A 144179-nucleotide genomic window follows, 5' to 3' on the forward strand; every position below is an offset into this window, starting at 1 on the left:
GGATCTAATTTCATAACAAAAAAACTTAAAACTAATGAAGTAAAAGAGGATTATTGGTTCGATGACTTATAATTTGTTATACATGTGCATATAATATAAATGTTTAAATACATTTTTTCATTTTTAACTTTAAAATCGATCAAATTGATCTATTAACTTATTTTAAAAGTTCATTTTGGTCATTAAACTTCAAAATTGGTCAATTTGATCTACTAACTTGCATAAGTACACACAACTTGACCCTTGAGTAGATGAATATGATAGTAAATATTTATAAGTTAAGAGATCAAATTGTGTTAACTTGCATTAGTTAAGAGACTAAATTAATAAATTTTAAAGTTAAGTGATCAAACTAAACATTTAAAATAAATTAAGCAAACAAAGATGTATTTAAACCTAATATAAATTATTGAATTGTTCCTTCACAAGAGATAGTATTCACTGTTTTTTTTTTTTTAATGAATTGTGACTTTGGAGGGCTATACTTTTAACCATTTATGATGAAGTGATATGTTAGGATGTATGATTTCTTCTTATGTGTTGAATACCGGAAAAGGAATAGAGAAGTTTTTTAAATAAATAAACTATAGCAGTGGATTTGTCTGGATTCCACTTATGTACCATTAAGATGAAAATGTCACTAACATATACATGTAAGAAAAAGTTAGATAAATTGGATTGTGTCTGAGGGATTAGCACGGTCAAGAAGAGTATCAACACTCTAAAAATGTTGAAATAGTTGATACTTAAGTATTACTGCAAACGAGGTTTCTACATTAACAATTGGATTCGAACTCAAGTCTTTATAGGATTTGAGCTGAATCCTTATGAATTGGACCAACTTGCGTTGACTGCATGATTCTTTACTGTAAAAAAGATAGATTTAATGTCCTATATAGTATAAAATATATTTTTTATGTAACAAATGTGTGTGTGTGTGTGTGTATATATATATATATATATATATATATATATATATATATATATATTATGTATTTATCAAAAATTTGAAAAATGTAACATATATAAGGTATAAAAATAATATGTAATATAACATTTGATTCACTTCTTCAACATCATTATGTATGTCTGTGTGAAACCGAACTCACATCTTTTAAGCAATATCTCATGTTCAAATCTCGTTGATGGAAAATGTGTAATTGGAAGTGTGAACATCCTACTTAAGGACAAAACTGGTCATTGCAAAAAAAAAAAAAAAACATAAATAACATGGTTTTTGATTTTAGGGATAAATAACATGGTTTTATGTGTGTGAGTGTGCACACGTGCATTCTATACATTGTAAATGGAATGAGTTATAATCGTTCTGCAGATGTTGAAAGGATGGTGAAGACGCTTGGGATTCTCCTAGTTTTTCTAATAAATATATAATGTAATTTTTTCACTTATAGTTGTCACGTAACATAATTTGATCCACACCATAATTGTAATGGCCACACAAACATATATTATCAATAGAAGTTGTAATGAAAGGTCAATGTCATGCATATTTTTAGAGTTAAAATGCGTGCCTGAAAGAAAGAAATACAGAAAGACTAGAATATGACAGAAAACAGGTTATACTTATATGCATCTCAAGGAAAGATGTATTAGAAATAATGGGGGTGAAATTAGCAACTCCTACTATTTTGTTACGAAATTTGAGAATTTGTCTCGGCTTAGTATAGTTGCAATTTTTAAACATGGTACATCTTGGTTTGGACTTTGAGGGGTACTCGTATCCTGATGAGAATTGCTAAATAGGCCAATTAGATTCTTTATACACCCTTCTGAAAACTCTAAATACCCCTATCGGGTCCTAACTCCCAACCCAAGATATCTACAAAAAAAAAATTACACATGACCCAAGATTGCAATCAACTGCAAGATCAATTTAGAATTATGAATGTGTACGTTTTTATGCAACTCTTATTTTATTTATTTTTTTGGTTACACTCTTATTTTTATTTTGACAAGATATGTATGTGACTATTTTGACTGTTAGTTCAATCCATTGGGTATTGGCATTTAACTCGATGTTTTATCAAAAAAATGAAACACAAAATTAGGTGTTATTTATTTGAAAAAACTATTTTATTTCATGTTTTGTTTTTTAAATTTCAATTACACCATTATAATCCAAAAAAAATATTATACCATTGCACTTTTTACTTTGTTACTTTTACATTAAAGACTCACGTAGATAATTGTGTAAATAAAAATTAAATGAAGTTTTCTGAAATTAAATATAGGCCACCATGCATGCCTTTAAGTTTTCTCTAATTGGATATTTTAATTTTTATCTGTTGTTTTCTTGTTTTTCAACATTTAAGTTTTTGAATGTCAATATTCATGTTTGTTGGCATCTGACTAGAACGGTCCAACCAAAAACAAAAATGATATAACAAAAAATCATTATATAGCGACATGTATTTGTTTTTTGTTTTCGAATACATGCCAAAACTTTGTTTGTCTTCATCTGAACTCGTCTACAAGGTTCTTTGTTCGTTCTTTTATACTCTTCCTCTAATATGTGAGACTGGATTTGGCACAGTAATTGTTAACGGTTGAGATCATTTTAAAGTTGTGTTTGATTGCACGTTTGGTGGCAAGAGACACGCATGTGTGAAGCAGTGTTATTTTTGGAAGCTACAAAATAGAGTTTATGCGTTACCGTAGTTTTTACAAATGTGACACACATGCAAACATACACAATAGAACCAATTCCACTCTATTCCATTTAATCCTTCAATTTAGAATGTATCCAATCAATAGTTGTGCCATTTTTTAAGGGTGTAAACATTTCTATCAAGTTTGGCCTCTAAAATATTGGGGTCTCAAATATATATATATTCTTTCTATATATCAGTCTAAAAACGGTAGTTAGATAAATTAAGCGTGCAAAAACTATTAAGTTGCTTCCAATGACGGAGGGGTAGGACTAAACCTTCAACTTTCAAGTGTGGATGTACTTGGTTCAACTCTCATCTCTCTCTTTTTTTTTGGGGGGATAATTTTAGTTTTATCAATTTTAATTTGAAAAAGATTTGAAGTAAAAAGAACCTGTGATACTGTAACCAAAAAAGAACCTGTGATACTACCTATTACTTATGATACTCCCTATACCCATACTATTGATTATATGATCTACTTGGTTTAACTCTTATCTTTTTTATCTTAGATAATTTAAGTTTGGAAAATATTAACCGATGTCCCCGAAATATTGATTAGGGAATTAAATATAAAAAGTATATTAAAATTTGTGTTGTCAATTTCTAAAAAACATAAAAAGTGTTATATTGGGCACATGTTAAAATTTCCTTAACATGACCCTACCAATTTTAATTTGAAAAAGATTGGAAGAGAGTGAGCAAGGAGTGGAACCTATGATACTACCACCTATACTATTAACTATAGGATGTACTTGTTCAGCTCTCATCTTTCTCTCTGTTTTTGGGTCAAGTACCTCTTATACTTTTTCCTACTTGATGAATTAAGTACTCTTTATTCTTCGCTCTATTTACTTACTAATATTTATTTGCCATTAAAAAAATTAAATAAATAAAAACCATATATGAAAATCTAGGGATTTTCCCCTAACATCACCTTCTTTTTTTTTTAAATTTCCCCTAACATTACATTAAAACTTGTCACTCATAATCTAAATTTCTTATTTATAAAAAAAGTTTTAAAGTTTGTACCAATTTTTTTTAAAGATAATTAATAAGCATATGAAACAGAAGTATTATTTCTCAGACGATGGAATTTAAGCATATGACAATAAATATTTTGAGCAATAAATTAAAACAAATTTCAATACATAATTTTTATTAGTAGTATACTTAACATTAACATGTGTTTTTAGAGCATAAATTATCATTTCTCTACTAATAATAATACTCCATCTGTTTTAAAATGAGTGTTGCTTTAGACAATTGCACACAAATTAATGAATGGAATAAAGTAGTCAAATGTCATAGCAATTTTACTAAAATAACATTACTTTATAAGAATAAGACAAGCTTAAAGTTGCATTGAAAATTGTGTGAGAGAGAAAAGTTGGAGTATTTAATGAGGATAAAGTTGGAAGAGAAAAATTAAAATTGTATTGAAAATGTAAAATGACATTCATTTTGAAACAATTTTTTTAGCTAAAGCGACACTCATTTTGAAACGGATAAGTAATAAATTACTTACATGTAGGTTATATTAGACCCCATGTAACATTGTACCACTCTCAAGAAGCCGCCATTGATAATGTTCTAAATTAATTTAGGGTGTTTACCTTATTTTAAAGAAATTGTCATATTGTTTTAGAGAGTGCTTTAGGTGGTTGCTTTATATGGACCTATAATTATAGGTCATTGCATTACAAAACACTTTGGTGAGCTCATGGATAATATATGGAATTATGGATTGTTGGATTCATGGTCATTTAATACTTCCTCAATTTTAAAATAAGTGTTGTTTTAGGCTTTGGTATACAGATTAAGAAATGGAATGAAATAATTACTGGATATAACTCTTTTATTAAACTGTCTTTACTTTATAAGAAAAAGATAAAATTAAAGTTGAATTGAAAATTATGTGAGAGAAAAGTTGGAAAGGGTAAAGTTGGAAGAAAAAAATTAAAGTTGTATTGAAAATATAAAGTGATATTCATTTTAAAACAAATTTTTTTTTATTAAAGTGACAATCATTTTAAAATGGAAGGAATATTAAATAAAATTTCATTTGTCCCGCATGCAAGCACGAGTCTAAATCTGATTATCAAATATTTCTCCTTTTTCTAAATTGTAGTGAACTTGGAATCAAACATGGAACTTGATAGTACTAAAATTATGATTGAAGCCGTCGATGGAGTGAGATTAAGACAAGTGTCCGCTAAGAAATGAAAGAGGTCCCATTTGGTCCTAATGATAAGGAACCATGATAGCCGGCCTAATTTTCCAAGTCACAATCCAACAAGAATGAGGTGTTAATTAAGATAAGAGTCTATTTCACCACCTTGTTCCCACCACCAAATCAAAGTGAGAAAAATCACTTTCAATTGTTGAGACAGATTGTGAGATTTATGCTTTTTTAAATGGTTCTTAGTTCCCAATTTTTCTATCTGTATCCTCTTGGACCATATTAAAAGACAAACAAATAAAAAAGGTTACATCTTAACCGTCCATTTTGTTCATCAACAAAATTTATCCGAACCATATTCTCCTTACCTTAATTTGCAATAGATGCAAGTGAATGAATACGGTTGCAGTTTTGAACAAACAGGACATGTACATGCTCTTATCTTATATGCTGTATCCACCCTTGAAAATGAGTGGGAGAGCAACTTTAAATAATTAATAAAAATGGAGAGTTTGGTTTAGGTGTTCAATTGCCATATAGGATTTAATATATAAATGATTCATTTTGGATGTGATTAGACAATACATCAAACAAGTGGAATTAGTAAATCTAATCTAGAGAATATATTATGTATTTTGTTTTGTCAGCAAAAAAACTAAATATACATATCACAATTGATAATACTTTTCAATTAATTCCTTTTTGAGAAAGTTGGATCTAATTAAGAAGTGGGAAACGAAACTCTTAATAATTTTTATTACATTTTCAGACTCACAGTTTCTATCTCAAAACATATGTCCTCGTTGACTTAGCTCAGTTGGTATGGACAAATACATAATATATGTAAAGTCCGGAATTCGAACTCGACTAACACGAAAAAAATATCTCGTTTCAAACCTATTCATTTTTATGTCTTGCCATTTTCATCCTATAAAGAAGCATTTATGCCGTTGAAAATGTCATAACCTGTCTACGTGATGGTTGTCTTGTCGATAGTTTTAATATATAATTGTCTTGTAAATTGTGTGTTGGATTGAGGCAGACCGGTTACTTTTGCTTCGAGATTGGAGGTTGGTGTATACCTGTAATTTGTGTTTGGCTGGTTAGGGTGTTTCTCTGGTGGATCGGGGGTGAGGGGTGCCCTTCTGATTTGATCTTGAAGTCTAGTGGGCTTATCGTTTTTATTCGAGATTAGGAGTCAGTTCTTTGGTTCAAGTTATGTTTTGGACTTATTTTGGTTTTCTTTCGGTGGATCGGAGGTTGAGAGGTGGTGGAAGCATAATGATCTTTATAATGTAACTTTTTCGAATGTGGCTCAGCTATTTTGATGAAGACTTGGTGTTTCATGTGTGTTCTTTTGTGGTGAGTAGTGACGATGAGTGGTTATGGATATCGTTTTTCAGCGGTTGTTTCGTGAAGTAGTCTATTTTAGGTGGTGATGTTTATTTTAGGAGTCTGTTTAAGCGGTTGCAAAATTTTAACGACATTTGTCATCTTGATACGCACTCCAAAAAAATCCCCTATTTTACTAGGGTCCACCAATTCTGCAATTTTCTCCTTCCCTATTTTAGGCATTGACCCTTTATTTCCTTTAAAATTACTTGTCTGTCACACACGTAGCGAGTTTGGAGGATTTAATTATTTTTCCATCATTAACATTTAACCTGATATGAGACGTAGATTCACCAAGCAAATATTTATGCGAAGCTTCCTCGTGTTTCCCCTTTCTAATTAAATCAACATATGAATTCCTCCCACAAGCACTTTACTTTGAGTCGCACTAAAATTCAAACTAGTTGATGTCACCTATTTCTTTTTAGGTAGCAGATCCACACTTTTATTGGCATTAAATTCTTGATTTGAAAATATTTCCACGTCATTGTCTTGATCAATAACGACCGTGTGTAGAATATCTTCCACCAAATAGAAAATCTTGAACCCCGTACCTCCTATATTTACATGCGTCGCTTTCATCGGTTTCCCCTGTCATCGTGATTTAGACACCACCTTCCAAGGCTTTGTAACCTGCACTCCCGATAACTTTGTTTGGTAATCTCCTCCATCTTTATCTCCCCCTCGACCTACATTATCTTCTATTGTTGATGGTTTCTCTCGACAACCTATAACATAGTGACCAAACTTTCCACACTTAAGACACAATAGATGTAACCACTCATACTTTACTTTATACGTTCTCCCTTTAATGGAAAACATAACAAGTAAGGGTTTAAAGAGATTGACTTCAACACAGAGTCTTGCATATGTTTTTATATCTTGTAGCAACGTATTTCTAACTATTGTCACTATACTCTCAATCCTATTACAAATAATGGTTAGAACCTTCACACAATAATACTCGATTGGTAAGCCTAGAAGTTACATTGAAAGTTTGAAACTATTGTCATTGCCAAATGATCATCTTAGGGATTGAAATTAGGGTTGCACTCCCTAACGTTGAGAAAATGATCATATATTGACCATAGTTTGTTCATCGTAGCTTGATATTGATCTTCTCTTCTAGCATATGTTACTGGAAAATGAGGCCTGCTATATGGTGGAAAGTACCATGCACGATGAGACACAATCCAAAGTGGGCATTGTGTTTATGTTTTTAAATAAATAAAAGTAACAAATAGATAAAATCAAAATTTAATCAAATGGCTAACATGAATTCGTTGCTCTTCATTGTCACATCGCTCGTACTGTTTAGTGTTTTCCCTAGAAAATAGTCATTCCCACGCCAACTATGTTGATAGCTCTTGATCTCGCCTGTATCTTTTTCAGTCGATTTTCCAACACCATGTATCTTATTCTCCTTCCCAATATCTTAACTACAACCCCTCTCTTCCACGATCTACAGTTACACTTCTCCTCCTTTAGACTATTCTCATCATTCTTTTCATTATCATCCACCAAATCTTCATCCTCGAACATATGCACCATACTCTGACCTAACCTATTTCCATTCGAAAAATTGAGAACTTCTCCCTTGCGTGAGCGTAGGCTAGTCTTCAACAGGCCTTTCTTCAAATTGTCATTATGCACTATTTCCACCAAATCACCATAATTGAATAGTCGTCTCGGACGACTATTGAATTGTTGATCATTTTCTTTAACCTTATACGCGCTTCATTCCCAATAGTAGGACTCGTCTTTTAATGTTTCATGAATCATATAGACAAATCCTAACACAAGGTTCACATTGCCAGTAATTATCTTTTATGACAATATCTGTAAAATAAATCCTTAGCCAAAACAAGCACACTCTAAAAAAAAAATAGTGCACAATAAATAAACGATAATTAAATGGAGCAAACTTAAACTCACCTATGAGATCATTAACTATTTTTTCGTTCATCGGTTTCCTCTACTGGATCAATCCCCTTTTTTAAACCCTATCGGATAGGTAGTCTTCTATGGTCATAAGATCATATATATAGTGTTTATGCACACATACAAAGAGACATTTTTTTAATAAAAATAAATAAAATAAACATTTGAAAGATAAATGCATCTTTATATGCGTACCTAAACATTATATTTTTTATCTTGTGACAGTATTTCACCCCTACTGGATTGTATCCTTTTTTTTAACCTTTTTAAGTATGTTCATCATCATAATGAATCCTGAATATAAATTCCAATTCTATCTTTATTTACTGGGTGCTGCACATATCTTACCTTTTTCTTTCTTTAATATATTTTTGACTCTCTCCATTAACTAGAATTGACTAGTGGCTGAAGTCCGTTTCCGTACACCCGGATTCCAACTCCTCATTCCAATCCACTTCAATGCAACCGGTTCCTCCGGCACGCCCTTGGAACATACCTACCTAACCGGTAATATCACATAGCTTTTCACGTTCACAGCCGTTTTCCCTCGCATCACTGTAAATTTTATATGATTCTTAATTGTTTTTTTACGAAGCAACTAATTATTTGTTCCATTTACAAAATAGATTTTTGAGCTTACTAGTACAACATATTATAAGCTCATATGGAAAAAAATAAATATATTTAATGTTTTTTTATTAAAAAAATAGCATATACTAACTCATTTCGGTGACATTGAGGTGTCAATGTCATGTGACATTTGTCAACCACAATGCCACAAGTTGTTTTTTTTCTCTTTTTCATAATAATTTTTTTTATACTTGGACACCGTGGTTGATTAATATCATATGACACTGATACCTCAATGTCACCCAAGTGCTACCCAATGGTAAGAGCATCTCCAACACGAGTTCCTTACTTAACAATGATCACTCCCCGTTAAAGATCCTCATTAGAGGAAGAAAAATTAGTTCTTATTAAACAACGAACAACTATATAAGGACCATTTTCTCTCATTGATAACTAACGGACCCCACGTGTAAAAGAAGCAATAAAATATGTACCAGTTGTAATAATTATAAATAAATGGTATGTACACGTAAGATTCATTTAATAAATCCCTATTAATGAACTACCATTTAAGGTTACGTCTTTGAGTCTCCATAATATCTTTAAAAAGATGTTATTGATTGTTAATGTTATCAACATGATATTTTTAGACACACGAGCTTAAAAGATAAAAGCTATTAGCTATAACTAATTTCTTGTTTTGCAAAACAGACCCATAGCAATAACAAGTTTTTTATAGGAACATATATAAATGTTTTATGAGATAATCCAAGTAACTTATATAATTTATCATTTGTTTTACGATTGATGCTTGTTATCCAAAAAAGATAAAATATGAATTAAACGAATTTTTTATGTCAATTCACATTTATAAGATAATTTAATTTTCATATTCATGACATATTTGTTCCTCTAAAATAAAGATACTTTTGTTTCTCTAAAACGAAGATAATTTTGTTAAATATTATAAATCCAATCAACTAATTTATATGTTGTAAATCATTAGTTATCCATTATAAACTAACAATTCAAATGTCCGCTATTCTTTATCAAAGAGATTCGTTATAGAAAAACATTGGTTTGATAAATAATCTAGCTAACTTGTATCTCTAAAGTATATGTTAAAATGAGGTCAGAGTAGCTTTGTTTTGAGAGATAACTGATAAGAGTTTGATTTTATAAACTTAAACATAAAAGAAAAATTAAATTACAACTAATTACTTATATTTGTCAAAAAAAAACTAATTACTAATGTTTGCTATTTAAAGAAAACACATGTTTACAAATACTCTCTCCGTTTCATAATACTTGTCCATTTTAGAGAATAATTTTGTTTCACAATACTTGTCACTTTCAAGTTTCAATGCAACATTAATTATTGTCTTGTCAATAATACCCTTGCATATTTATTGTAGAGAGAGAAAAAAATAAAATGAAATAATAAATGATTAAGGGTATTATAGAAAAAACACACATATTTTCATCAAAAATAATAAAATTTATTTGGTTTCTTGGTTAGTGCAATTTCTCCAAAATGGACATGTATTTTGAAACGGAGGGAGCAGTAAGAAGTCTGATATAGTAAAAAAACTTGTCAAAAAAAGAGTAAAAAACTTAGATTATACTGGTTTTTTTTAAGGGACTTAGATTATACTGGTAAAAAGTTAGATATTGTCGAAAAAATAGTAAGAAAATTAGATCACGCTCCAATACTTTCGTGCCACGTAGTTGTCTAGTCGGCGCTACTAAATTTGCATGTGAGGTGAATTTGGACTGAATTTCCAGAAAATTTCAACTAACCAGTGAAAAAGAGTTAAATAAGTAATTACTACAATAACAACAATAATATTGTTGTCGTTACTCATTTCAAAGAATAATAATAACCACGTCATAACCAAAATTACCTTTTATATCCCTTATCTTTATAAAGAATGACGATTGAGTCCAACACAGTGTGACAAGGCGTGATGTGATTAGCCAATAAAAAGACGCCGGGCACTGCTCAGAAGAAGAATAATCAAATCGTAACTCTCAGTGCGCTTCATCTTTTTTTCCTTTATTTTATTCAATTACTTTATTAATTAAACTATACTAACTACTTTCTTTATTATCCATGGGCGATTATATCAAAACTCAAAATAATACTATTTTAAAAAGCTTTAATTAATTGGTTAATAAATTATTAATTAAACCATGTTCATAGTTGAGATATGGAAAAAATTCAGTTGAAAAGAGAGAATTACCTTATATATTCTCGATAGAGTTTAGTCGTTGTTAAACTAAGGTGAAAACTTTACATCGATAAGATGATAATGAAATATGACATTTTGTCATTAATATATATTAACTAAAACATGTAGTGTTCTTTTGTGCGTCACACTATCTATGCCCTTATGTTTTTTTTTCGTTTTGTTTAAGTCAAACATTTAAAATTCGTTTTGTTCTTCTTAATCTCTTCGATCTTTTTTTCTGATATAATAGATTGGTAAACATGATTTGAAACTCGAATACACAACTATAATAAAATGCAATGCCAAACATCATTTAAAACTAAACACAACTATCTTGTTTAGAATTCACATTCGAATAAAAATAAATTTTAACAATATCGACATTATTGATTGAGTAAGACTTGATAGGCTTTTATATTTTATATTTAACATACTACTAATAATTTATTTAATTTTCGGGGGAAGGAAAAAAGAGCGCATGGGAAATGGAGAAGGAAAGAAAAAAGCATTAACACAAGCTCTTCATTTTCTCTCACGATTTTCTTCTTCATCATCATCATCATCATAATTTTCTCTCACGATTTTCTCGGAATCTAAACACACCTGAACTTGTTCTTCACCCGTGAGATCCGAGGACACGTCACTCTCTTAGCTCGATCCTGTTACTATAGTACTTGTTTTGTCACTTCAATTTTCAGTGGTAAGTAAGATTCACTTTCAACTTGGTTTCAACTTTGCTTCTTCCGTGTTTTTTTCATCTCCGTAAAACATGCTACAACTTGGTTATTAACGTGATCCTTAAACCAACCATGTTACAAATTATTGTTTTGCTTTGCTTAGAATGTTGTCCTTGTTTTTAGGGTTCTTTAAATCTACTTTTTTTTTCTTCTTCTATTAATTGTTAATTATTTTGAAGATTGAGTTTACTTGATTCCTGGATTTGCTGTTTGATTTTAATTTAAAGGTTTGATTTTTTATTTTTTATTTTTTTAATAATACTGTTTCCTTTATTATTGTTGTTTTTGGTAGTTGTTTTGAGATCAGAAATTGTACCATGTAGTTGTTTTGTTGTGTTTTTTTAACTTGTTTTGTTGTCAGAGGAAGTTGATGTTTTTTCCATGTTCTGTAAAGTGGTGATTTTTATCTTTCATTTATGAGTTGAAACTAAAAAAAATATCTATTTTTCATACCTTTTTCTTCTCTAGTCAATTTGATTCTTAGTTGTGTGAAGTGTGTCAAAATCTTCATGTTGTGTTTTTTTATTTAATGTAATTTTGCATGTGTGTCTCTGAAGGATTGTCTTTAATGGGTTTGTTGTGGTTTATTATTTCTCAGCTAAATCTCATGCAAATGAAAGGATGTGCTGTGAGTCGGAGGGTTTAAAGCCTGTGCCGTCTTCGTCTCCGTCTCTATCTCCAACTTTGACACACAATTCTCAACTGAGAAACCACACCATGAATCACTTAACTATCAGTACTGAAGATTCTTTTGCGAGCCTTCTTGAGCTTGCTGCTAATAACGACGTTGAAGGGTTCAAACGATTGATTGAGTATGATCCTATGTCGGTGGATGAGGTTGGATTATGGTATGGTCGTCGCAAGGGTTCGAAGCAGATGGTCAACGAGCAAAGGACACCTTTGATGGTTGCTGCTACATATGGTAGCATTGATGTTATGAAATTGATTTTTTCTTTATCGGATGTTGATATCAACAGGCCCTGTGGCCTTGACAAGAGCACCGCTCTTCACTGTGCTGCTTCTGGTGGGGCTGAAAATGCTGTAGATGCTGTGAAGCTGCTTCTTGCAGCAGGGGCTGATCCTAATTCTGTGGATGCTAACGGGGATCGTCCGATAGATGTTATTGTTTATTCCCCGAAGCTTGAACTTGTGAAAAACAGTCTTGAGGAGCTACTTCAAATTGATGGTCCCAGTGCTGGCTCTAATCTTAGGGTGATTACAAACTCGCTTAATTCTTATTCTCCTCCTTTGTCGGCTTCGCCTGAGAACGGGTCTCCTTCTCCACCACCGGATCTTCTGTTGAAGTTAAAGTCAATTGATGTCCCTCTTTCTCCTGCTGGGTCTGAGAAGAAAGAATATCCTGTTGATCCATCCCTTCCTGATATCAAAAACAGCATATACTCAACTGATGAATTTCGAATGTATTCTTTCAAGGTTCGACCTTGTTCGCGTGCTTATTCCCATGATTGGACTGAATGCCCTTTTGTTCATCCAGGGGAGAATGCCCGGAGAAGGGACCCGAGAAAGTATCATTACAGCTGTGTCCCTTGTCCTGATTTTCGCAAGGGTGCTTGCCGGCGTGGGGACATGTGTGAATATGCTCATGGGGTTTTCGAGTGCTGGCTGCATCCTGCACAATATAGAACCCGTCTCTGCAAGGACGGGACAAATTGCTCCAGGAGAGTTTGCTTCTTTGCCCACACTCCTGAAGAGCTTCGGCCATTGTATGTTTCAACTGGTTCTGCGGTTCCCTCACCTCGGTCAAGCACGTCTTCTGCCATGGATTTTGCTGCAGCCATGAGCATGTTGCCTGGCTCACCTTCTTCGATGTCTGTCATGTCTCCTTCGCCATTCACTCCACCCATGTCACCTTCTGGCAATGGCATTTCACACAATTCCGTTGCTTGGCCACAGCCAAACATCCCAGCGTTGCATCTTCCTGGAAGTAATCTTCAGTCTAGTCGTTTGAGATCTTCTCTCAATGCTAGAGATATTCATATGGATGATTTTGAGTTGTTATCTGATTATGATCAACAGCAACAACTCCTTAATGAGTTGGCATGCCTGTCTCCACGTCATATTAATTCTAACAGTCTTAGCCGCTCCGGTCGAATGAAGCCATTGAATCCATCAAATCTTGATGATCTCTTTTCTGCCGAGAGTTCTTCTCCTCGATATGCTGATCCAAATCTGACTTCAACCGTTTTTTCTCCGACTCACAAATCAGCTGTCTTTAATCAGTTTCAGCAGCAGCAGAACATGTTGTCACCAGTGAATACAAATTTTTCTTCTAAAAATGTTGATCATCATTTATTGCAGGCAGCTTCTTATGGTGTTCAGCCATCAGGAAGAATGTCTCCACGAAACGTGGAACCTATCTCTCCGATGGGCTCAAGGATGTCAATGCTGGCACAACGCGACAAGCAGCAACAATTCCGTAGCCTAAGCTTCCGCGAGCACGGCTCTAACTCTATGCTTGCAACTGCTGGCTCTGTCAATAATTCTTGGTCAAAATGGGAATCCCCCAATGGTAAGTTGGATTGGGCTCACAATGCGGATGAAGTTGGCAAGCTCCGTAGATCATCTTCATTTGAGCTTGGGAACAACGGCGAGGAGCCTGATTTATCATGGGTGCAGTCACTTGTCAAAGAATCTCCAACTGAGATCAAAGAGAAATTGGCAACTTCTATCTCAGGTGCTGCGCCAGGTGGATCCTCGGGTGAGGGAATGAATATGAGCACGCAACTGGAGTCTGTTGATCATGCTGTATTGGGAACATGGCTTGAACAGATGCAGCTTGATCATCTTGTGGCTCAGCAAAACTGAAATGAGTTTTGCTGACCCTGAGGCAAGGCAGTTAACAACTGAAAGGTTCGAGTATATAATATATATGTTATTTTTTGAAGTTTTGTTGTTGATGGAAGGTTACATTAACTAAGAAAGGAAGCAGAAAGAAAAAGAATGGGAGGAAAAATTCATTCTCAAGTTTAGTGTTACAAAGGTAACTTTAGGAGAGACAGAAAACCACTGGGTCGCGTTGAGACAGTTAATGCCAACGCCGGGTTTTTTGGCTGCCAATCTTTTCAATTTTTAGGTTCACATTCCTGTCATTTTTTGCTTCCTTGAGGAGCAAATGTTTAATCTATATTTTTATTTTATTTCTTTTAATTCTGTAGTAGAAAAACATGTTACAAAAGGGTCATTGGATTTAATTTCCTCAAATCTCCATTTTGGTCCAGTTTTGGGGATGATACAGGATTTGGATGTACTATTTCTATGTAATTTTGAACCAATAATTGTGGATGCCAGGGGTGTGTTTATCAGGGACATTTGAAGATTAGTCCTTTGGGCATGTAACATTCAATTAAAGTTTATTGCTATATTTATTCTAATACCTTTGATTTCTTTCTTTATTGGTCCTGTGGATTAGGTTCTGATGTTTGTGTTGGATTTATTTTTTTTGACAAAAATGTTTGTGCTAGATTGAAATGAATAATTTATGTGACCTCTAAGATCTAGAATTTAGATCCCTTTTTCTTTTTGGTACAAATTTTAGTGTCCTTTATGAACCATGAAGTCTATGCCCTATTTTTTCTTCACATGCAACACATGTGCGCATGCAAATACAACACAATTCACACCATAAGTTAAACATTTGATGCCCCTGAAAGTCACTTCTGCATATTTGTTGTTCAAGAATACGAATTCTTTCCAGTTTATATGTTTTTGTATTATATTTTTAACTATTATTCACATATATTTTAATTTTTTTGTACACTCAGACTATTTTTAACTATTATTCATATATTGACGAGATGCATTTTTTAAAACAATTTTATAATTTTCTCATTTGTATTTTTTTTTTTTTGAAGGATTTTTTCTCATTTGCATGTTTATCTCATAAATAGTCATCTATTTACTTTAAATTTTTTTTAGCACCGAGAGGATATTAATTATTAACCCTTCCTTACTTATCTTGTCCCTTTCTTTGTTGTTAACAAACATATGTTAAATGATGATTTGCTAATGGCGGGTGGTCCATGTCATCAAATCACTTGTCATTTGTCACAATAGTGTTGTACTCCCTTTTTTGGGACAAAATATATTTGTTTTTTTTATTTAATATACGCATTTTATTTGATTTTTGTCATAAAAAATATTAACTAAAATAATTTTATTGGACAAGCACTAAATCATTTAAGCAAACACGCAACCTCTATTAAAGGACCACTGCACTTTTCATACCATCACCAGCGTTTTCTTTGCATGGATGTCTACTCTACTGGATGCACTTTGATTGTACTCCATTTATTCATTGTTAGAGTGAAAACATGACCTTAAAAGTGAAAATGATGGATATTGACAGAGGTGAGCTTTTACTGTCTGTTCGGTTGGTTAATCAACCTCTGAAATAAGCGAATATGAAGTTATGTTGTGAGTGAAAATAGTCAATCAAGTCTTACTTTCAGATGAGTTTTGTGCGATTGAGAGTTTCGTTCCCATTAATTCTATAAATTTCTGAGCAAATTAAGGGTCTTTAAAACTACCTTTCTACCACTCATTTTTTATTGGATGAAATTCACGAGTCTTATCATTTTATGTGAAATCTATTTTCCATGTGCGAGACCCCTCCAATAATAACATGAGTTAGAGAGAGTGTTTATAACAAATCCTATTTATTTCAAGGGAAACAAGGGAGGAGATAGAGTTTATTTATTTTTTTTAGTAATTTCTAAGAATCTCACTCATCTCACAATTGTTCAAGGTAACACAATTTCGACAATAAAAAGGTCAAGCACACATATTATGAAGTTTTTTTTCTGTTCTAGGCTCAAAACATAAGATGGATCTACTTAGTAGCACAGAGAATATAAAAAATATGATTAAGGAAGACACATCCTCATGCATCCATCTCAGTGCCAACCGCAACTGGTTAGTATTTGGTGCTTTTGATTGCTAATGTGTATGGTTGTTATATACTTTTAAGTTGTAATTAAGTTTATATAAATTAAAATCCACACACATATATAGTTAAAGTTAGGTAAAATTCCAGGAATGAAACTAACCTAATCTAAAAGGAATTAATAATTAAATAGTTTTACAACCATATATTCTCCTTTTGTACAAGATTTTTAATAGATCCTCTTGATTTGTTTCCCTTTTCTTCCCACTTTTTAAGAAGGAAGGAATGATAATGCTTCACCATGTAATCAACTAACATTTATGGCATAATGGGATTTCTCTTTCAAGGAATATTTTAGTTCTCTAATCTTATTATGATGAAGGGTAATGGATAGCTGTAAGTATGTAACATAATCACAAACAAAAATTCTTTTTGTTCTTTTGCTTTCATACATATCTTTTTCTAGAGCATTATCAAGTGTAAATGGATTTTGCCTTTAATTAGTGCTTTGCCCAATTAGGCAATTGATGAATGGTTCACAACACTATTTAACATTCAACAATATCTTCATTCCTTAGAAGAGAAGTAAGTAAAAATTATGAAGGATCTTATATCAATAAAAGAAAAAAGATAAAATCAGGAATCATATCCTCCACAGAAATAAACCAAAAGTAGATCCATGCTTTAATATGGTTAAAAACTTACCATGACCATGTCAATTGAGATATTATATATTATATTAAAGTGTTCTTCGATGGATTAGGTGACCTATTAGTATTATTTTTTATTTGGGAGTTGGCTTTCCCTATCTTGGAAGTCCACATAGATGTAAGTGGTTTCTACTAGTAGTTCGATATCTGCTGCATTAGGCATTGGTTTCATCCATGTACATTTTTTTTAAAGGATTGGTTTAATCGATTGTTTAGTGGTTTTTTGCAGTATACGTGAGACTGTGACTATAATTAATTTATCAAATAAATGTAATTCTATAAAATAAATACCTAATAAATGTAATTTTATAAAATAAATACCTATTGATGCAATACTTATAATCGTGTAACATCAAAATAGTAATTTAAAAAAAATAGTATGTTCATAAATATCACTACATATATGCAAATATTTCATAATAATATTTTTGTATAATGTGCACAAGTAAGGCAATTTTGCACCATAAACAAGTATATATTTCATTTAATTTAATGATTTAATGATGAAAACTAACTTATGTACAATATAAAATTTATCTATTAATAGCGTTGGCATGTGCCCCTACTATGATTTTGAATTTCTAGGTGCCATATGCATGTTTCTTTACTACTCCCTTCGATGCCCCACGATATTTGTCGCACTTGACTATTTAACATAAATTGAGAAAAGAATCAGATGATAGTAAACATAACTATCTTACTTGCTCCGTATATTATTACAAGTCACTTTGGAAAAAAAATATTTTGGTATTATTATAAGTCAATTTACATTATCAATGCATCATTAATGATTTTTTTTCATATCATGCCATTTATCAATTATTATTCTCTCTTCTTTATTATTTTTTAATTTGTTTTCTCATGTCATTAATAAGGGATAATTTTGTAAAGTAACTCATAATTTCTCTTTTTAATATAAAATGAGTTTGTCTAACATTTCTTAATACATGTGTGAAAATCTCAAAACGATTTATAGCAAAATATGGAGGAAGTAACATAAATAGAATGATGATTTTACTAATTTAGCCTTATTGGTTTATTATTATTACACTAAATGTAAATTGTAGATTAATAACTTGGAAATTGTGTAAATTGTACTATAGATCAGATGATAGAATTGAAAAAAATAATTAAATTTACATTGGAAATTAAAAGTGACAATCTTTTTGGACAAATATTACTCTTTTAGAAATGTGACAATTATTCTGGACAGAGTAGTGTATTATTAGTCCTTGCAACCATGCTAGCAAGTAAATTAAGACATTCCCAAAAAAAAGTTGAAGTACAATGTTTTAGTTTGCTTTTAGAATAAATATACTAATACTATAAATAAATGATGATATATTTGTGTTTAAATGTTTTTTTCTTTATTGAAGTCGATATTGTTAGGTTTACATCTTTACTTAAGTTCAAATTTAAAATTTAACAAATGCGTGTATGAATTTTAGGTGGTGTTTGTCACTATGTTGACAAACCAAAATAATATGATAATCCTATTTTATTTTTCTTTTATTCGGTTTCATTTTCTTTAAAGCAATACTTCTATAATATTTTATACTTAAATTGAATTTATTTATTTTAAATGATAACAATTATAGTAGTTATAGTATGGTCAACTTCTAGTTTCTAATCGGTATGGTCAACTAATTTCTTTGTGGAAACCCCTTCTTGAATATGCCAATTTCAAACTCTATAGTACCATAGATTTAAAGTATCTCTCTATACTTGATCCTCACTTGGCAGCGGGTACCGTTTTCTAGACTTAAACTTTAGTAACTTGAATTGCTGAAGAGATTTAACACCAGATTCATTGTACTGAATTCCCAAAAAGAGGAAAGATGATCAAGAGACACGAGAATGCAAAAATCTCTTTCAAAATGCTAAAATCTTCTTGAGTAGAGGTAAGACATTATAGCAAAAATCTCTTTCAAAATGCTAAAATCTTCTTACGAATTATACTCAGTAGAGCTAGCATATTTCAAAATCACTTGTCAAAAAGATAGTTATGGATTTTTTTTATAATTTTCTAGTTTTTTTTTTTCAATAAGATTTATTTATTGATAATGTCCAGCTACAACACTATTCGTAAGCAATCTATCTATCCACATTTTATGAAGGGTTGCAGAGGGCATACACAATCATGTACTCTTACAGCTAGCTAGACTGACAAATACAAAGAGTATAAAACTCATACAGCACCTAGCTTGCTAATACACCACCACAAGCAAGCAATCAAGAGCTAGATGTCATTGAACTACAATCAGGCAAGAAAAAACAAAACACTAGTAATTGACTATATGTGCATCATGCTAATCATAATCCTCCCAACATGGTAGGTAGACCCTGTTACACAATAGCTATCAGTTTAAAGTAAGCTGCAACGTCCTTTATCTTCACATGATTGAGGTCTAATTACATTCAATAACACACCAGCTTTGTTGTTAACCTGCTACATTCTTTGCACACCACTATAACTGATTGCATATATAACCATCCAAGGCAGAAGGCTCATTATTTAATACTTTGGCAATAAAATCCTCTCATAGGTCTCAGACTTTTACAGCTGCATACGCCTCGTCTTCACCCAAAAGCTATGACCTCTTATTAAAATCTTCCTCTTACATCAATAACAACTAATATCAAGTGTCTTCCATTTGTACATCATACTCCTTAAACCATACTGGATCTCATGCCAATTTCAATTTCCAAATAACTCAATCATGTCACCAAATTATATATTTAACCCTTTACTCACATTCGTCACTGCTTGCATCACATCAACGTTTACAACACACCATGCATTTACTCCAGATCACGTCCAGCATTTGTCTATCCTTCATACCTGACCATCCAAATAAAACTCCCACCCCACACTAGTCAGAATGCATACTATCACTGCAAAACTCCCTCAGTCTACACCAGAAACAGACCCCAAAATAGTTGTTGATCTATCTAAAAAAACAAGCCTCAATATACATATTCACACACACTCAAAACCTTATATAAGAAAAATTCGTTAGTTGAACATAAATGTAATGAGATGAGAAACTTTTGGTGTAGTTGAACAATAGTGATAGAATTAGCTAGCTTAAAATTTGTTGGCTCCTATTTCATGCTCATAATGGGAACTGACTGCTTGTTGCTTAAAAATTGTTAGGCTCATATCTTGTAAATCATCTAAAACAACTAACAAAATGTGAGATTCAGGGTTAAAATTGAAGGCCAAAAAATATGAAACTTACACTTCAAACTTCTTATATTCATCATAATGACAAATATTTTACTATCGTCCGCCAACTTTGACATGTTAGCAGCTTCATTACATATTCCCTCATCGCAAAGAACAGTAAGCAACCCTACAAAACTGTATTCAGCCGGCTTCTCAGTCATACAAATGTAATATTTGATAGGTAAGTTACTTTGGTCGGACTTTACATAAGAGCTCGTAAAATTGTGGGAGAACTTGAAGTCACTATTAACATGATTCCAAGCTTGGAAAAACTTGTTTATGAAGTCATCATGTCTATGTTAAAGGAGTTTAGAGACAGGGAAAGAAACCTATGATCCTTATGTTTGAGGTTGTGTTTATGTTCACAAGATAACCAATCAAAAACTCCAATGGAATCGTAGTCACCTTCCAAAATAAAATTCATTATTAAGCTATGGAAGTATGGAAGTAAATCATGCGAATCCAAGTCATAAAACATCGTATACACGTTCTGTGTGTCTGGTTTGGATTCCAAAAAAACAAGTATCATCCTAATGTAGCACAAAGCATTTTTCGAGGAATCGTTTGGCTCAGGGACAAAAGGAAAGGTAGAGAAAATTGAGAAACACTCTAATATTCTCAAAGAAAAGTTATATTACTTGAATGATTCAATGCTTGACTATGCTTGAGTATCTTGAGTATGCCAAAACACTAGGTGGTGAGCCTTATTTATACTACTCTAGGAAGGCTCTCCATTATAAACTAGAAATATCTAGAAACAAAGAAAAGTCTGGAGATATGGATACTCTAGTACATAAAACTAGAAGGATCTAGAAAAGTCAAGACTTCCCTAGTGCTTATTTAGTAGTGTCTAGTAGCTTCCTTATTATTCCCTAGTATTCTAGAGACTTCTATATTATTATTTAGTGTTCTAGAGACTTCCACATTATTCTCTAGTATTCTAGAGTCTTCCATATTATTTTTCATCATTCTTCTTCATCATCGTTGCTTTTATTATTCCTGCTTTTGACGGTATAGTTTCATGGAAGGGAGAGGGGTCTCATTCATTTTGGAGCACCAGACCTGAGCATTACGTACTCATCAGGTTTTTGATATAGGCGACAACGTTTTTAAACTTCCTTTTAGGTTCGCTTAGCTAATTCTGTTGATTTTAAGATTGTTGATAAGGAAGCACAAGTAGATAGGTTCCTCTCAAGAGAATATGGTCATTTTCATTGGGTATTTGATTGTGTGAATGAATGATTAATTTTTCCAACAAAAGCTTATATGGTGGGAAGGGAAGGTAACTTCTAATTCTCTTGTGTTAGTGAACTTCCTTATCTATGTTGAAATCGCTATAACCCTTATCTATGTAGACATTGTAAGTAATGATTTACGTCGGATTTGCATCATAAAAATCTGCTTTAAAATCAATATGTATTAGTATTATAGTCTTGTACAAGGCAATCATGTAGCTAGTAATATACTATAAATGAATACAAGAATACAAGGGGTAAAATGAGCAATGAAAAATGGACAAACCTACTAGTTAATTTTTTTGTCAATTTCTGTCTTTATGTTCGAATGCTGTTTTTATTTTAGTGTTTCTGAATGTTGTTTGCATCAATCAACAAAACAAACTAAAATTAGGATGGCCATAACAGACTTGGTTTTATAACCGAACCTGTAAGTAGTAACTAGCAAGGAATCAGTATTTTTGGGGCACTTCAATGAGTACAACTTACAAGGCTAAATAGCCTTTCTTTTTCTCCATAACTTATTAGCAGCAATATACAAAAAATTAAAAATTACCGCAATATTGCACATGGTGAGAAAGAAAAATAAAACAAGATAGTTTTGTGAATGATGTAATGTTATACCCGCAAGCTGATGCTACTTTTGTTCCAGGTAAATAATGTTTCTAATGCCCCTAATGTATGATCACCAATAATCTCCACAAGTACATTTTCCATCCTCAAATCGATGGAACCGATTATTGTCCCTCACGATGATGACCCTTCCAGTACATTTACTAATAAACTTGATAGCAGTGTGACAATCGCCACAAACCCGTAAATTCTTCATTACTCTAATTGGTTGTCCATGAGGGAATGTAATAAATCCAAATGCAATAGCTAATCTCTCACTATGATACCTAATACTTCTACTCTTCTCTTCCCCATCCACTTCTTTTAACACAAAAGAAGTATCGGCAACATAACCAGCTTTATCCATTTCTTCACCCAACTCATCTAACTTATCATAAATTTCTACGGACTTCGCATGAGACCTATCACCAGCAGCAAATGTGTGAATTCTATTTCCTTCCTCCACCCAACTCAATCCAGTTTCCTTCTTTATTCCTCTGTCCCTCATCATCTTCCTTGCTTTCGCCGCTTCCTCCCATCTCCCAGCGGCAGCATAAGCATTAGAAAGCATAACATGAAGTCCAGAACTGACAGAACCCAACTCAGAAACTCTATCAGCAACATAAGATGCCAGTTTGGTATTCCCATGTAATCTACACCCAGTTAACAAAGCTCCCCAAACAGATTCAGTAGGTTCCATAGGCATTTCCTCAATCAATTTAACCGCATCATTTAACTTCCCCGCACGACCAAGCAAATCCACCATGGTTGAATAATGTTGTGTCCCAGGTTCAATACCATAATCCTTCATCAACTCAAAGTAATACTTACCCTTCTCTACCAACCCCGCATGGCTGCAAGCATAAAGCACACACAAAAAGGTAATAAAATTAGCCTTCATACCACCAACACTCTTCATCTTATCAAACAACTCAAATGTTTTATCCGTATGTGCATGCTGAGCACAAGCAATCAACATCGCATTCCACATACCAAGATTCCTAACAGTAACCTCCTCAAAAACATCATAAGCTTCTTCAACAACCCCACATTTCGAATACAACGAAATCAAAGAACTTGCAACAAAACAAGACGAATCAAAACTCGTCTTAAAACTCAACCCATGTATTAACCTCCCCATTTGAAGCAAAGTCGAACCGCCACAAACCCTTAAAACACTGGACAAAGTAAAATCATTAACACCCTCATTTTCTTCTTCAACAAGAAACCGTTTAAAAAGCCTCAACGATTCATCATCCTCACCCAATTGAACATACCCATAAATCAACCCACTCCAAGAAACAACATTTCTATACGGCATTTCATCAAACACGTTATGCGCGTAACAAATATCACCACATTTAGCATACATATCAATAACAGAACTCCCCACAAAAATATCAAGATGGTAAGCCGTCTTTAAAGCAAAACAATGCAGCATTTTAGCAACGGGGAGCGACGATAGAATCCCGCATGATTTAGTAGCACTAGGGAAAATGTGGTCATCGGGAGGAACACCTTGACGAAGCATAAGGCGGAAGTAGTTAAGAGAGAGTAAAGGGAGGTCATTTTGAGCGAAGGAAGAAATGACAGAGCTCCAAGTAGTGGCGGATTTGTGAGGAGAATCGTGGAAGATTTGAAGGGAGGAATAAGGGAGATGGGTTTTGGAGTAGAAGTTGATGAGGTGATGAGAAAGAAGAGGAATAGTTTGTAACCCTAATTTGATGATATGAGCGTGGAGTTGAAGACCTTTGGGGAGGGAGCGAGAAAATGTTAAAGAGAGAAGCGTGTTGCATAAGTTTCTGTATAAAGGTTGTTGGTTGAAGCTGTGGGGAAGTTGGAGTTGATGTTGAGGATCGACCATTTGTTTTGTGAGAATCACAACAATATGTTTAAATTATATAATCCAAACAAGGTCTACACATAGGAAATAAAAAACAAGTCAATGAATATTTGATTGTTGACAATAATACTTGAAATCTAATGAAACCAGAAAAACTTCAGGAATAACACAATGTCTAGTGGTTCAGATTTTGGATGGTTTTTTCTGTTTTAAGAAATTTAGAGCAAAATCTTAAATTTTTTAAATGAGGAGGGTTTATGGTTTCACTGGCACATAGGTATGATTCGGATTAGAGAAATTATATTTGTGCGATCATTTTGTAATAATTTCTTTAACAATTCTTTCTCTCATACTCTTGTTATGTTTTTACTATTTTATGTCTTTATTGTTTTGATTTTTGTGTCAATACTTACTTTTTCTATGTATATTATGATTGTTAAATAAGTTGTTAATCAAATAGTTATTCAAATAACACATCTTTTTGAATTGTATAATGTATTTTTTTTGGATTATGTAATCTAAACGAAAGTAAAAATGGAAATGCGAAGGGCGTGCAAGAAATATGGAAGGTGGAAAAATAAAATAAAATGTACATTATATTCGGTCCATTTTGTTGCAAAGAAGTATAAACTCGGTTCATAAATAAAACTATAAATAAAAATAGGAAGACTATTACTTTTCTCCCCCTATGGCCTTCTCCTGCGCTCTGTAAAATTTCCAAAAATGCCCTTGTGCATTCCGGATTCATGTTTACTATTTTGGATTTTATAATCCGGACAATTCTTATGTATAATCAACCATCAGACTCTCTCACATTTCAGCAGTTTTGAGTTTTGCTTTCAAAAACAACAAAAAAATTAAGTAAAAAAATACTAAAAACCTGTCAAATAAAATCATAAAAATATAAAAATAGCACAAAAAAGTTCTAAAAATCAAATAAAACTAATGCAATTTTTTTCGTATTTTTATGAGAATATGAAAAATGGGTCTAAACGATGAAATTTTGAATCTTGAGGGGCGGAGTCCCGTAAGAAGTCCCTTTAAAGGGAGTCGTGGTCCTCGAATTTTCTGATTTTCTGGGGAAGTTTCGGAGCAATCCGATCAAGTAGCCCGAAAACCCGATTTTTTACTAAGAACATGTAACAATGACCCAAAACAGAAGGATGAGAGTTATGAAGATTAATATTGTTCCTAAAATGACTATCCATGTTACAAACATGTTTAGAATTTGTGCTGATACAGTTCGGATTATATAATTCAAACTGTTTTACCTTGAAAAAGGGTGTTTAGGGGGTTTCCGGATTATGTAATCTGAAACATCATGTAACACGCCCTATTTTTTGAAGTTTCCATATTACAAAATCCGGAAAAATCCGTTACTCATTTTTTCACCTTTAACAAAAGAAAACATCATTCCGAATTATAAAATTTGGAAATTCAAGGGCATTTTTGAAAAAAAATAGAGCGCGCGAGTAAACCCATAGGGTGGGAAAAGTAAATCCCAAATAGGAAATCATAGTAATTTAGGTTCTTGTCTTCGCTTTTCCCCCAAATTCTGAAGGAAGCTTCCGACAATCAACGTCTTCTACCATCGTAAGTGTCTTGTTTCGTTATGGTAAATCCTTATAAACATCATATTTATATGGAATTTTACGATCTGTTTCAAATTATCTCCTCTACTTAGTGGAAATTTATTTACTTATTTATAATTTATAATATTTCTATACTATGAACACGGACACAAACACGTCGACACCGCTAATAATTTGAATTTTTTTTGCATAATTCAGTGTAATCTTATATGTTGGTGTCGTGTACGTGTCCGACATCAGAACACGGCTAATCCGAAGAGTGTCCATGTTTCATAGTTTCTATACATTTTTGCAATTCATGCTGTAGATTCCCGTTCCGAGTTGAGGATAGTCAATCCTAAAACCCAATTTTTTGTAGGTTCTAGTTGGAATCTGAATTTATTCAATTTTGTGTTCATTTTTTGCTTGCAGCAATAATGAAGAGGTGTAAAAAGCTCAATAGTGAGATTCCTGATTGTGTTTTATCGTATTTCTCCAGGTTACCTTTGAAGGATTTGGTGAAAACCAGCGTATTATCCAAACGTTGGCTTCACGAGTGGAGATTAAGGATGGACCCTTATTCGTTGAACCATCTATCGGTATCATTGCGTCGAATCTCACATCATTTCAATATTCTCTTATGTTTTAAAAGTTTTAAGTTGGTCTCTTCCACGACATGATATTGAGTTTAATGAAACAAAAAAAAATTGAAAAAATGTTTTAATTTTTTTTTTTTTTTTTTGGTCAAGTAGCCTAGTGGCTAGCGCTCACACAATTAAATTATGGAGAAGTGGAGTGTCCGGGGTTCGAACCCCGGCTCCTGCATGTAATATGTAATATCCCTACCAACTGAGCTAAGCTCACGGGGATAAAATGTTTTAAATTTAAGTGATGGGAGAGACTAACTTATTCCAACGTGAGTAACATTTTGGACCAACTTGAAACTTTTAAAACGTAAGGGACCAACTTAAAACTTTTAAAACACGAAGGACCAATTTGAAACTAAAATAAACATAAGAGATCAAACATGCAATTAAGCCTTCTTTAATCAAGGAACTTTGTTTTGTTGAATGTGATTGGTTTTTTCTTTTTGTTAAAAATGAAATGTATGGATATTGTTATTGTAATGTATGGATATTATATTTGGGTAAAAAGAAGAAAATGAATGTGATGAACTTTTGTTGTTAAATTTTAGTTAGTTATAAAAAAAAATAACAAAGAATATTATTATTTTTTTAAAATCTTATCTATGGATATTTATATATGTTCGTGAATACCTCGAAATCTTTGAATTACCCACTTAACGTATATCATAATTATCCAACTGGACATAAGGAACGTAATGTTATCTATGTTCATGGATATCCATTTACATCCTTAGTTATGCCACGATAGATATCAACGCTAGTTGCCTTGCCTCTATTAACTGCCTAGGTTTCTTTTAATTAATTTGTGTTGCCGGTTGTTTTTATTTACTTTAAATTTTACCGATGTATACAGATAGCAAAATTAAAGGTCTTGGATCAATTTCAAAATCTTAAACGATTGGAGTTATTTCTCGAGAAAGCATTTGCTCCTAGTATGGGATACTATTTGATTTTAGATGTTTTAATGACCTCTCAACATCTCCAAAAGCTTTCTCTTACTGTGAGTTACAGTCACTTACTCAACTCTTTATTTGTTCTAACTTACTTTTTAATAAATCATTGTTTTTGAAATAGTTATATGTAAATCAATTTTATTCGACGAAATTGAAACTACTAAGATGTAGAAGTTTTATTATCCATATTTACTGTGTGTTTTTACTTTTTAGTTGACAAATTAGCAAATTGAAATTGAAGTATTTGATTAAATTAGTTGAAATAATCGATAAATTTAAAATGATGTAAAAGAATATTTTTAATTTATAATTAATTTTTTTCAATTTCAATAATGAAAATAAGGATAAAATACATACTTCCTCATGAATAAAATATAAGTATAAGTGTATAATTTTAAAATTTTCATATGCGTAATACCATGATTGTTATTTTTCAAATTTCAGGTTAAAAATTCATCACATGCCGTTGGATTTAAAAGTAAGCATGCAAGGTTTTTTCGAAGTGATTTGAAATATGTTGAGTTACATGGTTATCTATGCACTCCAAGTGCTATTGAGTTTGCTAGGCACCTATTGAGGAATTCGAACTCGCTTGAGAAAATTAGTTTTGACACTCATGACAAATTTTATACAGGCGATGGAACATAGATTAAGGGCTCCAATAGTTATTGGTTTAAACGTAATTTTATTTATGGTAGGCTTAAAGATGAAGTATAAGGACAATGCCAACTTTTAATTTTGTAGTCTTATTTTATTTATAGTGAATATTGTAATGTGGTTACAACATATTATTTTGTAGTCTTATTTTATTTATAATTACTACTATTTAGATGGATTTTTCGTGCATGTATTTTTGTTCTTTTTATTGATGATCTAAATCGTGTATAAATCATGAAAAATCATTTTATGAAATTTTAATTTTAAATTAAAACTATTTGATTGAGTAAAATTTTAGGTATATATGTATTTTTTCCACTTTCATAATATAATAAACTATATTTTTTTTAGGATAATAAACTATATTATCTTTTTTAATAACACAAACAATATAACAAATATAATACGGATTATTATATATATGTTTTAATACACCAACAATATAACAAATATAATATAAATTATTATATTTATTTTTGAATTATACTAATAATATATAATATTTTTGTAGATAAATTTATTAAAGGTATAATTGGAAGTGAAAAATTCACTTAAGAACTATGCCGAACACATTTTAATTCATGTGCCTCCTTTTTGTTCATTTATGCAAATATCTCTGCAAAATTTCTACTATATTTTATTCTTTCATAAGGCTGGAAATGAGTCGAGTCGAACCTGTCTGAGCTCGACTCGATAAGAATTGATTCGGCTCAAAACTCGACTCAAGTTCGAAACAAACCTTTTTTAAATTCGAGTTCGGCTCATTTAAAATTTACGAACAACTCAGTTCGGTTTGTTAAGTTCAACTCGCTTGCTCGAATTACATATTTCAAAAGCTTTTTTTTAATTTTTTTTTCAAAAATATATATATATATATAGGTCTTTGACCTTTTAAAGAAAACAAAATAATTTAAATAAAACTATCAAGCATTTGGTCTCAAGAGTCAAGACCATTAGCTATTTACTAGTGTACCTGTAGTACTAGTATTTGTTTTACTTACAACATAGTTGCTATGCACTGCGGTTTTATATACACTCCTCATCTCTGATATTTCCAAACCTCCCCGATGTGGGACTATTTTTTGCACATGTTTGTGTAAAAGCATTCATAAGGTATTAACCTTTTTTCCTCTCTCTATTGTTAAAATTGTCGTCGATATTTAATCAAATTAGTAATAATTTCTATGAAAAAAAGTATATAACTATTAAAATAAGCTTATAATAAATTATATATTATCGAGCCAGTTCATGAACCAAACGAGTCGAACCATGCTCGGTTCAAGTTCAACTTATTTATTTAACGAGCTTAATTTTCAACTCAAGTTCGGCTCATTTGGTTCATGAACCAAGTTCAACGAATCATTTATCGAATCGAGTATCAAGTTATTTTCGAGTTGGTTCGGTTCATTGTCAGCCCTATTCTTTCGTATTCAATTGTTATTGGTTTAAATAGAGCATCTCCAATGGTAATTTTTTAAGGAATTATTTTGGGTATAATAAACTAATAATATGTGTTCCTACGATGCTACAACGTACTAATACAACTCATACACATTTTGCTCTAATTGCAAATAATTATGCAACTCTAAAGTAACTCACATTTCTATGTAGTCTTAATGTTTACTTAATATTGTTTCAAATACAAATATTAATTGATCAATTTCTATGACATCTTATCTTATGTAAGATATGTCAACAATTTTTATGATACTTACTTTGTCAAATCAAGTTCCTCCAATGGAATGAAAATTAAAACATAAATTTATCAAATTTATGAAAACCTCTTTCACACTCCATTTGAAGATGCTCTTATATTCTTATGACGACTTTTGAGTCTTCAATTTTTCAGTAATTCAATTTTTAGTTTTATTTTTATTTTAACATATTTCCTTTATGATCTTAAACTGGTTATTGTATGTGACATGTATGGTGTGTGAGATTTGCTAAAAAGAATCACAATTACTTCTTCGATTCACACATCATTTGCTTCGTAGGTTTGTTGCTTCATCTTTCTTGATTATGTACATTTCTTTGAGTGTTTTTCTTATGATTATTCACACAAAATACTCATAACTACCAATGATGTCTTAAATCCATGATTTTTTCAAAGTTTATTATAAGCACAAAAAATGAATTTAATGTGAAGAACCACACAAAAAACAACTAAAAAAATGCATCTAAGTTTTGTACTTTTTGTAATTACAACATTTTTTTTATGTATAAATGTGTTAGTTTCTCCATATGTGGTTAATTTCTCAAGAATCAACTTTTATTTTTGTTTGAGCAACTCTCAAGTGAGTTGATTTGTATATTCTTTTTTAGTCTTTTTTATTACCACCAACTTGATTTCTCCGTATTTTTTAAAATGTGAAACTTATGTATGAGGTATTTAAAAAATATACATATAACTTTCTTAAGATATATATATATATATATATATATATATATATATATATATGTATGTATACAACTTGAGTTGTAAGTAATTTCAATTGTATCTAACTTATATTAAAAAAAAACATGTGTAATAGATAAAAAGAAATGATTTTTTTTATTTAAAAAACAAAATGACTATATTTTAATCAGGATTTCTCATCTTTATAAATGTTTATAATAATAATAATAATAATAATAATAATAATAATAATAATAATAATAATAATAATAGTAAATTTGTCAAGTTGTACTCCAAGAAGATTTCATTGGCCTTCAATTCCTCAAAGTGAATAGAAAAATGTAAATAAATAAATATGGATATTTCAATGTGTGGGACTCGTAATGATTTCATTCAATAAAATAACAAGTGTTAAAGTGATCAATGTTTAAAAGAAAATGTATTAAGCACCAATCATCATTAAGTCTTTAATTTTTCAAACGTCACATCAAAGAACAATAAAAGAAACCACCAAGAAAAGAATAATACAAAAAAAATGAGGAGATTAAATATTTTTTAGGCAAGCAATATTTTTAAATAGTATGGATGATCAGTGTAAAAACTTTGTACACCACCAAACAATCATAACGAATCCTTAAAAATATTTGATTTCATTCAAAACTATTTTTTCTAAAGACATTATTATGAATGATTGTGATTTTCTAATATCGTACAACTTTTTACAATAACATTGTATAAAAATAGACTTTATTTTACAATAATATGTGTCATCATACAATATTCGGTTTTAATTTTCTCTCAATCTCATATACATCTAATGGTTTAAATCAATTGGTGTATCCAAATTTCAAATGAAAGTAGTATAAACAATAAAAAAGAAATAAGCAAAAGTCTATCACGGTTTTTGTATTAAAGGTCACTATTTCAATTTCACTCTTGTTAATTTTAGATTCATTTATCCAATTTCACCTTCTGTTACACCTTACAAAACCGCAGTCTCCATCGACATCTTGGCCAGAGCCTGAGAAATGAACAAGAACTGCGTCCGATTACAAGTCGTCGTCTTCTGATATGCCGTCGTCGTATTCCAAGTCTGATGAGTCTGAGATGTGTCCTTTTTCGAACATGAAATGAAGGAGGTTGATAGCAGCAAAAAGCGTGGCAATGCGCATGTCAAGAGTATTGTCAGATCTCATTAACATGGTGATGGCATCTTGGAACGCTGACATATGAGGTAAAACGGTTGCAGGGGTCTCATTGTGAGGCAATCTTCAAAAGAGCATCAAACAATTCTTCACAAACCTAGGGTTTGGAGAATTCAAACCACTCATGTAATCCTTCCAAAATATAATAACCATATTTTTCTTTTGTTTGAAAATATTTTTTTTTAAAGAATATGATGATTCCGTTGCCCTCTTAGTTAGTGTAGTTTTTTATTCAACAATCCAAAAGTTTCTTTTTTGTTTTGAAATTCAATTAAAATAATCAATGTTGTTGTTAAATGTCTCTCTATGAAAAATGAAAACAAAAAAGAACTGTGACACTAAAATAGAGTATTATAATTATATAAAATCGTAAATACTCCTTTTTCATACGACTCTTTTGATATATAATCTAATGGTTTTGAAAAAAAACTATTTTTGCATATCGAACTCGAAGTGCCATGCTTCTTTTTACTTAATATTGGTTTAGGCATAGTTTTTTTCTTCTTTTATGAAAATTAAGAAAATAAGAATCATTCGCACCAAGGCGAGGGAATGTTAGACGTTTGATAAATTCTCATGGAGACACTCATTGTACAAGAGAAAACGATGTAGTGGAGCATCTTAGAAAAAACTTTACAAAGCTTAGCAAATAGAAAATCGTCGTCGATTTGATCGCTACGTAGAAAAGAAAATATCATAGGTGGAACTCGTGAATGATTTTGAGGAGTTATTGCGTCGAGAGAGCATCACAAAGAACAATGACGGCTAACCTTCTGGTTGCTTTATCTAGAGAACTTAGGAGTTTAACCAATTCATCGTAGAAAACACCTTGTAGATCAACGGATTTGAGCAAATCGCAGCTATGTTTACCCTTATCACGTGTTTCTTCGTTTGGAGAAAGTACCAAATTACAGAGAAACCTTTCATGAGTTTCATTATCCATATGTTTGTTGTGAATGAAGAGTAAGAAAATGGTGGAGAAGATGATTCTTTATCTTTTCTTTGAATGAAGTGAAAGAAAATGATTTTAGTAGCTTTCTCTACACGCTTTTATCTTTTCATCTCGCCACATAATCACTTCTTACTCATCCTCCTGTTATTAGTCAATAATAATAATAATAATAATAATAATAATAATGTGTCACGTGAGCTTACAAACTCTAAGGTTGACTTTAATCAACAACAAGTAAATGAGGTAGCTCATATTCTTGTTGGGGTTGTCACATTATTAGCTAGTTCCACCACTTATTTATTATACCTTGTTGTATTGAACATCTGATTATTAATAAAATGATATAAGCACGTTTTATTCACACAAAACATAAAATGAAATAACAACAACATCACGTTTTAAAAAAATTAGTCTCCTTTTTTTTTTTATATAACTTTTGTAAGGGTTCTTTTTAAATTTTTTGCTTTGTATATGTGGACAGCTAGAATGACATTTGGCTATATATTTTATTTTTTAACTGTGGTAGAGAAACATGAAATTTAACTAGAGATAATGTATTTTTGAAAACACTGAGAACTATTTCTTATTTTTTATAGAATTTTCAAAAATATTAATCAATTTTAAAATATATATTTTCAGAAAATTTATAGCATTTTCTCTAATATTTTGTTCATCCATGCAAATAGAAAATTGGAAACACAATAAATAAACGTCACTAGATATTCGAGTAAACCATCAAATTTGCCATTGCCTTTGTAAGTCATTTTTAAATTAGTCTCTATCTCTATTAATATTCTAGATAGTCTTTGTTTGTGTTAAACTTTTAATAATTAAGTCTCTCTGTTAATATTCGTTGTGCTCGTGATTTTCAGATATCAAACCATTAATTGATTTGAATCTTCAATCTTTGAACTCTCGATTTTTATTCGTGGGAAGGGAAAAAATGAGTAAAAACCCTTATGAGACTTTAGATCCGGGGGTTGGTTTCGCATAGGGAAGGTATTAAGCACCCTAAACGACTTCGGTACTCCGAATGAACCGCTTACCTAAATTATCATTTGCTAAATTACTTGTTCATTTGAAAAATTATTGCCCAATGTCTAAGTGAAAGAATGGAGGGAGAAGAAGTATGTTTTGTTGTTATTTTTTATTTGATTTGGAAGGACGAGTCATTTGCCTACGTACCCTTTTTGGAAAGGGATCAAAACCGACATAGTTCCACTCAAAATTTTTGGTGGGTTAGGTTGATTTTATTAATTTTGAAAATGGGTTTTAAGAAGAGAAAGGGGCCTCAAGGCATGAGATAATAAAAGAGTGAGGTGGATTGATTTTAATTTCGAAAGAGTTAAAGTTAGATTAAGTTTGATTAAGAAAATAAAATATAAAAAATTATTAAGAAAAACATTTTTGAACTTGACATATTTTGATTTTTTGGGATAAAAAAAGGTTTTTTTCTAAACTAACGGTAAACTAACGTAACGACGTAAAAATAAGCGTAAAGAGGTAAAGGAAGTGATTGTGTCGGTGCGGTATCGGTGTTTGTGTTACCTACATTATTACATCAATTCCTAAATACAACTCTAATGGCCTCGATGCCAAGATAAACGATGCAAGAAATAAAATTACATCAATTCCCTAAATTATACATATTAAATCAATTAAAATAAAATGATAAGAAAATTAAATGTGCATGCTATGATTCAAAACAAAGATTAATCCGTTAGTAAGCATAAGAAATATTGTGATGAATGAGACATAAGCAAGAAATTAAGAGGAGACCTTGAAACCGAGAGGGACAGAAAGGAGTAGAAAAAGAAGAAAGACTCGTCAACACAAGTCAAAAGAGGGAGAATAGAAGAAAAACACAGGAAGCATCAACTGTGAATTTCGGTGTGCATTGTGTGAGCTCTCTATTTATAGAGAAATTTCACAACTAATAGGTGAGAAACTTTGGGGACAAATAATTCATTTAGTACAAAAATATCACAATTGTGTACCAAAATATATCATATTGAGTACAAAAATATATTATGCAATACACAAACATGTTATTTAGTACATAAATATATTATTGTGTATCAAAAAAATATATTTCAGATCAAGCACTAAAATATATTAGATTGCATGCCAAAATATTTTAGATTGTGTTCCAAAATATTCTAGATTGCGTTCTAAAGTAATTTAGCAAAACTTGGGGGAAAAGAAAAACAAAGAGCCAATGGATATTTGACATGTGGACTTGGACTACTAAAGACATTTTGGACATCAAAAGGAAATAACAATTAACTAATAATAAAAACAAAAATTTAAAAATAAAATACAAAGATAATAAAATAAAATGTAACAAAATAAAAAGACTAAAAATTTAACGAATAATAAAGAAAATAAAACAAAGTAAAAAACACTTAAAAAAGTCCCCTTCGAAAACCAAAATAAGGTACTTCCAAGTAACTTCTCTGCCCAAATTTTGTCTGAAATGATTAAAAGGACGCGACTTTTAAAATACAATTAGACCTTTTAAAATGACTTGATTGTTATGACTAAAAAGACTTTTAAATATAAAAGGCGTTTAAAAGTTATAAAAATGCAGATGAAGTGATTTTAACTGTTGTAAAAAATGCAAACGGTGACCTAAATGCAAGATAAAAGTTTTTAAATGATTAAAGACGAAAAACACAAGTTTTAAATGGTAAAAAAAAGCAAATGAAAGAGAATGTAGACTATTTTAAAATATGGACAAAAAAGATTTTAAACGGTCCAAATTTGGGGTATGACATTCGTCATGCGACGAAAACATAAAAATATGAATCTAATTGAAACGTTTGACAAAGTTAATAACTAATTTGAAATATTGATAAAGTTATAAACTAATTTGAGATTGACTTATAAAGATAAAAACCAATTTAGTGGTTTAATTCAAAGTGTTCTCACTGGCTTTATGAATAGATATATTTAATGTTAACTTTTCATATTTCAAGATATATCGATAATATTAATAAGGAGTATATTTGATCAAATAAAAATAAATACATCTAGAAAAGTTGTAGATACTATGTTTAGAGAAGTTTAAGTTGTGTTTTCAAGGATTTTGATTGGTTGAGGTTATTTTTGCTTATGATTTAGTATAGTTGGTGTATTGGTTGCACTATCTCTAAAATTGTGGTTATAAACTACAGGTCATGCATGATATGCGAAACTGACAACAACATAGTTGACTACCGCTGAGAAAATTAACCACTATTGATAAAACGGTTGTTAACTATCGTTGCAATCATCAAAAGACAATTATATATTGTTGCTGATAAGTCGGTAAATTGCATGTGTTTCTTAGCAATTTTTTGTGTGGGAACCGGGAAGAGCAATTTTCAACTGATAATATGAAGTGAAAAGGAGTTATTAGACCATTAAATAACAATTTAGCCTAAATTTATATCAAACTAGTATGGAGTCCGTGCCAGACACATGTAAATATTGTCATTTTGAATTATACATAAAAAATTATTTTTCATATAGTTTTTGAATGTTATGTTATTAGTATGTAAGGTTATAGGGAGTTGCGTAGCTTATGTTTATGTCTTTATTTGGAAATCTTGTTCAATGGCAAGATCGTGTTTTATCCCACTTGAAAAGATCATTGAGATGATCAATATCTCATCTATGTTGATTATATTTTTTCAGGTATCAACATTTTCCATTTAATTAATGAATGTTTCATTTTCACTATGTGATTAATATTTGAGTTTGAATTACACTAAATGATATTTTAAAGAATTATTTGAGAGATGATAAGAAACTACCCTGTGAGGGGAATGATGCATGAGCCTAGAATCTGTCACGTATTTTTAATAGATAGCTTTTTTGTCAAAAAAAAAAGTACTTTAATAGATATATAGATATTACTGTTAGTTTTTATTTTTTTTTATTTTTTTATAAAGATAGATAAAATGACAATAGTCATCAGAAACTCGCACATTTAATTAGTGGAGTCTAATTCCAAACTAAAGTGATATGTTTTTAGTAGTTGAGTAGAACTTGTGGATGTCTTCTTTTTTATTATATTGTATTCTGTTTTTAACGTTATGGCTATTATTAGTATTTTTTTTCAAACTTGATGTTGTTGTTGTTATTATTATTATTACTACTATTATTATTGTTATTATTATAAACTTTTTTTGTAGATGTGATTTTCTTTTAAAGAGTGAAATATTATTAACAAAGCATAGTCCCGCACACAAGACATACGATGTGACCGGCGCAGAAGATACAAAGTAATATCAAAGTGCAAAATTGATGGCCAAAACAAACGCCAAAATAAAAAGTGACTGAATTTTTCCAATTTCGTTCAAATTGACTTTTTGTGAGCATTAGTTTTTTTTAACTGTTTTTTTAATATCAATATTATGGTTCTACAATATTTTCTATATATGTTTTTCAAAAAAACATATTTTATATATATGGAGATGTAATAAATTTTAATTTTAACTGTGTACTTTAAATCTTTTTGCATTCTTTAAATTTAATATAATTCCTTATTAAATTTTTTATTGTTATTTTCATTTAAGTTTTATAAATTAAAAGGTTATTTTGATGATTTTTTTGTTGTTGTTGAAATATGGTTATATTGATGACTTAGAATGTGGCCATGTAAAAAAAAAAGATGAAAAAAATGTGTAAAAGGAAAATATGAATTTGTTTTGATGACAAATTCAACGTGGAGGGTGTGTACCGAATGCAAATATATGGAAAGGGTATGATAAATTTGATTTACAGTTGATACCATGAATTAGCATATGATTTACCTAGCGCTCCCACTTGATAAACATTTGAAGGACCGTTTTTTTTTTGACAAAAACATTTGAACGAACCTAACATAAATAAAATGATGAATCTTCTTGTACAAAAGAAAAGGTTGGATCTTCTACCAAAAAAAAAGTTTGGATCTTCAATATCAAATCCCAAAATAATTTTACTTCCATTATTCAATTATTAGCACTGCAGTATCAAAATTCATTCTTGATAAAGTATCTTCAACAAATTCTGTTAGGAAAATCTACATTGAAAAAAATCATGGTAAAATAATGATTCCTTCAATGATGATACACGATGGTTGTAAGTGAAAAATTCAATAAAAAAATGGCTTGAAGATTGAACCAATAAAAGATTGATATATCCTTGTGAATTTTTCATTAAGTTCATGACTATTTTGTAAAACAAATGAGATTAAAATTTAAATTAGCAATTCTTAAAAATAATAATTAATTAATTAGCAACATGTACACACGTAGAAACTACAATTAGCTACTCTAGGACCAGATTCACATCATTAGAGCAACTTCATGACTTAGATATTTCATTACGAATCGTTTGCTTCGTTGAAAAACACATGTTTCTCTGTATCAAAACCTGCATGAGAATGAAAATCAAATTAGGAGAATTCAGTGTCACTGTGATAGAAAATAGATAAAGCAATTGCAACACACATGTAAAATATAATGAACTAATGAAGAGTATATTCCAACAAATAAGTAAGAATATGATTGAATGTATTGACTTTGAGAGGATACAAAGTACAATTATATAGCAGCGCCACTGCTACAGTTGAGAAGTTGATTAAAGTTATTTAGAGAATATAGGATATTATTTGTCAAAAAAAAGGTTTAATTTGATTGCTGAATTTTGATGGAGGATAAACATGTGATATTGGATGTAGGATATTATCTCTAAAAATAGGTTTATTCAGAGCGGCTACAATTGAATTTTGAGTGGGATTATTACAATTATATGACTATTAATTTTCCCTAAAAAAAAGACTATTAAGTTCTGCATAAAAGATTGTTAATTTAATTGCTGAATTTTGATTTGATTCCAATTTCAAAAGACAATAAAATTCAAAGATAATATTTTGATAGTAATGCTGATCAAACATATCAAGTTTGTTTATTGTTATGATGATAAATGAATGCGAAAGATATTATGTGATTTGAAATCCGATTCTCTTATAAATTGACTTTGAAAGCAGTTACTCTATTACTCTAACAAATTTGCGTAATTTGAATATGATGTAATTTGATTGGAATAATGACATTTCAAAATTCCAACTTAGCATATCATTAATGGCATTGAGAAAATAATGACATTGAGGTATGCTAGATGTACTTTTTGAGTAGAAAGGATTGAAATGTTTACAGGGTCTTGCTGAATAGTTTCTTTAGAGCTTCCGCAATGGAGACACCTATTTTTGAGTTCTTAAATAGGTTTCACGTGTACATATCACTCACTTGTAATATTTTAATAGTAGTATTTAATAAGCACTCAATCACTCTAACCCAGATATCACACAAAGTTCTTAAATGAGATTCACTAATCAACTATCAATAACTTTATATAATTATATTTCAATTTTTTAATATTAAAAGAGTGCGATTCCCGCTTAAAAGTGGGGGTCTTAAGTAAGACCCCAGATTTTATAAGATCCTAAAAAAGATTATCTCCATTAGGGTACCTAATAGGTAGGGGTGTTCGCGGTCTGGTTTGGATCGGTTTTTAGGCAAATAATCAACCGATCCAAAATAAAAATCACATGCGGTTCGGTTCGGTTTGGATGATTATGTTAAAAAAATCCGAACCGATCCGATCCAAATATATGCGGTTTAATTTGGATCGGTTTTTTGATATCCAAAGTGTAACATGTAATTTTTTTTATTAATATTAATATTACTCATACACAATAAAATAATAGGTTTGATACAAAAGATGACACAAATTTATTAAAAAGTTAACATTACACAATGAAAATGATTGATTATATTTGAAATAGATGAAGTTGTAATAATATAAATTAAATTAATGCAATATATAAGATTAAATACCAATAAGCAATATATAATACTAATAAAATAATAAATAAGTGTAAAAATTTACTTTTGCGGTTCGGTTTTGAAAAGACAATCCGAAAACCGATCCGATCATAGTGGTTTTTCTAAAACAACATCCAAACACATCCAAAAATATTCGATTTTTTGCGGTTTTCGGTTTTTTGGATCGGTTTACGGTTTTATTTTGGATCGGTTTGGATTTGAACACCCCTACTAATAGGTACTTAAGACCCTTCTAACAAAGATGGTTTAAGTGTACCGGTTAAGGGTTTATAAATAGAAATAATTGATAAATTTTATAAAAAAAAATTAAAGTTTAAAATTTAAATGCATTAAATGCATCATTTCCCACGTTTATATAATAGATCGTAGAAGATGGAAAGCAACACGACCCCGAATGCACCTATGTCCTGCTAGGTGTTTTTCTAGAAAAGAAGAAGCAAGGGAAAAATGGAAAAAGCATCGGTAGTATCCAGTGGAGAAAACGAGTTGCTATGGAAATCAGAGCCCCAAACTGAATCAATCATCTCCGTCACACTCTCACGCGCCGTCACTTCTCTTCTCACCGCTCGCCCTAACAAACTCCATGACTCTATTTCTCGTCTCTCATCATCACATTCACCTTCTCCAACCGCCTCTCTCCACGATTCTCTACGCTTCTTCCACACCTACGTCACCGACGCCGTTAATCACAACCGTTCATTCGATCAACTCCTTCTTCCAATCATCCACTCCGTAATTCAATCTCAATCTCCTCCACTTTTTTTTTTTCAATCAATTTTCGTTTTTTGTAATACCGTGTTTGTTTGACTGTATTCGTAGTCGTTGAAATGTAAGGACTCAAAGCACAGTGGACAAGCTATTATTCTGTTGAACTGGCTTTTTCAAGACGAGCTTCTTTTCATACCGGTTGCTGAAGCTCTTGCTAGTATCATTACTAGAAATCATGATCGTTACTTGTCGTTTGGCTGGTGTTTACTTCTTAGGAGTATTGTAGATTATGAAAGTTCTGTTCATCAATCGTTGCTTAGCGGTGAGTTTGCATTTTTTCGCGGTGCTCACTTCAACTGTTAAATTATGCTGTGTGCTAATTTGCCTGTTCTTTTTGGTGTAATTTGATTGTTTTTTGGCAGGAATAAGAGACAGGTATAGTGATTTATTGAAGATACTCTCGACTTGTCTTCATGATTTGGCAGAAATCGTGAGTAAAGAAAGGTATTCTCGTTAGTGATGAATCTTTTTTGCATTTTAAAGAACAATGTAATGTAAATGAAAGTTAATGTTGTTTTATTTAGTGTTAGATTTTGCTTCTGAAGAGAATGTTGTGCGTGTCTGTGTATTTAGTTACCTTCAACTTGGGCCCGTTTTAGTTGACTTATTAAAGTTTCTCTACTGACATAAGCACCTGTGACACTATTTGGGAGAACTTATTATGAGAACAAACACATTCATAAGGTGTTTTCAACATATTTCTATAAGCTCTTCAGGATAACTTGTGAAAACAACTTATAGATTCTACGAAAAAAAAATTGACTTTATTTTTTCGTGTGTTATAGAAAGAGCTTATTCATAAGCGCGTATACGATAAGAGTTTATGCAACAAGCTGAAAAATAAGCTGTTTATCCAAACAAGGCCTTCGTGCTAGTCAATACAGTTCATAAACCTGAGGCCCTTAACATTCATCAAAATTGTACAATTTACTTTTTCCTTTTCCAACCTCTCCAACCTTTTACTTCTGGTATCATTATTTTAGTTAAGAGATGGCCAAACCTACTGCATGTTTGTCGACCTACATTGTTGCGTTTTAGACAATGTTTACACTTTACTATGGTGTCAGAAGATAGCATTTTTTTGGCTAGAACCACTTGATTGATTGTTGATCGGGTGTAATGATAATCTCAACAGTATAGAGTTGTTCGTCATCATAAATATGCTGTTTCATGTTTGTCTTTTGTTGTTGCAACATGTTATCAATTTATGTTTCTAATGGTGTCAAATCTATATCTGTTCCTCTTGCCCCTTTAATATCGTAGTGTCTCTATAATTTATTTATTTATTCTCTTATTGTTCCATCAAGTTTTGTTACCTGATCTCTTGCACTTCAGCACATTGCAGGATGGTTTTGAGTTGCCATCTCGCCTTGGAGTGTCTGCCGCTGATTGCTTTTTGACCATTTCGGGAGCATTAACAAAAGCGGCCAAGCTTCAAGATAAGAAGTCAAAATTTAATACAAAAGCAAAAGATCAGGCAATCACTTATGTACAAAGTCCTACCATTGACAAGAAGGTGAAATCGGATTCGAAATCTTTGTTGATGTCAAAGTTTGAAAGGGACTATACTCTCTGGCATCATTTAGACGACCTTATTTTTTTGGTGCAAAGACTCCTTTCTGTAAGTTAGACACTGAATATTTTTCTCTCTCTAAATCATTATGTTTTAGACAAGATGTCATACACGTATATTCATGTTATGAAAATATGGTATCCAATTAGGATAGTTTTATCAAACAAGTGAAAATAGAAAGTGATGACATTATATAACACAGTTCATGAGCAAGACTTAGAAGGTCAGTGACTCAATTATGGAGCATTTTCTGTCAAATTGACTTTGGAACTAAAGCCTGTTCGTATTTTAGGTTCATCATTTATGTGTATCCCTGTTATTTCATACTTAATATCAGACAGATTCACATACTGAATAAATGGAATGAAAAAGAAGCTACAAAGTCCTTTTTCTACATTCTTCCTCAGAGAGTCAGAGTAGCTACTGATATAAAATTACCTTGGTTTTTGTGATGGGCGTTTATCTGTTTCCACAAAGATATTATCGATATTGAAATTGAAACTGAATTTTAAACACCATAGGTGCCAGAAGCTGATTCAATCGTTTTCATCAAAATTTATAACACGAATGTACATATGAAATTAGAATGTAAATAACATGTTTGATGGTTCACGGAGGAACATTTTTCCTTCTGTTAAATTTTCACCAAATTTATTCAATTATTTAACTTGTATGACAGTGGAGCAAAAAGAGTCGTTTTTTACACGCCAAAGGCTTAGAGCAAGTTCTTAAATGGCTGGAGGAGATAAAGAATCACTATGGGTCTTTTCAACCCGAGGCAGGTTCTGGATTCATTGCATTTTTTAGTGGCTACTTCATATTTAGTTCATTCTCATAGAACTCTGAACCATATTTTTTTGTCTGCTACATTTAACACAGATTCTAATGCTTTCAAGACTGGGGATTTACTACTCTCTTCTTGCTGGAAGCATTATTACTTGCTATTACACTTGGAAGATCCGAAGTTTTCTCAGCATTACAAGGAACTGATGGACCAATATTTGTCTGGAATCCAGGTTTTATATAGTAGAGATTAACTGCAATGATATTCTGTAATGATTTCAGCAATCACCTTGTGTCCCAATATGTGTCAGATAACATTGTATTGCTGTTTGATTTTTTGCAACGGAGATAAATTATTTCTTACTTATTTGTCTTGTTTGCAAAGAAAATTAAGGGTTTGATAATTTTGCTGTATATATGCAAAGGAATGTGTTTCTGTAGTGTCTCTGATTGTACTCCCTTGTAAGTACCACTTTACTATTTGCATGTGTGAATTAGTGACACATAGTGTGCTTCTGTTTCCATTATGGTAACTATTAATAGTTTCTTTGAGGTTAGAAGTTAGTCAGTTGGTTCTATAAAAGTTGTCAGAGTTCAGCTTAACTGATTTTGTAAGTTGTGTCGGATCCAATTTTCACTTTGTTTTTCATAAGAATGGCTTAGTCTTAGATGCAATCTGGCCCTCATCTCTAATCCCACATGCAATCTGGCCTCATCTCCAGCCCCACATGCAGTTTGGTATCTTCTCCAGTCCCAAATACATCATGTCCTCATCTACTGTCCCCATTTTACTATGGCCTCATCCAAGGTAATCAAAATTGCGATCTACACGATCCTACAGTATTTGACATCTAGCGCGGATCACATACAGAACTGTTATCAGATAGGATTGCGTGAGATCAATAATTTATTTACTCGTAAGATTGATGGGATTGGCAAGTATTTTGGTGGGATTGATGATATTGGTGATTTAAACTTCTAGTTTAGGTATCTATCATCTGACTACCTAATTTTGGTGTTATTGTCTCAGCATTTGTTAAACACTTGGTGCTTTGTATGTTCCTAGTTAGAGTTGTTAAGTTGTGCTTTTTAATACTCTAACTTAGGTTGTTAATTTGCGATTCATAATTCTGGTATGACTTTTGTATGGATTTTGAGTTCAAGTTTAATTAAGTATTTTTAGTGATTTAAAGGTTTTTCTCTTCCTAGTTATGCTATTTTATATGCATATGTATGCATTTATATTTACAGGACACATGATTTGTGGTTTAATCCTAGAATTTACAATCTTGACCCCCCTTCTCAATCCTAAGTCTTGATTTTGACTCCCCTTCTGACAATGAGTTAAATATACGAGACAATGACATGTTAACTCAATTCTTTGTGGCTTTATTTGATTATGTGTGATGGAATTGTTTGGTTGCTGATATCCATGAAAATTACAGTATTATTTGGATAATCACGCCAGTGGATCGGCTGACAATAAGGACAGTGGGTTGGAGACTACAAAGTTTTTCTTGAATTGTTTATGCCTACTGCTTGGGCGTCTCGACAGCAAGAGATTTGAAAGCACAATGTCAGAAATTGGGATGAAAATCTCACGCATTCTAGTACCACAGGTACCCCTACCTAAGATCTTGAGGAAATACTTTGAAGATATATTTGTAATCAATGCCTTTCACAGCCATTTAGTCCTGCTAATGAATGTTATATTCTGCTTCAATATATTACTATACTTTCCCATACATTTTGTGCAGTACTTACCAAGTTATTGTTGTTAGTAACTTAAAATAAAGACATCTTTTGTCACTATTTTTGCCAGAGCTGAAAATTACTAAAAAAAACATTTTATTTCTGACCATGTACGACATATGGTGTTGCCAATGCTCTGAATGCAGTAATGATGCCCTTGGCAGTTTAAAGAAATATCAATGCTCTAATTTTGGGCAGTGTAACTAACTGGCAGTAGAGGCTGATATTTTGTCAAAACCTTCCATAGTTTAATTAGCATTGTTTTTTACTCTATGATGTACTGTCAAAGATGATTAGAAAACTAACTATATGAGTTACATATCACTAAGTAGATGATAACTAACTATAGGTTCTGTAGGGCTTCTTGTTTTCCTTAATAGATACATACACGATCACTTCTTATGAGCAATAAGTCTTTATGAATATACTGCATGCTGGTAAAGATTTTGAGCCCTCATCTATGATGCACTAATCTGATCATACCGTGGTTCAGTAATGATACGCACTAGAAATCCAATTAACCAGAGATGAAATTAATGAATAGAACAGATAGAATTTATAGATGATATTAATGGTGAAAACAGTTGAGTAGTAGGCTCCTTAAAGAAAATGGAATTATATAAAAGTGAAAAAGATACCCAGTTTCAGACTGCTCTCCTAGAACGAAACCTGTCCCACCAAGGCCAAAGCCTTATCCCCAAGTGTCCATCTATCCACTCAACAATGCCACCTGTCCTACTGTGTCATACCTCCTCTCCGAACAGTTTCTCTCAATTACGTGGGCCTATCAAGTAATTTGAATATTGATTCTCTTATCATGGTGATAGTGGAACTTGATATCTGATTTACTTTTCCCTCGTCTGCAGCTTAATTGCACTGATGAAGATGTGGTAGTAGGGGTTGTTTCAATATTCAAGGCTATCATTTTGAAGCCAAATCACTCACAGGAAGATTCACTTGTCAATAATAGGCAGGCAAATATTGTAATACCGTTTTTACTGCATCTCCTTGATGAGCAGGATGGTACATCTCGAGCCGTCGTTATGCTAATAGCAGAATACTGCTCAATGTAATCAGTCTATTCTTTCTATATGATACCAAGTAGCAATGCTTTTTAGGTCTAATTACTCTGCAAGTCCTTGAACTAATTGAGGATTTTTAAGTAGTAACTAAACTAAAAAAGTTTGTAATTGGATTATTGAATTCGTTAGTAATCAGGTCCTTAAACTAAAAAGTTTTTAATTAGGTCCCTAAACTTTTAAAATAATTTTGTAATCAGGGCCATAGAATATTATTTACAAGTTTTGGGACTTAATTACTTAAATTTTAGGAGATAATTATAAATTATTTAAAAGTTCAGGGACTCAATTAAAAAAGTTTGGTTCAGGGATGTAATTATTATTTTTTGACAAATCCAGGGACTTAACTACAAATTCTTTTAGTTTAGGGACCTATTTAAAAATTCATAAATACTTCAGAGACCTTCAGAATAATTAAACTTACTTTTTTAAGTCCAAAATCTTTCCTTTTCTAATTTAGAGCTTTCTTATGATGATCCACCAGAAGCAAAGATGATATGTGCCTTGTGGAAGTTCTGAAACGCCTTGCTTCTGAAAACGTTTCACAGAGAAGAAATGCCATGGATGTTATATCGGAGATCTTGCATATATCATCAGAGTCAAAACAACCGTTGCCTTATTCTGCTTGGTATGATTGTTCATATAGTTATACCAATTTTCTTTTTATTGTTTGTATATTTGATTATTGAAATGTCGATTTTAGGCAAGAAACTGCCAACACATTGCTTGAGCGGCTTGGAGATAATGATATTAGGATTCGTGAGCAGGCCTCTAAGTTGCTTCCAAAGATAGGTTAGCATTATTACATGAAAAATAAGACATAATTTTAATATTTCGTACATGATATTAATTTAAAACTATTATCAGGCCTTCTAGGTGTACTTTTTAATATTTATCATATGATGTGAATTTAAAATTATTATTGTGCCTTCTGGTATTGGCTGAAGCTTTTAGGATGATTGTTTCTTAACATGGTATTGGAGCATCTTTTGTCCAAATGGTTGAAGTGTGTAATTTGATCCTCTGAATCTTGTCTCTAAATTAAATTTCAAGTACAAGGCATTGGTGGGCATGTTCTTTTTTTATGCCTCAACTCAAGTCTAAAGGGTTTTCACGTCGGGGACTGTGTTTGAGATGTAGTCAAACGCAATTTCTGAGTTCGCACCTGATAGGGCTTGTTTGATTTCAGAAAAATTTCATTTTGTCTTCATGTTTAAATTTTAATTAGAAAACTACCATTAAATTAAATCTTTGAAAAGAAGAAACAAAGTGAAAAGTACATGTGGCATACTGCCATTCTTTTACTTAAAGGAGACTGAAAATGAAAACAGAAAATGTTTTTTAAGTTTTTAGGTTCATTGCTTTGCATTTTCCTTCTTTTACTTCTTTCTCTTCACTTGATTTATGTCCTTGTCCAACTGCTTCATGCTTTGCCATTATTAGGTTTTGTCCTTCTTTGTGTCATTTATTTTACTTCAACTTGTATGTTATATCTATATCTATATAAGCGTTACTTTTTTACTGTTTAATCCTATATCACATTAAAGCGGTCCATTAAATGTTCCAAAAATATGTTATCTGGCATATATGAATGTTTCTGACACTCATTGCTTATCCTACAAATATTTGGCAGTCATTACTCAAACATATACGCCCTTTTGTAATTTTATTACTATTTGTATGGTGGTACATTCTCATTGCTGATTCACTTATTCTTGCAGACCCTTCATTGTACTTGCCTGCATTGGTTCGTCTTGTATACTCTCCTGATGAGAACCAATCATCTGCTAGTGATGCTATCGTTGGGGTCCTCAAACGTCACAACCAGAATATTGAAATCATATTCTTGGTTGTCGACTGTCTTAAGTATGTTTTCTTTTTTTCACTGCTCTTTCCGCTCTTTCTACTGGGACTTTAAAGTTGTAGAGCAGAACTTAGAAAAGCATAAAAGCTGTAAACTATTTCTACATCTAGAGTTAAAAAATTATGATTCTACTGTTTGACTAAAAGTTGGTCTCCTTATCCTTGCAGCAATATCAGCCAGAGCCTAGATCTTCCACAGTCAGCTGGAGATAAAGGTAAAAAAATAAAAATAAATAAATTCTCTGTCTTAATAATTGAAGGGTAGTTTTGGAAAGAGATTGTACATTGTTGACAAATTTACTGTAGCAACTATTTTTCTGTGTTTTGGCTAAAAAGGTCTTGTATATAGGGAGAGATAGTATAATACTAATAAGACAACAAAAACACTATTTTAACCCTGTAAATAAAAAAGTAACAAATCGACAAAATAAAGCAGAGTACTAAATTAAGGAGACGATGTTGAAGATCCTTAATTTAAATAAAACAAAGTACTAAATCTCTGTCATCTTCATCAAATTTTTCCCCTGATGATAAAGGTTCTTCAACATTAGAGTCAAAGATCGAATTATCAACATTATGAAAAGGTTGCTCCACTTTGGTAGGTTGTTCTTGCTCCACATTAGCCTCACGTCTTCACCAACATCCCTCTTCAGTAACCCATTTATCATCAGAATCAATTTCATCAAATGTAACCACTTCATTCCATCTTTTTTCTTGACTTTTTAGCTTCAAGTTGTACATTGCATAAACTAAACCAATCATCTTTTTCTGATGCAAACAATTCCTTTTCTTTTTATGAACCTAAAACAATAGTATGTAATAAAGTTTTATGAATAAGATTACCTAATACAAACAAAGAAATTTAATAACTATAACCAAAGTCATAACTTCAATTACCATTTAAATGCATCCCAATCACGCTGGCAATCAGAATAGTTGCAAGTAAAGGTCTGACATGAATAACAACCTCTTCATTCAGGAGTATAATCTCCAAGCATCTCCCACCACTCCGCAAGATATGTAGTCATCCTAGCTTTCTTTGCATACTTTGATTTAAAGAGAGTCCCTTTACGAAAAATGAATGCCAACGAGTTTTCTATCAATCTTGGGCCTAAGTGTCGAATCATTTATCAACCTTGTCATAGAACTGTATAACCCATGTTTCACCTCAACATCATCAACTCTAAAATTAGCTTCAAAATGGTGTTGGGGATTATGATAATATGCCGATGCATGCCAGGGTCTATGAAGTTGATTATTTCACTGCTCATCAATAATTTTCTACACAGGTTCATAGCTACAAATGTCAAATATTCTATAGTAGAAAATGTAACACAAATATAAGTCAATTTTAAACGAGACAACAACAGCTTACAACTTCTAAACTTTCATAAAGTTGCTTCTAATCTTGCAGTGATCCATCCCCTCGTATATGAACCCCCTGTTGGTTTTCACATTAGAATCCACCAATCAAAGCACTTATGTGAGAGGAACAACAATCTTAAGGCATACAATTACATTCTTGCAAAACCGACTATCCATCACAACCCTTGCCACATTTTCCATCTTGTGCAATTGCAAACCTACCAGATGTCCACTCATTTGAGCAAATTTACTAGATCTCCGTGAGCCAACAGGTGGTGGGAAGGAGTATTATGATTTGCTCAAATGAGTGGACATTACAATTCTCTCTGAGGGAAAAAGTGGCATGGACTGTAATGGACAATCAATTTTAGAAGAATGTCATTGTATGCTTAAAAACCGCTGTTCCATTTATGGAAGTGTTTCAATTTGTGGATTTGATGCAAAATTGGCAATGGGGTTTGATGGACCGTTGCAAGGAAAAATATTAGAAGAAACTTCAGGAATGTTAACAAATTATAATTTTATTATAATTTTTCCCGTTCGAAGTTGATTTATGTTTGTGTTTCTATTTTCTAACATTATTAAATGAGTGGTGGGATAACCTTGTCATTAGGTCCTTGCATGTACATGTTATCTTAATCCTCAATAGTACCATTTTGAAGCTATTTTTGGAGTTTATGATATTGAGGTGACAAATGGATTATACAATTGTGTGGCAAATAGGATAAATAATCTGGCAGATAATGTTGAAGCTGTTGAAATTGGGCCTTATTCATCCTTACAAAACTGGCTTTTAAGGTGAGGAGTGCCTCCTCTTTATAAACTTTTATCAAGAGTCCTATCTATTCATTGTGGGATTGGGTTTTTCCCAATACACTCCCTCACACCCAACACTCTTTGGCTTGGTGCGTGTATATAAATGGTGGGTGGCCTGATCGATAGGCTCTGATACCATGTTGAAATTGGGCCTTACTCATCCGTACAAAACCAGATTTTAAGGTAAGGAGTGCCTCCTCTTTATAAACTTGAGCAAATTACACTGACCTCCCCTGTGTTTTGTCAAAATGTCACTGACACCCCCTCTATTTTCCAATATGATACCTACCTCCCTTATTTTCTTTTACATCCATTAAAAGTTAACACCGTTAAATCCATGTGATAAAAACAATAAATCATAATGCTAGGAACATGTAGATATTATCCTATTTATTTTATAGGAAAGGTCTATCCAAATTCCAAACACATGCTCAACCTCAAAAAATATTTGTGTTGTTGAATAAAGTTTGATTGGTTTAGGAACTGTTGGTATGTTATTTTCTAAGAGGAATATAATCAACTAAATTTAATTGATTTATCCAATTGAGCGATAAATCAAAAAGAAGCACCTCTGTGAATGACCATTATAGCATATGTAAGGTATACCTCCACATACATGTGTTTGGCTGTTCTTGGAAGAATAATAGTAGGTTACTCCTAATGCATTTTAATGCCATGAACCTGCTTTTGACTGAGAATATTCTTAGTTAGAACAACGAAAATAGTTCTTTATCCAAAGTTGTTAGTTAATCATAAACTAGTCAAACAATCATATGAGTAACCTTGATTGTGAGATCTCATAGGCTCGCCACTATGGAAGTTATATCACAAGGTGAGAGTCTCGTAATTTTTGTTTTGTTTTCACATACATCTAACGGCGTTAACCTCCAAGGGAGGTATTTGACACTTTCAAAATAAAATAAGGGAGGTTAGTGTCACTTTGCAAAATAGAGGGATGTGAGTGACATTTTGACAAAACTCAGGGGAGGTCAATGCAATTTACCCTATAAACTTTTATCAAGAGTCCTATCTGTTCGATGTGGGATTGAGTTTTACCCGATAGAAGCTAATGGGGGAGCAAGATCAACCCGCCAATGTGGAGCAACCTTCAGATAATATGGTCTTTGATGCTAACATTTAAGATTCTCTATCATCCGGGGCTCTATTTGACGATGGAGTTGATGTCATGGAAGGATTAGTCATTTGAAGAAATCAGCCTTTTTTTTTTTCCGAAATGTTTCAACCTTTATGAACCAATTATTATTTTTTTGTTGAAATTATGCGTGATTAGAACTCTTACGCAATTTGATCATATCTAGTACTTTGCTTTATTTTGTTGATTTGCTACTCTTTTTAATCACGGAGTTTGAGTTTTTGCTCTCACAATGTCATGTATAAGAGTTTTCTTAATACTAGATAAACTCTTGCGAGTCTGTATCTGAATTTAGCTCTTGAGGTAAAAACAGGGTTACCTAGAATCTTGAGTTTGTCAACCTTGAATTCTAACAAGTTATCTTCATTCCGCGTTGGTTAAAAATGTGGAACCATAATGTTCTTTTGTGTTTTTCTTTGATGACAGAGTCAAAGTTGGATATTGCCCGAGTACTAAAACTGGTTCCAGAATGGTCTAAAAGTGTAAGATTGATTATGTAGCTTTAAATATGGCTATTTAGTATCCATGATTTTTTTCTCTCAATGTTGAATCTGATTAAGAAATATTCAAATAGTTGATTGGTATAAGTAAAAAAGATAAACATATTTGTTTGGCTAAGAAAAATTGTAGACTACTAAGATATCATAGCTGTGAATGCAAATAAATTATTTTGCCAATTCTAAATTAGTATGTTACCGGAGTCCTTGAATATTGTCAAGAACCATATAATCCTGAAAGTTTGTCTTCTTTCGTGCACACATAAGACTTCTTTTTCTCTAATCTGTACACTTACGTGGAAGCGCTTTGCACTCCAGGCATGGACAATGACATAAACTAGCCAACTTAACTCTTCGATAGAAGTTACTCTGATCCATTTTAATAATCAAGTTTAGCCAAAGCTTAAGCTGTGGGTATAGAATAGGCCCTAAATGCTTTATTTTGTATCTAACAAAACTCAATAGTTGATGAGTTAAGGTTTGACACTCATTTTGGTTTGAAGCCGTTCACTACTTTTTGATATATCTATCTATTTCCCCATCAATGGGAACATGGCTTGACCATGTACATTTGCATCTTGTCTATGTTTTGTTGGTTCTATGCAATGAAATGATGTAAATGATTGCTGTACACATGGGTGTTATTTTCTATCTTGCTCTTTATAGATTTTCTGATATGTTCATAATTGTTCCAATAAATGTTCCTTTAGATACAGGTGATTTAGATTACCAAGAACATTCTAATTTGTTATTTCTGATGAGTAACAGGTTCAAGACTGGAACAACTTAATTGGACCACTGATCGACAAGATGTTTACAGATCCGTCAAATCCAGTTATTGTCAAATTCTTCAGTTATATAAGTGAAGACCTGACAAATGTTGTTGATCTTGTATTACATCATGTTCTGTTGCATGTTAGAGAACAAAAGGAGTGAGTTTGTGTTACATTTTTTTTATAGCAACACTGCTTCAAACTGCTATTTTAATTATCGGTGTTGTTACTCAACCTTTTAATGAGACAGTTTAGCTGTAGTATATTCCCTTACCTCTATAGTTCTGTCCTGGGGAGCTTTAACTGTAACACCAAAGAGCTGTATCTATTTATATTAAATAAATATAGGATACAATGATCTGACACATAATAAGACAGTTAGTTTTACACTTGTAAAGCCAACCCTACTATAGAAACCTGTTGCATGAATCATTTCAGTTCAAAGAAAGAAAATTGACTTTATTAGAAAACCTGTTATATGCATCTGTATGATGATAAGTATCCAAGCACTTGGGAGACGATCCCTTAAAAGATAGTTATTAAGGGGGAAGAACCAAACCACTTAAATCTTCCACCATAATACCCAAGTCCCTATCATATTACCATACCTAAGAGTCGATGTCCCTGTTAGCGGCCAACTCTCGGGTGGCATTTAGTCCCACATCGGATAGATAGGATTCTTGAGAATAGTTTATAAAGAGGAGGCACTCCTCACCGTAGAAGCCGGTTTTGTAGGGATGAGTTAGGCCTCGATATTCGTTTCATGGTATCAGAGCCTATCGGGTCCATCGTTGGGCTTGCATCGTCCATGCTTCAGGCCCATTGGGCCAGGCTGAAGCGTGGGGGTGTGTTAGCGGCCAACTCTCGGGTGGGATTTAGTCCCACATCGGATAGATAGGATTCTTGAGAATAGTTTATAAAGAGGAGGCACTCCTCACCGTACAAGCCGGTTTTGTAGGGATGAGTTAGGCCTCTATATTCGTTACAGTCCCGACCGCTGTACAATACAACACTTAACTCGGCTTTTCCGGTCATTCCCTCTGTCTGCAGCTCTTTCCAAGCACCGTCAACCAACTCTGGTACCATTTAATAAGTATTTGTTAAATGGGCTTGGGTCTTATACCAAAAGCTAGCTCAAAGGATGAGGGTGCCCAAACACATTTTATACATCCAATTCCCACATTGCAATCCTTAATCGAAGTCTGATACCATGTGAAATGGGCTTGAATCTCATCCCAAAAGCTAGCTCAATGGATGAGGGTGCCTAAACAGATTTATACATCCAACAGCCGGGGAACCTGAGCAATTTAGGACTCCAAACAACCTCAATAGTATCCAAGCACTCACAGAACCCTCTCTTAAAAACTATGTATTAAGGGGAAGAAGCATCACATACTACTCGATGTAGGACTTGGGCACCCCGTAATACCCAAATCTCTATCCTATGATGCAAAGAAACGGTTAGGAGGAATATTATAAATATGTAATATAATGATTGATCATGCTGCTCTTTATGGAGACAATAGATGCAGGGCTTACATATTTGCCTTATGTTGCTTGGTTAGTTGGTCTTACAAAACATTAAAGCTTAAGTGATATAAAAAATGTGTCTGATCTTATTAGCTAAGCTTTGGATGCTTGAAAAGCAAAGTAACAGAATATTACCTGATTGTAGTTGCTGTTTTAGTTTAGCTGTCTTTTGTGAACTAAGATTTCTTGGTAATTCATTTTGTCATTTAAGTGGTTTCTTGTTTGATACATTCCCAATTCTGTAACAGGATTGATGAAAGTTTCTTAGCGAGATGGGAGTGTAGAAGCTATTCCAGTGATGAGTATGAAGAAATGCAGCGAACTCTGTTTGAGCATCTTTGCCCGCTTCTCATTATTAAGATGCTTCCCATGAAAACTTTTGATAACCTCAATTCATCTGTTATGTATGGACATCTCAGTCAAAATAAAACGCACGGTATATATTCATGCCTTGTGTATCTCCCTTTTGATTTGCTTATTTGTCTTTTCTACCATCACATACTTCTGAATCATTGATTCAGTTTTTACTTTTTATTGGATGTTCCACTAATTTGTTTAAATATGTCTCCGAGTGGACCTAGACTTGATAGCCACGTAGTTTTAAGAAAGAGATGAGATACTCATGGTAGACAAACTCGCGATCTGGACCGTAAAATCGTACGGTTCCACGATCTTGCCTGGCCTCTTCGTGCTCACAGGTGGCCGGAATCGGAAATTGGTAAGAACGGCTTGGATCGCCGCGCAAAAACGTGGAAGCGGTGGTAATGCAGATCCAGCCGCGTTAGGTTGAAAACCCAGAAACCGGGTTCGCGGGTCGTTTTGCGACCCAATTAGTTTTTTTTTTCTCTTCCAAAAATCCGGGTTTACCGGGTCGGGTTCGTGACCCGGTTCGCAAAAATCGCCTTTTTTCAATCAGAAAGTCAAAAAACACGTTTTTCACCCTTCTTAATCTCTAAAACTGTTTCAAATCCTATCATTAAACCCATTGATTATTGAAGATCTTCCCAATATACCACTATCAATAATTAGGGTAATTTTCCAATAAACCCATTAATCATGGAACCCCTTACCAATGCAATTTCCAGCACTCAACTTCCTCTCTTAAGTTGCTTATTTAATCAGTCTTGTACGTATTCCTTCTGCACAACAATCCTTCATTCTTACCTTCAAAAAAAAAAAAAAAAATCCTTCATGTATGAGTACTGTTTTGAAGTTTTTAAGTGTTTTTTTTTTTCTTTTTCTATTTAATGAAATGAATTTGAGTTTTATTTAAAGTTTTTTTTTTTCTATTAAATTATGTTGCTTCATGAGTAAGTATGAATTCATATGCAATATATATGAATTTCTAAATTTGGTAGGATCTTACGATCCGTGTTACGATCCCCCGATTCACGATCTCATGGGTCCTACCCGATCTTACTTAGGATCTCGAGTCTGTCTACCCTGGAGATACTCAATTTGATCATGGATATTGGAGGACTCTATTAACCTAGTTTCTCACTATCAATATTCCAAAATGATCCCTAAAGTTACAAAAGGTTAATAAGATTTGTCCATCTGTTGGTATTTGTAGGGACTATAATGACATTGAGTTTGTAATGTTGAAGATGCATTTGAAACCAAGTCAATAATGTCAGGGATACACTTCATAATATATCAAGACAAATGAACGGACTTGATTATCATTTTGCAAAGATCAATGTTGGAGTGTTGAGAATGTGGAGGACTAGGTTGATACGGTCCAACAATGTCAGGGACCAAATTGGTATTTACTCCCACAGGGAGAGCATAATCACTTTGAACTAGTTATTTTTTCTTCTCAAAGTTCACAAATATATCTGATTAAGGTGCTCAAAACTACGTGTGTGGATTTTTATTGAGTAGATAATAAAAGGGTCACATAGAAATCATGATGCTTTAACATTTCACACTTAAGGTTCAGTTATACAAATTCATCACTTTGGATTTCAATCCTACTAGTCAGCCCCAGGTTCTTTAGTGTCATGGTTAAAATACTATAATTGTCATTTGGCCTGGAAGTTTCTTCTTTTTTCTTTTATTTCATCATAATCTTCTTGTGTGGTAGGTTCTATAAGCAGGAGCGCAGAGCTTGATTATGAGTGTATTGCTGCTTTCCTTCTTAACAGGTTGGTACTTGGGCAATGATCATAGCCTTTTTCTTCTTTCAATATTATAAAGGATCCTGGTGCATATGCCGCACTAATAATTTGTTTCAGGGCACTTTGTGAATTTGAATTTGAAGATGTTCGGAAGCTTTCTGCTGAGTTGTGTGGACGCATTCATCCACAAGTAATGAATTATTTTATTTAAGTTTGAATTTTTTAGGATGTCATAAGTATTTTACTCGTAGTTGAGCCTTTGTTTTATTTACATTAGTTTGAGAATTTTTGACAATGCTCTGCGTACAACATGATTGAAAACTTAGTAAGCAATTCATTATGCATGCTGAGATAAATTTTCGCTTCAATGGAGTTTTTATTTCTGTCAGTTTAGATTATCAGTTATGCCTTTTACAGCGTAAAATGTAGAAATCCTTAGATTGCATTATGTTCTCTTTTTGACAGATCTTTATCTGGATCACATTATTTTTTGGCATTGCAGAAAACCTTTATTACTTTTTTTGACAAGAAAACCTCTATTACTTGATTAGCGATTTTTAGAGATTACTTTAATATTCTCACGCTGCTGATTTTTAGGTCTTATTCCCTGTTATTTGCTCCAAATTAGACCGGGCTGTTGATTTGAAGAATGTACCGGAGATAAAGGCCTGTTTATTTTCAATCTGCACATCCCTTGTGGTAATTACTTTGTTCCGTCAATATTTAGTGTGTCATGTTCTGCTTTTTGAAGGTCTGTTTCAGTGTCTTGTATTATCTTTATCAATTAGCTTGCAATGAAGTACCTTTTTTGGTTTAATAGGTCAGAGGCTGGGAGTCACTTTCTCATCCTTTGGTGCATTCAATTAAAAGGATGATTGAAACAGTGCTGTTATGGCCTTGTCTGAATGCTGATTCAGGTTTAAACTCTGAAACTATTTAGTTTCTTAATTCCTTTCGACTTTCTATGAACTAAAACTAATAGGCACAACTTTTTGTCAGTTTCTAAAGTACAACATGGATGCATTGATTGTCTAGCTCTGATGATATCTGTTGAGCTACAAGCTGAGGAATCTATTACCGACTACATGCCAGATAGAGTTTTGGTTATTGGAAAGAAAGGTATTATTGAGTTGAATGATACGACATGATGATTTTAAGTATAGAAATGCTAATAGGTAGTCGAATGTGTCTTCATCATAATTCGTAAACATGTTGAGTCTGCAGCTGCAGGGAATTCTATTATCACATATGTGATGAACCAGTTCTTCAATGATAAGGAGGAACTGTCTTCAACTCCCGAGCTTGGCGAAGACAAATGTGAATCTGTGGCTGCAGTTCCTCTCTATTTCCGTTTGTGCATGGGTAATGTTCTCATCAGTACTTGCCAAAAGATTTCAGAATCTTGCAAGAAGCTTTTTGCAGCCCAAGTTCTTCCTTTTCTCCTTCATTCTCTTAAGGTACCACTGCAAATTTAGTTCATGATTGCTTGATAGTATGATTTTATTACAGTTAATAGTTCTTGAAACTTTACCATCACTATTGTTGGTTATGAAATTAATACTCCGTCAACAGTTTGAAAAAAGGTCGGAGATCAGAGCAGCATGCATCCAGGTCCTATTTTCAGCTGTCTATCATCTACGATCTGCAGTTCTTCCTTATGCATCCGACCTTCTCAAAATCTCACTAAAATCCCTAAGAAAGAAGTCAGAGAAGGTAAATTTATCTTTTCTACAGTAGTACCATATACGTTAAATTTTATTCACATGAACCAATTTAGAAAAGTCTTTTGCATGCTTTTCTATTCTCAAAATCTTAAATCTGGTTCGATGTATTAAATATATTGGAGGTGGGTGTTGTGAATCTCGTGACCTGAAACTTATTTCCTGGCCACTTGATAAGAATTTTTTCAAACAAAAACATTTATCTGAACAAATGTTATCGTTTTATTATATACCTCTCTTCTGTTTTAGGATCCCTATAGTCCGCTCCCTTTTCTAGAAATGGAAGGCTTTGTTTGTTGTTGATGCTGCTATTTATGGAAGCCTTCATAGGCAAACTGCGTCCCACTCGTAATTTCACTAGACTGCCATATTCTTGTATAGACGTAAACAGTGTTGCACAGGATATTATTAGATTTTTGTATTGGGCCTAACTCATCCTTATAAAATTGGTTTGTAGGGTGAGGGGTGTCACTCTTTATAAACTTATTTTAGGCCTTATCTCTATTCAATGTAGGACTTGAGTTTTTCCTAATAGATGTCAATCAGAATCATTGCTATATAGAGAGAGAGGCTTCATGGAAGCTATAAATAATGTCTCTAAATTAAAAGAAGGTAAACTATAGAAATGTTTCTCGGTTAAAAAGATTTCTAATGGCTAAAGATGGAAGTTGGGAGAAAGACAAAAGAGGATGATTTGTTGAGCATAAGCCATATAATTTCTCTTGAAAAATGCATTTAATGTATTGGTGAACTATTTCTGTTCAACAGGAAAGGATGGCAGGTGCGAAGCTTATAGCATCTCTTATGGCCAGCGAAGATGTGATTTTGGAAAACATATCAGTTGGACTATTAGAAGCTAGGTCTGTACTGTCAACTGTATCTTCGTCAGATCCTTCGCATGAGTTACAACAGCTATGTCGCAAGTTGCTAGCATGCATATCTTCCCCATGAGCAACAACTTTTTTGTTGATATTGTAGTTGTACTATAACTGTTCTATCTATTTATTTGTATAGTGTACATAATTCACTTTTTATATGCAGATAAAATAGTTTTGACATTGGTTTCTTTGCCTTCTTGAAAGTCATTGACAGACTCATGAGTACACATCTACCGTCATGTTGCATACATACAATAATAGAATAGCTGTTAATACCATGTTAACGTAAGGGTTTTAAATTCTTTTTTTGGTACAGATAGAACACCTAAGAAAGGGAAATTATATTGAATCCACAGTACACTGTATAGGAACCGATCCAGAGTCTAGGTCCTCTATAGAAAACAAATTCTCTGTACTGAAAGACATAATAGACAAGAAATGTAATTGACTCTTCCCTCACACCGGTATGCCTTTAAGGTCATGTCATGCCATGTCATGCTTTCCAGAGTAAATCCTCCAAATGTTAAGTTTGCTTAGACTTGAATCTAGCTACTGTTCGTTCTCTATCCATCAAAGCCTCAGCTTTTATCAGACAGGCGTCTATGTTACGATCCATCATCCATCAACTTAGTTGCGCCTACATTTGTTTGCCAGATCATTTTTCTAATTGAAAATCTGGATGATGGATTCACATCATGCTTCTACCAAACTCTTGATTATGACATGAAAGTAGAATTAATGCATAACAGAATTGAAGTAATAACATAAATTTAATTAGGAGAATCCATTAGTATTTACGAGCAGAGGAGAAACAAACAAATTCACTCATTGAAAATTGGTACAAGAGAAAATGATAAGGTATAGATACTTACTAGCATCTTAAATGCTGAACCATAAAGAGTACTATCTTGTAAAGAGTATATATATGCAAATAAAACTATAGTCCAAAAGCGTCATATGATGCTCAATGCCTTCATTACCTTTGGTCATATTATAAGCAAACGTTTACATTTTAAATTCATTCAATAAATAATATATTAATTTATATTATAAGCCACATACATCATTTATTCAGTAAATCTAAAAAATATATTTTTGTTTATAATAGTGACCGGAAAACATCACATAGACTCGAAAAGATTTACTCTACTTGAGCTTAGGTGTACAATATTTAGATGTTTCCATCTTAGGCGTAACATGCTCTAAGATATACGGCACATAAATGCTCCAAACACCGACACATTTGAAGATGTAATTCGATGCCGCATCACTAAAAATTTGTAATCCCAACTTATTTAAAGTAAATTTTTTTTTATGCAATATTTTAAAGTAAATTAATTCCATATTTTGATAGATACAAATAAGAGTATACTTTTATATGACAAAAGTAATATATTATTATGTCTAACAAAGGAAATATATTAACCATTACCCAAACTAATCATATCGTAAGAAAAAGAGAATTATTTGGTATTTTAGAGTTTGGTTGGATACCGATATTTTGTAGGCAAAATAAATTAATTTTAAATAATTACTCACTAAATAATAAAAATAATATGACACTGATTGATGACGCCAATCAAACTCTAGTTTACTACAAACAATATTCACCTAAAAAATTTAAAACTAATTAGTTTGATTGGCAATTTCCTAAATAAATTGCTCGGTCTTCCCTTTTCCACAAGACAAGGATTGAAAAGTGATCGATCCAACCAGACCCTCAAATTTTGTCTCCATGATCACTATCATCGTAAATTCATTCATAATCCAATCTTAATTTCTTAACCATAAACTCTCCTCTCTCATCAACACAAAAAACACATACAAACAAAAGAAAATATCAAAATAATGCTGCAACTTATGTTTGCTGTGGCTTTTTCCGCTGTTCCTCTCACTTTGTACATTCCACCAATACGCAGCTTCAATCTCTTTGTTGGCACTCTCCAACTCTTCCTAAGAGATTACACTCTCTTCTCCGTTCGAACTTTTCCTCGCATCAGACTCGCTCTCTCTCGCATCTTCAATTCAATCCTTCACATAACTTGGTAGGTAATTAAGCTAGTAGTATATGCATGTAGATCCTCTTCTTTTTCACGTTTTTCCTTAAAAAAAAAAGAAGGAAACTTTTCAGATGGGGTGTACGAGGTTGTTGTAATTAATTACTACTATTACTATATATGTTACTATTGTCATGACATCGTTATTATTGATCATGAATAAGAAGAATCCTTAACTTGTGTAATCTTGTTGTTGCAAAGGAATCTATCTATATTGTTATTGACAAACTTTTTTCTTCTTACGGGAGTTGTATTATTGAAGAATTATTTTGATGTTGGATTGTGAAGTACAATTACAGAGTGCTGGGATGAGATCCAATAGAATTGTCAAAGTCGTACTTAGCTTTTTACAACAAAGAGGAGATATACGTTGTACAACTCATTTATGTTATTGCTCAAACTTTAATGTGACGATCCTCAAATCCCCCTTGACCCAACAATAGTTGTTTTACACTGTCGATCAAATAACAACCAATCACATGTATGTCTTTAAAAACAATTATGATTAAATTCGAACACAATTAATCATCTAACGATTATGATTGTATATGGATTGAACTCTTTGAAGAAGAGAATGCCCTTGTAGATATTTCATATAGTTGTTTCTATTTTATGTGATAACAACTTCCCAGTTGGGAAAATATCTATATAGTTAGGGGGAGTGGGTCTAACAATGGGTTTGATTGGTGGTTGGTTTTTCTATGCGACTCTTTCCTTGTTGGATGGTGACATTATATTTTTGGAACAAGATAGTATTGATTGATAATTGAGCAAAAATACTTGCAATTGCATAACAAATACAAATATATGATGATCTTGATTACGATTGCTACAATGTTGTAGTCCTATAAATATAAAATTCGTGGACAGGGAAGACGTGGCATTACTTGCTGTTAAGGACCACAGGTCTATATCAAGTCACTTTTGGGATATCTTGTTCATAAATTGTGGTGTTCCTAATTTAATTGAAAATAAAATGCTCAAGAGTGTCCTATGAATATTGTTTAAGGATATAATATGGTAAGTTTCAATAGAAAAATGTGCTTGGAAGCTGAAATACTTTACATTTTTAATAAGTTTATTTATTTAAATTTTTTGAACAACTACCATTGAAACACTCAAGACCATTTGATTGGAAGAAGACATAGATTTTTCAATTGTGTCTATTTCTAGGTCAGATTTTAATTTTGTCTCTTTCTCTCTGACGCTAGCAATAGATTACAAAATGCAAGGCATGTCCTTGGCATTATATTATATTCTCTACATTTGTTAAGATAAATAGTGAAAGAAATACATAAAGAAGAGATAACGCATTAACATTTTTTTTTCTTCCATTTAAATCTCTCTTATGTATTTCTCTATTCAAATGAAATCTCGTTTATTTTGAAAGATTGAGATGATTGTAACTCTATATTTCAAAAGGAGGCTCCAACCCCTTCCCTTATTTCCTTCTAATTAACTTATAAGACAGTCATAATGTTATCACAAGGAGCTATCTTGCGAGAAACAACATTATCCTCGAATTACACTCTGAAATGACTAAAAATATCTCTAAATTGAAATTAAATTTTTAATTGTGTGCTTACATTACATTCTCTCCTAATCCTAAACCCTTTCTCTTCTCTTCCTTCATATCTTTCCTTCTTTTATAATTTCGCAGCCATTTCAATTCATTTCCGAACTCATTTTTGCAGCCATTCCGCCCCATTTATGTTGAGCAAGCCTTCTTCCATTTCAAAAGTTATATCTATAAATCCTCATTGCCATTCCGCCCCATTTATGCGTTTTTTTTTTCTTTTTTCTTCTTTTTGCGATTTAGAGTTTTGTTTATGCAATTTTATCATACTTCATTTTGTTGATCATGTATTGGATTTCAAGTAGGATTTTTGTTTTGTTTTTGTTTTATGCAATTTCCGTGTTTCATGTCACAGGGATATACATAAATTGAGATCATGTATGTTTACGTTAATTCAATGCAAGTAGGCATACATGAACTAAGTTCACGTAGTATATGGAATTTCAAATATGTTTACGCAAACTCATGTACACTTACAAAAAATCAGTACAAAGAGAAACTCAATTCAAGTACGTTTGTGCAAATTCAATTAAAGTATGTTTACACAAACCCAATTCACGTATCACATGTTGATTCTAAATTTCTAGATCTTATACAAACTCAGTTCAAATTCATTTTCATAAACCCAGATCACATGCAACTTGTACAATTCACGCATGCTTATGTGAACTTGGTTCAACTAAATTTAATTCTAGTACATTTACATTGAGAGTAATTTGGGTATTATTTTTAAATATTTTGAGTTTGAGGGGTGTGCCACTAGTACAATAAGGAGTGCAACTAGCAAAAATAATATATATTTATCCCAATTTTTTTTTTTTGGGTACAATTTATCCTAAAACTTTAAAACTTATAAAAACAGTTTAACTAAAATTTTAAGAATGAAGAATTTCTTTACACTTTCTAAACAAAATAAATCAGAAATAATGAAGGGATTCAATGTATTCATGATTATATTTATCATCTTGTTATTATAGTTTTTTTACCGACATGAAAATAAATCAGAAATATTTGTGAAATGAAAAAACATCTAATAATTTTTTACGTTTAATAAGAGTGATGATATTTTGTCCCATTAAACCTAATTCAGTTGGTAGGAACATTGCGTAATAAATACAAAGCGGAGGTTCGAACCCTGAATATCCCACTTATATTCACCTGAATTTTTAGATACTAGACTACTTGATAAATAAAAAACAAAAGAGTGGTGATATTTTTTACTAGGAGGAGTGGTGATATTCTGCTATGATAAAATGGTAAAATAAAATGAAACGTATGTATCCCCTCAAAAAAATAAAAAATCAAACGTATATGTATAAAAATTTATTTACATTCTGTCAAAAAAAAAAAAACTTGTTACATTGTGTTTTTTCTAAGAATTGTTTACATTGTGGTTTTATAGTCATTCAGTTAATTTACCATATTGTGATAGTGTAAACAAGTTTTTAAAATAGTGAAATGTGCTCTCTTTAACAGTGTCCAATATATATTCCTTAGTACGTACAAACTCAACGTCATGATGATATACTGGTCATGTATCTAAGAACCATAACGTGCAAGAATGTGAGTCACGAAGAGATGCATACATATAGAGAGAGAGAGAGAGCAATTACATTACATGGGATAAAGGTGAAGTGAAGTCTCGAGAATCAGGATGTGTATTGCAGGACAACATGTGAAATATAGGTCGTGATTTGGAAAATTGTTGAGGTGGTTCTTACTCTTATCTAATCACTAATAAGATCCTACCCGAGGACAAATCAAAATAGAATCCAAGGATGAGTGTCAGAGTTCATTCAAGACAATCACTACATCACTTTGGAAAAGTCTTCATTTGCAAATATTCTACTCACAATCTCTACACCCATCATTCAATCAATATCAATATAAACCCATAAAAACAAGATTAAGGTTTAAGTAAAATGTTGCATTTTTGGTATTTAATTAGTATCGTTTTGATCTCTTAATTAAAATTTGATTTATTTTGGTATCTTAACTTTCCATCCTTACATATTTTGGTCTTTTATGTTAGTTTTAATTTAAAAATGTTGGGTTTTCTTCATCTTCTTATCATCTTCTTCATCTTCATATCATCTCCATCAACATTCAACAACAAAATTCCGAGAAAAATTTCAGAAAATGAAGAAAACCTAATGTTTTTGAATTAAAACTAACAGAAATGACCAAAATGTGTAACAGAAAGAAGTTAAGATACCGAAATAAATCAAATTTTAATTAAGGGACCAAATCGATACTAATTAAATAGTTAAGAGACCAAAAACATAATTTAGCCTGTACTATATTCACAACCAAATGATTGGATATTAACGAGCTTCAACAAAATACAAACCGTTTGACAAAATCCAAGTTTGACTTATGAATGAAATATTGTTTTAGCTAAAAATCTATTTCATTCTAATATATTTTTTTGGATATTTCCTAAACATATATTTTGGCAAAGAAACTAAATTGATTGATGATCTTTAATATAAGAGACTAAATTGTCTGTCGGCAAATTTAAGGGATTAAACTGCTCAATCTATGTACCTAAAAAAAACTGCCAATATTTATAATTTTGGCTGCCAAAATGTTGATTTACTCCTTAAATGTGATCCCAGAAACCATTCAATCCAACAGCATGGGATGATTAAGCTCTTTTTTTTTTGACACGGGGATGATTAAGCTTGAGATTTGTATATATCATTTATCCTAAATATGAATGTATTTTATTTTATTTTCTTAAGTAAAAGATAAATATACTCAATGAATCATCGTGACCAACTGTTAACTGACCATGCAAATTGGAGCTCCAAGAAAACTGTGTGACCCGTGAACACCACAACAATAAAGAATATGTAAAATGAAATAGTCAAACAAAATAATCAATGGAATGTAAATATGCCCACCCCCCCTTAAACCGACGTAGAGATCTAGAAAGTCTCTTTAATTTTGTAAAAAGCTCTTTAAAATTAATTTGACTCGAAAGTAAGGGTGTTCACGGTGTGGTTTGGTTCAGATTTAAGCATTAAAGTCATCCAAATTGTGAGATAGAAAATCATGCAGTTTGATTTGATTCGGTTGATTTTTAAAAAGTCATCCAAACCAAACCAATGCGGCTTGGATTGGTTCGGTTGGTGTCGTTTATCGTGAGATAAAAAATAAGTTTAAATGTGTCATTGGTCCTTGTACTTTCATCAGATTTTGGCATTGGTACCTGCACTTTTTTTTGTTTGGCATTGGTCCCTGCACTTTGTAAAAATATTGGTATTGGTCCCTCTGTTAACTTTCTGTTAAAAAAAAACACAAAACCAACGGAGTGCCACGTGGCCCAATCATTTCACGACACGTGGCACCAATATCAATATTTTTACAAAGTGCAGGGACCAATACCAATAGTTTTGTGTTTTTTTTTAACAGAAAGTTAATAGAGGGACCAATACCAATATTTTTACAAAGTGCAGGGACCAATTCCAAACAAAAAAAAGTGTAGGGATCAATACCAAAATCTGATGAAAGTACAAGGACTAAAGGCATATTTAAACCTAAAAAATATTATGTTAATTCTAATATTGCCGATTTGCTACAAAATAAACACATGACATTTTATTTTGTTGTTTACATGATAAAATAGGACAATACATCAATTGCATAGATCCTAAACTTTTATTTTCAATACCAACAATATATTGTTTTGCCTTAATATAATCATGTATTACATGTGTCATAAACTGGGTAAAATTATATGGTTGATTAAAATAGGTAAAATTATAACTAACAAGATTAAAATCAAATGCAATGTATGTCAAAAATCAAATATGATTGATTGAAGCACAATTAAACAAAAATATCATGGAATCATTGTCACTCATTACTCAAAAGGAAACAAAACAAGTGTATAAAGTTACACACTAATTATAAAGTCACTCATCACAACATATATAGACAATACATATAAGTTACACACAAATTATAACTAACCAGATTAAAACCAAACAAAACTTATATCAAAAATAGATAAAATTAAGAAGAAGCATAAGCCTGAAACAAATTATTGGGGAGAAAAGGAAACAAATTCATCACCGAAAATTAATTGAAGGAGATGGAAAGCAAATAGAATCGAACTTGGGCTATGTAATTGGGCTCGTACAAATTTAAGTAATATTGATTATTCTTGCGGTTTGGTTCGATTGCTGACAAACCGCAAACCAAACCGAACCGCACGGTTCAATGCAAAAGTCATATGAATTCATCCGAACCAAGTGCGGTTTTTTGCAGTTTCGGTTTGAATTGGTTTGGTTTGCGGTTTTTCTATTGGGTTGGTTCGGTTTTGAACACTCCTACTCGAAAGTAAATCAATGTGGATATTTTAGCATTCAACCTTAGATATTTGAGGATACGATTATATTTATCTCTTAATTTCTAAATTTTTTTGAAATGATTATCTTGTATGTGTAGTAAATAAATAATAAATAAAAATATATGTATCTTGTATGTGTAGTAAATAAATAATAAATAAAAGTATATGTATCTTGTATGTGTAGTGAATAAATAATAAATAAAAATATATGTATATAACTATCCATCATGCGTTAACACCATGCACACTTGTACTTTTTAAGTCATGCACATATATGCTGGCAGCACTAAGGCAAAGGCTATTCAAAATAAAATTAAAAACAGAAAAGCCTAAAAATAATTTATTAAAAAAATTATTAGTAAGAATTTTGTGGGTAGAGATGTGAAAAAAATGAAAATGAAGAAAAGAAAAACACGATTTTGAAGAATGTATGTACTGAGTAACGGTCACATGGATTTAGCTACTTCTCCAAACGTGAAAACATTTACACCAACCTCCACCCTTTGCTTCTACATATCCCGCTCCTATAACATGCAGTTCCAAGTATCACTCACCACTGATAATACACACACACCACTACTACTTTCACTTGTTCTGTTCTACTATATCCTCAATATACATGATGGATAATTCCAAGAAATCCCCCTTGAAACCATGGAAGAAAGGGCCAACCAGAGGCAAAGGTGGCCCTCAAAATGCTTCGTGTGAGTATCGAGGTGTTCGTCAAAGAACATGGGGGAAATGGGTTGCTGAGATAAGAGAGCCAAAGAAAAGAACCAGACTCTGGCTTGGTTCTTTTGCCACGGCTGAAGAAGCTGCCATGGCTTATGATGAGGCTGCAAGGAGACTCTATGGACCAGATGCATACCTTAATCTTCCACACATGCAAACACACTCCAATTCAACTATGAAAACTGGAAAGTTCAAGTGGTTGCCTTCAAAGAATTTCATTTCAATGTTTCCTTCTTGTGGATTACTCAATGTAAACGCTCAACCTAGCGTTCATTTGATCCATCAGAGGCTACAAGAGTTTAAGCAGAATGCAGTTGTTGCAAGTCAATCATCATTTTCTAGTTCATCTAATGATCCAAAGGCAGAAGAAATTCAGAAAGTAGACAGCAAGAAGAGTCATACAGAAGATCCTTTGCCAAAGGAAACAATCGTTCAAACATCGGCAAATAAGATGCTTGGAGATCTTCAGGAGGAGAAACCACAGATAGACCTAAATGAGTTTCTTCAACAGATGGGAATACTGAAAGAAGGATCACACTCTGAGCAAACTGAGAGTTCAGGAAGTTCAACAGTGCATGAAGTTTTGCCAAGAGATGATAATGATCAATTAGGAATATTTTCAGACATGAGTGTTAATTGGGAGGCATTGATCGAGATGCATGAATTTGCGGGTATTGAGGAATCAGAAGCCACCCATCTTGAAGCATATGACCCGAATGACCACCTTAATTTCTCAACTTCCATTTGGGACTTTTAAGAAACTTAGCTGATTTGTCAAGAAACGAGGAACCACCTTAGCTAGCTTTTATGGACTTGAAATCTAGTTAGAATTAGATATGATATTCCCTCTAGCCTTAAATATAAGCAAAAAATTACATGTATTTGATCTAAATTTGGACTAAATACACATACTTTTTTGCTTATAGTTAAGGTCGTAGGGAGTACTACTTAGTAGTAACTATGCCTAAGCTATAGATCAGATGGTTTTGGTTCTGCTAGTACTCAATTGTTGTTTGACTTATGTGTGACGAATTTCAATTTATTGACAGCAATGTAAGAGTAGGAAAATAGCCAGGAGGGAGCTTGTTTTAGTAGTAGTAGTAGCAGCAAAGACCATGTCACACTCACGCAATAATTTAACAAATTTAAGATTTTGACAGTATATTTTTAACAGAAGAACTTTCAATTAAAAATGATGTTTATAAGCATCATATATTAAGTATAAGAAAGATTCATAACAAGAAGAGACTAAAAATTCTAATTCCAAGTGATTTTAAAATAATAATATGGAGATCAGGAAACTCTCCTAAATAAAATGGTCTTGTCTACTTTCTTCTATAATACTACTTCAATTTCCTTCAATTCTAAATAGCAAAAGAAGGATTTTAGAAACCTTCACAGATCTACATCACCAAAATCGACAAATTGATCACATCAGAGCTATAACAGCAACCTTCGGGAATTTCGCCTATTCATTCTGGTACTCGGATGCACTCTGATATTCGCCATGCTCTTCAAAATATTCAATCAACCGCTTTAGAAATCCATCACTACTGACTGTCTCAGTGTCACAGACAATACAGCATTGTCTTCTTGCCCGTGTCACGGCCACATTCATTCGTCGGCGATCACTCAGAAAGCCCACCTGAAACGCATATTCAAGTCTCTTCTTTTATTCTTCATGTCATGCTAACAAATTTGTCACATAAGCCCTATATGAAGCAAATTAAAAAACTATCAGACTTGTTTGAAATACCTCCTTTTTTGAATTTGATCGAACCATTGATATAATAATGGCTTCCTTCTCTCTTCCCTGGAAACCATCAACTGTTGAGATTTCAATATCCTTCAGCGAGTTCTCCTTGTTTTTTAACATCTTCAGTAAAACAACCTGCCAAAAACAACATTTACCATCTTGTCATCCTTCGTAAAACTACTAAAACGTGAAGTTTGTGCCCACAACATTCATAGTAAATGTTCCCACACCTACAGAACAATTCTATACCTGGGCAGCATATGGGGTAATAATTCCAATATCAGAAGGAAGTACTCCGCTTTGCACCAATCGCTTTGCATGAGCCATAGCAACTTCAGATTCACCTTCATTAAGGGTGCTATCTTCTTCATCTTTCTTCTCTTCCATATCACATCTGACACAATCAATTTAAGCAGTTAGATTTGCTTCACGTTCATATTTAACAGCCTATATTTGCTTCAAATGAAATATAATGACTTTCTCTCTTCGGCTTCCACATATCAGTTCAGTTGTTTGTTAAAACTCTTATACGGAACACTTGATATTGATTACTCAAAATGCCAAATCATTATATACAATATGATGGCATAACAACTTTCATTAAGAAGAGAATATCACATCATTATTCCACATGTCCAGACTAGTCAAGCAGCTCTGAGAGTATAGATATTTCAGCGAATGAAATAGCATCATCCAACATACCCAGCTGTGTCTATGAGAAGAAGGGTTGGTTCAGTTGAAGATGTCTTCTTCACGCCCTCAAGATCATATAGCATATGTGAAGCAACACATGCATGAGCCTTGACCTGTTATCACACAGTGCCATGCATGAAGATCCAACAAAATGTTTATCTCCCCAATATAATCTGACTATTCAGTTCAGAATTGATAAATTTGCTCTTTAGTAGTTTTTTGGAGAAAAAAAAAAAAAAAAGATATGTTTTGTAGCAATGCAATATCAAGACAAATGCTTTTAAAATTAGGAGCACCTTACTGTTGTAAAGCTCTTTAGAAGACCAATCCATGATAAGTTGATGCATACGGTACTGGACAGTAAGCATAGATGTGACTTCATCTCCATACAGTTCTGCAAGTCTTTCAAAGAGGGTTCTCCCTAAGCCTTTCTTCTCAGCTTCAACACTTTGAATCGTTGGAGGAAGTTGAAGATGGTCTCCTGCAAGTATACATCTTGTACCCTAAAACAAGAACCTCCATTTAATTCATTATAATCAAAGAGACATTTGACAACTAACGATTAGAAAGCTATGTATTTTAAATTTTAATGTTAAATCAAGCACAGGTTTAGTATTAGTCTTTTAGTTTTTCCAGTTCAAAGCAACTTCGTTTTTGTAAGCATATTTCGATATTCAAATTCACTTATAAAACATCCAATTCAGTTAAGTATGATATTTGATATATCATGTTGCATCAATTCCAGGACACTTATTGGAGGAATGAACTATATTGTTGGATATTATTATTAGTGGTCGTAGTTGTAGTAAGAGAAGAAGACCGCAATAAAACATAAACTGACAAAGGCATGCAATCAAGAGAAGATAAAAAGAAAGTCTGAAAGCAATAGCGTAATGAATATCATTGAGTGTAGTGTGTAGGCATCAACATTACCTTCAGCAGAGGTATCCAGCATGCAACCTCAAGTGCTTGAGCAGCTTCGTCAATAATCACTAAATCAAATGAAGTGTTGCCAAGTTTCTTAGAGGAAGCCCCAATCAGAGTAGTTAATATTACATCTGAAGTTTTAATCACGTCTGTAACAGCAAGCTGCTGCCTTTTCCGCTCTTCTCTGGATAGAGTCCTAAGTTCCTTCTGTATCTCCCTCCTTGTATTTTTTTCTTTGGTTTTTAGCAGCTTTCCATTCAATACCTGAAAGAAGAAAAAAAACATGTTATGCACTGTGAAAACTGAAAGGTAATGTAGCTAAATATTACACTAACATGAAGTTAATGCCGACATAAATCATCAGTGATAACTAACATACGAAGCAACAGAACATCAGCTAGGCGACACTAATAATATTGGTAAATGATGATCAATTCATACTTGAGAATTGAGATTTTGTTCTGTGACTTTTATTTTAAAACCTTACCTTCATTTCTTTCCGAATGTCATTTGCGAGACCACTATTATCTCCTCGAAGTACCTAAATTGTAAATTCAGAGAAATTCAATATGGAAGGGTGAAAACAAGTATGATCCGTGACAAGTATAATAACAAGTGTGTACCTGGGCATCCAGTGCACTGTCCACCACTTGAGGCAATAAACGTGCAGGATGACCAATCCTCACCAGCTTAACTCTAATGAAAATGTTGGACATTATGAATGAGTATTAAGTACACACTTGGTGAAACTAAACCAAGTATGAACATGTCTCACCATAGAATGAGGAAAATAACAAAAAAAAAAATAGAATCATTGTAAAAGGTTTGAAAATTATTAAATTTGCACATCATCATTATTTTGTCAAGAGGAAGAACTTTGACAGGGTTCAAAAAATAAACCTAGCGTTCTATCAAAAACCATGTCTTTCTCCAATTCATTTATCTCTAGATCCTTCTTGATAGCTTCTCTTATGTTTTTTCTATGTCTCCCCTACCTCTAGTGACTTGACTCCCCTCTATCTGATCTACTCTCCATACTACAGAATCCACAAGTCGTCTCTCTACATGCCCAAACCACCTAAGTCTAGTTTCTACCATCTTTTCTACTATAGGTGCTACCCCAACTCTCTCTAATGTTGTCCTTTCTAATTCTATCCCGTTTAGTCTTACCACACATCCAACGCAACATCCTCATCTCTGCTACACTTAATTTATTTTCGTGTTGGTTCTTTACCAATCTAGTAGATAAACCTTGCTACCAGTCTTAGAGCCAAGTCTCAAATGTGAGAAAATGGTTCTCTAATTTACACAAAAGAAAAGCAGAATGCACAGAAGAAACTGTAACAAAACCTTCCACACCGCCACTTACAGTTACATATTTGCCACATAACTATCCCACATATGATTGTCCTATTACATAATTAAATAACTACTACATTACTGTCTAATCATTAAGCTGCAATTTTACTAATGTTTCCGTATAATTTTCTTCTAGAGTGCACAAACCACATTTTAAGCTTCTTTTCTGCATGACCCAGAACCGGCACTTACTGACTTTGGCTCTGACAAACTTAAAGAATAGGAAAAAGCATATTCATTTCATTTTAATATTGCCAATTCTGTGAGCAATTTTCCACAGGAGGGTAGACATTATTTATCTGCGCAGTCAGATGTTTTTTTTTTTTTTAAAATGAATGTGCTGTTAGAAGTAAAATATGCCATGAGGTAAACCAGCCAATTATCATAGCAGCAAAGAGAAGGTAAATTTATCCTTCATTCTCTTAAGGTACCACTGCAATTATCATAGCAGCCAATTATCATAGAAGCAAAGAGATGGGAAATAGTTATACCTGTGTGGAACTAGCCGCTCAACGATGTTGTCAACAGCAATATTTGAGGCAGCACAAGCAAGAATCTTAGATCCACGTTTCACTTCTTGTAATATAATTTCAACCACTGTTGTAGTTTTTCCCGTTCCAGGAGGTCCATGTAGCAAGAAAACATTCTTCGACGATAGGGCTTTGGAAATTGCATCTTTCTTTGGAGACAAAAATGTAAATAAATGATTTTGCAAACACAGGCCAGATGTGCAAAGAAAAATGATGAAATACTCGTGCAGAAACACCATTATTGTGATAATAGGGATCTACAGTATTGTTTAATTGATATCCTAACAAGATTTAATGTAATTAACAAGATTTTTCCAAAGAACAGTGTATATTCAGTCCCCTAACTACAGAGTAATAGATGGGGAGGAACAAGTTACTGCTCAGGTGAATAAAGTGATAAACCATTATTGTATCCGTAATTTTGAGTGTTTTAATAATCAACTAACGATTATATCAAAATTCTTAGCTAATTAATAGGTCCACTTATTTCCAACCAACTAATATGCAGAGCATGTTCAATGTTCTAGCTTAGTTATATTATATATCAGTAATTGATGAAATTCATCTAATCTAGGTAAATTGTACTCCCTCCGTTCGTAAATACATGTCGCAATTTAACAATGTGTACTATTCACACAACTTACTTTAACCATATTTTTTAATCAATATATAAATACAAATGTTAGTATATAAGATGTTGTTCAATTTGTCTCAATGAATGTTTTCAAAATATCAAATTTTTACAATTTTTTTATCATAGATAAAAAAGATATTAATGGTCAAAGTTGTGTATTGGCATGTGCGAAGTGGTTGACTCTGACATGTATTTAGAAACGGAGGGAGTATCTTTTTACTTATGCTTAGATAATAAATAAACCCCTGTATTATTCCTTGAGATCATTATCATAAGTTCAAAAATAATCCAGTTGAGGCCTTAATTATAGTAAAGTATTTACAAATCAAGAGCACTAGAGCAGTGTGAAAATGCAAAACAATTATGAGATGATATCTTCAGAGAATCGTGATTTCAAAATGCAAACCAAGAAAGAAATTATATAACACACCTGAGAGTAATCAAGATTTTTATTAATGGAAGTGAAGACTACATCCTTCTTGGACACTGTTGGTTGCCTCTCCCCAAACAAGACAGGAATGAGATCAGAAGCAGGACCCTTATGCACTCCTTTACTCAACTGTATTAATGCATCTTTCATCCTGTGATATGTCACCTGGATGAGCAAAAAATATATCCCGTATATAAGAACCCAGGGGCAAGTAATTGATTTTAAAAAATGGTTAAAATATCAAGATGCTAACATGTATGTTTACACAAACAAATAGAAAACAGTGAAGTAATTAACCAAAAGCAAGATTCAAACCTTCACATTAAGTTCTTATCAGTGCAATTCATATATTTCATGAAAACATAAAATTATATATATCAAAACTCACCGAATGTCATTGTAGTAATTGAATTATTTATAATCAAACCATAAAACTATTCTATACAAGAAGAAACAATAAGTGCATGAGATCAGGAACTTATCAGCATACCTCATTTGCAACTTTTTCCAGCCTTAGGGGACTGTTTAAACCATCTTCTGGTATATCATCAAAAGCAACAGTAATTGATGAGTCCTGTTAGCAATTGTATCAAACCAGCAAGTTAAATTAATATCCAAAGGTGAGTCTGTCCACAGCCAACAGCATGTGCAATTTTTTTCTTTTCACAAAGTGAATTAATCAGATACCTTTAATCTGTAAACTACACCTTGCCCAAGAGCAGGAGAACCTAAATCAGCCTTGTTGAGTTTCAAAACAACAACATCATGAGTGCCAAACTGCAACAACGAAAAATCTCATTAACTCCTGAAAGTAATACGACATTGATTTAATTCATTGAAATGGTCTTAATCCTTACAAAGGCCACAAGATATTTTTCTTTTATGACATCTTTTTTGCTATCTTTACCAGTCTCAAGTGTACTTGAGTCTTGAAGCAAGTAGCCAGATTGATATTGAACAGAAGACACAGATAAAAGAAAGTCACTCATTTACCTTGTGAGCAGGAAGCACATCTGCTTTTGTGGATTGTAACTCGATCAGAGACTTTCCCATAAGCCCCGTCTATTTTCAGAATAAACAACAAAGGGAGGCACAATGTAAGAATACCTTATGAATTAAAGCTCAACTTAAAACTTAAATGCATAGGAAAACATGAACAAGGCTCTGTTTGAATAAACAACTTATTTGCAACTTATAACACTAGCACTTATCATGATAAGTGCTTCTGTAGCAAAAAATAAAATAAAGTTAAAGTGCTTATAAACTATTTTCATAAGCTATCTTGGAGAAATTATGAAAATAAACTGAAAATAGCTTATGAACAATGTCAAGCTGTTTTAATAAGTTCTCCCAAACAGTCTTAGAAAACTTATGCCAGTAGCTAAGCTCAAATAAATGAATCCAAACAGGCCCTAAATCAACTATAAATCTAGCTCCTTTTGCTTCATAAATTGTAATCATCAAATTACATGAAATATAAAATTCAACTTCCAATTTTATTGTTATTTTCATTTTTTTGAATTCCATCCCTCTTTGTCCTACAGCTTGCCTCCACTATGGGACCATCAAATTACACACACGCAAAAGCAAAACACCTTCTTCCAATTATGAAAACAAGAAAGAAGAATTGAAAATGAGGTAACCTGAACATCCACACACTTCAAATTGAGGATTGTTGAACCTCTCTTTTGAGCAGTATCCAAATTCCTGGAAGCACCAGTGGCGATTGAGCTCGATATTTCAGCATCCTGATGAAAAAAAAACAAAAGGATCATAAAACTAAAAACAAGAACCATGATTCATCATCTTTTCTGAAGCAACCCCATTAACCATTTTTTGAAAGTTTGAAACTTTTTCAATTTTCTGATAAACTAAAAACAACCCAATTCACAATTGCAATTAGATGGTAAAAAAATAGGATTAAGAACGTAAAATGAGATAAAGGGTATGTGAAAGTTGGAAACTTTAATCATAGCGTTTGAATGATGAATGCAAGAAGGTAAAGTACCTTTTCCAAGTCGAGAAGAGGGGTGGTGATGGAGATGAATTGGTCCAAAGAGAGAGGGGATGATGCTTTCTTCTTACTCTCCATTGTAATCCTCCGTCACTGCTACACAGTACACAGCAGAGAGAGAGAGAGTTGGCAGTGAACGTTAGACCATTTACAATGGTAAAATACATTCAATAACCTTCAACACCCACTTTTTCAATTCCCAACACTCCACATCATTTTCTCTCTCTTAATTCAACACTCATTCAATTTTTACCTCTCCAATGGTTTTTTATTCAACACCCTACCCCACCACCTTTTATTTCTTATTCTTATTTAATTTTATATTTTTGTTTTTATAATTATATAAAATTACAATTATCGATTATAATTAAATTAAAATGAAGAAACACTTAACAATTTTTTTTTTTTTTGTAAAAACAAAATTTATTTAAATAATTTATTTTTATTTTCTTAACATAAATAAAATGCAATACAACAAACTAAATACGGGTCACACAAATAGCTTAAAATGCAAGACAACAAACAAGCACACAACACACAAGTAATTTACTTAGTTCGATACAAATCATCTTCAATCGTGAAACATTCCAAACTTTATCCATATGTGCTTCACTAGATCTGCTTGCAATTCGTGATGAACATTTGGATCACGCAACTCGGATCTAGCACGCACATGATTTGCAAAAGTGGGTAACACCTCGGTCGAGTATGGTTGTGATGTACTAGATCCACTTCCCTCGGATTGCTCAAAATCGGTCCAATGTTGAGCATATGTATCTCGTTCATCCTCAACAATCATATTATGCAATATGATGCATGACCTCATGATGATACCCAAATCGGCTATGTCCCACAAGCGAGCTGGTTCACGAATGATTTTAAATCGAGCTTGAAGCACTCCAAAAGCACGTTCGATGTCCTTCCGACAGCTCTCCTGATGTTTTGCGAATAACTTATCAGGTTCACTTTTAGGAAGTCTAATTGATTTGACGAAAGTTGGATAAGAAGGGTAGATACCATCAGCTAGATAGTATGCCATATTATAGGGACGTTGATTCACCCGTGGAGCCTTTCCCTGTTCCACATCATCAAACACCGGTGACCGGTCTAGAACATTGATATCGTTCAACGTTCCTGGACATCCAAAAAAGGCATGCCAGATCCATAGATCATGAGATGCAACTGCTTCAAGAATAACTGTGGTGGTTCCCTTATCCCCCCTGGTGAATTGACCTTCCCATGCTTTAGGACAATATTTCCACTCCCAGTGCATGCAGTCAATACTCCCGATCATCCCTGGGAACCCCCGCATTTCACTAACATGTAGTATTCTTTGAAGGTCATCTTGGTTTGGTGCTCTCAGGTACACTTCCTCATACAATCGTATGATTCCTTTACAGAATCTACGTAAGCACTCCAATGCTGTAGTACCTCCTATTTTGATGTATTCATCGACCGCATCTGCTGCCACGCCATATGCTAACATTCGCATTGCTGTGGTACATTTTGCTAACGGTGATATACCTTCTTTGTTGGCGGCATCAACTCGCTGGGTGAAGTAGTTATCAGTAATTGAAAGGTCTCCAACGATTCGAAGGAAAACATGCTTTTGCATCCGGTACCGACGACGAAACATTGCATCGTCATATGTAGGCTCATTGGCAAAGTAGTCGTCAATGAGTCTTTGGTTTGCCGCTGCATGATCTCTATTTAAATATTTTCTACTACGAGATCCACTACCTTCCTCTAATTCTTTTCGACGCTGAATAAATCGGTTGACGATATAAGTGTCTTCAATATCACGTTTTTGTTTGTAGGCTTCGATATCAAAAGGATCCATTGATAGTCTTTGGTGATATTGGAAATAGATAGGAATGAGATTTGTGATATTGGAAATAGATAGGAATGAGATTTGTGATATTGGAAGTAGACATGAGTCCCTATATATAAGTACATTGTGTGGTGGACACTGACGGATTCGAAATAAGTTATTGTATTGTATTAAAGCAAACACTGATAATTATTAAAGCAAACAGTGACGACTAGACAACACTCTGATAATTATTAAAGCAAACAGTGACGAGTAGACAACACTCTGATAATTATTAAAGCAAACACTCTGATAATTATTAAAGCAAACAGTGACGACTAGACAACACTCTGATAATTATTAAAGCAAACACTACGGACTAGACAACACTGACAAATATTAAAGCAAACAGTCGGGACTAGACAACACTGATAATGTTGACTGAATACAAACAAATATTTGATTAAAATTAATTTTCAAACAGCTCACGCTCCAACTTCCCCAACAGCTCATTCTTCCGGTCATCGAGATGCTCTTCGTCCCTTAACTTTAGATACATTTTCATTTTTTTAGCTTGAGTCTTTTCTTGCAGCAACTTGTTTTTCTGTTGTTTCACCAAAGTTAACTCTTTCAATTGTTCAATCTCTTGCTCTTTTAACTCTTTGAATTGAACCCATTCCTTTTCCACCTTCTCCAATGTCTCGCCCTTGCTTTTCTTCTTACCTTTTTTTTAGCTGCATCCCTACCCATTGGACGAGCACTAGATCCTACAGAGTCCTCGTAAGATCTCTTAGATCCACTACTTCCTGAGTCAACATTTCCTCCCACTTGACTACCATACCGTGGTTGATCTCGGAGAGCGCGCCATTCTTCCATTAAAGTAAATTGAACATTCTTCCCACATCCATATAATTCTTGAGCTTTTTTGAAAACATCATCTTCCGACCAACCGCTTCCTTGCATACGCTTAGCGCTATCATAAGCACCAACCCATTTATTTATTAATTTGTTCATATAATTAAAACGGTTTCGGCATGCAACTACATCGCGCGGAGAATCGAATGAGCAATGCTCGTTACAATACTCAGCAATTTTACCCCAATATGATTCACTTGTCTGGTTTCTTCCGACAACACTGCATGTTCCATATTTTATCCACCCACTAATTAACACCAAATTTTGTTCAGTGTTCCATGATGGTTGTTGGTTTCTCTTGCTCTTTGGAGTTGTATCCTCTGGAGTTGGAGCAACTTCATTATCTCGTGTCATTCCACCACGATTTATTTGTGATGAAAATTCAGGATATTCACCAACACTCTGAAAATTTTCATTCACCATTGGCATATAACCATTAAATGGGGGTGTTTGAGATGAATATCCCATCATAGATCTAAAATATGGATTAAAGTTGTTTGGAACAAAGGATGGGTGATTGAAATTTGAGGCAAAACCAAAATTAGACATGTTTTGAGGATTTTGGTTGGGGAATTGATTTGGGTTTTGAGGATGTTGGTTGAGGAATTGATTTGGGTTTTGAGGATATTGGTTGGGAAATTGATTTGGGTTTTGAGGATGTGAGTTGGGAAATTGATTTTGGTAGCTAAAAGGGTAATCAGAAGAATTTTGGGTGTTGGATTGATTGTTAGTGGGATCCATTTCACTAATTAAAGACTAAAACTTCAAAAGAAATGCTAATAATAAGATTAAGAGAGTGAAAATTATGGTTTTTTTTTCTGTGTCCAAATCAAATGATCCAAGTCTCTATTTATAAAGAAAAAAAAAATCACGAATTTTGGTGAAAAAAAAAAAAATAAAAAAAATTATTTGCAATGAAATAATTGAGTCCAAAGTATTAAGAAGATAAAAATCCAGGCCAGCCAACCAGAAAGCGACGCGTGGCAGCATCTATCCAAAACAGTTTCTCTCTCCGCGTCCCTCAGTCACAGACGCGCCTTGTCGGCGCGTGTAACGCACGCGCCAAAAAAAGCCCAATCCGAGCGCGCCACGTGGCTTCCGGCGTCAGGATTCAACCTATTGAATGTATTCATCATCTCTTTCCTCCAGCTCACTTTCAACACCCCCCTCTCCAATGGTTTGCTTGTTGAATATGGCTTTCAACACCCTCATTGTAGTTGGTCTTAGAGAAATGCAGTTAGCAGTAGCACTAACGTATGAATCCAACTTTGTTAATTGCCACTTTAAGCAAATTAAGTGATTTTACTTTTTCATCCCCTCCAATATTTTTTTATTTTTATTTTTTGTGACTAAGTTAATTTTTTTTTTTTTTGAAAGGTTGCGACTAAGTTAATTGTATATTTGGTATCACGATAGATACATCATAATCATGATGATCCATCGTAATTTTTTGAAAGTTATATAATGTAACTTTTAAAAAATCATGATGGATCGTCGTGATTCTATATTTACGGTGGTATCAAACATAGATAAATACTATTAAAGTTCGAAGGTTAGAAACATTATCTTCTCAACACTTTTTTTTAACATTCACTTTATTATTTAGCAAAAATATATAGATCCATTCACAAAGTATATGATTCACTTAGATTTCCCTTGATAAGACTTTTTAAGTTTGTTCCCTATAATAAAATTTATCAATTTTTAGTTTTCGACCTTCTATAAAAAGAAGTTGATCTTAGTTTGTATGAGAGAGTAAAAACACTTGTGTTTTTGTAGGGACTAAAATCACATTTAATTTAACACTTTAATTTATGATTGGACTAGCAAAGAAAATGGCATACTTGGCTCCTTTTCCTTGAGACTCTTACAAATTACATTATAAAAATACTGAAAAATCAAAGAAGTTAGTTTAAACACAAGGAGATCAAAATAAAACAGGTTCTTAGTTTTCTATATTTACATGTCCAATGTCATACTAACTCGGCATTATTGGACTATTGGCGATGGAATGGTTACATGGAAGTCAAAGAACATGACAACCCTCTGCATGTACACCTGGAGATGTAGGACATCTAGCTAAAGGGCAATGATCTGCTTCAAGACCCCACCAAGTTGGACCATAAATACCATAAGATTGAAGAGAAAAATAAAGTAGTAAACCTATAAAGGCAACTCCAGCATCTAAACCAGCAGAAAGGATATAAGTATGTCTAGCCCACCATGCCTTGAACTTTCTATAAACATAGAAATTGAAAACCATTCCAACAATTCCCCAAGTAATGTAATTCACAGATCTCACTGGTGGAATGCCAGATGCACCTGCGGCGATAATAGGAATGTTAATGAGTTGAATCCACTTTTGGTTACGAAATTTGAGAGAAAGAAGCCACACTGGAACAGGTGCAAGTAGACCAATAAGGAAAAACCAATTCATCTCAGGATAAACGCCGTCTTTGGTAAACATTCTCTTTGGCCCTACAACTCCCCAGATGATTGAAGCATTGTAAAATACATCATCACCAGGACATGTCCAAGGACTTCCTTTTGGCAATAATGATTCATCACATATGTTCTCGATAGAAGTTAGAAGCCACCATGCTGTTCCAAAGTGGACAGATGAAGAAACTACAGTGCCTACTAGCTGCACAATGAACATTGATTTTGGTGGAATTTTCATATAATGGCCTAATTTGAAGTCTTCAAGAAACCCTAGTGCTTGTACCATGCTGATGTGGCCATATGTTTTGAAAGCTACATTAGCAAGTGGCTTTCCAGGATAGATGAAACCAATTACCAACTCTGTGATCACATTAAGACCTTTTCTTATGTTTGTTGTTGCTTGAATAACACCAATTGGCAAGGTGAAGATCAATGCAATTGCTAGAGAAAGTAAGATTCCCCACCATGGAAGTTGGAGCTGTTTTCCAAAGCCTTCGCAAGCTACGAAGGCAATCATAACCATTAGAATCAGAATAGCGACAAACCACCAGTCAGGGACCTGTTCATAGTTTTTCTTCATGATTCTTGTATGCACATCTCCGAGTTGATGTGTTAACGAACTCTTTGTCTTCTTCCACATCAGAAGTATCATTTCTCCGTGGAAGAGGACAACATGTGAAATAGTAGCTGTAAGAGCTGCAAAGCTCAATCCATACTGGAAAGCAAACGTGACACTCAAATAGATCTTGCTGTAATTGTTGTAACTTTCCATATCAATGTCAAAAGTTTTGGTATTTAGAATTCGAGTAACGTTGTAAGTAGCACCGGTAGAGTCAAATGTGTGAGAGCTAATGAGTGGAAACTTTTGAGCATCATATAAATTGTTCCAATAGGCAATTGGTATCAAAACATACATATACAAGAAAAATCCAGCCGTTATGTTGATGACGGCAAAGCCAGGAACAGCCAAAGGACTTCCTAAGAAGCCAGCAACCGTGTTCCAATCAAGGCCAAATGAACCAATACCGAGGCCTTTCATGCCGGAACCGATCTGTTGCGCAGTGATGGAGTCTTTCCAAATCAAACAAACAAAAGAGACGGCTGATATTGCTTGGAAAAAGTAGCCAGGAACGATGTAATACGTGAAGCTAGCTACAAAGACTACGGAAAAGAATTGCAGCCTAGAAGTTCCTCCTTTAGGCCTTTTTTCTTTTTCATGAAATGCCCTAAATAGAGAGACTTGCACAAGGTTTTCAGGCCACCACATGTAAGGTGAATCAACAAGGAACCTTCTGAAAATACCAGCCCATCCATACCCTAGCATTTGAGTCGATAGCGCTAACAAATAAGCCGCTACTGGATGTATATCTTTGTGATAAAAAGCCTTAACAATTGTGACTATCCCAATTGCATATACACTGTTAGATCCTGAGCTAGCAAAGATGGTGATCAACACATGTTCTTTCAAAGAGAATGGCCCCGGATTCAAAGAAAAATAACAGGTTGTGAAAGGGATTTGAATTGGTTTTGTGGGAAGTGTTGCAGCCATAAGCCTTCCAAGTGGGAGTGTGATGATCTGAGCTGAAACAGAAGTGATTCTCAAAGGGTTGGTTCTGTAGCCTAAGAACTGGTTCACAAATGCAAGGAGCACACATGAAGCTAAGCCTAGAATCCATGTCCTGAATGTTAGTGCTGGCTGAGAAGGGTCATCAGTGATTGGAACTGTTAACCTCACTTGCTCAATGGGACTATCATTAATGTTGTATTCATCTTTCTCTGCATCCTCTAAGACCCTACTTTGAGACACTCCACTACTTGATATCTCAGCTTCCTAATCCATAAAACAAATCATTCATCATATTACATATAGAACTTAATTCAGTACTTATGCTATATATTTAAGTTAATTATAAACATTGTACATTTTGATATTTTAAGTTACAAAGGTTAAACACTTTGGTTATTTCTGCGGTGTAGGAAGACATTTGAAAGTTATTGAAAAAAATATAGTTTCATACAAAACAAAATTAGTAAATAGTCAAAATATATTACTAGTTACAAACAACATTGATTGTAAAAGGACATCCACAATAAATAAAATGGGAGTCCAATAAAAAAAAAAAGTCGAAGGTAGGTCTAACCATTACATGGATTGGTGTTTTTTCTTGAGCTGTCAAAATGGATTAGGTCTGACCGACCATTAAATGTCAAATTCATGTTTATTTTCATAGCACTTATTAACTTGTTTCGCAAGTAATCTAAGTAGAATAGAAACCCCTTAAAATATCAAAGAACAGAGAAACTGAAAAACAAGCCACTTCGTTAGGCTAGCCAAGGCAAGGTGAAAGTGAGTCAAGTTTTTAGATATTATTTTGAAATTCATCTCATTATACTATATATTTTAATATTGAAATCCAAAGAATACGTTTTTATTTGTATATTATTAATAAAACAATGAAATTGTGGTATGTACTTTAATGTGCAAAGTAAAACACAAGTAAAACAATTCATTGTGGGCATAGTTATACAATTGTGTAAAACACATGATATTCATGTAGAATAAAAAATCAATTGTTAAGATACCAATTAAGGTGAATCAAAGGAAAGCAATTCTTACCAACAATACCATACTTGCAGCAATGCTATTCCTGTAAAAAATATGAAAAACACATGAAGAAACAAAAACAAAAACCATGTAATTACTATGACTAAAGCAAGAGGAAATACCAAACTAACGACATCCAAAAAATAACCTGTATTGTTAGATTCTAGGATCAATCAAATCTTTACGTTGCCACAGTTGCTACCATTTGAAGCTCATAACTCAACTGCAAAGGATCAGCATGTCTAAGTAAAAAAAAAAAAACATGAGAAATTATTCTCACAATCAATGGCATATGTTCTATTATAAAAGAAAAAAAGAAGCATATGTTCTCCTAGGAGATAAATGTTGACCAACACCGAATCCAAAAAAAAAAAAGGAGATTACTACAATGAATATATATGCCATAAATATCAAGGTAAAGATAAAAGTATTTATTTTATACAACACATAAAAAAGTCTTAAAAAAATAAAGAGAAAATGATCAAGAAATTCAACATGTAGGAGGGTCATTCTACAATTGTTTGAGCTTATCCAAGATGCCAAAACTGAATTTGAGAAACACAAATGATATAAGGATCGGAGAAAATTAGCTATGGAGTTTTTACTTATAGAAGCACATTGTGAGACATGAGAGATTAAAAAAAGTGAAAAATAATATGTACTCTACATTGAAGATCAACAAGACAATCTATGCAGCATTTTCATTTGATGTCTCTAATAAGTTATTTTTTCGATAAATTATCAGTTAATATAACCCTTCAAATACGAACAAAGGTGTATTTTTTCTTAAAGTGCATTACAAATTTACAATGAAAGTTACAATTTATAATGAAAGCTTTTTAAAAGTGGCGCAGTAAATTAGTTAGTTGTCCCTTAGACAACCTGAAGTTTGAAATCCTATGAAGAAACAAAGAGATGATGCATTGGAATTTTGATTGTTGGCTATTGCATATCAAAGATACTGATATTGAATTGAATAGTAATATTTTGCATGGGAAAAACAGCAATTGAAATATGTTAAAACTGCTAATTACATGTAAATATTTTGGGAGGCCGTAAGATTTGTAAAATTTAAAAATTATCGTATTAATAAATGAATAGTAGTAGTTAATAGATGCTCCCAAAAAAAAATAATGCTATTTTAAGAAGTCAAGTTTTGAAGAAGTTTTCCATTAGATGAGAAATGACAAACTTGTCATAAATGAAACTATATTGTATTTGTAAAAAAAAAAATTGGTCTTGTATTTGATAAATTGTTAAACCTAAAAGATAAAAGGTTTAATTGCACTTTTTCCCCTATAGTTTGTCAATTGTGCGATTTTGCACCCCATAGTTTTAAACGATCAATTTTTCCCCTTATAGTTTTTCCCCTTTCTGATTTTATAGTCCCCATGACATTTGGTGATGATGTGTCTATTTTTTATCAATTAATGTGTGCCACGTGTGTAATTCCATTTTTTTTAAAATAAAAAAAATGGTATTTTTCAGATTTTGAGAGAAGGAGGCACGTGGCACACGAAACTCAAAGCTACAAAAAAATCTGAAAAATACCATTTTTTTATTTTTTTTAAAAATGGAATTACACACGTGGCACATATTAATTGATAAAAAACAGACTAAATGTCATGGAGACCATAAAATCAGAAAGGGGGAAAACTATAGGGGGCAAAATCGCTCGTTTAAAACTATGGGATGCAAAATCGCATAATTGGCAAACTATATGAGGGAAAAATGCAATTAAGCCAAGATAAAAAATAAAATAAAACACTATGGAGTATGGACCTTACATATCAACATCACAAATTCCATCATGAGGATTCGACAGTATAGAGAAACTAAGTTGATTTCATTTTCATTTGATACCTCCAATAAGTAATTTTTCAACAAATTATTGGCTGATTCTTTCAGAAAATAAATTATTGGTTAATAATACCCTTCGAATACCAACAAAGGGTGTATTTTATTTATTTTTGTACCAAAAAACAGTGTGTATTTTTTTTCTTCTTAACGTGCGTTAAAATTTCCAATGAAGTTTCTTCTTTAGCTTATCGGCCTGTTTAGCCTTTTTTTTTTTTTTTTTTTTTTTTTAAAGTAGTCTAGTGGCTAAATAAATTCACCTTAAAAATGAATAGGTGGGATGTCCGGGGTTCGAACTCCGACCCCTATACATATTGTGCATTATCCCTTACCAAATGAGTTAAGCTCATGGGGACGACGTGTTTAGCTTTTACTAAGGGGTAAAAAGAATAAAAGATGTCGTTTAGTTTTTGACAAGGACATTATATAATATAAGTAAGGGTGGGTTTTGTTGGGTATCAGAGTAACAAAGTAAAATTACGCAACTAAAATAAGAGATGAGAATAGAGGAATTGAACACACAATATTTACGTGGAAACCCCTCCACGAATAAGGAAAAAAAACTTGTGGCAAGAATACATATATAGACTTTTTACTAAGTGGAAGAAAATTACACAACCTCTCTTTAAATACAATGAGAGAACAATTACACTTTCTCTTGAGTCAACAAATTGCAATGGGACTAAACAACTATGAAGCATCAATATTTGATCAGACACAAAATTTCTTTACACATGCTTAAATCAATTATCACATGCACCGTCCACAAGTGTTCAACCTCAGATATCTCACTTATTTAACTTAAAAGGTAAAAAAAAAAAATGTGAATTTCTATCCACTCGAAAATATGACTTGTAAAGTTGATATATGATTTTTTTACGCCTTTTGATCTCATTAGTTTGGACACAATTTGGTTTTCTTTTGTCATATTGTGGTCAAATAGCAATTAAATTGAGTATTCTTTTCATGATGTATGCTCGCAAGCATGTGACCTTATGGTAGGTGCAAGCATGAATATCTTTTTGTCTATACAGATTTGTTAAGCATTTTAATCTCACTGGACATTTTTGTTGACAAATAATCCCATTGGACATGTTTTTGGTTTTTATTTGTCATAAAGTGAATCAAAAGTGCATGTAAACCTAAAATAAATCAAACCGTTATACTTCAAATTTCTCAGCTTTTTTAATAGGATATAGGATGTTATGGTTATGGACACCAGTAGATTTTGCTCTACTATGATTTTACTTACATTCATAAAATGATAAAGCTCATTTTTTGGGGGAGTGATGGGCTAGATAAACTTCCAAAGAGATGAACTACGAAATCAATGTTCAGCATGGTTGCTTGTCCTTCAATCAATTTCTTTAGTGCTATAGCATATCATCATTCATTCCATGCAACAATATCAGAAATGAAAGCCCCCAAATTTCCAACCACTAAGCATATCTCTTGTATTCCTGAACTTCATCCTTGGCCATGTTTTGGACCTCAGACTTTTCTGAACCTTTATGCCATATCTGAAAACAAAAGTTCAGGCTTCTCAAGATAAGTATTTATGTGCCTCATTTCAATCAGAAATTTAACCACAAGCTATGTCTCTTTTCAGAATAAACAATACTCTATGAGTTTAAGTTATATCTAATTAGAGTTAAGTATGTTTATAGTTTTTATAAATTACACTTTTTAGTTTGGTCCATATAAAAAATTCATAAAAGCATGTTGCTTTTATAGGGAGTAAAAAATAATTTAACATTTTATTTATGACAAGAATAGAAAAGGAAATGGTATACTGTAGCTTCTTTTCCTTAAAACTATTACAAATATAATAGTGAAGAATCAAAGATAATTTAAATACAAAAACAAAAATAAAACAGGTTCTTAGTTTTGTACATTTACATGTCCTATAGTATATTCACTTGCCAATGTTGTTGATGGAATGGTAACATTGTAGTCAGGGAACAGGACAACCCTCTGCATGTACACCTGGAGCTGTAGGGCATTTAGCCAAAGGGCAGTGGTCTGGTTCAAGACCCCACCAAGTTGGACCATAAATACCGTAAGATTGAAGAGAAAAATAAAGTAGTAAACCTATAAAGGCAACTCCAGCATCTAAACCAGCTGAAAGGATGTAAGTATGTCTAGCCCACCATGCTTTGAACTTTCTATAAACATAGAAATTGAAAAATATTCCAACAATCCCCCAAGTAATATAATTCACAGATCTCACAGGTGGGATGTCAGATGCACCTGCAATGATAATAGGAATGTTGATGAATTGAATCCACTTTTGGTTGGGAAATTTGAGAGAAAGAAGCCACACGGGAACTGGTGCGATTAGACCGATAAGGAAAAACCAATTCAATTCGGGATAAACACCGTCTTTGGTAAACATTCTCTTTGGCCCTACAACTCCCCAGATGATTGAAGCATTGTAAAATACATCATCACCAGGACATGTCCAAGGACTACCTTTTGGCAATAATGATTCATCACATATGTTCTCAATAGATGTTAGAAGCCACCATGCGGTTCCAAAGTGAACAGATGAAGCAACTACTGTGCCTACAAGTTGCACAATGAACATTGATTTTGGTGCAATTTTCATATAGTGGCCTAATTTGAAGTCACCAAGAAAACCAAGTGCTTGTACCATACTGATATGGCCATATGTTTTGAAAGCTACATTAGCAAGCGGCTTTCCTGGATAGATGAAACCAATTACTAACTCTGTGATTACATTGAGACCTGATCTTATGTTTGTTGTTGCTTCAATGACACCAATTGGTAAGGTGAAAATTAATGCAATTGTTAGAGAAAGTAAGATTCCCCACCATGGAAGTTGGAGCTGCTTGCCGAAGCCTTCGCAGGCTAGTAAGGCCATCATAACCATTAAAATTAAAATGGTGACAAACCACCATTCAGGGACTTGTTCATAGTTTTTCTTCATAATTCTTGTATGGACATCTCCAAGTTGGTTTTTTAATGAAGTTGTTGTCTTCTTCCACATCTGAACAATCATTTCTCCGTGGAAGAGGACAACATGCGAAATTGTGGCTGTAAGAGCTGCAAAGCAAAATCCATACTCGAACGCAAAGGCGACACTTAGATAGATCTTGCTGTAATTGCTGTAACTTTCCATATCAATGTCAAATGTTTCAGTGTTGAGAATCCGAGTAACATTGTATGTTGCACCGGTAGAGTCAAATGTATGAGAACTAATGAGCGGAAACTTTTTTGCATCATACAAATTGTTCCAATAAGAAATTGGAATCAAAACATACATATACAAGAAAAATCCAGCCATTATGTTGATGATGGCAAAGCCAGGAACAGCCAAAGGACTACCTAAGAAGCCAGCAACAGTGTTCCAATCAAGGCCGAATGAACCAATACCAAGTCCTTTCATGCCTGAACCAATCTGTTGCGCAGTGATGGATTCTTTCCAAATCAAACATACAAAAGAGACGGTTGATATTGCTTGGAAAAAGTATCCTGGAATGATGTAATACGCAAAGCTAGCTACAAAGACTACGAAAAAGAATTGCAGCCTGGATGTTCCTCCTCGAGGCCTTTTTTCTTTTTCATGAAATGCTCTAAATAGAGAAACCTGCACAAGGCTTTCAGGCCACCACATGTAAGGTGAATCAACAAGGAACCTTCTGAAAATCCCAGCCCATCCATACCCTAGCATCTGAGTCGATAGCGCCAACAAATAAGCCGCGACGGGATGGATGCTTCTGTGATAGAAAGCTTTAACAATTGTGATTATGTTGATTGCATAAACACCACTAGATCCCGAGCTAGCAAAGATGGTAATCAACACATGTTCTTTCAAAGAGAATGGCCCCGGGTTCAACGAAAAAGACCATGTTGTAAAAGGTACTTGAATTGGTTTTGTGGGAAGTGTTGCAGCCATAAGTTTCCCAAGTGGCAGGGCAATAATCTGAGCCGAGACAGAAGTGATTTTCAAAGGGTTGGTTCTGTAGCCTAAAAACTGGTTCACAAATGCAAGGAGAATACATGATGCTAACCCTAGAACCCATGTCCGGAATGTTAGCGCTGGCTGAGAAGGGTCATCGGTGATCGGAACTGTTAGCCTCACTTGCTCAATAGGACTATCATTAATGCTATATTCATCAATCTCTGCATCCTCTATGACCGTATTTTGAGACACTCTACTACTTGACATCTCATGTTCCTAATCCATAAAACAAAGAAAAGGAATAACAATTGAAAGGAACAAAACAACAATCATTCATTAGGTCACGTATGGATAAACAACATAATTAAGTGATTATACCATAAACGCTTATCATATAATTTATGTATAAGTTATCCCTATAACAAAAGATAAAACAAAGTCAAATTATTTTCAATACAAGTTAGAAGCTGTTTTTATAAGTCATCTTAGAGAGCTTATGAACATGTTATAAGTTGGTTCTATAAGTTCTCTCAAACAGTCTCACAGGTGCTTATACTACAATAGATATAAGTTCAATAATTCAATTCAAACCGAATAAAAAGTAAGTGCATGCATTATATTATTGGAGTTGGAGAGTGAAAGTAGGTACCTTTTCCAAGTCAAGTAGAGGGGTGGTAATAGACATGCAATTCTCTGAAGAGAGGGGTGATGAATCCGTCTTCATTGTTGCTAATGTAAACTAAGAATTCTAAATATTAAACACAGAAAGAGGGATTTGAAGTTGAGCAAGATGCAGTCAGAATTTACGTAAATGTACAGACACACACACATGTTAATTTCAAACTTAGTTGTTTGTATTGAATAGACGTGTGAACTTCAATGTTGCTGCATGAACCTAGACAGGATTCCATTATTTAGGAGTTCAAATAGATGGTGTCAATTATTAATGTTGAATTTGAAACATCAATTTCATGATTGGTATTTGTCTTTAGAAGGAAGGTAAGTTAGTTTCCCACCAATTTGATTAGATGTGGGGTAGCATACATTACGTTAGAAGGACATTATTTATTCATTAACAAAAATGGATGGAAACAACGTGACGTGACCAATGTCCACATGCTAGCATACAGCTCTAACATAAAAAACTTTCTCAGAAAACATATTAAATTTATATGATTATTTCTCAACAAAAAAAAAAAATTAAATAAAGATTTGACTAGGTTATTTAAGGAGTATCATGATCATAATATGCCTATACTTGTAACATTTTTTTGTAAAGGCAGACCTACTATTTCACTCACACAAACTTTGTAATTTATAACAATTTTTCTTTTAAAAAATTATGTATCGGTTTTTCATCTGACTTTACTAGCACTTTTTATATTAAGAAATTTTACATCTAATTGACAGTTAATTAAGATTCTAATTATTATAACGGAACTTCTACGGTACACTCACAAGATGAGGTGTACCCTTGTGAGTGTACCGGTACTCTTGCATCTTAATTTTAAAGAATGAGTGTACCGGTACACTCAAATATATTGGGTGTACCATATAATTTGTCTTATTATAATTATTTTATAAATTGTGTTGGAATTCAAATGTGAGTGATCCCCACTTTGACTAGGAATGGAGGAGATATTGGATATATAAGGGATACATCTAACATTTTAAGGGTCCTAGATGTTTAACTCATTTGTTGCTTCCGACGCTCTCCGAAGTTCCCAACAAATAGCCTTTACTATCCCATCATATTCATGTACAACTGAAATACAATATTACATAGAGTTTAAATCCCCGGAAATATTATGCATTGGAACTTTGTATACAAATAAGAGAAATAATATTTGTTCAACTATTTTTTGACAATTTTTGTGACAACTTTCCCTTTTAGACACGCATTTATGTTTTTACTTTCTCTCTCTATTACTTTGATTTTCGTGTTAATAACTACTTTCCTTTATCAAATTATGGTTGTCCCAAAAGTTGTCATCAAAATGGTTGTTCAAAATAACTTTGACTTCCCATACATTTGAGCTTTGACTTCCCATACATTTGGTGGAAGTGTTTCTTAGAATCTAAAACAAACCGGCCAATTGTCTGCTCGGTAGAATCGCTTTCTTTTTTTTTACAATGTTTGGTAGCAATCACTTTAAAACAGTTATAATTCTACTAAAACAAAAATCTCATTAAACAAGATTGTGTTGCTTGTCCTTACATTTGCTAGCAGATTATCAATTTTTCTTTCTGAAAAGCTTTCAAAAATTCATCATTCAGCTAAATTATTATGTAAAACTCAACCAGGTCCATGACTGAATTAATTTACCAGTTATCCACCAGTTCAATCTGAAGTCCTAATCCTATTCAACAACTATGCTCCCTCTTGATCAAAGATACAAACAAAACCTCTTTCTCTCTTAAGCAGCAAGAGAGAAACTCAAAAGCTCAGGATCATTACAAGTACATCATTATTTTCTACTGCGTAAATAACACTAAGAACAGATGTTAACATCATACATGCAATTCATGTATGTATTGGCTCAAAAACTCATCCTCCCAGCAAGTTCTGCAAAATTAAAAGGTAACAAGGCCAACGATGATGAGTAACAAAATAATACATCAAATATGAAATATCTATCTAATCTTCATTAAGTAATACAATTCTAACAAACAACGTAGATAAATATCCACTTACCAGTTACCACTCCTACTAAAGCACCAACAATGTTGGAGCAAAAGACCCTGACTCTAAGCCGTTAATTTCTTCAAACAGCTCTGGCATGTGTATTACAACACCATTCCCAATAACACACAGGTATCCTCATTAAGGATACCAGAAGGAATGAGTTGAAGGGCAAAAAATTTTCAGACTCTGGATTATAAATGGTATATCCACATTAGCTCCCACATCGAGGCTGGAACAACCACACTTGTGAGAGACGCCACACTCTTACCCAAAACCTTAAGACTTTAGGTTTATGGGTCCTCTTACTTATAAGGTGTTCAACCTCTACTGTTTTATCCGAGGTGGGACATATAAGTTACACTTGCACACAACAACAAGGAAGAGGGAAGGAACAATAATCGTTTACCAAGACCGATTAAACCAAATCGTGCAAAATATTGTAAAGCATAAGGCTACCTTACAGCGATCAAGTTCATACATCAATCAAAATGTTAATGCTAGCCTACTAACCACTTAGAGACAGATTTAGATAAACTTTTAATATACACTTACAAAAGTCAAATTGATAATGCACAAGTTGAAATTTCTTTCAGAACCTTGAGCACCATCTTCTAGCTTTCATAAAAATCTATAAACTTCGATAAGGGTTCTAAAACACACTGTTTTTGTAAAATGCGGGAATTAAAACTACATACAAATTTTATAGGGAGTATATTAAAAACTGGATATTTTATAGACTAACACATTTGAACCTTTACTTTATGACTCTAAAGCAAAGAAAATTGGTATACTTAACTCCTTTTTCTAGAGACTCTTACAATGTATCAATACTGAAATTAAATAAGATAGCGCAGATACAAAGAGATCAAAATAAAACATGTTCTTCAATTTTAGACTTACATGTGCAATATGATATTCATTTGGCAATATTGCTGATGGAATGTTATCATGGAAGTCAGGGAACAGGACAACCCTCAGCGTATACACCTGGAGCTGTAGGACATCTAGCCAAAGGGCAGTGATCTGCTTCAAGGCCCCACCATGTTGGACCAAAAATACCATAGGATTGAAGAGAAAAATAAAGTACTAAACCCATAAAAGCAACTCCAGCATCTAAACCAGCTGAGAGAATATAAGTATGTCTAGCCCACCAAACTCTGAACTTTCTATAAACATAGAAATTGAAAAACATTCCAACAATTCCCCAAGTAATATAATTCACAGATCTCCTGGGAGGAATAGTAGATGCACCTACAATGATAATAGGAATGTTGATAAGTTTAATCCACTTGTGGTTAGGAAATTTGATAGAAAGAAGCCACACCGGTACAGGTGCAATTAGGCCAATAAGGAAAAACCAATTCATCCCAGGATAAACGCCGTCATTGGTAAACATTCTCTTTGGCCCTACAACTCCCCATATAATGGAAGCATTGTAAAATGCATCATCACCAGGACACGTCCAAGGACTACCTTTCGGCAACAACGATTCATCACATATGTTCTCTATAGATGTTAGAAGCCACCATGCTGTTCCAAAGTGGACAGACAAAGAAACTACAGTGCCGACTAGCTGCACAATAAACATTGATTTTGGTGGAATTTTCATATAGTGGCCTAATTTGAAGTCACCGAGAAAACCAAGTGCTTGTACCATGCTCGTATGGCCATATGTTTTGAAAGCTACATTAGCTAGTGGCTTTCCTGGATAGGTGAAACCAATTACCAACTCTGTGATCACATTAAGACCTGTTCTTGCGCTTGTTGTTGCTTCAATGACACCAATTGGTAAGGTGAAAACTAATGCAATTGATAGTGATAGTAAGATTCCCCACCATGGAAGTTGGAGCTGCTTGCCGAAGCCTTCACAGGCTAGTAAGGCCATCATAACCATTAAAATTAAAATGGCGACAAACCACCACTCAGGGACTTGTTCATAGTTTTTCTTCATAATTCTTGTATGGACATCTCCAAGTTGGTTTTTTAGTGAAGTCGTTGTCTTCTTCCACATCTGAACAATCATTTCTCCGTGGAAGAGGACAACGTGTGAAATTGTCGCTGTAAGAGCTGCAAAGCTCAATCCATACTGGAACGCAAATGTGACACTCAGATAGATCTTGCTGTAGTTGTTATAACTTTCCATATCGATGTCGAAGGTTTTAGTATTGAGAATCCGAGTAATGTTGTACGTTGCACCAGTAGAGTCAAATGTGTGAGAACTAATGAGGGGAAACTTTTTTGCATCATATACATTGTTCCAATAAGCAATTGGAATCAAAACATACATATACAATACAAATCCAGCCATTATGTTGATGATAGCAAAGCCAGGCACAGCCAAAGGACTGCCTAAGAAGCCAGCAACAGTGTTCCAGTCGAGACCAAACGAACCAATACCGAGGCCTTTCATACCTGAACCAATCTGTTGCGCAGTGATTGAATCTTTCCAAATCAAACAAAAAAAAGAAACAGTTGATATTGCTTGAAAAAAATAGCCCGGAACTATGTAATACGCAAAGCTAGCTACAAAGACTAAGAAAAAGAATTGCAGCCTAGAAGTTCCTCCTTTAGGCCTTTTTTCTTTTTCATGAAATGCCCTAAATAAAGACACTTGCACAAGGATTTCAGGCCACCACATGTAAGGTGAATCAACAAGGAACCTTCTGAAAATCCCGGCCCATCCATACCCAAGTATCTGAGTCGATAGCGCTAACAAATAAGCCGCTATGGGATGGATGTTCCTATGATAGAAACCCTTAACAATTGTGATTATGTTAATGGCATATACACCGCTAGATCCTGAGGTAGCAAAGATGCTGATCAAAACATGTTCCTTCACAGAGAATGACCCTGGATTCAACGAAAAAGTCAAACTTGTGAAAGGGACTTGAATTGTTTTTATGGGAAGTGTTGCAGCCATAAGTTTCCCAAGTGGGAGGGTAATAATCTGAGCTGAGACAGAAGTGATTTTCAAAGGGTTGGTTTTGTATCCTAAAAATTGGTTCATAAATGCAAGGAGCACACATGATGCTAACCCTAGAACCCATGTCCGGAAAGTAAGTGCTGGCTGTGAAGGGTCATCAGTGATTGGAACTGTTAGCCTCACTTGCTCAATAGGAGAATCATCAATGCTATATTCATCTGTCTCTGCATACTCTATGACCCTATTTTGTGTCACTCCACCACTTGAACACTCAGCTTCCTAATCCATAAAACAAAGCAAAGGAGAAAATTCAAAGGAACAAAAACACAATCATAATAAACAACTTAATTGAGTCTTTATTATATAAGTGCTTATGCATAAGCTATGTCTATAACAAAGTCAAATTATTTTCATATAAGCTATGAAGTGTTTTCATAAGCTATCTGAAAAAAAGCTAAAAACAACTTATGAACATGTCATAAGTTGTTTCCATAAGTTCTCTCAAACAATCTCACAAGTGTTTATGCCGATATAGATAAGCTCAGAAAAAACTATCCAAAGCAGCTTATGCATGCATATTAGATTAATGGAGTTGGGGAGTAGGTACCTTTTCAAAGGCAAGAAGAGGGGTGGTAACTGTCATGCAATACTCTGAAGAGAGAGGTGATATTATCTTCTTCATTGCTGCTATATAAACTAAGGATTGCAGATGTTAATAGAGAAAAAGAGAGCTGTGAAGTTCAGTAAGAAGCAGTTATGAACTTTAAGATATATATTTTCATCTCAATTCGAGCTTAGAGTTATTAACTTCAAGCTTGTTGCAAGAACATCGACAGAATTTCAGTTTTAATCAGGAGCTCAACTAGCTCTTGTGAATTAGTGTTGAACATGAAACATCAATTTCATGATTAGTATTTGTATTGGAAGGTAGTTATGTTAGTTTGCCTCTTCGATTAGATGAGATAGCGTACACTGTTACAGCTAAGCCCCACCATATATCAATATATACTTTATTATATGAGCTTGATGTATCATCATCCCTCAATCTCATTGATGCTTTTTCGTTATGCACAGCAAAATGTATAGATAAAAAGGTGAATAGGTGGGGATACAGCTCTATAATTTGCAACGATCTACTAACATTCCAATATAATATCAACATTTCATGGTCCAAAACAGAAAAATCACAACAAAAACAAAAACATACGACCAAATTTATGACTACACTCCTCAATAAAAAATATGATATGACTGGTTGATTTAAGGAGTATATATGTTCACAAATACCAAAAATTGAACATCAGACATCTTAAAATCCAAATCCAATCCACTCGGACGAACTCATGTGTGTAATGATTATTAATTGTGTAATGATTATTAATTTATAACAGTAACACTTCTTTTAACAAAACATGTTCGAATCATTTTATATATTGAGAAACTAATTTATCAAAAGTTTAAACCCATTCGACAGTAACTAGGATTCAAATTATTTAAGCTTTAAAAAAAAGGGGGGGCTCTAGCTATTCTAGAAATAACATTTGATGTTTATTCATACATCTGATATACAAAATTACATTTTCTTATAAGCATATAAAAAAATAACATTGAATCGAACGCCTGGGATATATTGTGAGTTGAAATTTTTGAGTATTCAATCAAATACACTGGAACCCCAAAATTCTGGCATCAAAGGCAGAAAAAATATATGATCTCAACGAGCCAACAGATTTATCAAATTTTCTGGAAAAGTTTCAATAATTTATCATTCTACAAAGTTTTGTTTTGTATAAAACTCAACCTGGTCCAAGACTTGACTAATTTATCAGTTGACTACCAGTTCAATCTGAAGTCCCAATCTTATTCAACAACTATGATCCCTCTTGATCATATGCAATGATCGGATTATTCGGATGAAACCTCTTTCTATAGTAAGCTGCAAGAAAACAGCAAGCTACCGATCAAATTGAATCTAGACCATAACACCAAGGAATGCAGGCAGAACAAGTGATAAGTGAGAATTAGGATTACACAGAACTACAAAACCACAATGTGTAATTTTTGGTGATGCTAGAAACTCAAAACCTCAGGATCGTTACAAGTACAACATTATTTTCTACTCTGCATAGAAAACACTAATAACAGATGTTATCATCATACATCTAAGTCATGTATTACTTCAAAAACTCATCCTCCCAACAAGTACTGCAAAATTAAGAAGTGAAAATGCCAATGATGATTAACAACAGAATAATACATCAAATAGCCAATCCTTGCTATAGTCACTAGAAATGTGCTTTCATCCCAAATCAAAGGTTGGTGGGAATAAAACTTATACGCAGAAAGCCTCTAAACTTGCCTATAGTGACATGGAAATTCGTTGTGAAAATTATTTGAATATGAGAGCATCACGTCCAGGCCCAACACCAATGTAGTGAATAGGGACACCAACGAGTTCTTCTATCCTTTCCACATACAACTGGGCAGCTCTTGGAAGGTCAGAATAGTTTCTGATGGAAGAAATGTCGGTCTTCCATCCAGGAAGTGATTCATATTCCACCTAAAACATGAAACCATACAACCATTAGAAAGTACATTATACATTCCCGAGAAATCAACGACACTTGTTTTTACTCAAAACCAATGACACTTATAATTCTTGAATAACCTTTTCTGTTTATATATCAGTAAAATACATACAAACACTAGTTTATGTAATCAATGACTTGAATGAAAGTGGTGGAAAGGGAAAGATAATATTTACCTTCAATTGCTCGAGAAGACGGAGATCTGACGGGAATGATTGGACTGGGGTGCCATCAGCATGTTTATAGGAGACACCCAATTGTATTTCATCAAGATCAGACAAAACATCCAACTTCGTGAGATTCAATGATGAAAAACCGTTGATCTGACATGAGTAACTTAAGGCAACTATATCCAACCAACCACATCGTCGAGGACGGCCAGTAGTCGTGCCAAACTCCTGCCCAGCAAATCTGAGCAGATCACCTCCTGGACCCAAAATTTCAGTTGGAAAAGGACCAGAACCAACTCTTGTAGTGTAAGCTTTCACCTGCACATCCAAAATAAATTCATGAACCATTCTGCCAGTGTTTATTAAATCTGCTTAAATTGTTTACATTCTCTATGTTGGGGGGAAAAGGCACTTGAAGTTCCTGAGCTAAAAGTAAATTTCAAAATAAACAATAACTTATGAGAAGCAAGGCTTTTTCTTAGGTATGATAATTCAATAAAAAAAAAAACAGCAGTGACTCCAACAAACAGTGTAGATAGCGTTCACTTACCACTCCTACTAAATCACCAATTACTCTTGGAGCAATACCAAGACCAGTGCATATCCCGCCTGCTGATGGGCTAGAAGAAGTAACAAAGGGATAAGTGCCAAAGTCAATGTCCAACATGGTTGCTTGTCCTCCTTCAACCAAGACCTTCTTCTTTTGTGTGATAGCTTCATTCATGACATGCACAGTATCGGCAATGTAGGGTTCCAACCTTTCAGCATATCTCTTGTATTTCTCAACTTCTTCCCTGAGCACGTCTGGACCATACTTAAAATCTTTGAACCTCAATGCTGCATCTGATAACAAAAGATCAAGCTTCTGAGGTAAAGTCTCCATGTACCGCAAATCACCAACTCTAATCCCATTACGGTTAGCTTTGCTGGAGTAGCACGGTCCAATGCCCCTCTTGGTGGTGCCAATGAAAGATTTAGAAAGCTCAGCTTCTCTCAGACCATCCACTGTTTGGTGGAAATCAAACAATAGGTGGGCTCTATCAGATATCAATATCCTTCCCTTGCAAGAGACCCCATTTGACTCCAAGTTATCAATTTCTTGAAACAGCCCCGGCAGGTGTACTACAACACCATTCCCAATAACACACAGTGTATCCTCATTAAGGATACCAGAAGGAACAAGATGAAGGGCAAACTTTTTCCCCTCAGCATTATAAATGGTATGCCCAGCATTAGCTCCACCCTGAAAAAATATCATCACAAATCATCAGTGCAAAATAACATGAATAAAGGAGTGTTAGATAATAATGTCAAGGAAGAGGGTGGGACTAAAAAAATCACACACCAACACCAAATGAAACCAAATCTTGCAAAATACAGTAAATCGTAAGTCCACCTTACAGTAATCAAGTACATCAATCAAAATGTTCACTAGCCTACCAACTACTTAGAGCCAATTTAGATAAACTTTATTTAAAAACACTACCAATAATAAAAACAAAAAAAGAAGTCAAATTGATAATGCATAAGTTGAAATCTCCTTTAACACCTCAAGCTCATTCATCTAGGTTTCTATTGGAACTTGGGTTGGGCCTAACTAAACCTTACAAAACCGTTTTATAATTGCTCCCCCTCAATTTAGCTCAAAAGCCCCTTGATTTATCATATTGTGACTCCCAAATCCGATCGGCTTTTTTTCCATTGACCGTAACACTCTAGAGCATCTGTCAAACCGGTTTGTAAGGTGAGGACAGCCTCTAATTATAAACACATGTTAAGGTCTTATAGTTTTATAAAAATCTATAAACTTATATAAGTATTTTGACCTAGGTTTTGACCTAAAAACACTCATTACCATACTCATGCATGTGAATGTGTCAATCTACCTAGCAAATAATGTATCAAAACAGCATGCAGAAACAAATTCATTCAATCAAACAGCAAAAAGTGAAATCAATCAACCCTAAGAAAAAAACCACCACCACCAGCGTCATCATCATTTCACAATTTAATTGAAATCCAAGCACAACCCACGATTAGCATCAAATCAAAAAGTGTTTAAAACTGAAAAAGAAACGAACTTGAGAGAAAAGGGGGGAAAAGTAACAAAACCTGACAGCGAGCAACGATTTGGAAGTGTTGAGCTAAGATATCAACTAGCTTCCCCTTACCCTCGTCACCCCATTGACAACCCAAAACGCCGGAGACTTGGCTGAGCGACTCGATTCGACGGAGGGAAGAATCGGCGGCGGCGAGTTTGGTCGGAGGTGGTGCAACTGGCTTTGCGGCACAAACGACGACGTTTCGAGGGAAGCGATTATGGAAAGCGAAGGGTCGTTGAGGTTGATGAGTGCATATTGCGTGAGAATCGAGACGCAGCGATGAGATATTCATTGCAAAGTGCAACACAATGAGTGAAGTGAAGTGAAGAGAAGCAAGTAAAGCAGCGTTGAATAGACGCACGCTCAAAAAAGGGTTTTCCAACTACAACTAGGCTTTGCCATGCCACATTCAATCAATTTTACTGTATTTTTTATTTTTATTACAAAAATGATATTTGTACATCTACCACAACTTTTAAAACAACCATTTCTCTCGTACCGACTAACACGTGTTTTTATTTTCTCCCTTCTTCTTTCTGTCCATTGTTTTTGTCCAATAAAAAAGGAGAAAAGTAATTGTAACAATAGTTGTACAAATATCACTCCTCTTTTTATTTTATGACTACAACTATATACATTTAATCTCTAAAAAAAAAAAAACTATATGCATTTCTTTTTGTCTTAGATAAAGTGATAGATCCACTGAAATTAAATTCAATATTTGTCAGTTGAGCTAGGACTTCTAGACAAAAATTATATTATATACATTTAACCTCTCAAATCTCGTAAAAAAAAAAAAACAAATTAACCTCTCAAAACAAAATCAAAAAACCATATAACTATTATACGGATGGAAAAACCAATCAAATAGGGGGCTGAATTTTTTAATAGAGAGATATTACGTAAAATTTATTTATTTGTAATATATGTTGAGAGAAATCAAAATTACATCATTGTAAAACTATTTTGCACTGTTTTTTTATCGGAACTATTTTACACAATCATAATCTATCATGGTGGTCACATTTTCGAAAGAATAGATAGAGCTTTGAATGATGATCATTGGCAACTCTTTTTTATGGATGCTAGTATAGTTAAAGTTTGTCATAATTGAATTTTCAGACCTTCATCCACTTCTAGTCCACCCTATTGATGTTGGTCTGAATAATAATTATTATTCACATGCTTTCAGGTTTCAGAGTGTTTGGCTCACTAATAAAGGTTATAGATATATGGTTCTTCATTGTTGAAAGGAAAGTGGTGATATGTGTAGTAAATTTAACGGTCTTGATAATTCCTTTATTGATTGGAAAAGATAGTTCATGGCTAGAATAACATCCCTAAAAAAAACTACAGGATGCCAAATGCAGCAGTGGTTTGTCTCAGTTAGAGAATTTGCTCCAACACGAGTTAATGTGGTTTCAAAGGTCTCGTGTCCGAAGGAACGTATATTTATGCATTGAGCACTGCTATTTACAGTGAAACAAATTATCACGAACCTGTAGTGAATTCCTTGCCACCATTGGATTTACATTAGCAGAAATCATGGGATGTTTGGATAAAGTATGAAAACATGCTACAATAACTTACAAAGCAGACATGGGGTTCTCGAGATGAACTATTTTGTGAGAAGTAGCATTATATACCTTTGATGAAACAACTCATCCTTGTATACTGGAGATTCAAAAAAATAATCATTCATGATTCCTCTCTATATTCATTCATTAGGGTCTAGGCATGTTGGAGCTCACAACTTCTTCTTGCGCTTGACTTTAAAAGAAAAACCTCACAAATTCTTCGTCGTTTATAAATCCATGAACACTTATATTGAGTTTACATAATGGCTAATGTGAATAACCTCGAAAGTGATGTATGATATGAGCTATTATTAACCATACATCACTTTTGAAATTACTCATTCAATTGGATTTTGTAACCTTTTTCGACAATGCTCATTTTATTGACAAAAATGCTACTTAGTAAGAGCCTAAGAGGCACACCAGTAACGAAACAAACGAGTGATAAACCCATTTAATACCTTTGTCAATTTGAAGAAAAACCTAGTCCAAATTGTTCTGGACCAGAACTATGAGAAATTCAATTTAGACATATACCAATATTTCACTACAGGCTACAGCACTATTATCTGTAACAAAATACAGTCTAACCGAATCACTATTATTTGACGACAATAATAATGTTCCATTTAGTCAAAAAAATAAATAATGTTCCATTACTCAAGGTGTGTCCCTTCCTTGACAACAAGCAAGGGTATCCTTTCCTTGCGTCCCTTACTCTTTTCCTTCAACTCTTCTAACACCCCATTTGAATTTGAGCCCTTCTCATTCCCCACTCCTTTCTTAGTAGAACCCTTCCTTGTTGCTAGCCTCTTCAATTCAGAGCAAAACCCTGTGATTTGACTCAGAATTTCCCTGCCACCCAATAAATTTTGAGCTGAAAATGTACTCTTTAGTTTTGATCTTCTGTTACTTCTTACAGGACATTCTTTTAAATCATTCAACTCTTTCAAATTGTCTCTTTTAGTGTTTGACTTTGACCTCAACAACGGCTTCTTTAGCTTGTTGGTCCCACCAACCAAATTTGTTACAGTAAAGTTTGGATTTGTATTCTCATTGTCTTCATCCATGTTTCTTGAACAATTGGGTCTTTTAGGCTTGTCACAATCCTTAACAGCTGAAGGATTTTCCCTAATACATATACAACATAATAAAATGTCAGATATAAATAGTACATCATTCTTAGCTTTAGTTTTTAAACAGACTAAATCATCATTTGTGTTCATAATTGGGTGAGGCGGTCTCGCTATAATCATATTGAAATTTCAAAAACTGTATCATACATTAGTAATTTTATGGATTAAACTGACCATAAAAACACATTCAAGGATTGTTTTGTAATATTGATACATTAAAAAACTATACCGAAAGAGTTAACACATTATTGAAGGACCAAAATAACTTAACTCGTTTTAATAGATTTGATTTGGTACCTTGGATTTCTGTCCTTAAATGGAAGAATTTCAGAAAAGCTTGCCAATCTTAATAGCTTTACCTGCAAGATAATTTATTTAGTAGATTCATTACATAATTTTTAGTATTTTTTTTTTTGTTCAAAAGATTAAAATTTTAGTTTAAGTAATGAGAAAAAACAAAAATTGAGATAGTAACCTTGGAATTGGTCGTGGTTGTAGTTGTGGGTTTAAGAAGATCTTGAGAAATTTTGGGATGTTTGCAATCTGCAAGTGAAAGAAAATTAAGTTACAGAGAAAACCCATCAAAGAAAATTGAGCTAGACCTGTTGAAGAAAGCCTCACCATGAGTGCAAAACCAGATTTCTTGATCATCTTCATCAACAAGAGGCTCATTGGAAGCTGCAGAGAGATCAACCCATTTCGGCGCGTCGAAGTTCTCGTAAGTATCATCTTGAATGAAGGTTGAATCGATGTTGTCCCAATCAATATTTTCTGGTTCCATCTGAAAAGTTACAAAAGGAGAGAATTAGAAATGGGAAATTGAAAGGAAAAGATAGTGAAAAGAATTGTGTGAATATAATAATGGTAATGGTTGAAAGAATCAAGAATGTGAGAGTAAAAGCTTAGAATGAACAAATTAAGCTGTATTGTGTGGTTTCTATATATTTCTGTAACGTTTGAAGCATCATAGTATTATGATATCATGTTTGCAACAAATTCGACCGTTGGGACCCTTTGCTGAAAAATTAATTAAGTTTTTGATTAATGTATTCAATGTAACGTTTGGGCTGTTGTAATATCAATGATTCTACCTTGGACTTGGACCAAGAGAATGACGGAATCACATGTTATTAAAAATGAATTTGTTAATAACATCCCTTTTTGCTTATACACTTCCCTTTCTATATTTTTTTCTCTAACATACCTATTTTCCTATTAAAAATTAAATTATCCATTTCCTGAAAATGTTAGAATCCATAGAGCATAGTGTTCACTTTTGTCTTCTTTGTTTTTCTCTATGAAAGGGAAAGTCGATCAAGAGAAAAATTACCTAGGAAGAAGAATGATCAAAATTGCAATCATGTCTATGATGCAAATTTTACCTATGCTAGTAGATATGTATAAGAAAATAAATTCATGATGAATTGGGTATGAACCACAGTCATATACCTACAAAAGCTAAGCATATATTTTCTGTGTATCATTTAATTATTTATCAATACCAATGGGGCAACTCCGTTCCAAAAACAAAAATCAATGGGGTAACTATTTCATTACGTCTTTATGAAATTTTTCCTAGATATATTAATTTCATGGTGGTTGTTTAATTACTTTTGTTTGATTTATTTTTTTAACAACAAAATAATTTTATTAGACGGATCTTGTGAGAACGAATATTATCGTAAGTACTCAACCCACAACTGAGATGTAAGTAAAAGAGGTACTAAATTCACCAAAACAAACACCTTACACTAGGAATTGAGACAAAACAAAGGATTCAAATACCATTCAAGGTCCCTCCCTTTCTTCCTATCTCGAAACCATCTCCAAAAGATTGAATTAAGCTCATCAACCAAGTCCTCAAGTTCTATGTTCTTGGAAGAAAAAATCATCTCATTTCTTGCTTCACAAATCTTATAAATTGTTGCATGCTAAATTAAAATAAGTCTTTTATGGTGATTCATAAAGACGATGAAGAAAAATAATCAAGTATAAAGACCACATCTCCCGTTGTAGCTAGATTCCCCCTATTAGGAAGTCTTTCAAGAATTAATTGCTACGGAAAAATTTGAACATTTTGACGAGCCCAAATTTTCAACTCACTTCGAACACCTGCACTCAAAGAAGTAGGAGGAAGGAGTTTATCACACAAGACGATTTATTGCATTTGTTAATGTTATTAATGTTATTTCAACATATTCTTCGAACACAACACTTTGAACATTTTAACGAGCCCAAATTTTCAACCCACTTCGAATATCTGCACTAAAAAAAAAATCACTCTCTTCTTCCCTCGATTTATTAATGTTATTTCAAATAGTACTTTAATACCACATATCATCTCTCGCTAAATGTATGAAGGCCTTAGAAACAATGTTAGCTCATATTATTCTGTAAAAAAATAAAAATAAAAATGATAGCCTATGTTTAGTGAAAAGTAAAACATTATCTGTTTCATGTTATATAGAAAATTTTAAAATTAATTTCACAGTGCACAAATTTTAAAGGTTTACACCCTCCGGTCACTATTATAAGCAAAAAACCATATTTTAGGTTCATTCATTAAATGTTGTATGTAACCTAAATATAGACCACATACAACATTTAATGAATGAACCTAGAAAATGAATTTTTGCTTATAATAGTGACCGGAGGATGTATATTATAGCATATCTCACAAATACTAATAAAAAAATAGTTTAAAATCCCCGTATAAGTGAGTGAAAAGTACAAGTTAGATAATCATCCATAATATCCAACTAAGCGATAGCAAAATGCACCTCATTTGCATCCCTGTCATGACTGCAACGCGATATGGGCAGTATGAAATTTTGTTATTGTGATGTTTGTTTTTGTGGTGGGTGGGTTTTGCATGTAGTGACTAGGTCAATATGATAACTAGGTCTAGCGCCATTAAAGATAGATTATTGATTCCATTGTCAAAGTGCATTTACTTGGAATTAAAGTGATGTTAGTTCAATGACATCAATACATAGAAAACATCTGTACTAGTATGAATTTTATTGCCGTTAAAGTTAGTAGAAAGGAACCGTTCGTGTTGCAAATAGCATCATTATTGTTTCTTGTATTGATCAATTTCATCTTAATGAAAGAGGAATTGTTGGTCTATGAAGAAGGTTGCATCCAACAATGAATGAATAAATGAAAGGGTCGGTGGAGGTTGGCATTTACTACTACTTGCTTGACTGACAGGCCACCTAGTAACGTTTTAAAAAAAATACAGTACATAGTTATAAGTTGGCCAACCATATCAAATAATAAAACAAACTTCGTTGCAACCAGTTACCTAATGTTTGAATTAGATTCAGCAAAATTAATAGGATATGCATATAACAAGTAAGTTTTTATGAAAAAGTTGTCTGATCAGGTTTTTTTATCATGTGCAAATTTGCACATGTTAAGAAGTTTAAATTAGTAACTTTGACTTAAAATTTGTATTTTTTATATTAAATATGTAATATTTAATCAATAATTGTTGGTTTTCAATAAAAAATTACTACTTTTAGTTCCCTTAACATGTGCAATATTGCACATGTTAGACAAATTCTTTTATTAAAAGTAATATTTAATAAGGAGACCAACCAAATTGTTGATGTTTGGTTTAAGTTGATCTAGTAATTTTATGATTTTTTTTTTTTGTTATTCCTCCTTATGGTTCCAACGTTTTTTTTGGCACACCTGAGATGTGTTGTATTTCATAAAGGTTTCTAGTTTTTTGTTTTGTTTGGGCTATGCCCCATTTTTTTTTTTAAAAAAAATAAATAATTAATGATATATTAGTAGAAGAGATATTAATGTTTCATTAGTATTGTAAAACATGATATAGCATAAGACATACTTATATTTGGCTAGAAGGACATGTAGTAATTTAGAAAGTCGGCCGTGATTGAAACAAAAAATTGACATATATATTTTTAAATTTTTAATTATATAAAATAGTATTTCCAAAAAAATAATTATATACCATAATAATAAGATGACCCTTGTGATAAAGTTACACTAAAATTTTAAATTAGCTAACAATGTTATACCGATTAAAATCAATTTTATTTAAAAATTATTTACATTTTAACATATTTCAAATTATTTTTTAATAGATTTCAAGTCAATTCTTCATCTTTGCGGATAAAACCACAAGCTAAATCACGTCAAGAATTTTTACATTGTCTTGATCGACAATTATAGTTTAAAAGAATTGCATACTCCACCATATTTGTCAAATGAAGTTAAATCATGTGAAGTTAAACCACTAAAAGATTTTTCACATTGTCTTCACCGACAATTCAACATTAACACATCTTACATCAATGTGTCAATATCTGTCTATGTACTAAATAATACCTTGTTTAATCTTGATTGTATCGTCCTCAAACAAAAAATGATTCTTATGTTAATATTCTCTAGCTCAAACATCACAACAAACGTTCTGATTGCAATTGTATTCATGCGTTAACTATGCACAAGAGATGTTCGCATAAAAGGGAGGTGGAGTCAAGGACTCACTCAATTACCAAGTCTTTTATAGACAGAACCTTTCCAAAATAACATATTCACACTTTCACCCTTCTTTTCTGACATGGAAGATCATACAATGTTACAGCTATAGAGCATACTATAAACTCTTATATCTGAATCAAATCAAAAGCTCAGAAATCACTTGTTTAGTTCGAGGGAGCACCATAAGCAATAACATGTTAATGTTCCAAGACCACAAGATAGACATCACATTTCCATTCAAAATCTTAAGAAATTAGGTATATGAATCACCTCTCATATACATATTTTACCTTTTGCCTATTTATAATTAATGTAAAACTTAACCCGCTCAAATTTGAATCCAACACATATTGATAGTTGTTAAGATATCGGCGGTCCTTAATCTATTGCATTTGTTATTATATGTGCAGTCCATGCTCCATCCTAGAACTGGGAGTTAGGATGGGTCACTATACAATAGATTATACGTGAAAATCAATCTATTAAAGTGAACTTTTAAACTTATTAATAGTTGTGTTAAGAGTATTTTTTGGGATGTTTTCAATTTGGTTTGAATTGTCTCTATGACAAAAGTAATGTTATTTAAACCAATAAAATTTAACAACTGTGTTGAACACCACATAAAAATATATCACCTAAATTTGCTAACGTGATTTGGAGAAAGATAAAAAAAAAAAATTAATTAAAAAATCAAATGATAAATATATTTTCTTGTCTCTACCCTATATATATATATATATTACACAAACATGTTGGACAACTAAAAAGTTATCAAAATATTATTATTATTGTTGTTTTTCTATGGAATTAATATTGTTATTGTTGTTATTTTGACATAATCAAAATAACATTATTGTTAAGATAAAATAGTATGCAGTGCAGTTTGGTTACTTTTAAAATAAAATTCGAATCAAATCAGCGTGGTATTGGTTGGATTAGTTTGTGCAATTTTTTTCGAGACAACAATTTTTTGCTTCTAACATTAAAATTTAGTCAAAAAGATTTTTTTTGAGAGAATAGTCAAAAAGATATAACACAACATATTTCTAACTATGTTTTTTACAATGTTTAAAATTTCATCTAACATTACAATTTTATTTTCACAAAACAATGTAGTCGAAATTAAGAACGTGGACATAAAATAATCATATTATGTAAGAAAGGTAAAAAATTAAGATTTACCATTCTATAAAATTTCAAGTATCATATAAATACAGTTTGAAATAAAAAACAAAGAAGAAGCTTAACAAGAGAAAAAATATGTCATTTTATAAAAATTTCAATTGAGCTTCTATGAATATTGATCTAAGCGACATAAGTTCAATTAACGTTTTTCTTATGTTACAATTTAATTTGTTTTGGTTTGATTGATAAAATAAAAACCGTATACCAAACCAAACTATTCAATAGAGTAAAAAAATAATCCGAATACATTCAACTAAAATATAGTTTTTTATGGTTTGAATGTATTGGTTCAATTTACAATTTTTGTATTGGATTTTTTCAAAACCATACTTTTTTATCACAAAATAGATAAACAAATACTATTATTATTGATATTTGATTGATGCCAAAAACACATAAAGCGTGTGGTTCCATTCAACTGTCATCGAAAAATCAAATCCCAAACTACTTATGATTCTGAAGTTGAAGAAGCTCAAGGACGAAGACGAGACTGAATTAATTTTCAATAAACACGCTCTCAATAAGTCACATTTATTTCATCTTAATCCTATCGATTCGTTCATTTCCCTCCCACTTTCTCTCTCTTTCTCATTTTCCATTTCGGAAATTTCGTTGTTTGTGTCGGAGTAAGACAGAGACAGAGAGAGGGCGGCCATGGCTATTGCAGCGGCTGCTGTCGTGGTTCCACTAGGCCTGCTCTTCTTCGCTTCCGGCCTCATCGTTAATTTCTTTCAGGTCTGTTTCTTTGGATTCATCGACATGGGTTTTTCTTAACTAACCAAACATACTTTGTTTCTATCAACATGCAAATCTTGCCTTCTGTTACTTATACTCTTCAATTTGTTACTTCTCCAACTATGTTATTTGCTACTATGTCAAAACCCACTACCCAACTGATTCAAATCTGAAATCACCCAAGTGGGTTCTCAATTAGATCTTTTACTCAGTTAAGCACTTGTTTGAATTGACTTATTTGAACTTACCTGATGATATACATGTTTCTTAGACTGTTTGGGAGAGCTTATATAATAATATAGTGTATGTCTGGTTCCACTTTTGGAACACCCAATATTGATTCAGAGGTTTAAAATTCATTTTCACATGTTTTCGAGTAGAATTGATTCTAATTTGAAGTTGAAAATTGGAGCTTTTGATTCTAGAGTTGTTTTTTGTACCAAGATTTATTGTTAAATTCATTTTTACATTATTGTATCTAAGCGTAAATCATTTTACCTTCAACTTACTTTTAGTTTGCTTTGATTATATCTAATCTTTTGTTATAATAGTAGCTAGTATATAAGCACTTATGTGATAAGCTGTTTATCTAATGATATCAGTACTTGTGCTATAAATGCTTAATTAATTTGTTTATCAAAATATGGCTTAATTGGTTGTTCTTTTGTGTGTTTTAAGTGCTTGAATTGCTTTAACAAGATAAATTGACCTCTTTTTTATCTTGTCTTAGGCAATATGCTATGTGCTAGTAAGACCGCTGTCAAAGAATTTGTACAGAAGGATCAACCGGGTGGTGGCAGAACTGTTGTGGCTGGAACTTGTTTGGCTTATTGATTGGTGGGCTGGAGTTAAGGTGCTTAAACAAGTTCTAATTTCTCTTGAATCCTTTTTATTATTGTTTGTACTTGGAATAGACTTTTTAATTGATTTAGCTGCGGTTCAAACCCTGTGTAACTAGTGACTCAAGAATAGTGCCTTCACATTTCAACGATTAGTCTAGTCTCAAAAACATTGCATTTAGCTGGCTTGTTGATTGTAGGCTGTAGCCACGATTCATAGAACTCCAGGAAATTATATTATTTTGCCATCTTTCCTAGAAAATCATTAATGCTTTCATGAGAACAAAATGAAAAACTAGTTATTTGAAAGTAAAGACTTGTGAACTGTAATTTAGCAGTTTATTTGCTCATTTAGACTAATCTTATCTTTCATTTGGAACTTTCTGGCTCCAGGTTGAAATATACACGGACCGTGAAACTTCTCGTTTGATGGGTAAGTCTTTTGTTAGCCTATGCATTTGACACTGGGTGCTTTGTCTCCTCTTGATTTTTTTCCTTTTTGCTTTCTGTGTTAGTCTTTTGGGTAGAAAAAATGGACTTTCCGTGAACACCTTTTTTTGTATATTGATTGCCAGATTCTATTTTGAAATTTTCAGGTAAAGAACATGCACTTGTCATATGCAATCACAGAAGTGATATTGATTGGCTTGTTGGATGGGTTTTAGCTCAGGTGATTGTTTTATTTGGTATGACCTTTTTCACATCTTCAATGCAAGAAATTTATGAAATTCACTGCGTATGCTCCAATAGCTTATATATCATTTAAAAGTACGTATAATTTGATATTATCACGACAGGACAAAAGGACACTTCTTTACTCTTATGTGTGGGCTATTGTATAATAAGTTTCGGTATTCATTGACTTGCTAATTTCTATTTGTGCCAATGTTATTTATCTGTGCTTCAACTGCTGAGCCTTTATTCAACATGATCAAACAGCGTTCGGGTTGCCTTGGCAGTACTCTAGCAGTGATGAAGAAATCGTCAAAGTTTCTACCGGTATATGCTTCACTGTGACTTTTACTTTTGAAATGGATATATAAATTGATTCTTCTATTCACTCAATCAGATGAAATAACAGAATGTACACTCTGCAGTTTAGGGGTTCTTAGTTGTTAGAAACATTGACACATATTTCTCTTTCATACCTTGTAATTGCTCTCAGTTCTAAAATACTAATTGTTAGCTTTTCAAGTAATTAATGCCGTTGTAGCTAGTGAATTTTTATTTTGGAACAATGTATCTAGTGAAATTTTGGTTGTAACTTACCTGCTTGGAAGTTACATATAACACTGGTTTTTCTTATTAACTAGGTATTATTGGTATAACTATGGAACTGTAAAGTAATATTTTGTGCTTGCGATATTCAATTATTTTCATCAATATTTGGATATTTGCTAACTTCTACATATGCAGGTAATTGGCTGGTCAATGTGGTTTTCTGAGTATCTTTTCCTGGAGAGAAGTTGGGCCAAGGATGAAAACACATTGAAAGTATGAGTTACTGATTTTTTTATTTTTATGGGTCATGCTCGTAAGAGATACATGTTTGTGGTTGTTATAATGCTGTCTTACTCATGCATATATTTTTCTGTCATACTTCACAATCTGTTTGATTAAATTTGGGAATCTCATTCGAATGTTTCATCATTATATTTCCAGTCAGGTATACGGCGGTTGAATGATTTCCCTCTTCCATTTTGGTTGGCTCTCTTTGTAGAAGGAACACGTTTCACAAATGTCAAATTATTAGCTGCTCAGGAATATGCAACCTCCACTGGATTGCCTGTTCCTAGAAATGTCTTGATTCCTAGAACTAAGGTGAAGTATAATTTTATATTCTTTATTTACCTTACTTCTTCCCGTACTATAACATTGATAGATTGGAAGCTATGCTGCATGGACCATTCAATGTTAGCATCTACAGACTGCCTGTAAAACTTAGCAGGATCTTCATGAAATTATGTTACCATTGTTCCAATGTAAATATGTTTGAGGACTATAAAGACACTAACATACATAGGCTTACACAAGTTATTCAACTTAAGTTTAATTTTATTTTTTGGGGTACATGTTTAACTTTTTTGGTCACAATCCTCCCATTTTTCAAGGGAAAGTGGCCATGCTAATTCAGAGTTCCGCGGGGAGGGGGTACGTGATTAATTTGATTTAGTGATTGCAAATGAGCTCCTTTTATTTTTTTTCAGATTAGTTATTGTGTACATGTTCTATTTTTCGTATATCTTGTCTCTTGTGTAACTCGTTACTGGACAACATTTTTTTTAAGATTTTGACTAAGCTAAATTAGAAGACTACTTGTGATGCTGGGCATTGTTAGGTTTCTGGTTTAATTGTTGAGTGGCTGTTTGGGTACTTCTGAAATGCACATGTGGGAATGTGATCTCATATGTTATGGGTTTGGAGAGTTCTGGAACGGAACAACGGGCTTTGATGGGTTGAATTATCATTGGGAAAGACTGCAGTTAAGGTTTTGCATCCATGTAGATCAGGCATGGATTAAAGATTATGCTGTAGATTTCGATGTTATATTCAATGTTAAAAGCCTAAACAATTACCACAAAAGAAAGTATTATAACCTACGTGACATGAATAAGGAATGCAATTCTATTTTTGCTACTAAAGTAACGAAATCCATAAGGGATAGTTGGACGGTATGAAAACTAGCCAGCCCAACCAAAGTTCATTAAAAAAGAAACTCCTAAATACCTTCAGGACTGAATCTTTGTTTTAATAGAAATTTTATTGACATTAAGAACCCTAAGTGATTATAATCTAACAAGGTCTTTGGAAGGTTAAAGCCAGCCATTTTATCCCAAGTGAACGAGAATCAGATCGTGTGGTCTATGTAGTAAGCCTGAATAATGTAATTGATCGTAATTGGTTCAGTGCTCTACTTTGTAGCTGTTTCAGATGGTTAGTTGCAAGGGGCTTGGTAGAAATAGGTTACGGACAAGTTTGGGTATACTTGATTGGAGCAGCTTGCTTGCATTCATCTTTAATGACGTCTCTCTCTTCCCATGAACTTATGTGGGACTATTGTGTTTATTGTCTTCAAGCTTTTTTCCTAAGGTTTAAGGTTGTTTCCGTTTTTAATATGCATAGCAATTAAGTAGATTTTCTTTTTTCCATTGTTTTGTCTGATGTTTTCTGTATTTCCTGTATTGAAAGATATCTTATTGTTTCGCATTTCTTCTTATTTATTGGATCATAATAGGCTGTCTGCTAGCAATTATACCAGGTGTGATTTTTCTTTCCCATGACTTGCTATGAAATATTCACTCTTTTTTCTTTTTTCAGGGGTTTGTTTCGGCTGTAAGTCATATGCGATCATTTGTTCCTGCCGTTTACGACATAACAGTGGCTATCCCCAAGAGTTCACCTGCTCCTACAATGCTAAGGCTCTTACAGGGGAAACGTTCGGTGGTAAGCCAATCAAAATCAAGTTTTAGAAATTAATTCATTTTTGATACTTTAATTCTTTCTTTGCCCGTATTTTATTATGTACAGACACATCATATTTTGAAAGAGAGAGAATGTTTTTTAGACAACAATTTTGTTGTCCAACGCCATGCGTGTGCGCGCGCGCACACAGTGCAGATATGATATTGTTTTTTATTAGTTTTTCTCTCTGAATCAAATCAGTAGTTATAAGTGATGTATTTTTATACGGTGTCAAATTGTTGTCAACTATTAGATGTTCAAATAACATCCATCATTTTGAAATCACTACATATGAAGACTTCATCAATATGATTTCCAATCTTCCTCCTTTAACGCCTTAGATATTTTTATTTATATAATTTCTTGTTAATTGAAAAACTTTAACTCAATTTTACCACCACAGGTGCAAGTTCATATCAAGCGACATTTGATGAATGAATTGCCAGAAACAGATGAAGCTGTTGCTCAGTGGTGTAGAGATATATTTGTCGCCAAGGTAAGTGCTGTCTGAAGTTCTTTAATGTTCTATATTTTTCTTTTCTTCTCTTAACTATTAATTCTAGTATACTTGAGTGTTTTTCAATGAATTTAATCAGTAGTAGATTTTGAAAAACTGTTCATCTGATCTGCATGCATTGTAGACTAAATTATATATTCTTGTGCTTCGATTTTTTGATAATATATACCATTTTTTTTACCTCCGGGGCATCAGGATGCATTGTTAGACAAACATGTAGCTGAGGATACTTTCAGTGATCAAGAGCTGCAGGACTCTCGTCGACCAATAAAGCCTCTTGCGGTTAGATACTTCCTTGATATGTCTCAACTCTTTAACATTCCTATTTATTTGTTATTGTTTTGTCTTGTGCCCTTTTTTATTTAGATGTTTTTTTTACTAATGATCCATCAATTTCATGTGTGGAGCAGGTAGCTCTATCTTGGGGCTTTGTGGTTGTTGCAGGCAGTGTTAAGTTCCTACAATGGTCTTCATTGCTATCATCATGGAAGGGCGTTGCATTTTCAACTTTTGGTTTGGCAGTTGTTACCGGCCTCATGCAGGTCTTGATTTTATTCTCACAGGCAGAGCGTTCAAACCCGGCCAAGGTAGCCCCTGCAAAGCCGAAAAACAAGGAGGAACAACCCGAGGCTATAAATGACAAACAACAGTAGATCACGCATGTGTTTGTTCAAACCAAAATCATGCATATATAGGATTTTGGTGAACTTGAAGTTGGCATTTATGTGGGTTCAACATTCACGTAACACTAATTATTTTACCTTTAAAATCTACCGTGGTATGTCTTCAATTCTTATGTGGTATTGTATTTGTTTATGTTTAGTTTTCAACATAATTAGGATAAAACTTTGTATTGATAATCTTGGATTGACTAAAAATATTCTTCTTCATCACTTGTTTTTCATTTGGATAATTTTGCTATTTTAACAGTCCTGAATTCGCACACTGTCTTTACTTTATAATCTACTCCGATGGCTATTGTCATTTATCCAACGAGTTTGTGTCTAGTGTTGACTTTGAAGATCAAAACCAGGCGCTCTGCCTTGCTGCAGAAGCTATTAAAGCTATCTTCTGTGTTCCCCAGCTATATATATATATATATATATATATATATATATATATATATATATATATATATATATATATATATATCAGCTTAAGGTTTATTATTTCCAAAGTAATTTAGTTGTGGTAAAATATGTGATATTACCCTTGAAGATAAGGAAATCAAAAAAATTGTTAAATGAAAAACAAGCTGATGTTACTGGAAGATTAAGACAAAAGCTATATACGTTGCCATAAAATGTGAATGAGAAGTGCATTAGTGGTGACATCCCACGTGAGGGAACACGGTTTAATGACTCATAATTTTTCAACGGCCCCTCATAATGGGAAACACAGGAGCCAATCAGAGTGTTTTGTTTGATGGTGGGGACAACAAAAAACCTTAAAAGATATGGGCTTCAAGTTGGTGGCTCGGGTGGGCTTGACCCACTTGGGTTTAGTGATGACGTGTCCAATCTGCAATGGATTGATGGCTCCTCTCATGCAGTAGACTCATCCACCAACATGAACGTCTTACTAACACAGTTTTTGTTCCTTTTTTAGAGTCAGGAAATGGATATAACTGCTGGTTTGATTGAAGGCTCCGCCATGACTTATAACTTGTAAGTCATGCCGGAGCGTTGAGAGTTGAACTGTCGAGATCTAGGTAACCTGTGTGTATAATTCTTACCTGTATTGTATAGACTGGTTCTGCATCATATATTGAGTGCTATATTTTTCTTCTCTTTTTGTAGTTTTGATTTGATTTTGGAGGTAAATTTGATTTTGAAATGTTCGTATTCTCAAGTTGAATAGATCAATATTGTTTCTAATTAATTGGAAGTAGAAATTTGATTAGGGGTGTTAGACTTTTACTGTATGACTTACAAACTTATAACAGGGGCGATTGCTTTCATGTGAGAGGGGTAGCTATGGCTACCCCAAAGAGAAAAAAATTGTTGAATGAGTTGGTATATTTTTATATTAAATTACCCCTAATAATATATATTTGGCTACCTCAAGTTTGATTTTAGATGGATTGATTTTTTTTTTTTCTTTTTGATTTTACTTACTTTTCAATTGAACTTCGAATTACTTGATCCAATCTTCTAAGAACCGAAGGGTGAACATAAAAAAATATACATATTCTTTGATTGATAATGAAAATATGATGACAACAACAATAATCTATAACTTTCTCCAACAAAAGAAATTCTATGACTATTGGCCCAAACATAATTTATTAACCCTTTATTATAACAAACCCATTATTAACACTTTGAATTTTTTTCTTTACAGCTAAACAAAGTAATTAGTAAATTATAGCTTTAAGTGCATTTTATAAAGTACATTTTATGTACGTAATAGTCATTGAGAATTTTTTTTTTTATTGGTTAAATTTACTAGTTAAAAAAAAAAATCTTTATATGTGGCCACCTCATGAAAATATTGCTAGCTTCGCCGCTGCTTATAAGTTGTGTTAATTAAAGTGATCAAAGATAAGAAAACGTATTTCAACAATCAACATGTTTTTATATAATTTGCATTTGACATTTTTGGTTTTCTAGCACCAAAAGTCGTTGACTTTCTCCATAGAGTTAAATGGTCATGCATATAAATATCATGTCTTATAGGTCCATGAATGTTGTGTTTACGATGAATGATTTTGCTATCTAAAAAGATCCAGCGATGTAATATGTTGTTCACTTGCCTTCTATTTATATATAATTAACCTTTGATATATATAATTTCATTTTCATTAATTTTTGGTCTCAAATTTATTTTTCAATTTACTTTTATATTAATATACTTAAATTTAATCACTTTATATTCAAATTAGTTTTAATTTAATTTAGTTTAATTTTACAAATTCCATATTTTTTTTCAAAATTGATTTTTACATCTGGCAGAACCAAACACAAACTCAAAAGAATGTCAGAGTGATTTCACTGCCAAATGAGAATTTGCATCTAATGCCTCATGTACGAAAATTAAAATTGACCACGAATTTAGGGATATTTTGATTTATTAAATTTTTGTGGGGTATGAGGATTAGATCTAGGGTATCTTAAATAAAATCTATATACAGCCTCAAAACATATGGGACAAGCTAGTGATCAGTTGTTTCTTGAATAGAGATGAAAATGTTTTAATTTACTGAAACAAAAATAATTATAATTGAAAAAAGAAAAAAAACTTGATTTGATTCATTTAAACATAAAGTAAAATTAATTTTGTCATCGTGTGGAATGTAAACCATTATATGCAAAGTCTAACTAATTTGTATGTTAGTGTGAACATGAGAAGATTAAACATCAATTCAGTGTTAAATTCCATTCATGCATGTATTTATTATGAATGGACAAAAAGTAATAATAATAATGTTAGAGTGGGTAACAAAAGCTTGATATTCAATCTTAACCAGGCCACTGTGTTTTTTTTTTTTTTTTTTGAACAGAAATTAACTATGCCACTGTGTATTCAGGTACTTTTATTGTGTTGTTTCCTAGCACAAGCCTGATAGGTATAAGCCTCGATCACTTTATGTATATGAACAGTGGATTCAATTAAACCTAGAGAGGGAGAAAAATGATGTCACAATATTGTACCAATAGTAACACTCAATCATCATAATCATAATAATATACTTTCAATTAATTGCCACCTCTCTTCCTAGCTTAATATTAAGTGTCACCAACTGTCTTAATTTACTAGACCCACCAAATTGTACCTTTTCCACTCTTTTGGTTTATTCTTTCATTCAATTTATATCTTTTTTGTTTGGTACATTCAATTTATATCTTTTACACTCCGTGTAATCTATCTTATATTTTTTAAATCTCATATATTTTCTTTAATATTAAGTTAATTTCTTACACAAAGCTAATAGGAATATTACTGCCGTTTGTTTATGGCTTTTCCTATATCTCTTCATGGGTAAAATAAAAAATGTTAGGTAAGATATTATAGAAGTTTTATTTTTTATGAGATATCATAGAAGCTTTGAAAATACATTTAAATTAAAAACTAGATTAAATATTCTCAAAAATTCTATTTTTTTTTTATTTTTTTATTTTTTATGTTTATGAAAATACAATCTCTCTATTTTTTTTCCTTCATATTTTCTCTACCACAAAAAGAAAATAAATTGTTAAAAAATACTATGACCTATTTTCTCTAGTTAACCTATATCAGTCCATTTCTTCATGAACATATGGAGAAATTAAATTAATAGGACACTAAGCTTTTCTAAGTAGGAGTTCCTTTTTAATATTCATTGTAATCTTGGGGATTGGCAATTGCATGGCATATATTTATACATATAGAAGAAGTCTTTAGAAGATATTGGCACAAGAACACACAATTACTATAATACTATGATTAGCCAATTGTTTATTTTAATCATACTACTACTATATGCAAACCCACTCGAGCTGTCTTGGAGACACAAAAGGATGAAATAACCAAATGGGATCTCTTGTCAACACAAATACTCTTTTCTAGCTTCAATTGTTTGATTGTGTCCCCTTTTACCTACACAAATTTTATTTACTTCTATATACTCCTATCTTTTTCCTAAATGCATCAAACCCATCATTAAATCTCTTCTAACATCTTCAAAATAATTTTTTTATTAGTACATATTTGCATTGGATTTTTTTCTTCATGGAAAGACAAACTTAGTGCTTCACCCACTCACGTACACTATGTTTTCGCTCAAAAATGTTTTCATGTTTCAAAAGGATGGATTTAAAGGTGAAGATATCAAGAATAGATAGATACACGAGTAGGAGTAAGAAACTGGAAGAAGCACATATATATAGGGGGTACTGTTTACTGTTTATATGCTACAGAGAGCACATATAGTTATTAATTATAGACCGGTGGTCTTAATCATTAGCACATCTGCAACATAATTAATGAGCAAGAATTTTAGTGCTCTTTCATTAATGTTGATTTATATTCTTACAGGGAATTACAGTATCTTCTGGCTATTGACCACATTATATTGATGGGATGTAAGAATAATGCAAATGAAAATATATAAAAAATGAGTTATGTTATTTGTGTCTTAACGACATAAGTTAATGAATTCAAAATTAGATTTTTTTTTTTATAAAAAGAATAAAATTTAATTTTAAAAGTTTAAATAGTGTTGAATGTACAACTTTTAAGACATTTATTTATATTTTAAATTTCTTATTATGTGTCTTTGAGGTAAGTATTAACATTTGCCATAAAAAATATATAATTCTGTCAATGTTTTTAATCACCACTAATGCAGTCCTTGATATGATATCATGCATGGTTGCTTCACGGTTGTAAAGACATCAAAAACCATGATCACAATAATGTCTCAAAATAGTATCTTATAATACAGTTTTTCCCTTCCCCTAATATTCCACACCATCAATGGTAAACAATATATAATCTTCAGTTACGATTGAAATGAATAATCTTGGAGCAAACCTTCAAAAGTAATACTATAAACCAGATATAACTGATTCTACTGTCTTTTTCTCCTATGTCTTTTTGTACTATGTCCTCTTGCATGCTATTCTTAGTCTACCATGACCTGCTTTTATAGGGGCCAACACATTCTTTTGTTATTTTGCCAATATTGTATGGGGTTCAGCTAAGCATGTCATTAAATGCTTCTCAACAACATTCACCATAAACTGGAAGTTTACACTGCAAAGATTTTACTCTTCCCTTATGTCTAACAACAAACACTTGTTGCACTATTAAGCAACTCCCTCCAGTTTTAAAAATAAACAAAATCAAAACGTATTTAGTCAAACGAAGATCAAATACATTTTAATTTTTTCTTATATTTAAAACATGAGTGGTATAATTACACTAGATCATAAAATAATAAGCTATATAATTCCCTTATAGAAAACGTTGTTTTTTAAAGTTTAAATGAGTTGAATATAGAGATGTGAAAAATAGATCGACCAATTTTTTGGGTCGAGCTTCAAAATAGGTAATCTAAATGCACTCGGAGTTTTTTGACTCTAGCTAATTTGCCCCATCGAAAAGTTAGGCTGGGCCAGACTAACCCATCGGATTTCGGGACATCCCACTATCAACATTTACATTTTATTTTTGTTACATTTTTTTTTAAAATTTATGAACTAATTTTAAAATTATTAACAAAAAGACGTTTAAATATGTAATCATAATAAAAACAGATAAATTTAGCTAAAAGTTTTATAGTTTGTAAATTATAAATTATTAATTTGATTTTATAGAAGAGATAAATTAAGAATATAATTAAACGGATCGAGTTAATCTATTTGACACTTCTAAAATATACTATTCTCAAGATAAAAAAAATTCTTTGAGTTTCTTAACAAGTGTCCTAGGGTCCACTTAGAACACTTGTTAGAATTTCAGATTTAACTAATGATTAACACAATTTTCAACACCACCTATTTTTTTTTTATCAAAAATATAGATCCTACTAAATTTATCAGACCCACATTAATTATTTGATAGGACTCATGTTAATTTTAACAAATCAAAGAGTGTGTTAAAAAATGTATGATAAAGGAAATGTGAACATATGACACATGTCAAGGGATTCAATATAAAAAATTTATTTTGAAAATTTTGCATTCAATTTTTTAATCATTTCAGAGTTTATTTTTTTTTTTGTCAAATAGGTTAATGACTAAGTGAGTTATTTAGGGTTCGAACTACGACATTTGTATAATATACAATATCTCCAACAACTGAGTTAAGTTCATATAGACATGTTTATAAGTTGTTTTTTTAATGTAAAAGTTATACTTTTAATTTTCTTAATATGTGATTAGCATGTGCCGTTATAATATATATTAGCATGACTCTATTTTTAATACTGTAAAAGAATAATCTAAAAAAGTTACATATAATGACTAATGAGGCAGAGGAGAGATTTGACATGACAATCTCTATGACTATGAGTTCATAGGTTGCTTAGCCAACTGGTATGCGCACACCAATGGAAATGTTGGGCTCATATTGGGACTGCTTATTGTTTCATGTCCCTGTGGCTGTATGTATGTATTTATCTTCATATGAGTTCATAGGATTTGTGTGACAAACATATTCTATCCAATTTGCTTTTCCCTTGGTAGAATGGGAACCGTGCAACCTCTAAATTTAAATTAATCAATAATGACCAAACCATGTGCCTTTGTTCAAAATCTCGGGTTATTTTTTCAATATATTTTGCCGATTCAAAAATTATTAGCTAGTACAAAATGTTTTAATCACCATGACTCGAATTTGTGTTACAATTATGATTTAAAGGACAAAATGACATTATTGTATTGTGGAGTGGCAGTGAAATGCATGTGAAAAGGAAAGAAAACGTTTGCATTGCATTGCCTATGTTTATATTTTTGGGTCCAGATTATGCACTAAGTGCTGCATTTAGGAGTGGGCCAATAGGTGCAGTTAACATGTTTAATCAAGAGAAATGATTTTTTGACATCAAACTTTTGATGTCAAATATGATGTTCTTTAATATTTATATTTATTTTTGAAATCAAGTAAAAAGCAAGAGAGAAATAGACATAAATATATACTCATGTGTTTATATTTTAATGTTTAAATAACACAATCTTTAAACAAACAGGATTATTGTAGCAGGGGCAAAAAGAAGGGTTGGGAGCCTGGGAGGGATTTACTTTATTCCTGCCATTTCTCAATTCATAAATGCATTATGATGAAAGAACAAGACAAAAAATCATGACTTTTATGATACTTTGTGCAATAGGTTTTTTACATGTGAAATCAAATCATAAAAGATTGCCAGATTATACTTTGTACTCTTATATTATTTATACATGGTTCGCTTTAAATTTATAATATTGTGTATATTGCTATGTATTATATTATTATATAGGTAATGAGACGTATGTAGGATATACAAAATGATGATTTTATACATTTTGGATAGTTAGATTTCTATAGATTGAATGATCAAATTTTTTTTCTCTTTTGTTTTTTTTTGAGTGATTATCAAGTGAGTACGTACTTGAAGTGCTAGCTAAGTGGATAAGGTCAAGCCTTATAATCTTAAGGTGTTGAGTTCCATCCTTTAGAAGCGGTTGTAAAATAGACATTAGTGCTACTTCAATTCAGGGACGGATGTATGTAGAGTGGTGTGAGAGCATGTACTTGCACAAAATTTTCATATTTTTTTTTTAGTGGTATAATATGTGTTTTTTATCTTATGAAGACGGTCTACCCTCACACCCTTCCCATAACCTTTCTTTCTTAACTAAGCCAATCACATAAGTTTTTTTTTTTTTTTGAGAGGGTCAATCACAAGTTAGATTCTACAAGTTGCTTATCAATACACATGGTGTCCCTACTATTTAAAATTTCTTGATTCGTCACTGTTTCAATTAATAAAAATCTCCCTTTTACAATTTAAAAAGAAAATGATTATCAAGTGAGGGGTTGAGAGACAATAAGAAAAATTAGGGATCGCTCTTAGCGAGCAATTGAAGATAATTTCTTGGTCACTTTTGTAACTCTCTTGAAAGATTAGAAAATTGTAGAAATGGAGGTTTATTCGTCAATTTTTTTTTTTTTAATTCTTTTATATCTCATGCAAAGACTCATTCATAACGGATTGAAAAACAACTATCACCCTCAGACATAGGTGCCGAACTAGATAATCAATCTTGATGTGTTTGTCCCTCTACTCTCTTGTGTGCCTTTGGATTCAATGTTTGGTTTTGCAATACACAAAGAGACTTGTTTTTGGTTGAATCAACTGTTGCTTGATTTGTTTAGCTTGACTGTCATTGATATTTGCCTTGCACATCATTGTCTTGGTCGGACTTGATTGAAATCACAACAATTAGAACAATTTTTTCATTATATCATTGATGTTATCGTGAACTCGATCCCATGTATTATCCGTCTAAATCAAATCATTTGCAAGGGGTGGTGGCAAGCTGCTTCTCTACATGGCCGGTCCGTAAGTAAGACCACTAAAGTCCTTGTTTTAGGCCTACCAAAAAACAAAAAATCATTAAATTTTAAAGGAAAAAAAAAACTCATGACAAAAACTTGGCCATCCACTTCATATAATTGTGAGCTTTCTTAACCCTTTTTCCTATGTTTGATTTTTACATACCTTAAACATTTAGGACAATATCAAATTCAAGCATAGACAAATTCCTTACCTCCTCCTCCTCCTCATCATCATCCTCCTACTTACCACATATTTGATATCAATAGTTAATTGGACAACTATTAAAATACTAACCAAAAATATTTGTATATATAAACTGACATTCATAAATAAAGTTAAGAGTAAAACCCATCCATTTAAGGTAATCTCGTTCTATAATTTTGCTATGAATCCTAAAAAAAACATTTTGCAGTGAACCAAAGCACCGCAAAAACTAACATTTGTAACCATTGCATACAATGGTACCTATGATATTATTAGCTACCTCAGTTAAATGATTAAATAGTGTGGGTTGTTGATAACAACCATGGAAAACCTGAAATTCCAATTCACAGCCAAACACGTCTTTGATGATAAACCGAAGTTTCAAATTGAATGCATACTATATATTTTAGATTTAGATTTATATTTAAAATAGGATATATCATAAAGATATATCTTTATAATTTATATTTCTCTTTACACTATTTTTAAGATTTGTTAGGGTTTTTTTCTCTTCTCATTTTAATTATATGATTTAAAAATATATTTTTATATTACAATTTAACTCTATATATAGAATCATGAGTAAAAGTTTAAAAATAGTCTTATTCATGTAAAATATATCTCATATAATTTCCACAAACATAAACAAAAAAAAACCCATCATCTTGACTTTAATTTGCTACAAAAAAAAAAAAAAAAGTCAAATACCACGTTTGGTCCTTTTAGTTTGACAGAATTCTTAAGTTAGTCATTTAAGTTTTGAAAGTTTCAATTAGGTCATTTTAGTTTGACAGAATTCTCAAAGTTAGTCTTTAAGTTTCAAAATTTTCAAATAAGTCATTTTAGTTTGACAAAATTCTCAAGTTAGTCCTTTAAATTTCAAAAGTTTCAAACTAAAAGGACCTATTTGAAACTTTTGAAAAGGTGACGGTGAAATAGTTTATCAACTAAAAAGACATATTTGAAACTTAAAAGACTAACTTGGAAATTCTGTCAAACTAAAGGGACCAAAAGTGGTATTTAGCAAAAAAAAAAAAAAAAAAATTAAAGATTTGATCAGGGAAAATGTATCAGTTCCAAAGAATCGAGTGCCAAATTAAGATCACCCATTTTCTATTGTTTTTACCACTTCCTAAGGATGGAATAAGTCTCCCACCTTGGGAAGTATCATCCCAACCAATTGAACACTTTATACCAAATTGACAAAGTAAAGCCACAAGTCACAATGCAGAAAATGGAAACACCTGACTTTCTATTAGAAATGGAAATACTTTTACTAAAATGCAAAATAGAAAATAGAAAATTTACTAGTTCGTAGCTTTCCTAAGCTCTAGCAGAAGCTAAGTATTATAATCTAGATGTAGAAATGTGTCCCAAGACGAGAATGTTGGAAATAAAAATTAGAAGATGATAAAACGAAAAGATGGAAAATCAATAGCTGAAGTAGAATATGCAGTATCTATAACTCTCAGCTCTTCCAAAACATAGAATCCTCCTATCTATAGCATGTTCCGATCAATCTCTCGTATACTAATTACATATCTAAATCACATTGTGATTCTCCATAACAATTTATTTAGTCAAAAATAAATTTTTGATTGTAGGCCTAAAGCGAAGGTTTTAGTGGATTTGCCCTTGATATGATTGGATATATGGGAAAAAGGTTTATGGTAAGTATAATAATTAATCCCATTTATTTAATGCATATACATGTTTTTTTTTCTTAAGGTTAGCAACAATAAAAGTGATCTCACACTAGTGAAGAACTAAAGTTAATGGTATCTTGAAAGGATTAAAGATCGGGAGCGGGCTAGTAATATTTAACCCACTAAAACCAATAAGCACTTTTAAGTGAATAATAGATGCAAGTGTCATGGGGGTTTGAAAATGCAATACGTGAGGGAGAGATAGCTGACTTTATTGGAATTGAAATGATTGCAAATATTAATTAATCACAAGTTCTTAACCATAAACGGGCGCTAACTGTATTATACAAGTACAAAGAATAAGTATTATACTAAAATTATATTACATAGGACATAGGATTAAGATGGCATACATACAATAAAAATGTCATTAGATTCCAACGTACTTTATCTTGATTAAATTCTAATTATGAAAGACTAGTTAAAGTGTTTGTTTTTCTTTTTCATGAAAATAAATCTTTTTTCTATATAGTAATAGTATTATCATTATAATGATTTTTCTCTCCCACACCACTTACCTTTAGCTTTCCCATGTTTGATGATACTTCTCTCTCTCTCTCTCCACCGTCCACTACTTCCTTCAGCCATCTTGTACTCTCTCTCTCTCTCTCTATAAAAGCAAACAACTCAAGTAGCTAGCCATAAACTGTTCCCACTTGATCTCTCATCAAATAATATATCCATGGCTGATAACCCTTACTCTAATCTTTTCTCTTCTTCTTCAAGGTTCTTCCAATTCAACCATATTTTTCCATCTTCAAATTCAAACCCTTCTCCACAAAACCACCACCCTTTTCTTCACCACCACAACAACAATAACCATACCTTTTTCCACTATCATCATCATATTTCCTCTTCTTCACCACCTTCTCCTCCTCTAAGAGAAGAACTACCTCTTTTAAACCTAATTCCAACAAAACAAGAAAAATATGATGAAGATCAACAAGAACATGAGGTGGATATTCAAGACCTTCCTTGCACTGCCATGGATTTAGAAGAAAGGGAAGAAGATGGTAGTAGTAGAACTACTACTGTTACTGTTGCACTTCACATAGGTTTGCCAAACCCTAGTGCTGCTGAAATGGCTTCTGTACTTTCTTCCTCTAATAACTCCTCAGAGATCATTGTCACTGATAAAGAACATGGTGGTGAGGATTCTTGTTCAGGATTCATGGTTAATAATAGGCTTAACAAAGGACAATATTGGATCCCTACTCCTTCTCAGATTCTCATTGGTCCAACTCAGTTCTCTTGCCCTGTTTGCTCCAAAACTTTCAATAGATATAACAACATGCAGGTAGATATATCATTATCAAACACACACACACTAAAGACCTTGTTCTTTTGTTTTGTTTCATCTTTCACACTTCCCTTATAAATCAAGATTTAAAATAAAAGGAGAAAAATAATAATTTTTCTTTGCTACTGCTTCTGCTTCCCTTTTCTGTCAATAACTTTCTTCCTTGATTTGAACCATTAACGATTCTCTGATGCTTGGATAGAAAGAGGAAAAGATTGTTTGTTAAACTATGATGTACTTACCTGTCTTCCTCTTTCATTTCTTTCTTTTTGAAGAAGTTATGATTATTAGTCTAAAGTTTTTCACTTCTGCTTTTTTTTTACTTGACCTCTTTCCTTCTTTTTTTTTTTCTTTAGAAATACTTGACCTCTTCCTTCTAGAGTTATAGCATATATTAATTTCAATGGATTTTTTAAATTTATTTTAAGAAATAATTCTGATAATTTTGGAATAGCTAGCTAGTTTTAAATTTTGCATGGTGTTTTATATAATACTATATTAATTTGGTTAAATAAACAACTATTCTTCTAGCTTTTCCTGATTCATATATAACTGAGAGACTGTGATCAGTACCTTACTACACCTTTCCTTTTCTTTGATTGACTAAATTAAACTACTCAATCAATGTTCCTTATGCCTTTTACTACATTGAAGTCTGTGCTACTTCTTTCTGTATTTTCGCACCTGTTTAGAACTGAAATTTTTTCAGTGTTTCTTCCAGATCGATCATTTGAATAATTAAACAAAAAATTGTTCCTCTTTGTGGCTTCATTGTCCAATCCAACCACGCTAATATACCATCCAAATTTTCCTTCTTTTTTCCATACCTCAATTAAATGTTTTTTTAACTATTAGACAAACTTATTTAGCAGCGAAAATTTAGAGATAGAAAAATGTGAAATGCATCTTTAAATTTGTCACACAAAACTTAGTAATCAATTTTATTTTTTTCTTTTCTAACTTTATTTCAACTTTTTGTGATAGTATTTTTATTAGATGCAGTGTTAGCTACACTCCAAATTAAATCTTTGTCCTTCATGATTGTACATTAATAATTTATTTTTATTATTTATTTGGAATATGCAATGATCGTGTCAGACCGACCTTATTATCAAGATCTACTGAATTTCAGTTATAGTCTTTTGTAAAAAAAGAAAATTATTTTGTATGTATAAACATTCACTGAGCTTGTAGTACAGATTTTGATCATTTTGCTATGTTTACTTTTTAGACTAAAATCTTTATAAGATTTTTTGTTTTGTTTTTATAGATGCATATGTGGGGGCATGGATCACAGTACAGAAAAGGTCCTGAATCTCTAAGAGGTACACAACCAACAGGAATGCTAAGGCTACCTTGTTACTGTTGTGCACCAGGGTGCAGAAACAACATTGATCATCCAAGAGCAAAGCCTCTCAAAGATTTTAGAACACTTCAAACACATTACAAGAGAAAACATGGAATTAAGCCATTCATGTGTAGAAAATGCAGCAAGGCTTTTGCTGTTAGAGGAGATTGGAGAACTCATGAAAAGAATTGTGGAAAGCTTTGGTATTGTATCTGTGGTTCTGATTTTAAACACAAGAGGTCTCTTAAAGATCATATCAAAGCTTTTGGAAGTGGACATGCTGCTTATGGGTGTGATGGATTTGAAGAAGAGGATGAACCAGCTTCTGAAGTAGAGCAAGATAATGAATGATTAATCATTATATGTTAATTATCTTAATATTAATTATTTTGTGAAATGATTAATATCAGTACCAATTAATTAGTTTAAATGGAAAGGAAAAATTTTCTTTCTTTTTTCCTTTTATGTTGGAACATTTGCTAGGAGAGTGACTGGATACAAAACATATATAGCTGTTAGCCAGATATATATCCAACTTTCTTTGACTTTGTCCTCATATGTATGTATAAAACCTATTAACCCTTCTGATCTAATAATTTTTTTCTAAGCAAAATTTATTAATTTAAGAGATACTCAAAACCCATGAGAAAATAGGATTCATGAACTTTTGTAGACAAGATAATGAGCTATTTCACAAAGTTGAGAGGACAAAACTTTTATTTCTACGTTTCCTACTAATTTTATTAGCTACTTCTAACGGATATCAACAATAGATTGGTTCAAGTGGTAAGAGACATGTACGTACCTTTTAAGCAAATGGTACGCATTCAATAACATGGTAACCCTAAAAAAACTCCAACCAAATACACGATGAATATGCTTATAAGAAAGTAGATGAATTAGTGTTTTTCTGAATTGATTTATAAATTTGGCAAGGGCAGTAGTACGTAAGGTCATGATTAATATCTAATGATAATTAGTAACTCTAATCTATGTAAATTAATTTATTCCCAATTGTTTCATACAATAATATATATTGTGGGTTCATGTTGCCAAGCTAAAGACAACTTGCATGCTTTACATATTTCTATTTATTTATTTTTATTAAAAATTAACATTTGTATATTATGCTCGAATTTTTTAGGTATAAAACAGGCACTCTTGTACGTAATTTATAAATTGAGTTTTTAGTCCAAGATGAAAAACGGTCAAGATGAAGATAAGTCCTTTTTCCTGGTCTCACGATCTAAAATCCAGAACTTTAGGTTATTCAAACTTTGAGGGATAGTGATCGATCGATGCATGTGCATGAAGAAATATTTCATTGATTTTATTTTGGGCATCGATAACTTTACTTTCTTCTCTCAAACTCGTCTTTTTACGTATATATTCACTAGTTAATCCACTATCTACAATTTGTCCATCTCAAGTCCCGACACCATTAATTGAGAGATAAAAAGTGAATATATCATGATTGGGTTTAGGCTATATTTTGTCTATGATTCAGATCCTTTCTAGCTAGTCATGTAATAGTTCAATGTTAATTTGTCGTTAGATCAATCGAATGATTGAAATATTTTCATCATCTTTAAGTCATTAGTAAGTGGAGAAGCTAAGCTAGGATGATAGATGGAACATGTACTGGCATTTAAGATTCACCCTAGCTTGAAAAATACAAAGCAAATGGATTAGCTTTTACAAGAGAAAAAGAAAAATACATAGTATTACAAAAGAAAGAGGATCTCAAAAGATATATAGGTAGGATGGATGATATCATATTCAAAATGGTCCCAAATTTACAAAGGTGTGTGTGAGAAGGGGATACTATGCTATACTACTGTGATGAAGTGGATAGATCTCGTTTGCAGCTTTATAAGAGAGAGATGGGCAAAAAGGTGAAAAATATATATGTAGAAATTAAATGAATAAATGAAAACTGGGAGTGTGCAATGTGGAGCCCAATTTGTGTTGGTTGGGGTGATTGGTAACATATACTGATATGAATACATTACTACATTCACCACCCTTCCTTCTGCTGGATAAACTGTAGTTTGTGATCAGAAACGACCTTTCAACTATTTTCATTTGACTACTCGATCTCTCTCACTCTCTGTATGTACTGTAATTTAGGAAAAATACTTGTTTGGTCACTTTTGACGGTTCATTAGACATATACACTTTCGACTGTAATAATGTGTATTTTAAAGTAATTAATTAATTAATTCCTCTCAATTTCCTAAAAATGAACTTTAAAAAATATCTCATGTTAAAATTCATCTTAAACTTCAATATATGTTGTGATGCACGTGAGTTGGTTGCTAATTTGTTTGTGACACCAAGGATAGCAATTAATATATGAAACAGCAATCAGTAAGTAAAGCATTTATTGACAATCAATATCCCACCCCTTTGTTGTGTAGACCAACCCTACCATTATATTTCACCCTTTAGGACTCTCTTATTCAGATGCTCTCTCTTAGAGGTACTTAATTTGATGTGTCTCTCACCATCATCTTTTATGTGTTTGGCATTTGTGCTTTTATGGAAAGTCTCTATCGTAAAACAACCCATACCCCCAATAGGCCCTGCTTTGTCATTACAATCAAATTTAAGGCACATACGTGCAATCAACAATAATCATATCTTTAACCTAGTTTTGAAAACAACGTTGAATACTTTAAAAAAAATTAAAAATTAAAAGACATGTTGAATACTTAAAAGTAGTATATACGCATATTATAAAAGAAGCGTAAACTACGCAAAAAAAAATATGAAAAAGAAAGTGCCAAACTTTTTTTTTCTTGACTGGAGAGTGGAGATAAGTACGTAACAAAAGTATACAAGTCCATGCAAATACGTAAATAAATGTATGCATCATAACAGAGAAATCAGCTTAAAAAAATGTTTGAACACCTCTCAAAAAAGAGGATGTTTGAATTGTTGTTCCCAGTGGCCCTAAGGTGGACGGCAGCCCAGAGCTTTATTTATTTTTAACTCTCTTTCATTAATTCTATTGAAATATGTTTTTAGATAATCTTAAATATGAATGAATCTTTTGTAAAAATAGACATTAAAATAATTTCAAAAGTACAATTTTATTGATTTGTCCATAGTACTAAAAAAATCTTAGAACCTACTATTTTTTTAGGGAATCTTAGGCATAACTCGTAGAGACAATGTATTGCAATATGTAGGAATCGTAGTCCATAAGTCCCGTTTATTTATCTTGGTGGTGAAATTTTAAACATTAAACTATTTGATCATAAAAGAATGAAAAAAGCTCTTAAACTTATAATTGAAATTGAAATTAACTACTAATATATCTTTATTTATTTTTTACCAAAACTACTACTATATCTATTTATTTGTAAATCCCAATATTATTTAATGCATCTCTTATATAAAAAATTAATGCATCGTCTCCAACGATGATGTCCAAGGATCAAATTCTACTAGATGGTATCTCATATATATTGTGTGACAAGTTTAGAAATTAGAAATTATTTTGAGCATAGAATCTCTAAGAAAACAAATGTTAATGAGTTAGGACACAATGGTAAAAGTTTGACTTTATAATATCAATGTTCAAATTTTATATGCTTAAGTTAAAAAATACTCATTAGTATTATCATTAGGATCAGATCAATGGTAAGGTAACTAAAACTCTTGTTTTACATTTTTTTTTTATAGTGGTTGAGGTTTGGACAAATCTTACATATATTATTCATTGTTCTATCAACTGAGCTAAACTCATGAAGACCTCTCGTTTTACATTTACCGATAAAAAAAGATAATTTTTGATAGAATTTATAAACAAAGAGTTATCATTATAATACGCAAACAAAAAAATCTCAAATATTAAAATTGTACTGTAGGCCTCAGGCCCTCTTTTATTACCAAAAAAGAAATTATACTTCAGTTGCTATTGAAAATTATTATGCCGATCTTGACTACCATGTTATTAATAATATTTTCTTTTTCAATAAACTAATGAAATTATTTAAAAATTGATTTAACATTGACAGGGTTTGAAGCTAATTTTGCAGCCTCATGATAAACCGTGTGACATGGCCAGGTAAAGGAGACCAAATAACACAACACGCAAGAATATGTTATGTGGTATTCCTCTTTTGGCTTTTGCATTCATATTCCAATATCGTAGGGACAACTTTGTCTCCATGGCTCGAATAACAAGTTCTTTCATGATGTTTTCTTATGTGTTGCATTAGTATAGACTTCTTCCATTCTTAGAATTTGTGGTTGATGCTACTAACAAAATCCCACACAACAAGTTTGTAAGGTAAGGATTGTCCATCACCTACAAATATATCTTCAAGTCATCTCTCATCTGACGTGAGACTCTCAACACCCCCCTCACATCCCATATAATTGATTTTAGCATGTTGTTGTGAATTCAGACTCAATTCTCACACCAATAAACTTAGATGTGTGGATCAAAGGAAAATATTAACCAATATCAAAGTAATCTCAGGCCACAACAACAATAACAAACTTAGATCTAATCTAGGAATCAAGTGAAAAACACAAAACCACAAGAAAAAGATAAAGAGAGAAGAAAAACAAACACATCAAGAAATGTTTACCCAGTTTGGTCCAAATTGACCTACTCTAGGGATGGATTGATCTCTCCAAACCACTATCAATGAGTTCTTTACAAAGAGATATAAAAGGGTTACAAGAAATTAGCTTCAACAAACTCACAAAGAACAAATCTTAATTTCTACCTTTCCCCAATCTCTCCAATAAACAAGACACTCGATAATTTTCACTCACCTAAGGTGTTTACAAATGTTTTCCAACCCAAGAGAACCCTCATCAAAGACCGTCAACCCTAAAGTTACCTCCTTTGATTTCTCAATTTTCTCTCTCTTGAAATCTCCTTAAAAAATGAACAATGAATGCTTATATAGTGCCCAAAACCTATCAAAATTGTGTCACGGTTGTCAAAATCATGTCACGATAAGTCTCGTACATAGTACAATGCTACAACATTATCCTAAAATCGTGTCACGATTTCCCAAATCGTATTACAATTTGGCTTCCAGAAACACACTCATATTGTGACTTGAAAATCGTGTCACAGTGTCAAAATCGTGTGACGATTTCAAACTTCCAACACACTAATTTTGAGTCACTTGCTCAACATGTGCAGATATAAATGGTCGGTGGTCGGATAGTGAAAACATGATAGCATGTGGTCCAATGGATCTTGGAGGAAACTGTGATATCGTCTTACAATTTATGGTTGGGTCTAGGGATGAGAATATGTCAGGCCGATATACAAAAGTATACAGTCGAGCCTACGACAAATCAAATCAGACCATGTTTTTTTCTTAAATAGAAAAAACTTAGACTTCTTTGGAAGTCTATTGTGTTGAGTCATAAAAAAAGTATCTTAAGCTTATCAAACCAACCTACTTAAGTAAATATGAATAATATTATTTATTTCTAATATTTTGATCAATTTTTATGGCTTAAAGCGGTTCCCTTAAAAGTCAATATTTTTGTTTGGCGGCTTTTTCTGAATAGACTTGCTACAAAGGATAATCTTCGTAAGAGGAATGTCCTTGAGGCTACCAATGTTTCTTGTGGTGCTCTATGTGGTAAGGAGGAGGAAAGGGATCATTTGTTTTTCCAATGCGACTTTTATGGTCGTTTATGGCTTATGCTATCGGATTGGTTAGGTTTTGTTACGGTTCTCAATGGCAATTTATATTCTCATGCTAATCAGTTTTGCGCTTTAGGTGGTTTCTCAAAGAATTCTATGAAAGCTTTTACTATCATTTGGATTTCGGTCTTATATACTATTTGGAAAGATTGCAACAGGAGGATATTCCAAAACCAAAGTGCTCTTTTGGAGGTTCTACTTGAAAGAGTCAAACTTCAAACATATTGGTGGTTGAAAGCTAATTACATCTTGTTCGTTTTTGATTATTCGTATTGGAGAATTAATCCTTTACCTTGTTTACAGACTGTTTTGTAAAGTCTGCCTTTGGTTTCTGTTTTATGGCTTGCATAGCCTTTTTGTATTGTATTTAACTTTATCAGATTTCTCAGACACATCTTGTGCTTGAGGGATTGATTTTTAATATATTTCCATTAGTTTCTTCAAAAAAAAAATTATTTATTTCTAATATTATTATATCATTATATTAAATTTTGTACTTTAAATTTAATTATAAACTTGTTAACCTTTTCATTAATTTAAGCTATTAGTATACATTAATTTTTCATATATTTAAATGTTTTATTATAAACTAGAAATGAAATATGATTTGGTATATTTATTATCTTTTTATTTTATAATCTTTCTTGAGTGCTATAAATAATAGGTGGAGGCCAAAAGATACAAACATACTCCCTCCATCCTAAAATATAAGGAAAAAAATCTCATTTTCTTTGTCTCAAAATATAAGTAAAAAAGACAAACTTTTATGCTATTATTATGTTTTTTCAAATAAATCATCTTTTCCAATGTAAAATTAAATGCAAGTTGCATTCAATTTGTTCTCCTTTTTGTTTTCTCCATAATTTTTAACCAATGAAAATTATTTTTACATCTTTCCATGAAACTTATTCTAAGGAGAAACAAAAAATTATACCTCAAATCACTAAGTGTTAGTTTTCTTATAAGTGTGAATTAGTACTTGGAATGTCTTGGTTTATCACATGATGTTTTTGCTCTCTTTTTTGTTTAAAAATAATAATAACTAGGTGACCTTTTTTTTTTTAAGGAAATAACTAGGTCACATTGATTCGTTACGGTTTTTAACATACATCCATTCCTTTGTTTTTAATTATAATATTTTGGTAGGTATATCATGCTAAATGAATTTGTTAGGTGATGGGGTGGGTGCATTGCTATCACTTTAAAAAAAAAAAAAAATAGAAAAAAGAAATACACTAAATCGATGAAATGCAAGAGGTAATACAACTCGTAGATATTTTCTCAAAAAGAAAAAACTCGTAAATACAAACAACGAGACAAAACGAAAAAATAATCATAATAATAAAAAAAAATCACCACACAAAAAAAAAAAAACGATGTCGGTGCAATGAATGTTAAAAAACCAAAGATCCAACCGATATCAAACAATTCTCATGCGATTGACGACAAATTCTTTACTTATTTTTTTTAGGGGAAGTTTAATCTTTTTTTGTGTCTTGAGGATATTTTGTGTAGTTTTTGTGCATCTAGATCTCAATAACCTTAGCTACCTACATTGAAAACCAATTGGCCTCAGACTCTATATACTGTGATGTTTGATTTTAAAGCCTTATCAAAGTATTTTCTTGTATAAAATCATAGTATTATGACTCTCTTTGGGTAGTAAATAACATTATTACTTATAACATGGATTAGGGTTTAATAAATAACAAATTTTCTCCTTAAATTATTGAAGGAAAACAAACCAAGATCCAAAGGTGATGGATGCTACAAAAATATATCTGCATTTTTTGTGAGTTGTATATGGCTTTTAATGAAATGATTACCATGCATGCCTTCTGGTAGGAAAAAGAAATATAATCCTTATAAGTAAAATGGACCACTCTAAAAAGACTAATTTTAGGTATTTTTTATCCTCCTCAAAGTAGATGAGACAACCCCAATCAATAAAAGGAAAAGAGCCAAAGGAAAAAATAATTTTGACCCATAGTAACGATAACTTTTAAAGGAAAATAAATCACGTATATAAAAATACATTTTATATGATATAGCTAGACCCACAAAGCAAAAAGGAACACACAAAAATCCTTCTTTTGGATTTTTTATAGTCATCCATATGACATATGAATGCTTGGCTGCTTTGATCATTTTTATTTCACTTTGATGTTTGGAAATTCTCCAAGTTGTGGGTATTAGGTGTTTTTGGTTTGGGGAATATAGAGAAAAAACTTCAAACAGAAGTAAGAGACCATGCTTTGACAAAAGACACACAATAAAGGTAATCACCATATGTGTGTGTGGAAGATTTTGGATGTCAAGTTGAAGAGTGTGTCAAAAGTTGTATTTCACGCTTATGCTTATATTCTTACATTTTAGATTTGGTGCAACACATTCTTATAACCAATTTGTATAGTGAAATAGTATTTTTCTCTATAAACTTTTTTTGAGGATAAGATATTCACGCTGAACACTGTTGGATTAAGTAAAAGCTAAATAAAGCCGCAGGCAAAGCGCACTCATGAGTCATGAGCAAGCAAACCCACACGAACACACCTTTGAAAAGTGCTTTCGCTATGTTTGATCTGCTAGACGGTAAATATTTAACATAACAATACAGTATAAGGTAAAAACAATACATAACTTTTATGATATTGAATAATATTTAATCTTATATAATTTTTTATGGATAAAAATCTATTTTAATATTTTAGACAGTTTGTACGTGAGATAAAAATTATCATAACATACAAACCAAAAATACCTAATGAAAGTCTAAAACAATTGTTTTATTGATTCTTTGACTAGCTAGATATATAAAATCCAATTAAGAATGCTATTGCATTATTTGTCTACATCTTGACATGACTATACTTGATATACATACGTCAAAAAGAAAACTTGATATACATAGGTAAATAACACTCCTTCACAACTCCAAATAAAAATAATTTATAGACACATAAAAATATACAAAAATATATATTATTTAATTCATTATTCTTCAACATTCTTTCACTATCAAAATTATTTTTATTTAAGATTGGGACAAAGAAATGTTGGTCATAGTTCAAAACCATTGTTCGTTTCCCACTTCATTTCATTGGTGACATGTATGTATCACATGTCATGAATGTTTTTAGTTTTTTTTTTTTTGGATAACCGCCATCATTTATTTTTTTTGGACAACTGTCTTCAATGTTCTTGGCTAGTTATAAATGTTGGATATGCAATGAAATCTTATGTGAATGTGAAAGTGTTTAAGTTCTGAAATCTCATGAATGTTCTGTCATCAATTTGGCTAGTTTTTTGATCTTATTGTTGTGAGTCCTATACACGCACCAAATAATTTGTTTACCAACTTGAAAAGAGATGATTTTTTTTTTAAAAAAATAAACGATATTCATTCGTTCAAATTGATAGAGTACATTAATATAATATAAATTCAAATTCGCTAAAAACAAAAAGGATGAATCTGTGAACAAACTCACATCATCCATGTTAATAGCATAAAACGGCAAAGTACCTATGCCCACAAATATGACTAATATGACTATATTCATGTCTCCGGAATACTAATGTCTCCGGATCTGCAACATTGACGACGCCAAAGTCATTGTCATTGATCAGATCTACAATTGCTCAAAGCTAATCTTTCAATCTGAATCAAATAAACACCGCACTAAGACGGGAAATCAAAACAAATAGAGTCGTTCAGAGACGACGAAATCACAAAAACAAACAAAAGAAAACAAAAAATATGTGGAATCACTTATTCAACTAGGATAGAAGGAAAAACAATTCGGAGGGGTGATTTTCGGGTCAAAATTGACCCTAAATCATCCCTCTTAAAAGAAGAAGAAGAAGAACAAAAGGGTGACGGCTAAGGTTTTTGAAAAGAGATACATGTAAAGCTGGATTGTACCAATTAGTTAGATATTTACTAAAGTCATCACCCAACTAACCCAATTAGTGAAATAATGTATAGGATCGTCGGTGTAATGGCATATTAGATCGGTTTGGTTGTTTAATTAGTTCATGCATGGTTTGTGTAATTTTTTCTCATCCTAGCTAGATTACTAGACTATTGTGTGCGTAAGGTTACTTGTTATAGCTCCCTCCTTTTGCTGAATTTGAAGCATATTTGTATCTTTTGTTTTTAGTAAGCTGAATAATGCATGATATATGTGGTTTTGAGTGGGAAAATAAAGGATGACAAAAAGCAGAAGCAAGACACACGAGGGTTGATCATGCCAATTATTTGGCAGCATTTAGAGATTAATTTTTATGAGCCATAAAAATAAAATATATATATAAAACATTGAACATCAATTCAAAATGTATATCTTCCCATGATATTTTGAATTATGCAGCATTACCGGTTAATTCCATGCGCTCCATTCGTTTTTTTTTTTTTTTTTTTTTTTTTTAAGTTGTCTAGTGATTAAAATTTTATCTTTTAAAGATGAATAAATGATGTGTCTGACGTACAAATATTATATGTTTTCTTAATTGTTGTATTTTTGCTTTTTACACATATCAAGATGATTAATATATTTTTCCTCTCGAAAAAAATAATTACAATTTTTGTTACTTTTGATATCATTATTTATTTTTTTCCTATGATACTCATAACAGATTATCACTCCATTTCATTATTTATTTATGGCTTAATAGCAGTTTTCGGCCCCTAACTTTCACGAAGTTGTGATTTTGGTCCCCTAAGAAAAAAACTACAAAACCGTCCCCTAAGTTTTGCAACTGTAGCAGTTTTGGCCACCAAGGCCAATTTTTGGTAAAATAAAAATTAACACGTGACACCTCATTTAGGGTGCCACGTCAGCGTAGACCGAGTCAAAATTGACTTTGGGGGCCAAAACTGCCACAAATGCAAAACTTAGGGGGCGGTTTTGTAGCTTTTTTCTTGAAGGATCAAAATCGCAACTTTGAAAAAGTTAAAGGGTTAAAACTACTATTAAACCTTTATTTATTCATCGTCTAGCTAGGCTTATGATGTTGATTTCTCATCATATATGGAGATGAAGAAGAATACGTGATCTTACCAATGGGAAGTAATAACACATACATGCCTAAAAGTACAAACTCTACATGACCTTATATATATTATCATATGAGAAATGATATTTGTACAACTATTTAATGATAACTCTCTCATATTATCATTGTATTTTTATTCTCTCTGTTCTCGTTTCTTTTTCTATTATTTTTATCCATTGAGAACAAAGAAAAATAATCATCTCAAAACTAAGTTGTCACAAAAATGAAAAATGTCTAAATGATTTATGCATTGTAGCAATGCCAATAAAATTGGATGATAGTCAAAGTTGCCCACCTTTAATAGAAGTTCAAGGCCATCTACTTATTCTTACAATTATAACAATAACTTAATTGAAAAATGTTTGTTAGCCCTCTAATTAAGGCACTTGTTAATATTTTCTTAATTTAAATATAGTAATAATATCTTTTTTAATCATTTCTTCTGAAGCTTAGGAAGGTGTTCTTTTCAACAGAATACTTTTTTCTTTTGGTTCATTAAAGAGTGTTACTATTACATTTGTTAACATGATTTTTTTTATTGAATTGACATCAATTGAATATATCAGTTGGATCAATGTGTGAACTTATTTACCATGAGCGACACTAATTGTTAATGGAAATTTAATTTTTTTTTCAAAATATTCATTCATCTTAGATCAACAATTTCATATTTAGATGTCGTCTTCACATAAATTAATAAGATTATTGCAACACTAATTGTTAATGAAAATTTAATTTTTTTTTCAAAATATTTATTCATCTTAGATTATACGAAACACTTTCACATTTAGATGTCGTCCTCGCATAAATTAATAAGATTATTCGTTCATCTTAGATTATACGGGACACTTTTACATTTAGATGTCGTCCTCATATAAATTAATAATATTATTGCGACACTAATTGTTAATGAAAATTTAAATTTTTTTCAAAATATTCATTCATCTTAGATTATACGAAACACTTTTACATTTAGATGTCGTCTTCGCATAAATTAATAAGATTATTCATTCATCTTAAATTATACGAGACACTTTCACATCTAGATGTCATCCTCACATAAATTAATAAGATAAAATGATGTGAGCAACAAAAAAGTGGCGTTACTTGGCGCTACTCTCTTGTGGTTAGAGTTAACCAACAAGCTATAATAAGTTGTTGATTTCATTAGGTTTCTCTTAGTTGGCAAAAAGGACAATATCCCACCAGAAGGACTCATATCCTTCACAGAACAAAATTAATGTCGTTGCACATTGGTCAGAAATTTATTTCTAATTATTAATTTATATTTTTAGTAATTTCCCCTGCTCATTCCCCTACCATTTGCTTGCCCCATTTGCAGCAATAATAGGTAAATATACAATTGTCGATCATCTTTAAAACAAAAACAAAAAATCAAGTGGTTTGATTAAGTGGTTAAATGTAGGGGTGTTTGCGGTGCGGTTTAGATCGGTTTTAAGGCAAAACGTCAACCGATCCAAAATAAAAATTACATGTGGTTCGGTTCGGTTTGAATGAGTATTCTAAAAAAATCAGAACCGATCCAAATATATGCGTTTTAATTTGGATCGATTTTTGGACATTCAGAATGCAAAATATATTTTTTATTTACTCTTTTTTGAAGAATATAAATTTTTTATTAATATTAATATTACACAATCACGGTAAAATAATAGGTTTGATGCAAAATATATTAAAATTTTTAAAATTATTGTATGAAAAATATCGATTAATTTTGAAACATATGTAGTCATAATAATATAGATTAAATTAGTGCAATATATAAGATTAAAATTTAACAAGCAACATAATAATGCAATATATAATGGTAATAAAAGAATAAATAAGTATGAGTAATATTTATTTTTGCGGTTCGGTTTTGAAAAAGTGATCCGAAATCCGATCAGATCTTAGCGGTTTTTACAAAACAACATCCAAACGCATCCAAATATATACTTTTACAAGTAAACCAAAAAAAACCTCCAAACCGTTAAAAAACATTTCCAAAATAACCATCAAACCTACCAAAAACCCATGTAACCGCACTTTAAACAAACCACACCAGTTAAGATCCGTGTATTTGAAAACCTCATCAACAACAAAACTCGTAGAAGAAAACCCACAAAAAGCATAACCACCACTAGCCACCACAACCACCACCACCAAAACTACCACCATTAACCACCAAAAAACCACCAGTAATCCTCACCAAAAACCAACACCCGCCACCTCGAAAACCAATAAACCCAACTGACCCTCCCATCAGCCACCACCACACACCCCTAGTCACCACACAACCACCACAAAAACAACTACAGCGTTTTCGATGCTATCTCTCACCACTTCATCACCACCACCACATCATCATAAATCAGACTCTTCTCTCCACCGATCCACCAAAAGAGCATCATCGACATTTAGAGGTGGTGTGGAGGACTGGTGTCACTCGTCGCACCACCACCCTAACTGACTACATCTTGTGAATTGGGGGTTTGGATTAGGGTGGAAGAAGGTGTAAGCTGCGGCTATTTGTTAGAGAGATGCGAGAGCTAGGTTTTGTATTTGATGTTAATGTTATTTTGTCAAACTCATCCCAACAAGCACTATAATGTGAGTTTTAATCAAATTAACCTCTAAATTGAACCTCAAGTTAATCATACTTCATTCTTATGAGGATCCTAAAGGTTTAAAACATCATTAATAATCTTTGAGGAGGCAGAAATAAAAAGTACTACCTCCGGTCCTATTTATAAGAGAAATTTAGGTCAACAAAAGTGAATGTATTTGGACTTAATTTTTAACTAGATACATCAACTTTTGTTGACCCAAAATTCTCTTATAAATAGGATCGGAGGGAGTATTAGAAAGCAGATAATGAAATGTGTATAAAACCAATCTTTTTTAAAAAATAAATAAATAAATTAAGATATTGACGAACCTAAAAGAATAGGAAAAGAAAATGAGATCGGAGTGAGTTGTCATCCTCATTAGTCATTAATGATGGAAAAGTAGTACTGTAGTAGTAGTTATACTAATAATAATAATAACAACAAAATAAATAAATAATAATAATAATAATAATAAGATAAAAAATAAGAAAGACCCACTTATCTCCCCAAACGTGAACCAATTTTGTTCATCTTTTGATTTTTGATGGACAAGTATGTCTAACCTAATTTTAAATAAGTTTAATTGATTATTTGGTCCCTTAACTTAATTCCTTTTTTTGAATTGGTTCTCTAACTATTAAACATTTTAAAATAATTCTTTAGCTTTGATTTAGTCATCAATTTGGTTCTCTATTTTATTAATTTTAAACCCCTTAAAAAGAAGACTGTTGGATAAAAGAGATCTATCGGATCTAACAGTGTATCATCAACACATAATTTATATTTCTCTCTTCCTCTTCTTCATCTTCTTCATATAACCATCATCAACATTTATGAATCAGAAATCCAGAAAAATCATGAATCAAAACCAGCAATCTATATACATTAAATAATTGCTTTTCCAATTAATCTGTTATTTCAATTCTGAAAAATTCTTGTTTGCATCGGTAGAAATTGTTGTTTATTGTGTAACTTGCTTCAGATCCGTTGATGCTGTGCAGTAGACGGGTTTGGAATTTGTATCTCGTGATGATTTTTATATGTGTGATTTATTGATGAATTGATGTTTGTGAGGTTTTGATTTCATTTTGGGATCATTTTTTTGTGTGTTAAGTGTTCAAGTAGGTGAATTGTGGATATGTAGAGTATCGGTGAGCCTAAAAGATTAAATAGAGGAGCTAGCTAGGAAGAAATATCATGAAGGCAGCTGGCTAGGAAGAAATATCATGAATCAAACCCAGTAAATTGGATTTTTTAAATTTTGATTTTTCTGATTTTAATGTTTTATATCAATGTGGAGAGAAATTAAATTTGGTAAAAACTTTATATGTTAGGCTGAAGACAAGATAATTTGCAGATTTGGTTTGCTTTGTATATATATTGAGACCTTGGAAGATTAACAGTGTTGAATGTTTATAGTGGAGGTCCATCATATTCATGATTGCAGATTTGGTTTACTATGTATATAGATTGCTGAGTTTAATTCATGAATGTTGATGATGGTTATATGAAGATGAGGAAGAAGAGGAAGAAGAGGAAGAAAGCAATATAAATTATGTGTTGGTGATCCACTCTTAGATATAATGGACCTCCTTTATCCAACGGTCTTCGTTTTAAGGGCTTTAAAATTAATAAAATATGACCAAATTGATGACTAAAATAAAGATAAAGGACCATTTTGAAATGTTTAATAGTTAGGGGACCAATTCGAAAAAAAGAATTAAGTTAAGGGACCAAATGATCAATTAAGCCTTTTAAAAATTTACCGGTGGTGTGAGTTGAAATGCTTAAAGAATTTGAGAGGGAGGTTTAAGATTCGATCCCTACTACTACGTACTTCCTCCGTTTCAAAATACATATCCAATTTTTGCAATGTGCACTATTCACTTGACTTATTTTTACCATACTTTTAAACTAATGTATAAATACAAATATTAGCATGTAAGATGTTGTTTGATTTGTCTCGACAAATATTTTCAAAATATTAAATTTTAAAATTTTTTACTTTAGATAATTAAAGATATTAACGCTTCAGCAGAAGGTATTTTCATAAACTCTGAAGGCATATGTATAGGTTGCTTTTCACAATTCTTAGGTAATGAGAACGCTTTATTTGCTGAGTTAGTGGCTGCAATGTCTGCAATAGAAATTGCTCATCATAAAGGTTTTCATAATCTCTTGCTAGAGTCTGATTCTCAGCTTGTTATTTTGGTCTTCAAATCAAACTCAGTGGTTCCGTGGTGCTTAAGAAACAGATGTCAAAATTGTTTAGTTAGATTGAGTAATATGAGGTTTTTTGTGTCACATATTTACAGAGAAGGCAATACTTGTGCATGTGGGCTTGCTAACATAGATCTTTCTTTGATGTTGTCGGAAATTTTTTGGTAAGATAGTATCCCTGATTTCATTAGGGGAGGGAGTGCTCTAGGAATAGGATGAGAATGCCTAATTTCAGGTTTTACACCTTTTGAAAAGGTTTTGGTACAGTCCCCCTTTTCTTTATTGTACTCTTTTGGTTTAATCTAATGAATTGAGGGGTTACCCCTCTTTTGCAAAAAAAAAAAAAAATTAAAGATATTAACGGTCAAAATTATGTGTTGGCATATGTGAAGTGCTTGACTTGGACATGTATTTTGAAACGAATGGAGTATTTTTTTTCTATCAACACAATAACGATTAATATTGTCTATAAAAAGTTTTGATATAAAACAAATATATTTACTTATGCTAAATTAAATAATAAAATAGATAAAATTCATGTACCATGTGATCCAAGTTCAAATTAGTCCCTAGTTTTTTAACATGAGATACCAGTGCACCCAAAATAAGGGTACCATATTGTACTCTCTGTTATATATACAGCATGTTTTTTATAGGATGAGTGATGACCTATTCCTTTTGTTAACAAGATATTGAATTTCTAGATACGATAACAGAGAAGACAACAAAGGTACAAAATTTGCTTTCAATTTCCTTTCTTAGCCACTCTGTCCAATCCAATGTTCTGGGTTCATGAGTGGATGTACCCCTTTTTACCCTCTTTTTTGCTTTCACTTGCTCCGTAAATGAAGGTGTCTTTATCTCCTCTATCTCTTTCTCTTTCCCTTTCCCATACCCTATCAATAAATCTTTAAGCACCAATCAAAACCTCTCCTTTTTTATTCCCCTTAAGAGGGAAAGTGGATTTAAAATATGTTTGGATTGCCGATTAGATCGTTGTATCACTCCAAGTCATCGCAATTGTGACAAAAGTTACACTTTAGAATTTCTGTAAAATCACATGTGTCATTGTAATTTTGACAAACTCGTCGTTCATTCAAACATTTCACTTTTAAAAAAGAAGGGAAGTGCTATATAAAGCGAACCAAACCTCTCACGAAGGTATAGCGAATGAAGCTAAGCCATTAGATCTTGGAATTATTACAATACAAGGGATAGATGGGAATAAAAAAAATCTTGTTGCAGTTACTTTTTCACTGTCGCTATGTTCTCGTGATAAAAACTCTCGGGACATTGCAGCATTTTCCTTTTATTTAAAGTGTCTTAAAACATTTGTTAAAGATCTAAAAATGAAAATAATTGATAACTTTCATGTAGATAAAGTTGTTTTTTGACGTTTGAATACACAAATTTCAAGATAAAATTTCTACTTTAATTTTTTTATCAAATGTCCTAAGGACACATGTTATCATTTCCCTTATTTACATTCGTGTTAAAGTTAAATAATGTGAGTATTTGAGTTTGTAGTATAAAGAGAAAAAAAGACATTGTAATCCGAAACTCATTAAATCTGACATTCTCTTTGGAAATCATGCAAGGATGGATTAATGGGAATTATATTGATATTGATGTGGTTTCAATCACCATCCCTGACATTAACTGATTTTCAGTGGGATGTCTAGGGAATTTATGTGACACTTTTGATGACAATCATAAATGCAAATTTAGGAAATGGAGGATCTGTTGCCTGAAATGGCTTAGCATTTGGTTACTGTGGTATGAC

The 144179-nt window shown here is 32.4% G+C and overlaps 14 protein-coding genes across 19 annotated transcripts; 5 read left to right on the top strand and 9 right to left on the bottom strand.

The window, feature by feature from the left end:
* Positions 1 to 11415: 11415 nt before the first annotated feature.
* LOC11418478 (zinc finger CCCH domain-containing protein 30) lies at positions 11416 to 15135 on the top strand. Its single transcript, XM_003625109.4, has 2 exons — positions 11416 to 11685; positions 12321 to 15135. The coding sequence occupies exon 2, from the start codon at positions 12344 to 12346 to the stop codon at positions 14546 to 14548; it is 2205 nt and encodes a 734-aa protein (XP_003625157.1). The 5' UTR covers positions 11416 to 11685; positions 12321 to 12343; the 3' UTR covers positions 14549 to 15135.
* A 7139-nt stretch (positions 15136 to 22274) lies between these two features.
* LOC11437918 (putative pentatricopeptide repeat-containing protein At5g52630) lies at positions 22275 to 24404 on the bottom strand. Its single transcript, XM_003625112.4, has one exon. The coding sequence runs from the start codon at positions 24273 to 24275 to the stop codon at positions 22485 to 22487; it is 1791 nt and encodes a 596-aa protein (XP_003625160.1). The 5' UTR covers positions 24276 to 24404; the 3' UTR covers positions 22275 to 22484.
* Positions 24405 to 39886: 15482 nt separating this feature from the next.
* LOC11421649 (uncharacterized) lies at positions 39887 to 58369 on the top strand. 2 transcript variants are annotated; one of them, XM_039827312.1, is made up of 23 exons: positions 39887 to 40244; positions 40332 to 40542; positions 40643 to 40724; positions 41616 to 41901; positions 42533 to 42635; positions 42733 to 42869; positions 44082 to 44255; positions 45255 to 45457; positions 45952 to 46095; positions 46171 to 46259; positions 47189 to 47333; positions 47499 to 47545; positions 51091 to 51146; positions 51930 to 52093; positions 53710 to 53900; positions 55551 to 55611; positions 55702 to 55774; positions 56182 to 56283; positions 56405 to 56501; positions 56584 to 56703; positions 56809 to 57041; positions 57157 to 57297; positions 58074 to 58369. In XM_039827312.1, the coding sequence occupies exons 1-23, from the start codon at positions 39960 to 39962 to the stop codon at positions 58254 to 58256; spliced, it is 3327 nt and encodes a 1108-aa protein (XP_039683246.1). In that variant the 5' UTR covers positions 39887 to 39959; the 3' UTR covers positions 58257 to 58369. The 2 variants fall into 2 exon arrangements, with proteins under 2 accessions (XP_039683246.1, XP_003625163.2); XM_003625115.4 differs by having other exon boundaries at positions 53713 to 53900.
* An 8358-nt stretch (positions 58370 to 66727) lies between these two features.
* On the top strand, positions 66728 to 68069 carry LOC11433814 (dehydration-responsive element-binding protein 2F). Its single transcript, XM_003625121.3, has one exon. It carries the CDS (start codon positions 66793 to 66795, stop codon positions 67660 to 67662), a length of 870 nt encoding a protein of 289 aa, XP_003625169.2. The 5' UTR covers positions 66728 to 66792; the 3' UTR covers positions 67663 to 68069.
* A 16-nt stretch (positions 68070 to 68085) lies between these two features.
* LOC11413327 (DNA-binding protein SMUBP-2) lies at positions 68086 to 75402 on the bottom strand. The gene is made up of 15 exons (XM_003625122.4): positions 75243 to 75402; positions 74878 to 74982; positions 74228 to 74296; positions 73922 to 74011; positions 73725 to 73808; positions 73235 to 73399; positions 72132 to 72319; positions 70905 to 70977; positions 70769 to 70822; positions 70288 to 70545; positions 69651 to 69857; positions 69364 to 69467; positions 68911 to 69055; positions 68662 to 68796; positions 68086 to 68550 (listed from the first exon to the last, which is right to left on the bottom strand). The coding sequence occupies exons 1-15, from the start codon at positions 75324 to 75326 to the stop codon at positions 68374 to 68376; spliced, it is 1938 nt and encodes a 645-aa protein (XP_003625170.1). The 5' UTR covers positions 75327 to 75402; the 3' UTR covers positions 68086 to 68373.
* A 724-nt stretch (positions 75403 to 76126) lies between these two features.
* Positions 76127 to 77088, bottom strand: LOC112416710 (uncharacterized). Its single transcript, XM_024771047.1, has 2 exons — positions 76266 to 77088; positions 76127 to 76182 (listed from the first exon to the last, which is right to left on the bottom strand). The coding sequence occupies exons 1-2, from the start codon at positions 77086 to 77088 to the stop codon at positions 76127 to 76129; spliced, it is 879 nt and encodes a 292-aa protein (XP_024626815.1).
* Positions 77089 to 77527: 439 nt separating this feature from the next.
* Positions 77528 to 78441, bottom strand: LOC112416711 (glutathione S-transferase T2-like). Its single transcript, XM_024771048.2, has 2 exons — positions 77782 to 78441; positions 77528 to 77662 (listed from the first exon to the last, which is right to left on the bottom strand). The coding sequence occupies exons 1-2, from the start codon at positions 78439 to 78441 to the stop codon at positions 77528 to 77530; spliced, it is 795 nt and encodes a 264-aa protein (XP_024626816.2).
* A 1443-nt stretch (positions 78442 to 79884) lies between these two features.
* Positions 79885 to 83706, bottom strand: LOC11433815 (oligopeptide transporter 1). 3 transcript variants are annotated; one of them, XM_024770038.2, is made up of 4 exons: positions 83688 to 83706; positions 83169 to 83262; positions 83033 to 83063; positions 79885 to 82246 (listed from the first exon to the last, which is right to left on the bottom strand). In XM_024770038.2, the coding sequence occupies exons 3-4, from the start codon at positions 83042 to 83044 to the stop codon at positions 80000 to 80002; spliced, it is 2259 nt and encodes a 752-aa protein (XP_024625806.1). In that variant the 5' UTR covers positions 83045 to 83063; positions 83169 to 83262; positions 83688 to 83706; the 3' UTR covers positions 79885 to 79999. The 3 variants fall into 3 exon arrangements, with proteins under 3 accessions (XP_024625806.1, XP_003625171.2, XP_024625807.1); XM_003625123.4 differs by lacking the exon at positions 83688 to 83706 and adding an exon at positions 83516 to 83672; XM_024770039.2 differs by lacking the exon at positions 83688 to 83706 and adding an exon at positions 83516 to 83656 and having other exon boundaries at positions 83169 to 83243.
* Positions 83707 to 86025: 2319 nt separating this feature from the next.
* On the bottom strand, positions 86026 to 89589 carry LOC11413328 (oligopeptide transporter 1). Its single transcript, XM_003625124.4, has 3 exons — positions 89452 to 89589; positions 86771 to 89078; positions 86026 to 86397 (listed from the first exon to the last, which is right to left on the bottom strand). Exons 1-2 carry the CDS (start codon positions 89524 to 89526, stop codon positions 86832 to 86834), a joined length of 2322 nt encoding a protein of 773 aa, XP_003625172.1. The 5' UTR covers positions 89527 to 89589; the 3' UTR covers positions 86026 to 86397; positions 86771 to 86831.
* A 1469-nt stretch (positions 89590 to 91058) lies between these two features.
* Positions 91059 to 95552, bottom strand: LOC11418480 (oligopeptide transporter 5). Of its 3 annotated transcripts, none has more exons than XM_039827269.1 (4): positions 95019 to 95552; positions 92389 to 94690; positions 91498 to 91577; positions 91059 to 91368 (listed from the first exon to the last, which is right to left on the bottom strand). In XM_039827269.1, the coding sequence occupies exons 1-2, from the start codon at positions 95091 to 95093 to the stop codon at positions 92444 to 92446; spliced, it is 2322 nt and encodes a 773-aa protein (XP_039683203.1). In that variant the 5' UTR covers positions 95094 to 95552; the 3' UTR covers positions 91059 to 91368; positions 91498 to 91577; positions 92389 to 92443. The 3 variants fall into 3 exon arrangements, with proteins under 3 accessions (XP_039683203.1, XP_039683204.1, XP_039683202.1); XM_039827270.1 differs by having other exon boundaries at positions 91498 to 91674; XM_039827268.1 differs by lacking the exon at positions 91498 to 91577 and having other exon boundaries at positions 95019 to 95551.
* Positions 95553 to 96422: 870 nt separating this feature from the next.
* LOC11440429 (adenylosuccinate synthetase 2, chloroplastic) lies at positions 96423 to 99659 on the bottom strand. The gene is made up of 4 exons (XM_003625126.4): positions 99282 to 99659; positions 97720 to 98412; positions 97176 to 97487; positions 96423 to 96971 (listed from the first exon to the last, which is right to left on the bottom strand). Exons 1-4 carry the CDS (start codon positions 99561 to 99563, stop codon positions 96801 to 96803), a joined length of 1458 nt encoding a protein of 485 aa, XP_003625174.1. The 5' UTR covers positions 99564 to 99659; the 3' UTR covers positions 96423 to 96800.
* A 1615-nt stretch (positions 99660 to 101274) lies between these two features.
* Positions 101275 to 103006, bottom strand: LOC11440436 (uncharacterized). Its single transcript, XM_003625127.4, has 4 exons — positions 102606 to 103006; positions 102460 to 102527; positions 102282 to 102343; positions 101275 to 101979 (listed from the first exon to the last, which is right to left on the bottom strand). Exons 1-4 carry the CDS (start codon positions 102763 to 102765, stop codon positions 101505 to 101507), a joined length of 765 nt encoding a protein of 254 aa, XP_003625175.1. The 5' UTR covers positions 102766 to 103006; the 3' UTR covers positions 101275 to 101504.
* A 5071-nt stretch (positions 103007 to 108077) lies between these two features.
* Positions 108078 to 114153, top strand: LOC11444743 (1-acyl-sn-glycerol-3-phosphate acyltransferase 2). The gene is made up of 11 exons (XM_003625128.4): positions 108078 to 108422; positions 109153 to 109275; positions 109655 to 109694; positions 109858 to 109931; positions 110201 to 110260; positions 110678 to 110755; positions 110924 to 111082; positions 112580 to 112705; positions 113127 to 113219; positions 113436 to 113522; positions 113651 to 114153. Exons 1-11 carry the CDS (start codon positions 108342 to 108344, stop codon positions 113891 to 113893), a joined length of 1164 nt encoding a protein of 387 aa, XP_003625176.1. The 5' UTR covers positions 108078 to 108341; the 3' UTR covers positions 113894 to 114153.
* A 10531-nt stretch (positions 114154 to 124684) lies between these two features.
* LOC112416381 (zinc finger protein WIP2) lies at positions 124685 to 127281 on the top strand. The gene is made up of 2 exons (XM_024770037.2): positions 124685 to 125472; positions 126746 to 127281. The coding sequence occupies exons 1-2, from the start codon at positions 124858 to 124860 to the stop codon at positions 127172 to 127174; spliced, it is 1044 nt and encodes a 347-aa protein (XP_024625805.1). The 5' UTR covers positions 124685 to 124857; the 3' UTR covers positions 127175 to 127281.
* Positions 127282 to 144179: the final 16898 nt, after the last annotated feature.

The sequence above is a fragment of the Medicago truncatula genome, chromosome 7, assembly GCF_003473485.1.
Source record: "Medicago truncatula cultivar Jemalong A17 chromosome 7, MtrunA17r5.0-ANR, whole genome shotgun sequence".
In the NCBI taxonomy this organism is placed as follows: domain Eukaryota; kingdom Viridiplantae; phylum Streptophyta; class Magnoliopsida; order Fabales; family Fabaceae; genus Medicago; species Medicago truncatula.

What these genes read in the sequence shown, in the direction of transcription:
- LOC11440429 (XM_003625126.4), bottom strand. Translation starts at nt 99,563, where the DNA reads ATGAATATCTCATCGCTGCGTCTCGATTCTCACGCAATATGCACTCAT. An exon ending in AAATCGTTGCTCGCTGTCAG is followed by an intron (nt 98,413 to 99,281) that starts GTTTTGTTACTT and finishes ATATTTTTTCAG; the next exon opens with GGTGGAGCTAATGCTGGGCA. An exon ending in TTGGTGATTTAGTAGGAGTG is followed by an intron (nt 97,488 to 97,719) that starts GTAAGTGAACGC and finishes TTGGATGTGCAG; the next exon opens with GTGAAAGCTTACACTACAAG.
- LOC11418478 (XM_003625109.4), top strand. Translation starts at nt 12,344, where the DNA reads ATGTGCTGTGAGTCGGAGGGTTTAAAGCCTGTGCCGTCTTCGTCTCCG.
- LOC112416381 (XM_024770037.2), top strand. Translation starts at nt 124,858, where the DNA reads ATGGCTGATAACCCTTACTCTAATCTTTTCTCTTCTTCTTCAAGGTTC. An exon ending in ATAGATATAACAACATGCAG is followed by an intron (nt 125,473 to 126,745) that starts GTAGATATATCA and finishes TTGTTTTTATAG; the next exon opens with ATGCATATGTGGGGGCATGG.
- LOC112416711 (XM_024771048.2), bottom strand. Translation starts at nt 78,441, where the DNA reads ATGGGATATTCATCTCAAACACCCCCATTTAATGGTTATATGCCAATG. An exon ending in GGGATGCAGCTAAAAAAAAG is followed by an intron (nt 77,663 to 77,781) that starts GTAAGAAGAAAA and finishes GTGAAACAACAG; the next exon opens with AAAAACAAGTTGCTGCAAGA.
- LOC11421649 (XM_039827312.1), top strand. Translation starts at nt 39,960, where the DNA reads ATGGAAAAAGCATCGGTAGTATCCAGTGGAGAAAACGAGTTGCTATGG. An exon ending in TGGTGCAAAGACTCCTTTCT is followed by an intron (nt 41,902 to 42,532) that starts GTAAGTTAGACA and finishes CTTGTATGACAG; the next exon opens with TGGAGCAAAAAGAGTCGTTT. An exon ending in GTGGACGCATTCATCCACAA is followed by an intron (nt 55,775 to 56,181) that starts GTAATGAATTAT and finishes GCTGATTTTTAG; the next exon opens with GTCTTATTCCCTGTTATTTG.
- LOC112416710 (XM_024771047.1), bottom strand. Translation starts at nt 77,088, where the DNA reads ATGGATCCTTTTGATATCGAAGCCTACAAACAAAAACGTGATATTGAA. An exon ending in GGCATACTATCTAGCTGATG is followed by an intron (nt 76,183 to 76,265) that starts GTATCTACCCTT and finishes GCAAAACATCAG; the next exon opens with GAGAGCTGTCGGAAGGACAT.
- LOC11433814 (XM_003625121.3), top strand. Translation starts at nt 66,793, where the DNA reads ATGATGGATAATTCCAAGAAATCCCCCTTGAAACCATGGAAGAAAGGG.
- LOC11440436 (XM_003625127.4), bottom strand. Translation starts at nt 102,765, where the DNA reads ATGGAACCAGAAAATATTGATTGGGACAACATCGATTCAACCTTCATT. An exon ending in AATCTGGTTTTGCACTCATG is followed by an intron (nt 102,528 to 102,605) that starts GTGAGGCTTTCT and finishes TTTCACTTGCAG; the next exon opens with ATTGCAAACATCCCAAAATT. An exon ending in CAACCACGACCAATTCCAAG is followed by an intron (nt 102,344 to 102,459) that starts GTTACTATCTCA and finishes ATTATCTTGCAG; the next exon opens with GTAAAGCTATTAAGATTGGC.
- LOC11437918 (XM_003625112.4), bottom strand. Translation starts at nt 24,275, where the DNA reads ATGGTCGATCCTCAACATCAACTCCAACTTCCCCACAGCTTCAACCAA.
- LOC11418480 (XM_039827269.1), bottom strand. Translation starts at nt 95,093, where the DNA reads ATGAAGAAGATAATATCACCTCTCTCTTCAGAGTATTGCATGACAGTT. An exon ending in CTCTTCTTGCCTTTGAAAAG is followed by an intron (nt 94,691 to 95,018) that starts GTACCTACTCCC and finishes TTTATGGATTAG; the next exon opens with GAAGCTGAGTGTTCAAGTGG.
- LOC11413328 (XM_003625124.4), bottom strand. Translation starts at nt 89,526, where the DNA reads ATGAAGACGGATTCATCACCCCTCTCTTCAGAGAATTGCATGTCTATT. An exon ending in CTCTACTTGACTTGGAAAAG is followed by an intron (nt 89,079 to 89,451) that starts GTACCTACTTTC and finishes TTTATGGATTAG; the next exon opens with GAACATGAGATGTCAAGTAG.
- LOC11444743 (XM_003625128.4), top strand. Translation starts at nt 108,342, where the DNA reads ATGGCTATTGCAGCGGCTGCTGTCGTGGTTCCACTAGGCCTGCTCTTC. An exon ending in TTGGATGGGTTTTAGCTCAG is followed by an intron (nt 109,932 to 110,200) that starts GTGATTGTTTTA and finishes ATGATCAAACAG; the next exon opens with CGTTCGGGTTGCCTTGGCAG. An exon ending in GACCAATAAAGCCTCTTGCG is followed by an intron (nt 113,523 to 113,650) that starts GTTAGATACTTC and finishes TGTGTGGAGCAG; the next exon opens with GTAGCTCTATCTTGGGGCTT.
- LOC11413327 (XM_003625122.4), bottom strand. Translation starts at nt 75,326, where the DNA reads ATGGAGAGTAAGAAGAAAGCATCATCCCCTCTCTCTTTGGACCAATTC. An exon ending in GCTGGATACCTCTGCTGAAG is followed by an intron (nt 69,858 to 70,287) that starts GTAATGTTGATG and finishes TTCTTGTTTTAG; the next exon opens with GGTACAAGATGTATACTTGC. An exon ending in TTACCCCATATGCTGCCCAG is followed by an intron (nt 68,797 to 68,910) that starts GTATAGAATTGT and finishes TGTTTTTGGCAG; the next exon opens with GTTGTTTTACTGAAGATGTT.